This window comes from Ischnura elegans (genome assembly GCF_921293095.1).
Source record: "Ischnura elegans chromosome 13 unlocalized genomic scaffold, ioIscEleg1.1 SUPER_13_unloc_1, whole genome shotgun sequence".
Lineage (NCBI taxonomy): Eukaryota > Metazoa > Arthropoda > Insecta > Odonata > Coenagrionidae > Ischnura > Ischnura elegans.
The window spans coordinates 14138767-14282945 of record NW_025791657.1 but is presented as its reverse complement, the minus strand read 5'-3'; the positions used below and the strand labels follow the sequence as shown (position 1 = coordinate 14282945).

At 37.6% G+C, this 144179-nt stretch overlaps 5 protein-coding genes and 2 long non-coding RNA genes across 7 annotated transcripts; 3 read left to right on the top strand and 4 right to left on the bottom strand.

Moving 5' to 3' along the window:
- Positions 1-1940: 1940 nt before the first annotated feature.
- On the bottom strand, positions 1941-2893 carry LOC124172314. The gene is made up of 2 exons (XR_006868124.1): positions 2479-2893; positions 1941-2049 (listed from the first exon to the last, which is right to left on the bottom strand). It is a non-coding gene; the product is annotated as an uncharacterized LOC124172314 (long non-coding RNA).
- Positions 2894-8592: 5699 nt separating this feature from the next.
- Positions 8593-11319, bottom strand: LOC124172315 (zinc finger protein 84-like). Its single transcript, XM_046551754.1, has one exon. It carries the CDS (start codon positions 11306-11308, stop codon positions 9104-9106), a length of 2205 nt encoding a protein of 734 aa, XP_046407710.1. The 5' UTR covers positions 11309-11319; the 3' UTR covers positions 8593-9103.
- Positions 11320-25577: 14258 nt separating this feature from the next.
- On the bottom strand, positions 25578-29153 carry LOC124172088. Its single transcript, XM_046551495.1, has one exon. The coding sequence runs from the start codon at positions 29151-29153 to the stop codon at positions 25578-25580; it is 3576 nt and encodes a 1191-aa protein (XP_046407451.1).
- A 1865-nt stretch (positions 29154-31018) lies between these two features.
- On the top strand, positions 31019-33712 carry LOC124172087. The gene is made up of 4 exons (XM_046551494.1): positions 31019-31425; positions 31541-31678; positions 33442-33609; positions 33665-33712. The coding sequence occupies exons 1-4, from the start codon at positions 31258-31260 to the stop codon at positions 33710-33712; spliced, it is 522 nt and encodes a 173-aa protein (XP_046407450.1). The 5' UTR covers positions 31019-31257.
- Positions 33713-49729: 16017 nt separating this feature from the next.
- LOC124172344 (zinc finger protein 271-like) lies at positions 49730-83570 on the bottom strand. The gene is made up of 8 exons (XM_046551791.1): positions 83176-83570; positions 82919-83056; positions 80489-80656; positions 65734-65853; positions 64733-64861; positions 63144-63275; positions 61434-61506; positions 49730-52271 (listed from the first exon to the last, which is right to left on the bottom strand). Exons 1-8 carry the CDS (start codon positions 83341-83343, stop codon positions 50419-50421), a joined length of 2781 nt encoding a protein of 926 aa, XP_046407747.1. The 5' UTR covers positions 83344-83570; the 3' UTR covers positions 49730-50418.
- A 779-nt stretch (positions 83571-84349) lies between these two features.
- LOC124172086 lies at positions 84350-130869 on the top strand. The gene is made up of 9 exons (XM_046551493.1): positions 84350-84699; positions 84820-84957; positions 87394-87561; positions 95080-95199; positions 96711-96839; positions 101663-101794; positions 111320-111392; positions 112082-112379; positions 130389-130869. The coding sequence occupies exons 1-9, from the start codon at positions 84532-84534 to the stop codon at positions 130867-130869; spliced, it is 1707 nt and encodes a 568-aa protein (XP_046407449.1). The 5' UTR covers positions 84350-84531.
- A 1216-nt stretch (positions 130870-132085) lies between these two features.
- On the top strand, positions 132086-134004 carry LOC124172477. The gene is made up of 2 exons (XR_006868175.1): positions 132086-133459; positions 133549-134004. It is a non-coding gene; the product is annotated as an uncharacterized LOC124172477 (long non-coding RNA).
- Positions 134005-144179: the final 10175 nt, after the last annotated feature.

Sequence of the window (144179 nt, the reverse complement as noted above, 5' to 3'; positions counted from 1 at the left end):
GAGTAGTCGGGCTTGCACTAAAAAATAACTAGACGTATCTGCGTCGCAACGCACATATGATGAAGGAACGAAAATTGGAATTTACGTCTGAAAGAGTATTCAAAAAGTTTCCTACAAAATAACCTTCTAGACTATACCTTTAACACATTATTAACAACACCATCAATATATATTGCTCTATGTTTAAGTATTTCAAACACACTGTTTGGCGCATTCATTATTCCTAACCATTTTCTTAGGATACATATGTTTACCATGGTTTATACTACATTTTTCTACGTGTCTCATCACGCGAGAAATCAAAAATATTAATGTGCGCTAAATTGTAATGTTTAATTCTGTATCATATTTATTCCAGTCGTTACTAACATATCCTATATGAACAAATATTTAAATAATGCTTTATACATTCGAGGTATTAGGAAGTAATTAACCGACATCTTTATGTTCATCGAATGTTCGAATTTCTTAATAGTTACTATAAATATATTTTCAATAATGAAAATACCAACGGAAGCATTAATTACATGACTTGTGTGCCTATTTCTTACCATTTAAAGGCACATTAATACTATATGTTTTATCTTTGTCCCTTCATTGAGAGGTTAACCTAAGTCTTCCCCCTTTTTCGTTTCTTTTTTTCTGATAAAACCAGTCGTAATTGGCGCCTGCTGATATCATGCAGGGCAATATCCTACACATTATTATGTATAAGTGGTTTTACATCATAAATAGAACTTACACTCATGTAATGAATACCTTTAGTCAGTCTTACGTGCGAACAAATACCGATCATATTCCTAGTGACACTAAACTACGCACGCATAATATTCATCCGATAAAAATATACCGTGTTGGGTACCTAATGACTATTTCTGCATTATTAACACAAATTTAACTTATGAGCTGCCAAATATACTGCTTGGGATGTAGCGTTTGACGGTGTGGTAACTTAGGTGACGACAAAAGAGGGACAAGAAAAGAATGAAGGCATCCGAGATGTGAGTATAAGAAAGAAAGGAAAAGGTGATCACCTTTTCCTTTCTTTACAGGCTATTACTTTACAGCTTTCCATTTTTAGAACACTAGGTAAATCCACCTCTATTACCCAGGTAAAAATATTTGGTCTGTAACTGAGCTGGAACAGGGGTGGAGCTAAAGGTCTGTAGCTGGTCTGGAACTGGGAAGAAATTGAAACATTGCTCCAGACCAGTTTGGTCTGCAACTGGTCTGGACAACGGGTGGGTAAACTGGTCTGGACCCAGGTATAGCTTGGTCTGTAACTGGTCTGTATATTGCTCTGGAACTGGGCTGTTCTCAGGGAGACTATGTGGTCTGGAACTAATCTGTTCTAGTGACTAATTGGTTTATACTACTTAGCCTGAGACTCAGGATAACTAAAAGATCAGTCAATCTCATTGATCTGACTGGTTCAGTTCAGCTAGTAAGGAAAAGGGAACAGCCTAAACAAATAAATCTGAGAAGCATACTGAAGGTATTTCCCAGCCAGCCAAATATGACTGAGATAAAGGCATACTGGATAGCAGAATCTTCAATTGTTACAATTGCATTCTTACATAATCAATTTAATACATTGTAAATTTTGAAAAGCGATGATACATCTCTATGATGTCTTCAGCTGTAAGGGGCAAGAAAGTTAAGTAATTCTTACTACAATCAAAAGCTCAGAGTTAATGTATCCCCAGATTATGCCAGTATAAGTGCAAATGGAATTCAGAATTTAACAAATGTCAACCCGATCGTAAGATATTCATTGTACTCACACATGGCAACTGCATTTCAGCTGTGAACTCCCATCTAAGTTGATAAAACATGTTAGCATATGACTTTTGACAAACCATCAATAACATATCCCCTGCAACGGGAAATTTTGGATTCGTATGGAGGTGGATGATTTTCTATGCAATAAAATAAATCCATACAGGCAATTTAACATTTATTGATGTACTCAAAACATTCTCTAGTACTAGTAACACAGTTAACATGTATTGTAGTAGGGAAAATGTCTAGTGTCCATCGCCATCAATCCTGGAAAATGAGAATTGTAACATTTAATAACCAGTTAAGTAATAAGTACTTAAGGTAACTTAAAATTGTTCCACATATTCTCTAACATGGTTATTCAATTTCAAGAGAAACCCTTCATGCACGAATGAATTTATTGTGAGACTTAATACTTTTATGCCATGAAAAACTGATAACAATGTGGTTTCTAACGCGAGAACAGTAATTTGAAATATTTCAACTTAATCGATCTAAATGAATAGTATTTTTAATATACAAGTTAAGCCAAAGATCAACCTAAATTGTTACCACAGTGAGAACGTAGTAGTAAATAATCTTATATAACTATTGGGTTGAAAGAAGTAGTTCATTAATTGCATTAGTCCTAAAAGTTGTTGATACTAAAGTTCGTTGATTTACTATCGATTGTAAAATTATGTTCCATGTACTTACATTAAAATAGTCAGCGCAGCAGAGATGGGTTGATGCTGACCAATGCATCTTCTTTAAATCTCTACGTGCTGCAAGGAGCCACTTTTTCCGCAAAACCGGTAAATAAAAACTTTATCCGGCGTTGATTTCATTGTGATAGTATGCAATTGGCATGAAACGGTATTTTTTTCGATTCCTTTTTGGAAATTTTCACTTTGAAAAACGTTATATTTTCCTCATCCATACGTTCTTAAACATACAGTTACTTGTAAAATGCGGTTTTAAGACACAGATTAATTCACAAAGTCGGAAACTACTGTATCTACGAGTGTAAACATTCCAGCATTCCATTCCAGTGCCAATGGCTGTTGGGTCACGTGGTATAGAAGATGGCCGTCGGTTGTTTTGGCGCAAGTTTCAAAATACGATTTTTAATACGTTATATAATGGGAAAAAATTGTAACTCAAGTTTTTAATCCGCAAAATATGTATTTACCGCTGCTACTACATTCTTTTACAGAACTAAATTTCTCTGGAGCAGGTGCACCTGCTTCTTATAGGTGCGAGGTGTACCATCACGAAGGTACCTGAGGGACTTTTTAGATATTTTCCTCTTCAACAAATGCTTTAATTTTAATGGGTTACTGAAATGATGCACTACGTTCACCTTATTACCATTTTATACACGGTGTTCTGAATTGAGATCCATTTGCATTTGAGGGGGTAAATAGATACTTTAGTATATTATTTAATGCTTCCATAGCCCAAATAAAGTGCGTAAGCGCTACTATAGTAGTCTATAGTACATATACTACTTCCAGCTATAGCTGGAAGATATTAAATTTTTCTTACAATCAGCTCATTAACTGCACCCCTTCCCTACAGAAATGCAATGTAATTTTTTGAAAGAAGATAGGTATGTTAGTATGTAACATATGTAAGTGTAGATGTTTGGTGAGTGAAGGAGATCTAAGGAAAGGTATAGTGCCATGGAAGAATCCTTCTTCCATGGTAGTGCTACCCTTGCCTTACCCTCCCTGGAATGTAGAGCATGGGTTGATGGAGGGTTAACTACACACCATGGAGGGTACTAGCCTTCATTTACCCTATGTCTACCCACCATGGAGGAGTTCATTTTTATTACAGTGGAAGTTGTGGGCAAAACGTTTTGCCTGAAATTGGTAAATACATTGGAATTAGAATAAACCATTGCAAATTATTTTATTGACTGCTAACTACTTTCTAAAACCCTATTTGATATTTCAACCTTCATTTCTTATGCAATCATTTAGAAGTAATATTTATTTTTACCTCGCATATTCATTTTTTACTATCTTACCAAGCTTGCTTAAATGCTTAAAGTTTGCATCATATATTGAGACTAATATCATAAGTACTTCTGATATTAGTCTCAATTTATGATGCAGCCCTTTCTAATGCCATTTGGATATCCAAATAACGCAACTCTCCACAAGCCATGATTGTGGGCAGTGGGTACCTTTGAACCCATGTGAAATTCATCTATGAAATAACAAATATAAAATTTTTTAACCTTTCTTGAAAAAAAATGAATGGGCATTAAAAATTGACCACTCCATAGCCCAGGATTCCTAATTCCATTAAGTATCAATGCCTGATATACATTATAATCATTTCACTGTTACAAATAAATTTTAAGAGCAATTGCAGATGACCGAATAAAATATCAGATCTCATGTCACATCAGAATCCAGACCAGTTGACTCACTTGGAATTTTTCCAGAATAGTTCCAGACCAGTTGAAACTCATAGAATATTTCAGCATAGTTACAGAATAGATGCAGACCATCGAAAATTACAGTACAGTTACAGACAGTTGATCCAGATCAGTTACACACCATCGAATATTACAGCACAGTTACAGACCAGAATTCCAGACTAGTTACAGACCATTTTCCTTTGCCTCTCTGAAATCCAGACCAGTCCAGTTCTGTTACAGACCAGTTACAGAACAAAATTTAGCCTTTCAGACCAGTTACAGACCAGATCCAGATTAGTTACAGACGAAATATTTTTACCTGGGGAGAAGGATGGAGAGGAAAAAAAGAAGTGCTATCCATGGTCGAGAGATTTTTGGTAAAGGGGAGGGGAAGGATGAAAGTAAGGATATGGTTAGAATGAAAGGGCCTAATGCGAATTGGCGTCACTTTTAATTAAAGGGGTAAGTTCAAGTTGGGAGCGGCGCAGGCATGGTGATTCGTAAAATCTTCAATTAAGAAGGGCAGGCAAATGATGTTTTTCTATCACCACCATAACTGGTTGACTCACCATCATAACTCCACGCACATGTTGCTTGTACTGTTTTTCTTAAAAAAATGAACAATATTAATGTAAGAGTATTTTCCATAAACAAAAGAACAACACTTCCTACGACGCATTATGGTCTAACAGCCTGCCATTTCACTTGATGCCAATAAACATCTTGCTGCTTCTTTAAGTGAAAATTTATGTTTACCTTAAAAGCAATTCAATAAAATTTAAAGACAATCCATTTGCTTATTCGAAAAAATAATGCAAAATTATCTTCTCCCATAAAACATTGCCGTACCGGTAGTTTTGACCGGTAAAAATTTAAAAACTTATCTGATTTTCTATTCACAGTATGGGAATAAGTTGCGTTATTCAAAATGTAGGCACTACTTGTAGTCCGAATAACCTACTACTTGGGTAGTGACTGCTATTTAACTTGTAAACATTGAAAAAATGTCTGAAAATCTTTAACCGCCGGCATGGATGAACGCGATGACGGATGGTAACCGTGACGTAAATGACAATATTTACATAGGCGTATATATTTACGTATTTTCACCAGGCGATGTGAAGAAAAAATATTGGAGTAACATGCTCGAAATGCTCCAAAAATTTATTTGCACAATATGTTTTGTATAAGTTTACCAAACTACACAGTTGTCTCCTCTCTTCCTCGTGCGATGGGTTACTTGCCGGAAAAACCCATATATTCTTCTCCGCTTTCTTCGGTGGTGGAATTGTTTGGCTGTGTGGGGTGGGGGGGAGGTTCACGCGGCGTTCCTACCTCTGAAATCGTGCGTGGGGCTCTTGATGACGGTTAAAGTAGTCAAGTTGCACCATTTGTACTACCTGATCAAGTCGAATCGATCCCCAGTGGACAAGGAACGTGTAGGCAATACGCGAAGGTCGACTTCGGAGAATAACGGAGATGGCTGCGCCAGGTATGGGGACCGACTTTTGAAAGTGACTGTACATCCTGTACATTATTGGTACCACAGCTCTACTCTATGTGATGCATCAGATGTTACATACTTTATACCAGTAAGTTACCAGTCTATTAATACACCAGAAGTGTACACAATTTGTACACATCAATTACCTTTTTTGGGTACACAAATGTCATCACAATTTTACCACTGTGTCGCGATACCAATAATTTACACTCATAGTACAGAGATATTACCCCAGAAGTGTATGCATAGTCCATGTTTTCTACCTTTCCTTACACTTTTACTGTACTTACAGGCCATTCTCACCAATTGTACCCATTTTTCGTGCATGTCATGTACCATATTTTTGTCAAGTGTAGATCAAAACTCAGTGTTAGAGGACACTTTTGTCGCAAAATAACTCACTAGGTTTAAAAAGAAGATTTTATTAACATCAGTAATGTGGCTTACTTGAAGTACTTAAAATACTTCTTATCATTATTAATCAGACAGTCAATTAACAGTTGTACTAGTGTCAACATTTTTTCTCCGAGAACACAAGAGTATACAATTTCTCCATGTTTCCGGTGCAACCGCGTAGGTTTGTTGGTGATGACAACAGTTTTAAAAGGTCCCTTGCTCGTGTGGAAAAGCGTACATTGGTGAGACTTGCCGTTCACTCAAGATACGGATGCAAGAGCACCGAAGGGCAACGAAAAACAGGTAATTCCAGCTGTCTGCCATATCGGAGCACGCCTGGACCCCGGGACACGACATTAAGTTTGACGACGCCAAGATAATAGTGAAAGAAGGCAGATATTTTTCCAGACTCATTCGCGAATCCATTGAGATAGCCCGGACGGACAATTTTAAAAGAGACGAGGGCTACCATCTGGATGCCCATCGGAGGAGGCTCATTATGCGGACCAATAAGAGAGCGGCAGCCACAACTGGCGGGATTGACCCCCTGTATAAGGACAAAAATCGTGGACCGGCATCATCTTCGACCTGAAGACGCTGGCAGCAGTGCCAGCGAAACTGTTGTCATCACCAAAAAACCTACGCGGTTGCACCGGAAACATGGAGAAATTGGAACCTGAACACCACGGAAACCTACGTAGTCACACAGAGCATACAAATTTACATTTAAAAAATTCCATCGAAAACATATCACACAACATTTATAATGAGCCATAATAAATTAAGATAAATAAATAAAACATTAGAAAATATAAATGATAAATTTACGAGTGTACTACTAGTGTTTATCGGATTCCATCATCAGAACTTGGCTACAATACAGGTAAGTTTCCTACATCATTTGAAACATTTCGTTTGGCATTTATATATACAAAACTATTGGATACTAGAGGATCCGAAGTAAGAAGGGGCCTTCGGAAAAGGTCTCCCATTTCAGGTAGACACGAAATTTTTCGCGTTGTGTGCTCTCGGAATCTTCTGATAACTTTGTGGCGAGATTCCAAAGCTTCCCCCGAAAGTTGGCCAATTAGAAGCACCGCTGCCTTGGCAATTGATGATCCATGAAAGGGCACTTAGTGCAACGTGAGTATCATGTAGTACCATGAATACTTATCCACAAATAGGTATTTCGATTAATGTTTGATGGATATTAGGCAGTGCGCAGGAAAACGGGTAAGGTTTCGACGATTTAACATCTATTTTTTATAGCATTTTCTCGTCTTATCCTGGCTTTTCTTTTCGTCGATCCGTGCCGGGGTCTGGGGTGTCCGTGGCTGCAGAGGCAGTGGCTCCCCTTCCTGGGAAACCACGCTGTCGTCATCGCTGGCACTTTCTTTTTCTGGCGTCCGGTCGCGTCGGTGTTCGGGCGGAGCTGGGTTAGGGGATGGGAGGGTGGCCGTTTCGCTGACGTGCGACATATTGGAAGGGGATGGAGAGATGTAGCGGTAAGCGGCTAGAGGAGGATATGAGGCTTATCGCCCCGGGTGTAATCTCGAAAGCCTCGGATGAAATTGATTCCATTGAGTATGATGAATGCTATATCGAAATTGCCAAAACAACAAAGACCTTGAGCCGTGAAGACGGCTATAATCTCGCCAGCACGTGGAAAAGGGTCTTCAAAGAACCTGACCAATCAGGGCACACCTCCACAAAAAAGGCGGCAAACGGTGTACCTCCCAAACCAATCAGATGAAAAGTGATCGGTATTCACAAATTTGTGGAAGCTAGTTCCCCTTAACACCATAGAAATTGTACAACAATTACAATTTTAATATTTTTATTCCAATTATATTTTCTACCACCCTGCCAAGGGCTTTATAAAAATATTAATAAATAAACTGGGAAGGAATTGAGTATATTGAGTAAAATATGCAAGCCTGATCATAATGGGTCAAAAAAGACCCACTCGGGCATAATAATGTATTGGGATTGGTCGGGCATGCTATTGTTGAGTCGTTGGGGAAGTGGGGCAGTGGGAGAGGGGTGTGATTTTTCGTCGAGCTGTTCCGTGATTTTCTGTTTTTTTATTTGGCTGTTTATTTGGAGGGGGTGTTTTGGTTAGGGGGATTAATCTGGGCTGTTAGGTCCGCTTCCACGACAGCTGCTGTGCAGGGATGCCGACTTACAAATATTATTGGGGGGAAAAAGGGGATCTTGCTCCGGGAAATATTATAAGTAGTGAGTTTTTAAGCATTTTAGTAGAGTCATATGATCATCATTAGCGCCCTGATAACTCGAATCTCGATATCTGGACACTCCGGGGAAAACTACTAGCCTGACATCTTTTTCTCACACCAATAACGATTTCTTAAGGGGGCTCGGGCCCCCTCAGTAAGGTGTTGCTTAATTTTTATTTTTTTCTCGGATTTTTTATTTCTACCTCGTAAAATATGCTATGGGGTGCAGAATGGATATCCTAAAAATTTCAGCTCAATTGTTTGACTTTTATATACAAAGAGCATAAATGCAATAACATTCTATTTTCCCGATTTCTTAATCACATCATTTTCAGGAGTAACGCACGATTTTGAAGCCCTTTAGTGACAAAATTCGCTCCATTTAACGTCCGCTTAACAGTTTTCCAGGAATACAATACTTTTCCGCGAGCTACAGGAGTGCGTCACACCCCTGACGGCGAGCTGGTCGCTGGCAGGCGGAATTCACAGTCAGCGACCGTCCATGCCTTACGCCCCCCTAGCGCCTTCACAAGCAAAATCGGCCTAAGAAAGGAGTCGAATACTATGTTGGCGTTTTTCATACCGAGTGTCTAGTGTAGTTTATCCTTTAAAATAACTCCATCACTGTCCTTCGAACCTAACTAATGATAAAAAAAAGAAATTTTCATCGTAAGAATCCAAAAAATATACAATGTACGTACATGTGTAACTTAAGTTGCTATTACTCGAGAAAAACTTTTCACACTCGTTGCATGAATAAGGCTTTTTATTTTATTCTGTGTGTGTTCGCACGTGAATTTTGAGAGCACTCTTCCGAGAGAAAGATTTCTCGCAGATTCTGCATGAAAAAGTTTTCCCTCCCGTGTGCGTACGTGCATGTCTAACTAAGTCGCTCTTCTTGAAGAAAGACTTTTCACACTCGTTGCAGGAAAACGGTTTCACTCCCGTGTGTCTTCGAATGTGTGAGGTGAGGTAACTCTTGGAATTGAAGGAGTTGCTGCACAGGTGGCAGGTGTAAGGCTTTTCTCCACTGTGTGTTCGCACGTGACTGTCGAGATGACATCTCTGAGAGAAAGATTTCTCGCAGATTCTGCATGGAAAATTTTTCTCTCCCGTGTGCGTACGTACATGTCTGACTAAGTAGCTCTTCCTGAAGAAAGACTTTTCACACTCGTCGCAGGAAAACGGTCTCTCTCCCGTGTGCGTGCGTACATGTGCATTTAAGTCGCTCTTATTCCAGAAAGACTTTTTACACTCGTCGCAAGAAAACGGTTTCTCTCCCGCGTGCCTGCGTACATGTGTATTTAAGTCGCTCTTATTCCAGAAAGACTTTTCACACACGTTGCATGAATAGGGCCTTTCTCCTGTGTGGGTGCGTACGTGTGCGTAGAGAATATCTTTCCTAGAGAAGGACTTGCAGCAGACCTTACATATAAAAGGCTTCTCTCCCGTGTGTGTTCGCGAGTGACTCTTGAGAGTACTCTTCCGAGTAAAAGATTTCTTGCAGATTCTGCATGGAAAATTTTTCTCTCCCGTGTGCGTATGTATATGTCTAACTAAGTCGTTCTTCGACAAGAAAGACTTTAGACACTCGTTGCAAGAAAACGGTTTCTCTCCCGCGTGTATGCGTACATGTGTATTTAAGTTGCTCTTACTCAAAAAAGACTTTTCACACGCGTTGCATGAAAAAGGCCTTTCTCCTGTGTGTTTACGTACGTGTGCGTAGAGAATGTTTTTCCTAGAGAAGGACTTGCAGCAGACCTTACATATAAAAGGCTTCTCTCCCGTGTGTGTTCGCGAGTGACTCTTGAGAGTACTCTTCCGAGCAAAAGATTTCTCACAGATTCTGCATGGAAAATTTTTCTCTCCCGTGTGCGTACGTACATGTCTAACTAAGTAGCTCTTCCTGAGGAAAGACTTTTCACACTCGTCGCAGGAAAACGGTCTCTCTCCCGTGTGCGTGCGTACATGTGCATTTAAGTCGCTCTTATTCCAGAAAGACTTCAGACACTCGTTGCAAGAAAACGGTTTCTCTCCCGCGTGTATGCGTACATGTGTATTTAAGTTGCTCTTACTCAAAAATGACTTTTCACACACTTTGCATGAATAAGGCCTTTCTCCTGTGTGTTTACGTACGTGTGCGCTGAGAATGTCTTTCCTAGAGAAGGACTCGCTGCACACCTCACATATAAAAGGCTTCTCTCCCGCGTGTGTTAGAATGTGACTGTCGAGATGACCTCTACGAGTGAAAGACTTGCAGCAAGTGCTACAAGAATACCTTTTCCCTCCTGTGTGTGTAAGTTTGTGTACGGTGAGTTCACTTTTCTGAGTGAAGGACTCAGTGCACTCGCTGCATGAATATAGTCTCTCTTCCTTTCTCGGACCCACGAAATTGCGTAGATTTCTAATGCTAGATGACTTTGAAGATAAACTATGTGAAGTTGATTTCTCTTCCAGAGTGAAACTTCTCGTCAATAGTCCTGTATTTTTCTCGTCCTCTTTTCCTCCGCTGGCTTCCTTGATGAGCACATTTTCTTTTTGCATAGGCTTTAGTCTTTTCCTATTCAGCCCCCTTAAAGCCTTAAGGGTGGTAGGCTCGCAAGAACTGCTATTTCCGGTTGATGAATGTGCTTCCGGAGACACATCTACGATTGATGATTCTGCTACGGCATCAAAATTATGAGCAACAGAATGAATTGTCATGTGTCTGATTAGCTCATTTTTCATTTTGAACACATCACTGCAGTAGAAGCAATGATATGAATCTTCGTTTGAACTGTAACTGTTCCCTGTATTTTTGATCAAGCAATTAAGTATCTCCTCATTGCCTCCCATGATGGTATCACAGTCACTTCTTTCATTTCCACTTATTCTGATACACCTAAGGTTATGCGTGGAATTTGGTGCATCACAACCAATTTTCTCCCCATAAACAGCCATTGTGGCTTCACCTCTGCTGTTTTTTAGTGATTCCATATCTTTGCTATTAAATTGCCTATCGTCTTGAATCAAACTTGATATCTCATCAGTTTCAGAAGCACCACATTTATCCAATTCTTTATCCATTAGATTTCTTCCTATCCCTACATGGGATGCTCCAGCCTTGTTTGTTTGTGTCACCAAATATGTCGGACCAATGCATTCATCGATTGAATGATTCAATACATTTCCTTTCGCAAGCAGATATGAAGTTGATGTTATTTGAATGGGCATTTCTTCAGGAGCAGGGAGCCCTGGAAAAATAATTAAAACTATCTCAGTCATATATGAAATTTTCGACTCCTAAACCTACCATTTAAAATCGATTGAATGGATTCAAGAAGCCAGAAATCAGGTGGCTAAAATGCTAAAAGACATGAAGTTGAACCCAGAAACTCTCGGTATAAATCAATAGAAGGGAAAAGAGAGGGAAAGGATCACATATCATAAAAACGATGAGGATAACAGGGTTGTGGTGGAATGAAAAAGACCGAAATCACTAGGTATTATGATGTATATATAACTACATAAACACACATGCATACTCTTTACAGATCTGGCTCACAATCGAAGCAGAAAGAAATCAGGCCCCTTTTAGAATTGGTCCTTTGCACGACAGTATGTGATTTAATCAATTTTGTTTTATATTGGTTCGTCCCAAAGAAAATATTTAAAAATTGACAAATAATTTTTTTGCCATTGAATATTTTATGATTGTCAAATATTTTGTTAATTAAATGATTCTTACAATGACAATTGTAGATTTCGTGGCACTACGTATGAGTACATACAAAAAAATATCTTAATATTTCCTGAATTATTTCTATTTTAACCCTTGAAAGCACTCACCCCTTGTTTCCATTGTGGATTCATGGGCTACTGTCAAATTCTCAATCAGTGCTCTAGTCAAAGTAAAAGTTGCTACTAATAAAGCATCAACAAATATATCATCCACAATTAGTAACATCAATTCCTCCATATACACAGTAATTTGCAAGCCTTTTAGAGTACTCACAAAATGCCTCTGTTGTAGTCTTCTGAGGCATAGTCAAACTCTCAATTGGCTCCCCATCCTCACGTGCAGTAGGCTAAAAGTAAGCATCCAAATGTGAATAATGTATTATCAGCGGATTTAGAACTTTTATGAATAGGATTTACTAAAACTTATTTTATAAATTGTTTTCCAATGGGTATGTTCTTCAGGCTATCCTGTAATCTGCCTCAAGGAAATTATTGCCAGGAATTTTAATTGCTTAAAGTTAGATTTTTAAAATTACCACTTAAATATACACTAACTACCTCTTTTTTACATTGCGAAATCCATGTGATGATCCTCAGAGCATTAGCATATGGAGATATAAAATGTCTAATTTAATCTTATTCATGATGATTTAAATTCAGATTTTATCTTAATGACATAGATTCATGGAAAATAAATAGGGTCAACAAGGGAGAATAACCTTAAGCATATTTTGGATTATTATTCAGTTTAATAACACCAAACATTTTGACAAGTATATATAAATTAAGCAGATGAGATATAATGGAAAGTCATTCTGAGTTGGGTAATGAAAATCAGAAATACGTAGATGACGTCCTTATAGGACAAAAGGTGCATAACTTCAATGGGGAAATATGATGGTTAATTTAACTCTGCTATGACATTTGATATTTGGTGCTTACTTTAGTTGCTGTTACATCTATGGACTGAATACTAATTCTATTTTGTATATTTCTGTAGAACATCATTTGTTTGCCTGGAAATAGATCAACCATTCACAATTTATTTGCTTAAATGGTATAAGATAGTGCTTTGTGTATGACATTGTTTCACGAGTAATTTTAATATATCCGTGATAAAATATAAACAACAAATAAATTTTTCCACACTTAAATATATAGCTCCACCACCGACCAAGGTTACAACAGACTACGTCATTTTCAATATCTCATAACCTCACAGTCAGTCGGATATGTTAAAGCATTGGGAAGCCAAGTTACAACTGATGGATCAAGCAAGCAAAAATAAAGTGAGTCGACTAGTACAGGCACAGAGTGCATTCTACAAAATCGGATCATAGGAGAGAATACTGATTCTAAAATAAGGAAAAAATACATCTGACATTACATTTGAAGCATATTTAAAAATGGTAGCAAAGTTTCAAAATGGAAACATGCAGAAAAGTCAAAGCTTTGAATGTATTGCTCCCAAAGAATGTTAAGGATAAAAGGGACTGAACAAGGAAGTACAGAGAGGAGTGGGAAATAAGAATAGTCTTCAGTAAATCTTAACTTAATAGGTCAGGTGGAATGTGAGAGGGGAATGTTATGCTTTTGAATGTGTTTCAGAGGTCAGATTATTAAGGGTTAAAAAGAGATAAATACCATAAATATAATAGGAGAGAGGAATGGGAAGGCTGAATGAAACCAATTCTAGGGTTGAAGACTTATAATGGCAATACAGTTCATAAGCTAATCAAGGTCAAAGTTCAATAAATAGTTCGTAAATAGTATTACCTGATAAGAAGAGTCTTCATGCATCAGGTTGCTTGTGGTAACATCAGTGCAATCATTAAGCACACATCCTGCGTCATCATCGCTACTCTGATCTTCTTTCACAGAAGAGCACTTGTATGTTCCTGGATCACCCTATTGGAAAGAGGAAAACCCATTGATGCACTTCCTAAAGATTGATAAAAGAAGCAAAAGTGATCATACACAAAGCTTGAATAACAGGGTATCCATAAAAATAGATGTTCCCTGATGAAGGACTCTGGCTTCTTGATCAATGGGCACAAAAAACAATTGATGAGGAAAGTCAAGTCAAAAAGTATGATTGAAATCTTCAATCATAGTATACGACTGTGATGATACAATTAAAATTCTGGAATTAACAATATTCACACAGAGCTGACAAAAATTGCGAAGGAAAAGACAGTTGCTCCACTCTTGTGGAGTCGACGCAATGCTGAGCTGAGATGGCACTTTCTCTCTTAATTTCTTCAGGTTGTCAACAAGAATTGTTACAAAGAATAAGTCCATTTCATTTAACCTTATAATAAAAGTTAGTCATAGGAAAAAATTTGAAGTTCATTTTTTCATCATGCATCTACATACTACACCAAAAGTTGCCTTCGCCTTTTCCTGCCTATGAGAGGAAAACATTTTCTGTGCTAAGAGCAGCATAAAAATACTTGGAACCTCTCTGTGCAGAGCTCTTTTTTGGGTACTCTCGTTACCTTTGATGAGGGTCCCTACTCAACGGGGCACACGGCCCTTACCCACACGACTGGACCTGATCCTCTAACCCTATCTCAGCACGAATCCACGGTCAAATTATTGCAATACTAGCGTTTTTTTCAAACAAATATTGCATTTGATATTCAATAATCACCGTATTTAGTCGTGTAAGGCGAGCCCTTGTGTCTCCCGCGCTTCCCCATTTTTTGGGCTGGCTCGTGAGGAAAAACTTATCAGTGGTTTTGGGATGCGGTTTTATATAGAAACTTGGAATTCATTGGTCAATCGATAAATTAGAGTTAGGAAACCATGGTTATTACAGTTAAATAATGTCAGAATTGTAATTGTAATTCTGACATTATTTACCAATGCTAAACTCTGGAGAAAAAAACGATAGGATTTGATCTAAGAGTTTAAAGAAAAGGATAGTGAAGAGTTCGATCTGGAGCTCTCTATGGTGGGGAAACGTGGACACTGTGGAAAGATGAAGAGAGAAGATTGGAGGCAATTGAGATGTGGGTATGGAGAAGAATGGAGAAGGTAAAATGGACAGAGAGGAAAAGGAATGACCAAGTGCTGGATATGGTTGGCGAGGAGAGGCAGCTTTTAAATGAGATAGGGAGGAGACAGAAGGTGTGGATGGGAGGAGCACTTAGCGGTGAGGGGATGTTGAAAATGGAGATAGAGGGTAGAATGTTAGGGAAACGAATTAGGGAAGGAAAAGAATTTTTAGATAGATTGAAAGGGAGTAGGGCTTACACTGAATTGAAGAAGGCAGTGCCAGAACTAAAAGGAGGCTCCTAATGTGGAAAAATGGTTTGCAGCTTACATTAAAATTTGAAGGATTCCTGTAATCCGCACACGCCCTTTTTTCACTGGCATTTATGGAAAAAAGGTGTGCGGCTTCACTGAGTAAAAATGGTAATTCTTCTAAAAGAATTACATTTTTTTAGCACTGGAATTTTACACTGATTTCTAGCGTTGATAACAACAAAGTTAGTTAACACAAGGCACTAAGACTATAAGGCCAGCAGTCTGTTATTTTTAACGGTAAAATTTTGTTTCAAAGTTGCTTACTCACACAACAAAGTGAAGAATTCATTTATTGCATAGAGTAAATTGCAGTATGCAACAAAATATATCACTGCAAAAACTAATGGCAATATAACCACTTCACAATGGATTCTTGCAGTGAGGATGATCATTAATGAATGGGAGGATCAGACTTGACTGCCGAAGAGTGGCCCAAAGGTCTCGCTTGGCTGGGTCTCAGGCCGTGACTGAATGCAAACGACAATTGCTTCCCCAGCGGTTCCCTCGCATTGGCTAGAGCCAACATCTGCTCGTTTTCCATTGGAAAATCCATGACAACTATACCTAACAACAGGTCTTCTGCATATGAAAATGCCCGTCAGCTTCACCCACCATTTGGTGCAAAAGGATTAAGGAAAGTAGTGCAAGGAATTTTATTTTCTTGTAAATTCGGTTTGCAAGTTTGACACTAGGGCATCTTGGTTATATACTTAAAAAACCACTTTTGTAATACAAAATCTCTCAGATGATCTCCAGAGAATAAGACCATGGTGTTTTCAACCTCCTGACATCATGTTCTTTGTGATGATAAAATGTTTATGGGTAATTGCTATGGTTACATCAGTGCTGCCCTCATACAGGAATTTTGTCAGTTAGCAACTGACGACATGGTGTGTGAATGCATGTGAAATCCAGGAAATTAGATGGTGAAAGGGTATTTAAGATTTCATTAAAACTGCTTTTTGTTTTGCTTCCACTATGATTTCCAAAATAAATACGCCTGTGTTGAATACTAACAAATGAGCTTCCAGTCAACATGCTAAATTCCTACCTCCCAAGAAAACTTCCCCACTAGAAAACATATTAACTTAATAAACAAACAATATTCCACCAATAAAGGTCTTATTTGTTCTCATATAATCTAATGAAATCCTTAGTAACAATCCTTAGTCACCACATGAACAACATCACACACATGAAATACTATGGGCCACTGAGGTGCCCCTCGTGCCCACTGAAGGACTATTACCACATAATTTATCGGTCCCATGGTTTAAACTTAAATATAAGGCAAGTAAACTATAATAAAAATGTAGAACATAAAAAGGAAAAAAGCTTATTTTGAGATAATAAAAACATGTTTGAGTTATTAGTAACTTAGAATCGATGGGTTACCTTTAAACCTGGGAGGAAGGTACAACATCCTATCATTTAAAATGATAATAATTTATTTTTAACCAATTATTTGCTTCATTCATAAAATAAAGTCCATAACAAGGATTCAGTACATACCTGGGTATTCTCCTCAGGAGATGGTTCCTCCTTTGCCCCAACCAGCGTCCAGTCCAAGTGTGCAAAATTTGCTCCTGTGCCCTGAGCTTCCACCTTTTCACTTTGGGAAGCAGTTAAGGTATTGGGCTGCAACATAATCCACAATCATCATCATCAATTTATAACTAATTTTCTATATAACTTTATCTCAATCATGATTGAGATAAAGTTATCTAGAAAAACTTCAGCAAATATGTTGCAGGAATAAAATTAAAGTTCGTTTCATATGGATATATTTTTCATACTTTCCTGCAAGCTGCCTTAACGTAATTAATGTCAGGAGTTCATAATTTTTTTAATTATGTTTTTAAATTTACCACTTTATACCACTTTTTTTCATTGCCAAATCCCTGCGAAAGCCACGTAATGGCTCTCAGGGCAATGCTTTCTGGAGATACAAAACTCCAGTTATAATCTTATTCGTAACAGACACCTATTTTATGGGAGAACTCTGTATGAGAATCCAGGGCCCATAGTAATCACACATACTCATGGGAAATAAATAGGGTCAATAACGTAGGATAAATTTAGTGTATTTTGGTTTATTATGCAGTTTAGAGACTAATATATAACAGTTTCAAAATAGTTTAAAAATCTCCTTATGGGTCAAATGTTGCATTACTTCAAAAGTAAAATATGAAGGTTCATTAACTCTGCCCAGGGATCTGATAAGCGGTGTTTTCTTTAGGTGTTTCTACATCCAGGGACCAAACAAAAATGTATAATGCAAAAAAGTAGTACATCATTACTTTGCCTGGAAGTGACTAAATCTTTTACTACCTATTTGCTCGAAAGGTATACGACAGTGCTTTCAAGCAAATGAAATTGTTTCAGGTGTAAATGCATTATATCCATGATAAAATATAAACAACAAATGATAACTTCACCATTCTTAAAGCATATATCCACATCTGACCATGGTTTCAGTGTTATGTCATTTTCACATCTAATAACCTCAAAAAGAGACTAACATGTTAAGCCACAGAAAGCAGAGTAAACTATGATGGATTAAGCAAGAAAGAAATTACAATAATAAAGGCACGGGGAGCATTCCACAAAAAAGAACAACCTACTAACAGCTGAGAATACAAATAGAGAAGCTCAGACACAATGCATCGGACGCTACATAAGGATAATACTTATAATTGGTAGGCAGGCTTCAAAATTTACAGCTGCATAAAAGTCAACAGTTAAAGCTATTGAAATGTGTTGCTTCCGAAGACTGTTGACAGTAAAAAACTTCGACAAAGTAACATGGAAGCATGAAGAAAAGTGGGATACAATACCCTTAACTTAATCACCCACGTCATGAATATATAAATATTAAATAAAAATCAGTTCACGTCACTAACAATTGATGTCTTTTGGCAATAGACTTGTACTGCCAACGTCCAAAACCCCATTCAAAAATTGTAAAAAGGACAAATCCCTAGTCCCCATCATAAATGCCTGCTCACTTTCATCACAAAATCCCAATCTGCACAACCTGATTCCGGTGAATATTAATCTCTCATTATGGACTCATTTTGTTGTCAGATATGGATAGCAGCTGCATCATGATGTCATGGTCATTCTGTCAAGAGTACCAAATTCAACAGAACTCAGTAATACTCTCAATGCTCTAGCCTCCTTCTGCTTCGTGGTGAACGGAAAAGAAAATTGTGTTTGTATGATCACAAAAAATATAACTGCTCAGTGCCGTGGTGATACAGAGCTGATACAAGAACCTTAACATAATCGCCAGAGGTTTAATGATGATAGTACTTGCTCCATGAGCAAAGTTAACCGTCAGTTTGGCACAACACCAAATCCCTTCCTTACAATGAATCACTCATTTTAAACAATTATTCATTAAAGCTCTTCCGTATTTGTAAATGACTGATCAAGTGAGGAAAATGATGTAGGTTTCTGCTGAGAGGTTTTATGAATATTCCACTACGGAATGATATTTTGCCCTAAGAAAAAAGAACTATACAAGGCAAGAGTTAACTCACCAAGTCAGATGCCAATGGGTCTGAGGCATCATTTGTTATTCCAGCTGGATCTGATGTGTATAGCTGAGGATTATTCCCTTCACTGAGAGGGTCTTGGTTCTCCTCTTTCACATGAAACTAGAAGAGAAAAATTGACGTCACTTCAAAGCAAAACAATAATAACCTCCTTTGATAATAAAAGCTCCTCCTTTACTTGCAGCCACCTAAGCTGGCCAATATCGTTATAATTATTTCCAAAATGATTTGACATTTAACACTATAACGGCCCTGATTAACCCTTTCCTGCCGGCACCTACAATAGAAAAATGTTTTCGTGCTGCAAGTAGCTCTGTTTTGGGGGTGAGTAGCCTGGGTGTTTTTGTCCCTCAGATTTGGAACCCAGCTCAACGGGGCACCTGTCCCTAACCCCAGCCACTGGACTATACCCTTTAACACTACCATGGCATGAATCCACAGTCAACTTATTGCATTACATGTGTTTTTTCAACAAAATATTGTAGTTGATTTTAAATGATTTACTCTTCTAAAGGAATTACTGTCTCATTTTTAAGCATTGTGGAATTTTAAACAGGTTTCTAGCATTAATAACAACAAAGTTAGTAAATATAAGGTAATATGACTATAATTCCTAAAGTCTGTTATTTTTAACGCTTAAATTCCATTTAAAAATTGATTGGTCACAGAACAAAATGAAACATTTTTTCCAAAGTGTAAAAACATAGTATTATGCAATAAAACATATCACTGAAAAAACTATTGAAAACGTAACTTCTATGAAATGGATTCCTGCGGTGAGGATGGTGATTAATGAGTGGGAGGGTCGGGCTTTATTCCCTAGGAGTGGCCCTAAGGACTCGCTAAGCTGGGTCTCAGGCCAGGCCTGAATGCATGAGACAATTTCTACTTCAGCGGTCACTACCCTCCCATTGCTTCGGCCAAAGCGGACATCCGGTCATCTGCGTTGAAAAATCTTCGGCAGCTATACCCGATGTCAGGTGTTCTGTATATGAAAATGCCTGTTGGCTCCACCCAACGTCCGGCGTGAAAGGGTTTAAAAAATTTGAAATCTTCTAGAAAAATATCTCTTAAAATCCAAGAATATTTTATCTCACAGTAAAAAATTGTTGAAAATGTTTCAAAACTTTGAATAACAGCAGCAGAAAATTGAGTAAAGATAATCAAAATCACTTCATGTCACCAACAATTGAAATCTTTTCAGTCGACCTCAATTGCCAAGCCCTGATAATAAATTCCTGCTCACTTTCATCATAAAATCCAAATCTGTAGCCATTACATTCCGGTGAATATCAATATCTCATAAGGAACGAGTTTTGTTGTCAAATCTGGCTAGCAGCTGCATCATAAAGTCATTGTCAATCTATTAGAGAGCACCAAATTCGACATTACTAAGTATAATTCTCAATTCATTCCACCCCTTCTGCTCTGAGATGATAGAAAGTGAAAACTGTGTTTGTACGATAACAAAATTAAAGACTGCTGATGACAGAGAGCTCACTTGCTCAGTAAAATAAGTTGAGCTGTCAGTTTGGCAAAATACACCAAATCTGGTCATTACAATGAATCAATCATTTTCAATAATACATTAATGAAAGCACTTCCACGGTTTCTCACGATCTGGCAAGAAAAAAATGCTGTTGGTTTCTGCTGAGGTTTTGCAAATATTCCACTTCAAAAAGACATTGCCATAGCAAAACAGTACTATATAAGGCAATGGTGCACACATACAAAGTCATCAGTGGCCAATGGGTCTGAGGCATCACTTGTTATTCCAGCTGGATCTAATGTGCAAAGCATAGGATTATTCCCTTCACTGAGGTGATCTTCATCCTCCTCTTTTACATGCAACTGGAAGAGAATAATGGGCGTCACTAAATAAAGGCAAAACAATAATAACCTCGTTTGATAATAATTAAAAACTACTCTTTTAATTGAGACCACTCCAGCTGGTCAAAATACTCATGAGATTCTTGTAACTCACAGATCAAACTCAAGAATATTGATGTCCAACTAGTGAGGGGGGAGCTACATCACCAAGAGCACGTTTAATGATAGTTTTGGAGGTTTGAATGAGAGTTTTGGCCATTTACACTAGTGGCACAACAGCAGGAACGATAGATAGAAGTTTTTCTGTGCATTGATTTGCCTTCATCTTTTCTTTACCCAGGTTTATAAAGAGGTGCCACAACAATCTATGCTAATTCCTTAGTAGAATTTAAGCAGGAAGAAGGCTTGAACAAATAAGAGGGCAATCATGATTGACACAACCTGGTAATAGCCACCACCAATGCCTTGAACAGAGATTTGACAAGGGTATCCAAAAGTCTACTCCATGGGAAAGGAGACATTTTTGTCAACAGATTAGAAGTGTTGTACAACTGATATTGACTTGCATGAAAAAAAGATTTGTGTGGTATGACTTTTTGCCTCATAGGTTACTACTCGACCAGCCCAACAACTGAAGGTTGCATAATGGTGAGTGACTTCCCATAAAAAATACTTATTATATTCATGACAGACACCCTCTTCCTTCAAATGACCAAGTAATTTGTACAACTGAGGGTGGTTCACTTGAGGTTTCACAGTGCATAAGAATAAAACTCACCAACTTGTCATCCCTGGGCAGTAGGCAGTCTGGAACAGGAATGTATATTTCAGTTGTTTGGGCTGAGCATGTGGCCTGTGAATTGTTTTCAATCACGTCTTGAATGCAGTCCTTAGTCCCCACAGAAGGCCCCGACTCCTCATCAGCTGCCCCTCCTCCTTCAAAACTCTGCAGACAAAGTAACAGTGACAAAACACTTATCTCCCTTAAAACACATACATGAGATGCACTAAAGCATAACAAAAAAGGATGCTGAACATAATGTATCCGTTTTCATATAAAAATGGAGAGGTGTCTGCACGCCTATTAATCCATAACTGAAAAGCAAGAGCGCCGACTGAAACGAAATTTAGCAGGAAGATCCCTGATATTCTGAGTTCATGCAGTGTCTTTTTAAAATTTATTTGGGGCCATGATAGCTGGCCCTTCACTGCAAACTGTGTGATAGACAATGTAGATCATTCAGATGTATCATTATTCAAATTATGAGAAAACAAACTAAAGATTAAGAATTCAAATTTTTGTCAAAAAAAAAATGAAATAGTCGAGTTTCTTACTGTTACACACAATTTACTTCCACAATTATAATTTTTGGGGTAGTGGCTTTTGTTAGGCCAAAACCACTATTTATTCATTTCTCAACAGTAGGGTTGAGGAAAAAACATGTGGAAGATGTTTTCAATGCATTTATTATGTTCTAGACCTCCTGCTAATATTCAAATATAAACTCTAGAGGAGAATACTGGGTGTAATATGTATGCAGAAAGAAAAGAAACTTCCAAATCATTTTGTCTTCCAAATCCTTTTTTATGAAACTGTTTTTTTATTATCACTGTTCCTGTTATCCTTTAAACTTGCAAAACCAATCATACAACAATTATGTATTATGCACTATGCAAAGTTCTTGCTGTCTGTCAATAGATGGCTATAGCACTGATTGCTGGTCGTTTTTTAAATACCAGAAACATCATGACTCAAGCTTTGACATTTGGTAAACAAACTGCTCGACGACCATGATGAATTTATCTCGGTAATAGGTACTTAGTGTAGTGAGAAAATTTCGAAGTTTGAGCCAATTAACCATCATTTGTGGGAGGAGTTGATTTCCTTCTTTCATTCAAAGAAAACAGGGGATAAAGTGCATCTAGAGCTCCATTAAGTTAACCGAGATGCTGCTCTAAAAGAAACAACGTTAAATGATTGGTATCATTGTTTCAAAAACCATAATTCCAATGATGACGACCGTCCATTTGAAGGAAGACCAAAAGCCTTCAATGAAACTTTATTGGAGGTATTGCTTGAAGAAGACGAATAGAAAACTCAAGAAGAGTTTGCTTTGTATTTGGAGTGGCCCACCCAGACATTGCATGCACTGGTAATTTAGTATTAAGCAAGGAACTTGTGTTCCCAATGATTCAACAGTAATTCTAACGAACATAAATGCTCCACCTCACATTACAAAATCCATTAAAACCTAGCTGGAAATACTCAAATTCAAAGGCCAAAAGATCCCTGCAAATTCTCCAGGCATTGCACTGACTGATTATTACTTGTTCCATTTCATGGTACATGGTCTGACAGATCCGCAGTTGCACCCATATAAATGCATTGAAAAATGGCTTCATGCATGCATAACCTCTAAAGATGATCACTTTAACCATTACAGTATTCAAGCTCTGCCACAATGATACAGAAAAATTGCATCTGACGATGGACAACTTCCTTCCTTTTATATGTAACCCATTAGAAATTTGGATACATAGCTCCATTTTTATCATAGGGTGGACAGAATCTTATTAATCACCTAGATTTTTAAATTATTAATTAAATGAACTATTAAAATACAAAATAAATACATACACCTAGCAAACAAAATCTTTAACCCTACAGTTGCATGAAAAAGTTTCTTAACACAGTTATCTGCAAAAACTCAAAGACACTATAAAAATATGAGCAAAAAACATTAAAGGTTTCAATAAGTACTTAGAAAATATTTCTGTCACCACACTTCAAACTCAAAGAATAAAATTGATCCACAAATTAAAACAGTATACCATTCAAATTATCACACAATCACTACAAAAATGTCATCAAAACTGATTAAAAAAAGGTTTCAAGAAATTGACCCAAAAATAGATTTTAGGAATTTAAATACTTTGATCATACATTATTACACCTTAATAAAGTCGATAGCCCAAAAAAGTTAAGAATGCAATAACCTTGCCATGCATGCATTTCATATAAAGGGTTATCACAGGTTTTCCAAGCGTTGAGATTTGTAGAAGGTTACTCAGGAATTCCACCGGGTCAGAGGCCATATTCTGTATCTCCAAACTGATCTGTGCGGCACCCATTCGCCAGGTGGGACATCATAGACAAAGGCGGTAAGCAGTCCTGCCATTCTGTATGAAGCCAATGGGTGCAGCACCGACGTGAAAACAGAAGATCATCACTAGCCATACCAACACAAAAAAGATGTCTATGTGGCCACCGACTAGTAGGTTTCATGAATACCCCATGCAAATCGTGTGTTTTATTTCATTTTCCCCTCATCACCAAGTCATTTAAGAGGTTTGTGACAATTTATCTCTTTCTCCATTCTATTTCTAATCATCTTTTTCTTTTATTATGTGAAGGGAGAAAATAAATTATGATAGAGTGAAATAAAGCCTATTCCAAGTGAGTGAAAGTGATATCATCAATGAGAGAAAGTCATGAAATGGTGGCAGGCCTCTTATTTATTAACCAATACCTTATATTTTTGTTAAGGTAATCAATAGTTGATGATACAGTAAATTATACTGGCCTAATCAAAGGTTGACAAAGATTAAACATTGCGGAAAACCTCATATTTATTTGTTGATGAGGGAAAAACAAAATAAAATGTACAATGTGCACGGGAGGATTCATGATACTAGGTGGCCATTCCGAAAAATTTTTGGCGTCCGTATGGCTATCGAAGATCTCTCTTTTTCTTGTTTGTGCTGTACCACTTGGGTTGGTATAGAATCACACGTCTGCTTACCGGGAGTTGGTGTGACGTCCCACCCAACGATCGGTGTCACACTGATCGGTTTCGAGATACATAATACAGCTCCTGGAAAACTCAAACAAAGAAATGTCAGCCGAGATTGAGTTGGAGAATCTGACCAGGTGTAATTAGGGGGCAACCTTCTGCATATCATATATTTGCCATAATTTTGAAGACTGTTATGTGGGATGAAAAACTCAGTACCTAAAAATGTATTTCCCAACACAGGGAACCTTTAAAATCATTTATATTAAGGTCATATTTAAAGTTGTAAGCCACAAAATTCAAAGGAAAATTTTAAATTTTATAATGCATTTTTAAAATTAGAATACCGTTTATCTGAGAGATTATTTAAAGAAACAGTTTTTATAACCACAAATACAAAAAATTTTAATGAAGGAAATAACAGAAATGCAAATATAAAAATAATATTAAAATGTAGGAGGATTTAATGTAAAATAGAATTAGCAGTTACACATAAGGTGTATCACATCAAAATTCCTATTTGCCTTTATTTTACACCTTTGGATGAATATATTTTCTAGGATGATTTTTGCACACTTAAATTAATTTCCATTACTTTGCCCATCATGCCTTCATTGTACCCACCATGAAATGCCTTGAATAGAAACAACGAATATCCGAAACGTCGAAAAGATGCTTTTAACTATAAATAACCTTTACCTCATGAGATCATAGTTAAAGGTTAGGAAGACGCCCCGAACAAAAGATAGGTAATATGTTTACATGCACATGAGACTTTATTTGACAACGCATAAACAATTTCCGGGTCCCTGACACCTAATTCTTTAGCAGCATATCGTCAGGGATTTCTTTGTTCTTTGTTCTTTTTAACTTTGTTCAGTTTCAGTAAAAACCTAATCAAGGTTTTATTCAGCAAGAATAACACAGTTTAAGTAAACAACTTAAGTGTTGCCACGACAAATACAATTATTAAAATTAAGATCAACAACATAGTATGTTTATACCACATTCACCCCCACTAAAAATCGATTAGTATCTGATGTAGTCATTTAGATAAGCTGGTAGCCTTCGCTGCCGTCCACGTGGAGAACCTTTCTGTGGAGATGGACTCTTGGGTTGTTCAGAGACACTCTTACTCGAATTAGGTATGCCCTTATCTTGCCCTGTCTCTTCATCGCATGAGGAGTTTTGTGATGTCAGTTCTCCGGAGTCAATAGATGGGCTCAAGGGAGGTCCGTCAAGCTTGTCTGGGAAGTCCCCTCTTGGAGCCAAATGTCTAATGGAAACACTTGATTCTTGCCCATTGGGAAGCTTTACATATGCATAGTCTGGATTTGCCTCTATTAATTCGACCTCCTGAACAATCGGGTCATACTTGCTGTGCCGCAAATGGTTTTTCATTAAAACTTGACCTGGTTTAGTTAACCATGTAGGCAAGGAGCGACCATTGAAAGATCTCCTGGGATGAGTGAACATACGTTCATGTGGGGTAGCATTTGTTGAGGTGCACAACAGTGATCTAATAGAGTGAAGTGCTGACTGAAGCACTTCTTCCCATTGTTCTGTCTTTAACCCTTTTGACTTTAAGGTCAAAAGTACAGTCTTCCATATTATTCCATTGTATCTTTCGACCTGACCATTTCCTTGGGGGCTGTAGGCAGTAGTTCTACTTGTAGCAACGCCTAAGGAGGTGAGAAATGATTTCAGTTCATGTGACATGAACGAAGCTCCTCTGTCGGAATGTATATAAGCTGGTGTACCAAAGAGCGAAAACACCATAGTCAATACTCTCACAACAGTAGATGCCGAAATATCTGTACAAGGAAATGCAAAAGGGAACCTTGAATATTCATCAACAATAGTCAGTAGAAAACGGTTCTTGGATGAGCTAGGTAAGGGTCCTTTGAAGTCTAAGCTTAATCTCTCAAATGGAGAAGTTGCCTTTATAAGCTGCCCTTCATTTCTACAGAATCGACGTTTTAATTCATTGCAGCAGGTGCAAGAATTAATCACTCCTTTAATTTCTTCTAGTGTGTAGGGCAGGTTTTTAGCTCTAACCCAGTGGTGCATTCTTGTTACACCCGGATGACATAAAGCATCATGTAGTTCTTTGAGGTTCATTCTTCCCTCTAAGTAGGTACTTGCTGTAATCCTCGACATTGTGTCTGCAGTTGTGTTTTGGTTGCCTGGTCGGTAAACGATATCGAATTTGTAATTAGCTAATTCAAGTCGCCATCTCATAATTTTCTCATTCTTTATTTTACTTGAGTGATACTGATCAAACATGAAGGCAACAGACCTCTGGTCAGTGATGACCTCAAAATGTCTTCCGATAAGGTAGTGTCTCCAGTTCCTCAGTGATTCCACAATAGCATAAGCTTCCTTCTCAACAGAGGAATGTCTTTGCTCAGCTGCATTAAGTGTCCTAGAGAAAAAGGCAATGGGACGTTCGGCTTGACTCAGGGTGGCCCCAATGGCAAACTCTGAAGCGTCAGTTTCTACTCGAAAAGGTGTATTTTCTTCTATTGCAGAGAGTGATGCCTCTGCTACATCTTTCTTGAGTGAATTGAATGTTGTCACAGCTTCTTCAGACAGCGGGAATGGTCCTTTTACCAGAAAAGGGCGAATCTTCTCTGAAAATTTGGGAATCCATCGGCAATAGTGAGCAAACATACCTAAGGTTCTCTGAAGGGCTGGCATGTCATTTGGGACAGGTAGGTTCATCAAAGGTGCAAGCCTATCCGGATCAGGCTTTATAACTCTATCTTCGATCAGATATCCTAATATTTTCACAGATTTAGTTGAATATTTACATTTATCTTGGTTTAATGTCAGATTATACTTTTCTACTGCACCTAAAAATCTTTCCAAATTTTGGTCATGTTCCTGTTGGTCATGGCCGCAAACTGTTACATCATCTAGATAAGGAAAAGTACCTTTGAGCTTTTCTTCCTTGATAATTCTGTCAATGTTTCTCTGGAAAGCTGGGACACCGTTAGTTACCCCGAAAGGAATTCTGCGGAACTGGTAAAGTTTTCCAGCAGCTTCAAAAGCAGTATATGGCTTATCTGATTCTAGAATAGGTACTTGGTGATAGGCACTCTTGAGGTCAATGGTGCTGAATATCTTGTATTGTGATACATTCCGTACCAACTCCTCTATTCTTGGGAGAGGGTAGGCATCAAGCATTGTAAATTTATTAATAGTTTGTGAGTAGTCAACTACCATCCTAGGTTTATGATTTTCTCCCTTAACTACAAAAACTTGAGCACGCCATGGTGAGTTACTAGGTTCTATTACACCTTCTTTGAGCAATTTTTCCACTTCAGCAGCGATGAATATTTTGTCGGATTCTGTGTGACGTCTTGACTTAGTTATGACGGGTTTGCAGTCTGGTGTGAGATTGGCAAATAGCGATGCTGCTGGAACTCGAGCAGTAGCTAGTGAACAGATTTTAAGAGGTGTTTGTTCTCCATGGAATTCTATTTCTACAGATGAGTGACTCTTCAGAAGATCGTGCCCAATCAGGAAGTCAGCACACAGATTTTTCATGATTAACACCTTAATATTTGCATATGTATAGGTCTGAATCTTCAAGGTCAGCGTACCACATCCAGTAACATCAGAACTCAAAGAAGAATTAGCCATGGTTATCTTACCGGAGTAAGGCTTAACGACTATTCCGCATCTCTCCACAAAACGTTCATTCAAGAAACTAAGAGAACTTCCAGTATCGATAAGTGCATTTAGTTCCACTCCATTGATCAATACCTTAGTCATGGATTTTTGAAGGCATAGAGGTGCTGTTACTGCAGAAGCCAAAAACGACGTAGAAGCTGTTGAATTTGTAGATGAATGTTTAAATCTTGATTTACATACTTTTAGGTAATGTCCTTTTTTTCCGCAACCTCTACAGATAATATCCTTTGCTGGGCAAGAGTCCCTTGGGTGCCGTTTGTTACCACAAAAGAAACATTTTTCAGATCGTACCAAGGCAGCTGATGTTGTTGTAGTATCTTCAGGGCTATCTTCTATATGGTCAGCAGCAGCAACAGGAGTTGAATCTGCTGTATTCAGATAAGACGCTGAATGTAGCTCAGCCAGCTCAAGTGACCTAGCCTGGTCATGGGCCTTCTCTAATGTGACGTTGGTGTTTTCCAGTAATCTTTCTCGAATACGAGAGCTCTTGAGGCCTCGTATGAAAGAATCCCTTATGTACTCATCTTTATATTTATCAGCTGTTACTGCTTGAAATTCACAATCTTTGCTCATTTGTTTTAATACCTGGAGATATTCATCGACTGATTCACCCGTCTGCTGAGTTCTAGATGCTAGGCAGTGTCTTGCAAATATTTCATTTCGTTTTGTGATATATAATGAATCTAGTATTTTGATGGCATCTGAGTAGTTTTCTGAGTCACTAATATACCGAAAGACGTTAGCAGATACATAATTGCAGAGTAATTGCAGTTTACCATCTTCTGAAACCTTGTTCACTTGGCCCAGGAAATTAGCAAATGTTCTTTTCCAGTGTTTCCACTTCGATTCAGCACCCACATGTGAAGGGTCAGTATCAAATCTTTCTGGCTTTAAAAGCTGTTCCATCTTACTAAAGAATTCTTGCTGAATAAATTGTAGTAAAATATCAGTTTCAGTAAAAACCTAATCAAGGTTTTATTCAGCAAGAATAACACAGTTTAAGTAAACAACTTAAGTGTTGCCACGACAAATACAATTATTAAAATTAAGATCAACAACATAGTATGTTTATACCACAAGCATGCTCCGATTACCTAATCAAATACTTAAAAAGGTAGTGTGGTATGGACTTGTGGGTAGATTGCCTTTTTGAGTTAATAAATAGTAAATTTGAATGCCATACTAACCCGGATATCATTGTTTAGCACACACTTAGTTTAGCCAGAAGACATAATTTCTTCATTAGTTGCCACTGAAAAACCAACTCCAACATTAATATGACACTGCCAAGGATTCACAGGTATTGAAAAACCGTTTATGGGAAATAGGACTAAAATCACTTTTCCGTAAACCATGTATGAGGGCCTTACATATCCCTACAATTGTAGATTAACTAAAGTTATGCTAAATTATCTTTTGAACGTTAATCGAAGTGGTTTTTTAGTTACCATTCGATTTAATGGTCACCGGCAGTTATCAAACATTATATATTTCTCCAATTGTGTCACCAAGCGACTAATCTATTGCCATATTGATTTAATCCTTGTGAATTTATGCTATTTCAGTCCGTAAACATTTTCTCCCTAGATTCCTACTATTGTGGACAAAAACCAAAGAGAGTCACTTTTAACTGTGCAACATTATTTATACTACACCAGTCTTCAAATAAGAAAAAACGAAAAGTACTCACCCTGAAGCATTTTCTCGTCAAACTTTTTCTCAGAACTGCGTTTGATTCTAAACAAATCTTTTTGAAAACACTGAATTCCGTCAGTTTCTTCAAACACAGTGGACACATGGTAGCGGGCAGGCCATCTCCCACAGCAATCTGAGATGTTGATAAACAAGTTAAACGTCAACAGAAATCGGAATTATCTTGGAAAACAAAATGAAGTAAGCAGCATTTTAACTAAAATCGATAACATGGAATGTGTAACTTACATGTAAGCCGACTACATCACAAAGGGCATCCTTCACAGTTATTTTGCATGCTACAATCGAAGAGAATATGTTGTAATAATAATCATGATTCTTCATGCAAAGTCTGCAAAGGTCAATTTCTGAATTCCTCAGTGAAGATTCTGTGAATATCCCGCTGGTACGACTCATGTTTTCACTTCAAAATATCATTCGCAATTTAATTCAGGTCTATCGTCAAAGAAATCATCCACTCAGCATTGACAAAAAAAATCACAAAATCCCACAAGGAAACTACATTCACTACGAGTACGTGTGAAAATGAAATACTTTAGAATGCTCAACGAAAGGAACATAAAAGCCAACAATTAATGAATCGCCTGAAAGATATACCAGGACGAAATAGAATGGACCGAGAATATTTTCAACAATTTTGGACACGATTACAAATTCCGTGGACACATACACAACAAATATTGATCCACAACATTACTTGTTAATATAAGACAATACAATCACACCTCAGTATAGAGTCGATGATTCTAGTTGCCATTTTATCCGTCAACAGCAGACCTATAGTACAGGCCAAACATACGCGTTTGAAGACGATTTTCTTTCCATATGATAATATATATAGACAATGCATTGTTAATCATATTTTTTTTTCAATTTGCTGTAAAATAACTGTATTTTGTTAATATTAATTCAATGATTAGTCCAGATACGGAATTTAAGGCCAATTAGAGGCCTTCTATGTATATCTGTTTCTAGCGGTAGAAATGAAAACTAACATTCAGCGAAAGCAAACCTATCTTTATTGCATGATCTTATATTAACATTGATTATTACAGTGAAGTAGAAGGTCAACAATAATATCAATTTTGCTGTGTATTTTTTCGTTGAGGTGATTTTGAGTTATTTAAATATTAAAATTTAAACTTTTCTTTCACCGTGAGCATTCTAAAAATATGTTGTATCATTGAAATCTATTTAGCTCCCGTGACGAATCTGGAGATCTCAGTCTGTTGTGTGTTAATGATTTCATCGACGATTAAACATATTTGTAGATTGAATGAGTGATTGAAATTAAAACATGAATCGTACCGCCGGGATTTTCACCGCTTCATCAGAAAGGGATTCTGTGGGTACCTTATGCAGACTATGCATGAAGAATAATGATTATTTTTACAACATATTCACTTCCAACGTAGCTTGCAGAATGACTGTGAAGGATGCTATAAATGGTTTACTCGGGTTAGAAGTAAGTGGTTCGATGCCTACGACTTATTTATTTTTCTTTGTCATATTGCTTTAGTTATTCACTTTCAGTAGTTTCAGCACTTCTTCAATGTATAGCGTGTTGATTGCTATCTTAGGTTGCTGTGGGAGATGGCCTGCCCACCACCCTGTGTCCACTATGTTTGAAAAAGCTCACGGAATTAAGTGTTTTCAAAATGACTTGTCTACAATCGGACGCAAAGCTGAGAAAATTATCTGGCATTAATTGCTTTAGGGTGAGTACTTTCGTTTATTCTCTTTTTAAGACTGGTGCATGGTATGTTTTGGTAAATGTCAAGTGAGAGTCTTTGTTTTGTGTCGACAACAGTGAGAAATCCAGGTGAATCATTATTTGTGGATTCAACTTGTCAAAGCACTTGTTTGATTGGATTTACTCATAGTTGTAATTGATTATTCACTTGATTCCACGACTTGAGAAATAGAATATTGTATGACTTCTTGAAAGTGGTAAATCCAACTTCATTTTAAAAAGTGCTTTGAGTAGAGATTAAAAATAAATAGAGCATTATTTTTGTTAATTGATAATATTGGATAACTTTAAAGGCCGTCGTACATGGTTGTCGGAATAGTGAAAGTAGCCTAGTTTCCCGCAAGCTGTGTTTCTCAATCTCCGTGTCAAGTGCTTGTTACCTTGCAGTTGATGTTTCAGTGGTGATACGCAAAGAGGTTTTGTTGTCTTATTCGAATATGCGTTTGTAAAAGAATCATAGCTAACAAAGTGGGGCATTCAAGTTCGCCAACTCATAAAAGGAAATGAACCCACTACGCTATGAAAAAATACCTTTTAATATATATACTCACTTTGGTAGCCGAAGCATTTTAAAATTAACAAAAAATCTCTTACCATTTCCTGCTAATTGTAAGGATGAACTGAAATGGATCTGTAAGTTGGTGTCCAATCATAGGCTCAACTGCACACGCACAAAACGTGAATTCTTGATGTTTTCTCTATTTTATAACAATATATACATGCTGATGGTTCAAATACTTCTCTCAATTTACACGGCTTATAATGCGAAAAGAGGAGAGGTACAATGAATGCATAAGTGTTTAAAATTACGTTTGAGCTTAGGAGATGATTGTTGCAAAAATGTCATTGCTAACGTTGTAAACAATCGACGTAAAATAAAGAACGATCAGAAGGTAGATGTGACGTATCTTTTAAGTATCAATATGTTTAGTATGTTTGTTAGTTACTTTGATACAAGATTGTATTTACATTTTTATTTTTGCATAAATATGTTATTAATATGAGTATGTTGAGCTAGAACAATGTATTCAACTTCAGCTATTACTACTAATTTTCTTTATGAGTGAAAATAAAGTTTATTTGAATAATCTATTAGTTAAAATTGCATTCTCTGTTTCAAATTTTCGTGTTATCAAATTCTTAGGTTCTATTTCAATGAATACCAACTAAGATATGCACTGAATGTTATGTGCTCTGTTTATTTGATTTTAAAGATGGCTTATTTGGTGAAATACCATATTTTATTAATTGATATGGTTAACATATGTAACAGTCTTCACAATCGTGGCTTGCCATATCATATCCTTCATTTCTAGGGGTTGTTCAGGAAAGTTTTTGTGTGTAAAATTGGCCCTGGGTATTTAGATAATTATAATAAATTTTGAGGTATGCTTTTTTTTACCGAAATACGTTTTAAATAGGTTATTTTGTTAGATGTTTACCTTTCCAGGAAAATGTTTCACAATTTAAGACACCATTGTTGAAAACATTTATTTTCTGCTTCCGTTGCCCCAAGGATGTTATACAGGCACTATGTAAAATGAGAATACGAAGAATCTTCTAGCCTAATTTGGAATAGCAGCTATTGAGCTTTTGAGTTATTGATTAAGAGACACATGTCAATTTTATGCAAATTCTTTGATATCAGATTGAAAATCCTATTTCATGAGCAGGCTTCATTAGTTAACTTTGAAGGAGGTGAGTTTATCACAGTTACTTTCTCCACAGAGTATCCAAGGGGATGAGGCAGCTGATGACGAATTGGGGCCTTCTGTGGACACAAAAGACTTCATTCAAGATGAGATACAAGGCACCTCACATCTCACTCATTCAGCCCAAAGGACTGAAATATACATTCCTGTGCCAGACTCCCGTCAATTCAAAGATAATATGTTGGTAAGTTTTATTCTCATCCAAAGTGAAACACTTGTTATACGGCCTTAATTTATAGATATTTACTATGTTGCTAGACAAAATTGCTGTAGCCCAGTGTAACTGAATGCATTTCTACGGGAAGTCACCGTTGCTTGTGTGACTAGGGAGACCTGGGGGGCCATGCTCGAAATTTTAGTCGTGCACGACTTCATTGTGGTGTGCGAGTCACGTGGTACGGAGCCGAGTGCTCTGGCCATTTGGTATGCTCCAGCTCCTTGGAAACGAATGCAACTGTCACGTGCACGACTGCAGCCGAGCGCAACAGAAAAATCTCCAAACATGAACCACATCGCACCAACTGGATATAAGAAATTGAGTCCACAGTTTAATTAAACATCGTAAATATCTTACACAACTGTGATCAACTCTTTTTAACTTCTTCCCGGGCTGCCTAGTATTCTATGGCATTTTCAGTCTCATTTGTCGCACAAATTTGCTGTTGCTATTTGAAATTAGCTGTTGTTTACTTCTCGAGCGCTCGTTTCTGCGACGTTGCCACTCACCCTTCATGTCACTCGAGCGACCTATGTCGCATTCGGTCGACTTCGTCTCTAGCATACCGATCTCAGCTTGACTCGGGATACCACTCGACATCACCACTGGCTTCGTTGCCGAGCGCTCGGATAAGTTGAGCGGTTTTGAGCATAGACCCCCAGATGCTACGAGGTGAAAAAGGAGGACAGCACCCTATTAAAAAAGAGATGAAAGGAAAAGTAGGCCACTTGGAAAATAACGTCAATTTATAAGTTTGATAAATAAAATTAATTTTCTGTATGAATTTATATATTTTTCTGTGGATCTAATTTACTTAAGCATTTTATTTATTGGTATCATCTTGTTAGCTATTAACATGTTGTACATTCAATGTGGATGTGATTTTCATGAAAGTCATCAGAATTGGTCAATAAAATAAGAAAGAAAATTAGAGGGAGTTTTCCATAACATACCTTCCGTTCAAACACTGCTTTTTACAAATGGTGCACACCGTTTATAAGAGGGATCCTTGTTGAAGGTCATTCACATGGTGGAAGAACTTGGATTGGATATTAATGACGTACCGAGGCGGAGAGAGGACTCCTGGCCTGACTGGCAGAGCCTGTCAATTGACTGCTCCGCACTTAATGTTTTTAAAATAAGATAAGAAGAAATATAGCGTCAATTTTATAATGTAGATAAGTAAAAATTGATTAGATCTATGATGATATATATATTTCGTGGATCTAATTTTCCCAAGCATTTTTACATTTTTTACACCTAGCAAGGTAGCTGTTTTAAAGTATACCGGGACTAGCCGCAGTGATAACTTTTACGGGAGTCACCCGCAATGCACAATCGTGCGAAAGATCCACAGAGAAAAAATCATTCACCTTGACCGGGATTCGAACCCGGATCCCCCGATTTCCGGTCGAGTGCTTTAGCCAGTTAAGCTACCGAGGCGTCATTTTTAGCTAGGTAGGCTTAAGGTAGCTGTTAACAGATTTTCAATACACGTAATCAATATTTTCAATGAAAAGTACAATTTCCCACTTTTCAAAAATCCAGGTTGGTGAAAATTGGTGAAACATCTGCACTGTACCCACTGGCAGGTGTTCTATGAATAAAAATATCCGCTGGCTCCTCCCGACATCAAGGTGGGAAAGGGTTAAAAAGAAAGGATGAATGGAGGAAAAGCAGGACACTTGAAACGTAATTGCAAATTCACAATAAAGAATAAGGAAATTATCAGCATTGTGATTTTCTGTTTTGTTTGTGTATATTACTTTTTCAAGCAATTTTTTCATTTTTAAAAGTGTTCTGTTCATAAATTTTTACTGAGGAAATGTTTATTTTGTTTCTCTTGTTGGTCCGCATGGATGAAATCTGGGAAAATACCCTTTGTGCAGTTGTATTTTGCCATGGTAGGCTGAAGAAATATTTAGAAATTTTGAGAAGTTCTGAGTTTCTATTATCAGATTAATATACATAATATAACATAATTTTTGAAAAGGAGGAAAATTCTCCATTCTTAAAAGATCTGCCCAAGCACTGGACGTACATGTACAAAGGATGAAATGGCTAGACCAACCCGAATGTCTGGTCACCCTTTATGAAGGCGTCATCAATACATTATTACATTTAATTTATTTACGGGATAACTCAATTATGATATTCTTATGTGTAACATCACGGATGATAGACCATAGAAAAGAGTAAACACACATTTAATGAAACCATTAAATTAAAAAAATCTGTAAAGAATTGATCATTAATGAACAAAACATATTGGAAGATACAATAATATAAATGTTTAGTTGTAAAAGTATTCTCGTTGTAAAATTTTTAAAATAGAGGTCACATCCGAATTAACATGGGGTCATTCCATTTTAAATCAACCAGGCCATGACACCCACCGACTCGGATTTTCATGAAACTTGCCATGATCATACATCCTGTTATAATTAGATATTTTACGCAATTTTTGCCTCCTATTGTCAATTTTTAATGAAATATGAGCAATTGAATCTTTGGCGTGACCCCTAAAGTGCCGCAACGTGCAACGCATGGTGATTTTTATTTTCATCCATAATTCCATTCCTGTGAGATGAAAAGCCATTATTATTTTCTATAGCTAAGTGGTCCATAATGATCCCACGACTATCTTTAATATTCAGTGCATGAGGTAATTCAGCTGCAAAAAACAGTGTACAAAAAAATCTCGCTTGTAACATTTTTCATTGTCAGCATCCACAGGAAAAGGGCATGCGAATACAGACTCATGGTTCAGTTAAAATAATAATTAATGTATGAGCAAAGATCCTGATGAAAAAAGATCGTGAGTCGGATGTTCCTTTTAGTAAAAAAATACTCATTCATGGTCACGATAAAAAAATGGCTCTTTTTCAAGTCACTTAGAATTTACACAATTTAGAGGAGAAATAAGCTTATACTCATGGTTAAACAATATTGGAGCTTGCATTATCCAACTATAGCATATGCTACTGGCTCTTAGAGTAGGAAACACATGAGCAATCATGTGAATGTACTACCCAATGTACTGCTAATTTTGTGCTTTCAGGACTATTCCTAACAAGCTTTCTCTTACAAGGGTATTGGGTAACTGAATAGTATGGTATAAAATGCAAAGGCAGAGGATAGCTATCAGAAAGTTTTCTCCAATTTCAGTCCAAGTGGAGTTAATTCAATTCTCATTCATATGGTGCTGCCTTAGTGATATTCTGTGTTGAATTTCAGACTCAGCAACTCGTGTGTGTGATTGATAGTCAGGCTTACATTGTAACATGTCTTATTCGTATTGAGGTATGTCTTGCCATGTCAGAGATAGCATTGTGCAGTGTTGGCAAAGAACTCAGTTCTGAATTTCACAAAAAGAGCTACACAAACACAGCCCCAACTTTTTATTTCAAATAACTACCAGAAGTGGACAGAGAATTCATTGCCCTGCGGAGCAATATTCCTATTTCATCACTATTGACAGTGTGCTCTCATCATCTTCATTGCTACTTACAGAAATACAAGTGTTATAAGCCTTAATGCTGTACCCTTTTGCCATACATAATGCTCCTGTGAGGAAATTTCTGAGGACCATACCTCTAAAAAGTGTAAGTCCGTGAGAGCAGCAGGCATGATGGTGAAGCCTGGAGAAAATTTTCTGTATGTGTGACATGAGGATTTCCAAAATTTGTAAAAGTGAAATTGTTTCCAATGGCATTGACAAAAGTGAATATGAACTTTCATCAGTTAAGTCTGGGAAGAAAGTCATAGAAAATAAGATGAAGGAAACTGCAGCTTGGAGGCTTTAGACTGCTCTCCTTTGAAATTATATTCTTTGTCTTCTCACAGTAGACACTCATATGGAAAAGGAAAGATAACACAGGCTAAGCATCGCCTTGTTTTTAAAGTGTCTGGTGCATTGAAATTAGTGAATCCATCAATAGAAAATCTAAGTAGTGGTGAGGATGAGAGTGACAGTCAACTCATCAAGCAAAAGGCAGCCAACCTGGATGGCCTTCTGACTAAAATAAAGAATAAATTGCCAACAGTTAGCTGGCAGGGTAAAATTTAAATGTTGACCCTGGCCCCTTTATCTTGGTCTAGGAAAAGGGTTGTGAGTGATTTTCATGTTTCAGGCTACACTAAGAGACAATTAAAAAAGTTAATTGATGATAAGGGAATACCTGCTGTGCCATCATCATGTGCTGGGAAACCACTTCCAAACTCCACGGTGGAGCTGGTGAAAAATTTTTATGAGCTTGACTGGAATTCTTTACAGATTCCTAGAGCCAAAGATAAAGTTAATGTGGGTAAGAATGAGTATATGCAGAAGAGGTTGATTTTATATAACCTCAAGGAACTTTAAGTGCTCTTCAGAGAGCAGTACACACAAGAAAAAATTGGGTTCTCCAAATTTTGTTCACTTCATTCAAAATGGTGTGTGATAGCTGGTGCTTCTGGGACTCATTCAGTTTGTGTTTGTGTCATATATCAAAATGTGAAACTGCAATTGAAGGGAACATATAAGGAGTGGATGGATATCATCATCTGTGACTGAACAATGCAGATTTTATGCTAAGAAAATGTTCTTACAGTCAAGATCCCAGGGTAAAGGATATCATCATTTCGGTATTTTGTGAATGTACCCCTACTGACAGAGGGAAATATAGTCAGTGGGTTTCCTCTGATAGAATAGAACTTCAGTTGTTCACATCATCCATTGATAAACTCTTGGAAATTCTATGCCTCAAAATGAATAAACCGATATCACATTGTTACGTCTCTAAAGAACAATCCTCATTTATCAAAATAAGCAAAGAAACCCTCACTCGTTAAAAGACAGTTATTGTAATAGATTTTAGTGAAAACTTTTCATTTTTAATTCAGGATGAAGTTCAAAGTTATCACTGGACCACTCTATCATCCACCATACACCCTTGCTTGATTTACCTGAAGAAAGATGGTTCTCTCATTACCTCATCTCATTGTATCATATCCGATGACCTTAACCATGATGTAGTCTTTGTTTTGGAAGAGCAACGTCACCTTATAGAATTTTTAAAGAGAACTTCGCCTATGATCCAAGAGGTTCAGTACTTTACAGATGGATGTGCTGGGCAATATAAAAACTACAAGTCTTTTATAAATTTGTGCCATCATTATAATTACTATGGAATGAATGCAACCCGGTCTTTTTCCCGCAAGCCATGGAAAGTCCTCCTGTGATGGTATAGGTGGTACCAAGAAACAAATGACATAGCAAATAGCAAACAGTAGTGGGATGTATGAATTTTGTAGAGATAATATGAAAAACGTCAACATCCATTACATTAAGTCTAGTGATGTGGCTTAGACGCATAGTAAACTTCTTGAAAGATCCACCAAGGCAAAAACAATTCCAGGCACAAGAAATATGCATCATTTTGTGCCTTTACCGGATGGAGAAGTCACTGCAAATTTCACTGGCCTGGATCATGAGTACAGCACGATATTTTATTTTTGTTCTGAAACGGTGAATTTCCCCAGATAATTTGGCTGTTTGTTCATATGCAGCTTGTATATACAGCAAGCAGTGTGGTACATTGGACTAGTGGAAGCTCTCAACCATGAAGAAGGTAATATTTCAGTTAAATTCATGACACCTTAAGGGCCCTCACCATCATTATTCTCTTGGCCAGAGAGATGTTTGCTGTGTGCCGCTAGGACACAAATTCTGGGTGCTTAATTCTCCTGCAACCAAAAGCTCTGGGTGTCATATTAATTATTGAGGGAGGAAGTGGCCAACATTGAAAAAATGTTTAGACTTTGTGGAAAACACTAAGACATCTTAGAATGTGGTCAGCCAGTTAGAAAGAGGAGTTTCACTTTCAAATCAATTGATAAGGTTGTTAATTTAATTTTACAGTATTTACCTAAATTTCCAATGATGTAGAATGACTAGATGAAACATGGAAAGGGTGAAGTACCTGAGAAATTTCTCAATTCAAATGATTTGATGATGGTTCCTTTTTACATTTGATAATGTACATTCCTGTGATATCAATACATCTGGATATGAAATATGTATCTGGTCTTTGGAAACAGATTAGAAGGAATGTAGAATGTGATAGTGTACCATGGATCATGAAGGTTTTTTAAATTAAAACTCCCTCTGCTGAAATAGTTCAGATGAAATTAGCAGTATGTGGGGGCGTACATTCACATGATGGCATATGTTTTTCCTACTCTAAGACCCGGTAGCATACGCTATAATGAGTTAATGCATGCTCCGATATTGTTTTAACATTAGTATTAGCTCATATCTCCTCTAAATTGTGTTATTTCTTTGTGCCTTGAAAAAGAGCAATTTTTTCCTTTGACCATGGATGAGTATTTTTTTAACAAAAGGAATGTCGGACTCATGATTTTTTCATCAGGATCTTTGGTCCTACATTAATGATTACTTAACTGAACCATGAGTCTGTATTCGCATGGTCCTTTCCTGTGAATGCTGGCAACAAAAAATGGTACAAGCGAGATTTTTTTGTAAACTTTATTTTTTGCAGCTGAATAACTTCATGCAGTAAATATTTGATGATAATCGTGGGAACATCATGGACCACTTAGCTTTAGAAAAAAAATCATGCCTTTTCATCCCACAGGAATTGAGCTATGGATGAAAAAAAAATCACCATGTGCTGCACGTTGCGGCACTTAAGGGGTCATGCCCAAATTTCAATTGCTCATATTTCATTAACAATTGACAATTGGAGACTAAAATTGTACACAATCTCTAGTTATACCAGGATGTATGACCATGGAAAGTTTCCTGAAAATCCGAGTCGTTGAGTGTCATTTGATCAAAATATTGGTTGATTTTTTGTGGAATGATCCCATGTCTATATTAATCCAAACGTCTGTTCACTGTATGTGTGACCGTCAGTTGCACAACACGAGGCAAAAAGTCTGACCGCCCTCATCTACTTAGAAAGGTAGGTCAATATTAGCTTTATTACACCACCATTCTTGTGAGAGAAATGTCACACATCCCATGGAGGAGTCCCTTGGTGGACTGTCTCATATCTCCTTTCTAGCCTATTGTCTATGCTACAGCATAGCTGAATCTCAAGATTGCTCTCTTTTTCTTCAATCAATCTTCCTGCTTGATCTCAACGTAAGAAGAAGCCAAAACCCTCATATAACATTTTTATAAGCAAGGGAAGTACAATAAAGAACCGAATTCAACTTATTCATTTAGTTATTGAATCTAAAAAAGATTGCGCCCTTTTTCACAATCATCACCTAGAAATGAAATAAGAATCTATTAAAAACCAATGGAAACAATCAGGATATTATATTGTGACCAGTTATCCATGACTGTTCTAATTAAAAATAACATGAAATCATGAAGAACTTACCAGCATTAGCCAACAGTGCATCGATTGATGGTCTACCTTCAATGTTGGCCAAACTATTATTGATATTGCGCTGTAACGAAACAGGTTCTGGCACTCTTGACCCACATGCCTCTGGCACTCTTGACCCAATTGCCTCTGGATTGTACCATTCGTCGTCCCCTTGAATCCGTTGGGCATTCCCAATAGCATCGGCTAGAGGGAGGAAATCTTCCCCAAAACGAATGGGAGCCAGATTGATAACATTACTGCCCATAATTGGGCATCTCCTCCTCCTGCTTGGAGCAGGACGCTCACCATGCAAAACCCTGATGGCCTCGCATAGCGACATATTTCCCTTCCCCATCAGATCCTCAAATTCTTCCTGCGCCTCTTTCATGTCCTGGTCCTTACCTACAACAAGAAAATGTAATGTGGCATATTAGACAAATAAAAGCATTTATCAAGACCTCAGAAGCCGACCTTAATAAGCCTTTGCCTAAATAGAAAAGGCACTTCAGAGGGGCCTTGACCTTCTAGCGCTACCGATCACCTAATAAAGACATAAAAAACGGCTTTATCAAGGCACTTGAAATATTTTAAAGGCTTTTCAAGAGGGACACTGACTTGCACAGTATTTACGCACACGCAGGGAAATAGTCTCGTGGAAAGTTTTCTACAGTGAGAACGGTGGCAGAGTTACATGATTTCGCGACGGCAAAAAAGCACATTCCCTTTCCATCGGGCATTCTATACATCAGGAATATTTAAATTCCACGGAATGTACGGATTGGCGCCACATGTAAAGGGACCGGAAATAATAAAAATACGATACCAATAAACTCAAGGGAAATAATTAATATCGACCTGCAATAGGCATCACCAATAACGAAATGAACCACTTAACAAGTAATGCATCACATGGCATCTCGTGGAAAGTTTCCAACGGTGAGAACGATAGCAAAATGACATGATCGCGCGCAGATATATATATATATCTGTATATCTGTGATCGCGCGTCGGTAGGAAATCCCAATCCCTATCCATTAAGCATACTATACTTGAGGAGTATTTAAATTCAACGAAATGTACTTATTGGCGCCACGTGTAAAGCGATCGCAAATTAACAATAAAAAATGTACAGTTAACAGTTAAAAAAAAACAATAAAAAACGAAGTTTCAGAGTACTTACCCTCAGTAGCCACGATGTGTACTCTCTCCTGGACGCCATCCCAGGCTATCATCAGTACTTCAACCCATTTGGGGTCAGTTTTCGTCAACTGGCGTATGTCTTTGCAAATTACGGTACTTTTATCTGAATAAAAATAAATGCACGCCCGTTGCTTCACCTCTCGCGCGCTCCGCGAGGAGATGCTGCACTGCAAGTCGTCCGATTCATTCAAACTATGCATATTTGCCTAATCGTCGACGAAGCCGTAGAGGTAACCTGGTTCGACGAGGGCACATGTGCTACTGATACGATCAGTGCTGGTGCGAAGACCACGTTGCACATCAAAGATGGCGGAGTATTAACGGGTTGTTTTATTGACCTTACTTTACAAAAATAACATTAAGCAAGCTAGGGTGATAAATTTCCGCATTCATGTCAATAAAATTTTTAAATAATTTTATGCATTAATTTTTATGCGAAGATCATTGATTGTAATGCGAAGTAAAAAAGTAAATAACTTTTGTCGTCATGAGCGTGTGTCATGAAAGAGCGGGCGGTGAAGAATTGAAACGTGAATTGAAGCGGCCCTTTCTGAAAGCGTAGATACCTTATTTATCTCATAGATACCCTCTTTGAGTAATAATGCGGGGAGGACTTTATACCAAAAGCTCTCGGACGAATGAATGGAGGCGGAGGAAAGCTGACTATGGTGGCAATCAGAACAGTGCTCTCGTACAAGTAGAAGAGCTTGCCTCAGTTTCTGAGGAATGTATTGACTGCTCTGATAGTGGTGAGTCTACTCTGGAAACGGACTTCTTCAATTTAAATAATAATCTTGGTCAGTACTTTCACGCTATATTTACTACTTGGAAATTCAGTGTTTAGAATGTTTTGCTAAAACCGGAAAATTTTCCAATTACTTTCTTCTCAGCTCCCGGGCAAAAATTTCTGCTTGCAACTGGTGTGAAGGTTCTCCGAAATCAGAGAGAAACATTTTATACTATACGTGAAGTTACGGAATGATAAAAATTGTGAATTCCAGGTGCTCTTTCTGTGCTAGAAAGAGCACTTTCTCATAACCCAACTGCCAAAAATGATAAAGCAGAAATTTTTGCCAGGGAGGTTATATCATTCTGCATAACGTCACATATAAAATGTCTCAAAACTATTCATACTGAAGGCCCTGACCCACTATCAGATGTGACGACTACAATTGTAGCTGACCAAGGTGAAAGTGAAGGTGATTGTGGTAGGTATATCATTATCTATTAGCACATAATTATTATTATTTACCGGGTAACCCATTAACCACATTCTTACATATCCCATTTACTTATTTGGTTATAGAATATATATATTTAAATATATTTAAATTTCATCAGACATGTTGTCTTATTTGCTCCATTTGATGAACTTATTTGTGTGCACTGGAGTAACTTCCATTGATGCATACGTTTCCATTTAAAGGTATACCCTTGGAGGGAAAAGAATCGAATGAAATTTCTGGTGACGATGAGGACTCTAGCTCTGAAGGCTCTAACAATTTCCCGGACAGTTATAGCTTTTCAGAAAGCTTTTCTGAAAGTGAAAATGAACCACGTATCGAAAGCTTTCAGTACTTAGGTGGTGAAAAAATTTACTATGGGACAAGTATAAAAGTTCTCGAGAGTGCTGTTATGATGATGTCACTTTTTCTCCATTTTAAAATATCATATGAATGCATGTCCAAAATCATTGACTTATCGATTTTCCATCTTCCAAAGGAGAACAAGGTTTTTATGAGTATGCACTCACTGAAAATGTTTTTCAACCTGGGTAGTTTTGATCCAAAGAGGTTTTGTAATAATTGTAGTAAAGAAGTTCTGCCAGATGGTAATTATTGTAATTGTCCTAATGCAAAATTTTCTAATTTGCCCAGTTGAAATGCAAATAAGGACCTTGTTTAAAAGAAACGATTTTGTTTATGGTGTATCACAGACTTATCATAGTAACAAAAAACCTCATATACGCTGGAAAATGTTACTCATGGATCTCTTTACAATCAGTTCAAGCATGTCCTTAGTGGTGTTTTAGACTTCACTGTTATGCTCTACACTGATGGAGTGCAGTTGTATAAGTCAACAAAGTTGTCTGTCTGGCCAATTTTGTTTGTTATAAATGAGCCCCCATACCACATTCGGTACTTGACACAGAATATCATTTTTGGTGGGCTTTGGTATAGGCCTCAAAAGACAAATTTTTCTGCCTACATGCTTCCTATGCTCAAAATATTCTCCTCTCTCAGATATGGAATTGAATTAATTTTGCCCTGTGGTGATGTCACTAAAGTGAGATGCATTTTATTGAATGGAATTGCTGGCCTCCCAGCTAAAGCATTACTTTTAAACTTAAAGAATTTCAATAGATTCTTTGGATGCCCTAAATGTCTAATTAAGGGCGAAAAAATAGCATTAGCAGACAGGAAAAAAATTAATTTTTTATAAGAATTCTGTAAATCTCACAATGCGAACACATAAATAGTCTATAAATCACTGTGAAGAGAAAGAAAGAACCCAGAAGTCTGTATTTGGATTTAAAGGCAAAAATGCAATTTCAAGAATTTGTCCTGATTTCATAACAGGAATGAGTATCGATACCATGCATTTGGTCTTTGGGGGTGTGTGTAAGAAAATAATACACCTTTGGTTTGGTTCTTGTTATAAAAATTGTACATTTTCCTTGTTCAAATATGTTGACATGGTAGATTCACGCCTGGCATAGATAAATCCGCCAAATTTCATAACCCGAGCCCCGAGGTCCATAAGATCCCATTTGTCCTTTTACAAAACTGGTGAATACAAATACTTTTTACTTTACTGGGCAATACCTGTCTTGTGTGATTTCTTGCCTCCAGCACTTCTCTCTCACTTATTCCTACTTGTTCATGCAACATTTTTACTGCATCAAGACTCCGTTTCTATTAATGATATTGATGTTGCAGATTTGAATCTAGTAAGGCTTGTGAAGCAGCTTGAAATATTTTATGGGCCTCAGTTTATGTCTGCAAATGTCCATTCCCTGCTGCATTTAGCAAACAATGTCAGAGACTTGGGTCCTGCATTTGAAACGTCATGTTTCCCCTTGGAATCTTTACTGGGTACCATGAAAAACTTCGTTAGTGGTACTCAATATGCAGAACTGAGAATTATTGAGTCATTTCATATGATGCAGAAGTTGCCCCTTTATGTCTCTCAGTTAGATTACAACTACTCGAGCAAAACATTTGTGGACAGTCTATATTCGTCCAAAAAGAAAATGGAAGAAATAAATGGAGATAGTTTTGTCATGGGCAAACTGCAAGAGATTTCTACAGTTTCATCATTTTTGCTGAGTACTATAGGAAATCATTTAGACATACACAATGCTTCTGTTCCAAAAGGTTGGGTATTTGGGCGGCTCCAGAAGGGAAAAGATTTAATAAACACAGTGGGTCAACAATCACTCAGGTTCACGGTTACCTCATATCAATATAACCCTTTCGCGCCATATCTTCGTTGAAGGTAATTCTTCCTCAATACGAGTCTCTTGAAAGTTTTCTTTACTCCTCTGTACGAAGCCTTTCCGCGTCGACTAAAGGCAGTGGGTCTCCCGAAACATTTTTGGACCCAACTCGGTGGGGCGCCGATCCTTTTCCTCGGCCCCTGTCCCAGACCCTAGAGGGATTAAAAGCCCCTTCCTAGCACGAGTTCGCGGTCAACTAGCTAAAATATTAACGCAGAATATATGCAAATATTTGTAGTTCGCATCGATTTTTTTTAATTCAAAATGAATTTCGTGTTTTTTTCTGAGCGTGCAGAAATTTTAAACGAGGTTCTAACGTTTATATAGACGGATTTAGTATATTTATTAGTTGTTCTATAACTCTGTTGATATTAACGTTAGAATTTCGTTTGAAATTTCCATGTGATCAGCAAAAAAAGATGAATTCATTTCTAGCATTGGATTTCAAAAATAAACAACACATTTTTTTGGAAAACACACTGCAAATAACAGTAGTTGACCGCGTGGAGAGTTTAGGAAAGGGTCGACCTGAGCGGCCGAAGTTGGGACTGGGCTCGCGCTAAGGCGGATCACGAGGGGCGACCGCGTCCTTGGGTCTATTGTGTCCGCCACGGTCACTTTTTTCGACCTGTGCCGCACAGGCGTGGCATTCGTTGGTTAGGGTAAGAACATTCAGGACGCACTGGTGTGGCATTCGTAGTTGAGGATAAAAAAATCTTCGCCGCCCAGGTGCGGAATTCGACGCGAAAGGGATAAGATCAAATGGTTATACAATGCTGGTAAACTCCTGGGTTTGCTGATAAATTACAATATATCAGTACCAAAAAGCGGTGGAATATGCTTGGGGAAATATGCTTTGGAAACGGGTATTTAAGGAAATAATTTACAAAAAATTACGTGCCTGAAAATGCATTTTACATGATTGTTGCCCTTGAAATATAACTTGAAGCAGACGCAGTAAGTATTCATCAAATCCAGATAAGAAATTTAAATTAATTTTTGAATTCTCGGAGGCTTTCGGCGGAATACATGCCCTCACAGTAACGCCACTGCCAAAAATATTGAAGTTGAAAATATATTAATTGAATTGCAAGTTAAGAAGCAGCACTGACATAAAATACTTGAAAATTATAAGTAATTATCGATTCTTTAATGATACGGTTTCAGGCAACCATACTGTTGAGAAATTCGTCAATGAACTAGGAAATGCGACTTTTTTCCATTCTATGCTTAAAGATGGTACAGAAGAGTGTTGTTGAAAACATTAACAAGTGAACTGCTGTTTCTGATGTCACAACTTCACCATTTAACTAGTAATTTATACAGAGTACGAGGTAGAAATATATTGTAATAAGAGCTCCAAAAAAATAAAAATTAGATGGCCAGTTGAAAAATGAGCGCGTGAAGTAACGGTGAAGGTGAATTTCGATTAGGATTAAAAATCGATTCTCTAACACTCGACGAAGGGGCTGAGCCAACATTTTCATTATTTTACAACAAAACTCGCAATCGCGTGTCTAGAATTTTGAAATTTTCATAGAAAAAAATCAGGATTTAGAATAAAATTTCCTTTGAAATGACATTTTATTCATTGCTACAGGATGCACTAAGGTCCAGATACAAATTTGAAAATTACAGCGGCACATCATTTTGACGCCGACAGTAAGATATTTGCAAAGGAGTGCACTCAGAAAACCACTTGAACGTAACATATTATTCAATATAGCGCATGCAAACTTGAGGAAGAAAAAAAAATACGTCCAATAGACATGGGGTCGAAGCTCCTTAGTTACCAAGCAATGGAAACGCAAAAATGTTGTTGGACACACTTTGTAGTTGGTTTAGTCATGGTGCCAATTTAGTGACGTCACAGCAGCTTTTTGTATGGGAAGCATCATAGCCGGCCAATCCGCGGTACACCAAATGACCCGGCCCATGGAACAAACGCAGTATGTCTTCAAAATCAGGAAATATTTGGCTGGGCTGTTTCTGGACCAGTCCAAAGGATATGACATGAGTATGTTAAAAGGGATTCATTTGTGACCGCCTCTCCTATTCCGATTCATTTCATCAGAATCGCCCAATGCTAGATTTCATATCGAACGCCATTCTTCCCAGTAAACCATTTACGTTTTTACGTACCACCCATCACATTCAAGGCTCAACAACGATAAATCCAGTCCCCAATCTTAATCTATGAAAATGTAATCCAAACGTCTTCATTTATGACCTATTACCTCGAATTTACATTTATCCTCCTTACTGAACACTTATCCATTGTCGCACGTCCTTCAACCAAACCTCGGATGTGGACTGCATCCCGGAACACCTGGACTACGTGGAAGACTGGATTACCACCATGAAGCTTCAACTTAACCCTAAAAAACTCAGGAGATACAGTTAACAAGGAAGAACGAACCCTCCACATGAATCCTGATTTACTATGGCACCTATATAAGCAGGTGAGGCAAAACATAATAAAATTTCTAGGAGGTACTGTGGGTGAAAACATGACTTGGTGAGCAAACAACACAGCGCCAATCAAAAAGGCGTAAGGTGCATCACCAGCAATAAAACCGCAGTGCTTATAGCACTACAACAACACAAATTGTTGAAACTGTTAATTGCCCAGACAATACTCAAGTGCTCCCGGTTAATATGAGGACTGGAAAGGAAAAGGTTATCTGCCCAAGGCTGTTGCTAAGTCGCGTATATAACCATTGTTTTGCTGTTTGTCAGGACAATTTTTAAAAATTAGAGTCTACAGAAGCTGAAGATCCGAGCTATATTTCCGTTTCGTAACTTTATTTCAATTCTTCATTCACATTACAAAAATTCACTAAAACTCGAGTCAACATGAAATCTCATCATTTATAACGCAAAATCCACAGCAACCTAACTTCTTTCATGCACTACATTGGCATAAACTAACTGCCCTTTAAGTGCATAGAATTATTACCGCAGCGTTGATTTAATCATTTGTCCACATAATTCACTCAAAAATTATATATACTAAAAACTTAAGTATGATAAAAAATATGAGATATTAACTATAGTATATATTTTTTTTAAATCACGAGATGTGGGTCAATTGTAAATATTATTTAATTTTTTCCAAACTTTGCCAACGTTTCGGACATTTTATTTGTCCATCTTCAGGGCTATAAAAATGATAATTTATGATACAAAATTAGTTGTATCATAAATTATCATTTTTATAGCCCTGAGGATGGACAAATAAAATGTCCGAAACGTTGGCAAAGTTTGGAAAAAATTAAATAATATTTACAATTGACCCACATCTCGTGATTTAAAAAAAATATATATATATAATAAGGGGTCGTGAAGCATAAAGTTTGAATTAACTACAGTTACTAAAATTAGTAATGTGAAGAGAGCTCTGGAATTTTAAATTGTAAAACACAAAAGTAAATGCCGAAGAAATTCCTTCCACTTCAATCTTTTTGTCGATGAATTTGACATAAATTATTGAAAAGGTAACACCAGAATGTCAGACATGTTGTATGATTAAATTTTTATGACTTCGCTCCCAAACTATCTACATGATAGCAATGCCTTTGCGGACTTAGAATACCAGGGCTTTTCATTCCCTGCACTAAAAACATGCATATTCACCACTATTTTTACGTGAAATATTTTGTCCATGATAAAATATTCTCAATTGATATATCTCCACATGCAAAACCACGCGTCTAATACGACCAATTTCATTTTTAAAAACGATTTATACACTGCAGGGAAGTTGTTTCGTGCCAAACAACGGGACACAGTTACCAGGAAATATATGGCCATTTACCTGGGAAAGAAATTCCTTGATTGATCGTTTAAGGCTTGACTATGGCCAGCAATGTTTTCAAGAGGAAATATTATTGTCATTTGTACAAAGAATTACATGGTGATTGTGGTGCAGGCACTCAAACTACAACACAATACTGATGTAATCATTGAAAGGCATGCGGGTAAATCATCAATTTAAACAAACCAGTGACTCAGCTTAGTACTCTCTTCATCAATCGTGTATTATTATTAACTTGATATTTGCATATAAATTACATAGAAGCACTACATCAACTAACATCGATTAGACAATTAAACATTGATCAATCACACAATTAACATTGACATAACAAAGAAAATTATTCTTGGGACAAAAAGCCTGCAGTTTTTATCGAAAGTGTTGCAATGCATTGCTTACATTCAAATGTAAACAATTTTCTACCAGTAAAAAATAGCAGTTAAACATAAAGGAATAATTTATTTAGTCCTTCAAAATATAGCACAGTACCATTAGTTGAACATTTATTAGATTACGTCACAGACCTAAGTGAATATTATTATATCATTTTCAGCACTATGGGATTTTTTCATTTCATACAAGCAGTTCTTGTAATAATAACAAATATTTACCTTGATTGCTAACAACTATCAATAACTTGTCAAATAAAACTTAACCCTGTGTGCTTGCAAATGAAAGAAAAGGTGCATCTATTAAGAGAAAGTCTCTCCACATTCATTGCAAGAATGAGGCTCCATTTGATGCACCCGCGTGAGTGGGACAAGGTTTGGTTTGGTGGTGTAAGACTTTCCACATTCACTGCACGAACATGGTATCCCCTTCATATGAGTCGGAATGTGACGAACAGGGTGACTATTTTGAGAGAAAGACTATTCAAATTAATTACAAGAAGAAGATTTCTCCTTCGTACGTGTCCGAATGTGACAGTCAAGGTGACTCTTTTGAGAGAAAGAATTTTCACGTTCATTGCAGGAATAAGGTTTCACCTTCGTATGAGTCCGCATGTGACGGACGAGGTTACTCGTTTGAGAGAAAAACTTTTCACATTCACTGCAAGAATAAGGTTTCTCCTTCGTATGAGTCCGCGTGTGACGGAAAAGGGCGATCTTTTGAGAGAATGACTTATCACATTCATGGCATGAATACGGTTTCTCCTTCGTATGGGTCCGAATGTGACAGACAAGGTGACTCTTTTCAGAGAAAGACTTATCACATTCATTGCAAGAATAAGGTCTCTCCTTCGTATGAGTCCGAATGTGATTGACAAGGTGATGCTTTTGAGAGAAAAAAATATCACATTCATTGCACGAATAAGGTTTCTCCTTCGTATGAGTCCGCATGTGACGGAGAAGGGTGATCTTTTGAGAGAAAGACTTATCACATTCATTGCATGAATACGGTTTCTCCTTCGTATGGGTCCGAATGTGACAGACAAGGTTACTCTTTTGAGAGAAAGACTTTTCACATTCACTGCAAGAATAAGGTTTCTCCTTCGTATGAGTCCGCGTGTGACGGAAAAGGGCGATCTTTTGAGAGAATGACTTATCACATTCATGGCATGAATACGGTTTCTCCTTCGTATGGGTCCGAATGTGACAGACAAGGTGACTCTTTTCAGAGAAAGACTTATCACATTCATTGCAGGAATAAGGTTTCTCCTTCCTATGAGTCCGAATGTGAATGTGAAGGGAAGTCTTACGAGAAAAAGACTTATCACATTCATTGCAAGAATAAGGTCTCTCCTTTGTATGAATCCGCATGTGACGGACAAGTTGACTCTTTTGAGAGAAAGACTTATCACATTCATTGCAAGAATAAGGTTTCTCCTTTGTATGAGTCCGAATGTGACGGACAAGGTGACTCTTTTGAGAGAAAGACTTATCACATACACCGCACGAATAAGTTTTTATCTTCGTGCGAGTAAGAGTGTGACGGACAACGCTGCTTTTTTCAGAGAAAGACTTTTCACATTTACTGGAGGAATAAGATGTCTTTGCTGTGAGTGGAACAACTGTGCATGCTTTCCCATCTACAATGAAGCTTCTCCCCACTTCCCCTACATTTTTATTCTCCCTTGTTCCTCCGAAGTTATCCTCAAGAAGCCCATTTCCTTTTTTTCTCACCCCTTGGCTTTTACTCATCAGATGATTTAAACTCTCGGAGGAGATGGGCTGACAAGAAGTATTAGTTTCTCCTCTAGAACGAAAGGTTTTGAGGGACGAATCTTTTCCGATTGACAAATTTGAATCAATATCTAAATTGCCAGAACCGAAATGAATCTCGAGGTGCTTAATGAGATCATGTTTGGCATTGAATTCAGCTCTGCAGTTGAAGCAATGATAAGATTTTTTCGTTGAACTGGCACACTTCCCGGGATTTTTAATCATGCAAGTACTTTTCACTTTGTTTTCCCGTACGGCTGCCTTAGTACCATTCTTCCCATTCTCAGTGCTCCTGAAAAACTTGATAGTTTCTGCATTATTACAACAACCTCTCTTCCCTGCAATAGTCACTTCTCCTCTATCCTCTCTGATTTTAGATGCATATTCAGATTTCGAATGTAACCGTCCATCATTAGGATTTGAGCACAACGTTATTTTATCAGCAAGCAAGGTATCACAATTTTTAATGTCTTTATCGATCACCTTCTTTCCTTTCCTTGAATGTGATGCTCTAATCTTTGGTTCAATGACTGCAAACAAAGCTGAGGCTCGTTCAGAAGCTTGGGACTCTAGAAAAGAATTTCACATTAAAATAAGTGAAGACAGGCATGAAATTTACGATTCCTTGAACTAATTTATAACAGCAATTATACAGATATCAAGGTAGCTCCTTTAACCGATTCTTCGGTTAGGCGCTATCCACATAACAAGGTGTCATTTAATTTTTTACGGTGGCTGCTCCACGGAGACATTGAGCAAAATATTGAATACTAACCTCAAATATCTACACCAGAAAACATCTCAATGCACTTTTTCATGCACAAAAGTAATCATACACTGAATTTGCAAATGCCATGCACACACATAATGTTGAACTGAAACAATTATCACCATAATTAAACGCAAATACGTCCTTGCAATGCAAGGCTAAAAATATGCAAAATAATAATGGACAGGAAGTACGTGGGTCAAAAGGTAATTGATGCTCACAAAAAAATCATTGCCACCTTCATAAATCATCGAGAGAAAGATCAATGGGTAATAATATGGCATATTATAAGAACTTACCTTTAAGGACAACATTTATTAAAAAAGAAATATTTGCAGTGCATAAACAAGAACACTAACAGCAGTAAATGAATATCATATAGTCTGAGAGGCACATTTCCATTCTAAAGAAACTTTCGCAACCACTACACCATGCCTTATTTATAAAATTATTTCAAGTATAAAAGCACGGGGAATTAATGATCACATACCTTATGTCATTATTCATTATATAAGGATGGTCAGATGGGATGCCTCATGTCCAAATATCCACAGTTATTGTCTTTCATCGGATACATGGGAGTCAAGTATGCGGAAGGCATGGGATCAGGATTCGAAATTTTATTTTATGGCTTCAGTTAAAGTACACCCCAAATGAGAAGAGTGGAAGGGTTCTAAGTATCTCTTTCAATGTGCCCTCACATTGCCGCTAATATCTCTTTCTGCCAGTAATAGATTGAGTGCCTGGATGGTTCAGGATGGATAGGTATCAAAAACCATCAGAACACATCAGTTATGCAGAATTTTAAAATGAGAAAAAGATTGTCATGTTTGCAGAATGCATCTAACATTTTGATAAAAGGCTTTGCATGCAAAGATGCACTGAAATGGCAGACAGCACATTTTGTAACATATCAGTAGCCTCCCCCCATACTACTTCCCAACTCCATCTTATAACCATCTATAATCGTCTGGTTTCAGTGGCTGACCCTGTATTCAGGGTTGAATTCACCATGGATTAAGTCCGGTACGCAATCACAATGAAGCATGATTCATGGTTCTTGAGTAAGACTTTAAGAATATCTATTTCATTTTCTCACTTTGTGGATTGAGACTTCGCATGAAAAACCTGAAAATTGGCAAAGCTACCTGTTATCCAAGTTGTTCACATGTATCCATTTTCCAAGTTCCTCACTCTTCCCTTAAATTTTTTAATAATTTATCTATTTTTATAAGCAATCATCACAATAATATTTGAATTTGGAATAAGTCCAGAGTGAATTTTCACAAAACTCAAAGTAATTAAAATGTGAAGAAATGTAGAAAATACCACTAGAACATCATAATAAAAAATAAATTCAACAGTTATAAGTTAAATTGACATACAATTAATTCAAACTTCTCATATCCACCCTCAAATAGGGTGATGCCTTGAATTTTGCTGTACAACCTTTAACAATTTGGATGAAGCCATAACCTTGAAATCTTAGCCAACGAGAATAAGTAAGCAGGGCCAGGTCACTCACTGTCATTACCCTGCGGAACTATAACTGCTGCACACAAGGCATTGAAACTGAGTTTAGCCTATTTTCAGCAAAATCAGTTTTTTCCTTATCACACTTTTTCCATAAATAACTGTTAGGCCTATTAAAGCACAGTTAAAGCCTAGAGCACAAAACAGTGAATTGGTTGGGTTGTCTAGCAAAGCGAAATTTTACCTTAACTGCAAAACTGAAAAAAAACCACTTGAGCACATTTCAACAAGTTCCATGTTCATTTTGTCTATGGACGCCACAATTGACATGGTACATAACTGGAATCTTAAGCTAAGTATTCTTCACAAGTGATTTCATGGGAATTTTTCTATGACCCAGTATTAAGGAAAAAATTGTTAGGTAAAGTACGCTGGAATTCCCATATGAATACACATGACTGCATCTATTGGTGAATGTCACTGATGCATGACGAAAGTTTTACTAGATCTAGACCTGATTACGTTATCCATCAGAACTATAAATCATAAACTAAATATTGTAGAGATGGATGACAAATACAGATGCTAAATCCTTCACAAGGGGAGTGTCCAAAAACCGGGTCTCACAATTCCATCAAACTTCATTGTGCTATACATAGTCGATTGGGAGCTGTCCTCGAATCAGACCCCATATGGGGTTATATAACCAAATAGTTTAAACTGAAATGAATTTAAACATTTACAGGTCAAATAATAAATTCATATATAGTGCAACCTCGATAAAACGACACCCCACGGTGCACCACTAAACACTCGCAATAGCGAACTGTCGCTTCACCGGAGGTGGAACAAATAATAGCCAATATATCTGTTGCGAACAGTTATACAGGAACAGAAGTAGTGTGGCGACGGATAAATTTCTATCCGATAAACGTAAGCATAAATCCAAACGAAAGGTGATGTTTTTTGCATCATTAAATTCCCTTACTCAAACAACGACTTAGTATTTAAACAATTTATGAGCGCCGCAATGAATAAAAATCATTCAAAGCATTGTTTTGACAATCATTATGCCAATGCACAACCGTCTAAGCCATTTTTCTATGCACATAATTAGTGCATTTACGTAATCATTCTATTATTTTGGTATTTTCCACAGAAAATTCAAAAATTAACTAATAAAACTGAATCGCGGTTATTTAATGCCTCAAATGTTTCCATAGGTGTATGCTTATTGTTCCTGTACATTAAGTGGCAGTGAGGTGAAATAACGTATTGCATTTGTTTCTGCAGTCAAAAACGGTAGAAGGTTGTACAAAGTTCCTGCCTTGGAAGACTTTTTCTATCAGATAATGTAATATCTTCATTATCTACGGTAAAAAGGTTGCTAAGCTTGAAATTTTGTGATTAAAATTGCCGTTGTTAAAAAAGTTCCTTTCTGAGTGTTACGCTCGCGACGTATTTGATATAATACACCGAGTTTACCACGGCACTGCAAACGAGTCAGTTGTTCTGTGAGTTCTTCCAGCGGCCACCAGGGGACGTTCGGCTACCAACGTGACGGAAAAGAGCGCCAGTACGACTCCGACCACTGACACGAATAGTTCGCCCTTTTGAATCCACAACGGAGAATAAATACGTCCATCCGGACAACTCACGCTCAGTATCATTGCATCGCACATCCTACATCATCGCTAAGGCGCACTTTATCTTTAGAGGCATCATTGCAAGAAATACCTCGTACTGCAAGGATTTTTTCGGGGAGTAGGATGTAAAAAAAGTTCCGTTTCGTCTATGTTACATCACGCGGGATACACTTCTTAAGATACTTATGATCGGAGTCCTTTCTTCCACGACTTCGGTTTTACACTGTAAGTATCACCAGCAATTATAAGGGGAGATAACGCTTTGGAGCTTTGCATTAGTATAATCAACCTTCCGCACTCTTAAAATGCTCGATTCGCAATCTATCCCTGAAATACTCCGATTTAGGCTTAGGCGTAGCCCCTTTCTCAGAAGTTCCCGCAGATTGGAGTGGGCAAAACCACCCGAACAAAGCTCCTTATTGCTCTACATAGTCTGCATTCCTTGGACGCTTTTTTTCAATTGTGAAGAGCGAATAGGAAGATAAATTGGTTAGTGGTACTTTTCTGGGGCCAAGAAATGGTCAGGTCTACCGGACGGAAGGGCGACCCTTTTTCGAACCCTTTCTCGGGCTCTCAGAGATAATCCGGGTCCTCCCGAGACGGGCGTCACAGTATGAGGTAACCGCTGCCGATATGACCTTTCGTAGTACATTTTTTACTTTACTAATGCCAGTACTTGGAGGTAAACAATTACACCTATCATACTCATTGCCGTTGAGCGATTAAATGCGTCTTTTGATCGAGGTTCTACGATGAGAAATAAGGATTTTACGAAAAGTGATCAAATTGACGCCCATTGCCTCCGCTGAATTGGCAACGCCGAAATTTTATGAGTGGAGGGGGAACGCGAAAAGCTCCTTTTTCTCCCCCCACCCCAATTTTTAGCTTGTCCACGTGTTTCAGGTGACGAGGTTCCTCAAAGGTGTTTGGCAGGGTGTGAGCTTTCGCTGACCTTCACTACTTCATTTAATCTTCTGTATCTACATAACTCCATGCGAGCCAAGGGTGTCTGGCAGGGGGTGACCAATCACCAAGATCACCACAAGCGCATGGAAAAATAAAAGCATGTAATCGCCATCTACATAATACCCAGAGAGCCACCGCTAGGGTGTTTGGCAGGGGGTGACAAATCACCAACATGCAGCATGCAACAGGACCGCCACATGCACACCGCACGGTCATAGAAATATTAGTGTTTGGCAGGGTGTGAGTTTTCACCGACCTGCACTACTTTATTTATTCTTCTACATCTGCATAACTCCATGCGAGCAGCCTCTCGGGTCTTTGGCAGGGGGTGACCAACCACCAGCATGCAGCACGTAAAAGAATCCCCACTAGCGCGCTCCCCAATGGATCAATGGATAAATGATCTAATCTAATGATGATATAATCTACATCATTTTTATACGTGCACATTCATTCGCAGTTAAAGTACATTTATATCATTTACGCTATTATCGCGGCTCTTCTATGGCCAAGGGAGACAACAGAATGATGCCAATATCTACCGCTACATATTACTCAGCAGGCCTCCTACAGAGGTGTTTGGCAGGGGATGATCAATCACCAGCATCCAGTAAGCAAGAGGCTACCTTCTGGCTACCTTCATCGGAAAATAAACTGCCCTTGGATTAACATATCAGGTTTAATCTAGTTGCCAGTCAACGGTCAGATAAAGATTCCTTTCGAGTTGTTCTAAGAGGTTAGTTACACTAAGGACCTGGCAGCTCTTCTCTCTACGCGTTCTAACTTCTATGCTTAAAGCCTATTTCATGAGGATGACAAAATTGGTAGTTATTGATCACCCCCTGCCAAACAGCCAGGTGGTGGCTCTCCAGAATTATGGATGCCATATGGATCATTTCTCTTACTTATGAAAGATATTTTATGCAAACCGTTATTAATGGCATTTTTGAGGTGGGGTTATACTTATTACGTTACGAAAAAAACCAGTACTTGTTCGTTCTACATCATAGAAAGTTTGATCATGCTTTTACAAGTACGTGTTTGGGTAACAAATTCATATGTTTTCCTTGAATAAATCTGACGTTATTTGAAAACTGCCGTCTAACTGCCACCACACGGTCCAAAAAACGTCACCTATACTAACAAATTATACTACCATGTGCCGTTAGAAATAATAATAGAATTAACAACCATGCGTTAAGTTTTACATAGGTTAGTAAGCTGCACTACAAGTCATGCAATATTTTTACAAGTTCTATCGCTGCTGTTATAATCTCTTATTGATCGTGGAAAAAATGACATTCGGAATCTGTCTGTTCTACAATCTATCTCTCTCATTTTATTTATATTATCTGATCTTCCGTAGTATGTTGGCGTCCGTAAGATATGGTTAACTTCGTCAGAAAAGACACTGCTCTTGAATTTATCAAAAAGGTTTAGTCTATTTTTCAATCTACGGTCAAACAGAGATTCCCATCCGAGTTTATCTAAGAGGTCAGTTACACTAACAAGACTATCGTAACGACCTTTCACATACCTGGCAGCTCTTCTTTGCACGCGTTCTAACTCTGTTATTAAGCCTTTTTCATGAGGGTCCCAAACACTGGCAGCGTATTCCAAATGTGGTCTAACGAGGGAAAAGTAGCTAATTTCTCTCACTTTGTGGTCGCACTTTCCTAATATTCTTTTAACAAAACCCAGTTTACGATCAGCTTGACCGGTTATTTCTCGAATATGTTTATTCCACGATAGATCATTATTGAGTCTAACTCCTAGATATTTCACGGATTCAACAGTCTCTAATTGGGTACCCCGAATTATATAGTTACGTTGTAGGGAGTTGTTCTTCTTCCAGAAATTCATTACGACGCATTTTTTCAAATTTAGTTCTAACTGCTAAGCATCGCACCAAGCTTGGATAGCAGCAAGGTCATTCGTTAGTTCATCTATATCTTTGCTGGAACGGATTTCTCTGTAAACTACAGCGTCGTCTGCAAATAATCGTAACTTACTCTGCACTACATCGCCAATGTCGTTTATATAAAGAAGGAATAGGAGTGGGCCTATGACACTACCCTGAGGAACGCCAGAAGTGACTCTAACCTCATTGGAGACTGCACCGTCTAATACTACTCTTTGGACGCGGTCGCTCAAAAATTCTCTTATCCAGGAAATGGTATCTTCGTCTAGACCGTAAGATTTCAGTTTTATTATTAACTTTCCGTGGGGTACTTTATCAAATGCCTTATTGAAATCAAGAAAAATCGCGTCTACTGGAATGTTGTCTTCCCCGGAGACTAAAATGTCGTGGGCGAAAAGCGCTAACTGAGTTTCGCACGATCTGCTTTTCCTGAATCCATGTTGAGTTGCCATTAATAAGTTTTGCGCGTCTAGGTGTTTCATTACCGAGCTTACTACGATGTGTTGAAGGACCTTGCATGATATGTACGTTAAAGATATCGGCCTGTAATTAGATGGCTGTTCCTTGTCTCCACTTTTAAATATTGGTGTTACATAAGCGATTTTCCAGTCATTAGGTACTTCGTCTTGCTTGATGGATTTACTGAATATTAACTGCAAGTAGGGGGCAATTTCTGAGGCTAGTTCTCTATATACGCGAGAAGGTATTTCGTCTGGACCAGGTGATTTATTTGGACTGAGCGATTTCAATATATTTTCTATTCCAAGCGCACTAATGTCAATAGCTGGCATCTTATGTATACAGGGATAGTCATCGGTCTCGGGTGAGTTCTCGGAAGGCTCGGTGAACACGCTCTTGAAGTAGGAATTTAATAAATTGGCTTTATCGTAACTGCTTGTCAACACATCTCCATTGTCGTTTCTCAGCGAACATACGGTAGATCGTTTACCTTGAACTTCCCTAACAAAAGACCAAAATTCTTTTGGGTTATCTCGTAACTGCTCAACTGGTGTTTTTCTTTTAAAATTCGTGAACGCATTCCTTCGTGCTGGCTTTAGATAACCAACATTTTTTAGTTTATTATTAAGTCGAGATCATTAGGGGATAAATCCGTGCTGACTCTTTTCATTTTAGTATGGCATACTCTCAATCGCCTCAATGAATTTCTCCTTTCCGCGTAATACCATCTCGGTTCGCTACCTTCTTTTTTGTTTTACTAGGGATGCAGCTATATATTGCCAAAGTTACGAGCGATATAAAAGCTTTCCAAGTACCCACTACCTTTAACATTACCATTGATTATTGAAACACGGGGAAAGCATTTTTCAGATAACTCTTAAACCAATCAAAATAAGCCTTTTTAAAAATGAAAATTGTACGTTCCGTTTCAAAATTTCCAATGGTATTTAGAGAAAACTTTGCTATTTGGTCACTTATTCCCTCAACAGTGCTCACGTTTATTACCTGATGAGGTGTATTTGTCGCTAATAAATTAAGAATACTCTCTCCTCTATTTGGTGCGGTTGCTATTTGAAATAATGAATCTGATGTATTAACGACTCTCAGATCACTTTACCCCTTTCTTCAGGAATGAAACCATGCGCTTGTGGTGATCTCGGTGGTTGGTCACCCCCTGCCAGACACCCTTGGCTCGCATGGAATTATGTAGATACAGAAGATTAAATGAAGTAGTGAAGGTCAGCGAAAGCTAACACCCTGCCAAACACCTTTGAGGAACCTCGTCACCTGAAACACGTGGACAAGCTAAAAATTGGGGTGGGGGGAGAAAAAGGAGCTTTTCGCGTTCCCCCTCCACTCACAAAATTTCGGCGTTGCCAATTCAGCGGAGGCAATGGGCGTCAATTTGATCACTTTTCGTAAAATCCTTATTTCTCATCGTAGAACCTCGATCAAAAGACGCATTTAATCGCTCAACGGCAATGAGTATGATAGGTGTAATTGTTTACCTCCAAGTACTGGCATTAGTAAAGTAAAAAATGTACTACGAAAGGTCATATCGGCAGCGGTTACCTCATACTGTGACGCCCGTCTCGGGAGGACCCGGATTATCTCTGAGAGCCCGAGAAAGGGTTCGAAAAAGGGTCGCCCTTCCGTCCGGTAGACCTGACCATTTCTTGGCCCCAGAAAAGTACCACTAACCGATAAATTAATTTCGAAACTCTTATATTACTCCTTTATTTTAATTTTCTCGCTTAGACGTGATTGGTGTTTTTTGGCCAAAGTTTCTGCCATTAAATGCTTTCTTTCACGCAACTCAAGGACGTACGGGTATGCTGCCGTCTGCTTTCTGCCGCCCGTGGAATAAAAGAAGATCAAGCATTCACGAATGCTAATGCCACAATATTTTCACCGAAATTAACTAATTATTTATCAAATGACAGTTTTCTACATAAATTTGAGACTGAACACTCTATTAACTTCATTTCTAACAGATCGCTAGCAATGATAGAGATAAGGAGCATTGATGTAAGTTTTTCCGGCGTTGAAACCCTCGCTATGGCGAGAGCCAACACCAAAAGGGCCTCGTAAAAACGAATTTTTAACATGCTTATTATAGGGTAAATTGACGGTGCATCGCCTCTCTCTCGCGATTTCGGGGGGATCGCTATAGCTCGTACTCGTTTTAACGAGGTTCCACTGTATAAGAGCCACTCTGCCAAGGGTGTGCGTTAGTCGAGTGGTTAAAGTACCCAATTGTCATGCCGAGGATCCGGGGTTGAGCCACATGTAAAATTAAAATATTCAGTGAACTTCATGGAAATATTGACAAAAACGAGCTTTTGTAATTTAAAGAGTGTAGAAAGAAAGTACGAAAGAAACGAAATTCAAAAATTTTTTTGAATTCTGAGTTCCAGTTTTTGGACATCGCCCAGTCGGAATTACTTTAAAATCTTTTCTAAGAAGAGTCATTTTCAAAGCAATGAAGTGAACTCACCCACAACCTCCGTGATGCACTCCATGGCCATTGTTCGATTTTGAACCAGCTCCTCATTCTCCATAACAATAGACTGGAAGTAAGCAGATTTTAAAATGACACATCTAAGATGATAAAAAAATGAAACAAAAATATTAAATTCTTGGGAATCTCTGGCGTGAATACAAAAACAAATGAGGTGACAACACCAACACTAATCCTGAACACTCTCCAATAAACACTGTCCTAAATACTAAAATGTACACTCCTTTCCGGGAAAAATTGTAGGCCCAAAGAATAAACAAAAGGCAAGGTACAATACTGCCAGGCAATGTGTCTTCTTCAGAGTTAGTCTTTCTATTCTTGATTATACAGGGAATTTCTTCGTGAATCTTCTTAACTGGGTGGAAATTAATGTGGATTAACAGTTTTACTTATCAACTCTCTGTCATGGATGGGGATGACCTCCTTGGCTGGCTCCAGTAGCACATTCATTCACCATGGGCTGAGAGAGTATATAATTCAAGTCGTCGTGGGTTGACCTTATTCCTCTTGGCATAGGAAATATACCGTTCAGTTCTCCTATTTCCTCTTCTTCGCCACTCTTCACCTCACAGTCTAACCTCCAAAATTCTCTTCTCTTTCTATCTCTCCAACACCTGAGAGGCAACACAACACCAGCTGTCGGGCATAGCATTTGGCTGCAACATGAAGCGGGGTCAATATGTCTCCTTAAGCTGAAATTCCTTCGTATTTCATTAACCAGAGATTGTTAGTTGGCTGAGGTTGGGGCAACTGGAGGAAACTAAGGAAGAAGCGGGTTTTCATAGAATCCTCACCACAGGGAGGGGGGATAACCGAAACATTTTCTCATTTTGTAGAGGAAAGGAGTGCAGATTTTGTCACCCTCTATTCGCTGCTGACACATGTTGTTTGGAAGGAGGGGATTGGGAAAAATGTGGACCTTTCTTAGGTCATGTACACATCAGGGAAAAACCCCAAAACAGGGAAAGCGGGGAATTGTGGGTAGAGGAGGAAACACTCCACACTCCATTCCATCTTCACTGTATACACACACAACCACAATCCCTCAAGATGTTGAATCAGTTCTCCTTGCCTTGTGAATGCTAATTTAAAGTTACCCATGAACCATGCCAAGCGGCATTTGTTACAATACAATGTGCCTATTTTTGAAAATAATGGTTGTTTCGTATGAAGATTTTCACAGCTTCTTTTATCAATGTTGGTGGTTGTTTTCGGGAATTACTGCATAATAAATAATGTTTAATGCTACAGGGGTATTGGCGAAGACGGAAGAATATCATCCGCATCTTACACGTGAATCCGTCGAGATAGCTAAAAGGCCAAACAACTTCAATAGGGAGGATGGATATAACCTCAGCCACATACGAAGAGGGTTCCTGGCCAAATATAATGATTAACGGCCATCTCCTTCCGCAAAAATTCAAAATCGGGTCAATAATAGGTAAACAAAACATATAAAAGATCGGGACAAGAACGGTTTCCCTTTTGATAACGCTCACAATAGGAGTGAAACGTTGAGCGTGAAAATATTACCTATACAGCAATTCCCAAAAACAACCACCAACATTATCTTTAAGGTTTCAAAATCTGGGCTCAAGTACCCGAGTTTACAGTACTTGAAATTCAGGATTTCTCCCAAACATCACTTACATCCGTTAATTTCATTGAATGTGAATTTATGCATACCTCAGTGGCATTAGTTTCCTTGGGAGATAGTTCCTTTTTGGCCAAAACCAGCAGAGTGTCAAGGTCTATCACAACGGCTTTTGTGCCTTCAGCATCCACCTCTTCGCCTTGGGAAGATGTTGATGCATGTGCCTGCATATGAGTCCAAAATCAGCATCATAAAAGACAGTGGTACAGAAATGTAGAAAAAGCTTTATGAGTTCACAGAAAAGCAATGATTCCTATTTATAGCATTGATAAATATCTACAAACCACCTCAGAATATACTCTTCTAAGATATTCGCATCTTAACCGATTGTGTCATACATATACATGCAATAAATTGTAAATAATCTATCATAGTACTCGAAAAAGAAAAAAAACCCTCATGTTATCAAGAAAGTTTAGGATTAGTCACAATTTAAAGATCAATGCTACCATATGCACCAATATTTGTCTAATACCTCAATGTGACTGAGACTAAGGTGTAATTAGAATCACTTCAAGATATTGTTGCCTTTATTATTGTTTACTTTGACTGATATTCTATGCAAGCAAAAAGTGTTTGTATTCGGTGGATTTTATCTACTAGTTATATTTACCACTCTAAAAAATTCTTTTTAGCTTTTACCAAGGTTACTACGCTGATCCAAGGGGTTGTAATTTCATATGTTGGTGTAGCACGACTTTTTATTCTGTAGTGAGCCAGGCAATACATAGCTAAGGAGTATAAAGAAGCATTCATTGCATGCAAACAGTAACACTTAGTATTACTTGTTTCACTGCCTATCTAACAGAAGATAGGCAGTGGAACAAGTAAAGAGGATATAAAACACCTCTTTACCCACAAGAAGAAAGCCTAAAACGATCGTGAACATACTATTATTATAAAATTTTGATTTTTGGTGGTTTTCTAGGGGTGCATCTTGGGTAGTAACTGTTTTAAATGTGTAATACTTAAAGCACAAGAAAATAACTTTTTAAGGCATTAATATTAATAATTTTACCAAATTTCAAGTTTACCAATCCATGTGACTCAATGGTGTATGCAACCAGCTCTACACTAATTATCTCTGCAAAAACTAATGTAAAATTGACAAAATCTCAGTTCTCCTTTTCTGGGTTTTAAAACATGATAATAAAGTCTCCTAGGAGCAACAAATTCACATGCTCCGCAAAAAATGACATCTAATTGTTTTTTTTCTATCAGAGAAAATAATGTTATTGATGTATTATTGTCAATTTATAATAGTGAATTCTACTTGAATTTGATGCGTAATATCCTTTTCTCTGGCCCTGAAACCAACTACCAAATAATTTTCAAAATTCATAGGAAGATACAGCAGCTCATAGGTAAAATGTCCACTTAAACAGCATGACTCACTCAACTTCAAAAATTGACTAAAATAACCTCACACTTGTGTGTTCATGTATGCAGCAAATGCTTGAGCAAAAAAGTATATTTATAACTATGATGAATTCCTTCCCATAATTTTTTTTCTTTTTTCATTTGTACTGATTTTGTATCTTACATACTCATTGACATGTCATATATTTGTCCAAACAAATCACTGGACCAATTTGAATATTATTATTATGATGATGATTACCTGAACAGAGGCTTCAGCCACAAGGTCATTTGTGGCCCCATCAGTGCTATCATTGTCCACATATCCTCCTCCATTATCACTGATCTGATCTGCTTTTACAGAAGGGGACCCATATGTTCCCATTCCACTCTGATAAAAAGAGAATTAACACTAAATTGCTATGGGTTTTCACCAATTTGTACGAGAAGCAAAAGGTCACAAGCAAAACATCAAATGTATGCACAAATGAAAAATTCCCTGAATTGCTATTCTGACCTCAGAGAGGAAGGCAGGATAAATTTATTGACCAACAAAATATGGGCCACCATGTTACTCTGCCTTTTCAATTAGGCATAGGAAAATCTTCCGAAGAATGAAGAACAAATTTATCAGCAATATTTTGAGATATGATGGTCTCATGACATTCTCTAATCTAAAACTAATAATTACATTTCATTTTTATCAAAGTTGAATATAAAACATACTCCATCAAAATCAGCTCATAGAAAATAATTGATGCCTGTCAACAACCAACCTGGTTGCCAGCATCCAATACCCTCTCCAAAGATGGCATCACTTGCTCAGTGAGCAAAGGTGTGTGATCAGAGCAGCTGTATGCCCCAATTCTGGTGCGTGCAATGACCCATTCATTTTGAACGATTTCGACAAGAATGACACTTCTCTTTGTTACTTAAAAAAACTTTTGGGCCTATGGGTCAAAACTTAAGACACTGTGATTCCCTTAATCTTCCTTGAAAATGCAACCAAAATAGGTCAGGAAACGTAGATTGTAGACAAAAATTAGCGCGTCAACATAGCGGAGAAGTTTTTCTTTAACCAACATTATGAGTAACAGTGAAAGTTCTAACAAAGACTTACGACACATGTAACGTTTACTTATTCAGATTTGACAAAGGAAGGGAAAAGGTATGTTATTGTGGTAAATGATATTGGATTATTCCATGGAGGACTAAATTTGTGAAGTAAAAAAACTATGCTTTACAAGGCAAAAGTGAACTTACCAAGTCATCAGTTGCCAATGGGTCTAAACAATTACTCGACATTCCATCTGGATCCAGAGTGTACATCACAGGATATTTATCTTCATTGAGAGGGTCTTCGTTCTCCTCCTTCACAGTTTCCTAGAAGATAATGCTGGGTGCCAATCAATGGGGGCAAAATAAAAATGTAAATAATTGTAAATAATAACAATAAAACCTCCTCTTTCACCTAGGACCACTCAAGCTGGCTGAAATCAGGTTTGCACAAGATTTTAGTGACAACCTAAAATGAAATTGCAGACATGACCAGTTTACTCTGCACACTTTGGTGTGGAATGTTTCTCAATGTGATAGTCACAGTGGAAGTGGGTAAATTCTACACCTTTCAACTCAGAGGTTACAGGTTCGAATCCCAAATGGGTGGCCTTCCCTCATCCAGGCTTTGGAATATTTGCGTGTCTGTAACTTGATTGTAGGATAGGACATCAAAGTCCTGAATTCCATCAATCAATAAAGATAAAGCCATTGTCATCATTTATTCATATTTATTTCGAATAAGGGCCATTTGTTTCATTGACATTGCAAGGCCACCTGACCCTTGGAACATCATCAGCCCCAGAAAAAACTGATCTTGTCCTACATGTGCATAATCGAGCCTACTTGTGCTAATTTTCTTTAACTAAACAGCTCCTAAAACTTGTATGTGTTAAATCCTAAAAAACATGGCGGCGAATCGTCACCTACTAATCATTTCAATTAAAGAATCCATTTTATACTGTATAAAAAGGGAGAAAAGCTCACATAAATTATTTTTAAATGTACAGCAACACAGCGAAGTAGTAGTTATACTACCACATCACATCCATCAAGTGAAATAAATAAAATAATTGGTAGAAATAAAATAATGAAAACATAGTGGCATGCATGCTCCTTGCTTATGCTAATACAGTGGAACCTCGATCTGTCGTTTTTCAGGGGGATCGATGAAAAAAACGATGAATGCGGGAATGTTTGTCCGGGTTTCCTATGTCCCATGAGCCGCTGGAGTTTTGCTAATTATGATATTCATTAATGGATTCAAACAAGATTTTAGCTGATTACAGGAAGATTATTACTTTATCGAAACACTTAGGTCATATTATAGGCAGTTAATTCGGCATTTTGTTCGGAAATCATGATATCAGGTTGTCATCAGTTATCAATTTACGAGCTATACTAAAAGTCTCACTTGTCAGAGTTACTGACGAGGGGACATTTTCTCAGGATTTTTGTTTCTCCCTACTAACAATCCGAATTCTACTCACCTGGCGCTACGCTAATTAGAAACGAATGGGTATCTTTATGGTAAAAAATTTCATTGCGCAATCATATAGTCACACTTCGCCCTCTGCAGTATGCTCTGCGTAACCCCGTAAGCGATAGCATTAGTTCCGAACTTCACCTCGTACGAGTGGTTCCCTACTTTCCAGGGTGGCTGGACTTCGAACCACCGAGTGTTTTCCATGTGGGTTTAATATAGTCAGGTTTCAGTTTCACTAGTTTAATTTTATTCGTCTTCGGACCATTGCCCCTCCGAAGAAACTATTGAGAACTAAGAGGTGGACTCAAAATAATTGAGCATGAAGAAAAGAATCCGGGCTAGATGCGCGTGAATATTGCAGAGCGCCTTGGGTTGTCCGCTAGCACATGACCGTAGGGGTGGGGGTAGAGTGAGCTACCAAAAATATATTCATTAGACAGGAACAATTCAAGTAATAGACTATTTTTGGCCTTCGTGATCCATCTCACAACCAGTCACTGCGACGGCGAATGCGGTTGTTTTAGGTACAACATGCACATTGCTCTCGTGAATACGTGTACTGGAAATGGTGTTTGATGGATAAGAATTTTTACATCAGACTGACATCCATAATAGCAGTGAAAATGCCGAATGGAGAGCAAACATTTTTTTAGTGAAGTGGCGTTTCCCTTCAGAATTTTGAAAGAGATATGGGTCGAATCAACAATATGACCTATGTGTCTTTATAAAGTACTACTATTCCTGTTATTATCTAAAATATTGTTTGAAACCTTTAATGACTATCTTAATTACTCGCAAAAATCCTGCGTTTCCTGGGACATAGGCAACCTAGCAAAAAATGAAGCATTGTTCGTTTTTCCGCATTCATTTTATAATCTTATCGTTACCAGGAAAAAAAATTTTCCCTTAGTGGAGTTCCAAAAAAGCAGGGTCTTAAAATCGTGTTCGTCTTAGATTCGTGCTAATACGGTGTATGAAATCGTTTTTCGATTTATTATGTTCTATGAACAACTTTAAAATATTTTCCGTTAAATAAGAAAGATTGGGGTGGGGGAAATTCGGTTACTTTGCAGTAATAACTACGTGCGCAAAATACAATCTCTCGGCGAGGAATTAAGGAAGGACCTCGGGTGTCCGGACGGATGAAGGTCCGAAGGTTATTCGGCGTCCAGGCAAGAGCGCGGTTGGGCTGGTCCTTTAGTCGGCCCTGAATTTTGCAAACGATAGATCACGTCATAACAGTTATCACTTTTCATTGCGGCGTTAACATTCACGGCGTTTGTCGCGTACGTTAATTTTCTGTTGATATACGGCCACTGATTTTCTTATTGTTGGCTTATTAACGCACCGTGAATTTAGCGAAATTGAGACCGTGAAAATCTGAAAAAAAACGTGAAAACCTGAAAAAATAACCGTGAAAACCTGGAAAAAGCCGTAAATTTCATTATTCAAGTAGAGTGGGAACCCTGTTCAAACCATGTGTCTGTTGTTATTAGCCATAAATAACTCGTTGTAAACACTTCGTCTCATTTTTGTCAAACGATGAATGCGGGAAAATTATTCGACGGGACCGCGATCTTCAAACGATAAATGCGGGAAAACGATACTTCGGGGAACGATAGATGCGGGAAAAAAATTAAATTGTCTTTATGGAACTTAATTTGGGAGCAGGAGCGGCGAACGATGAATGCGGGAAAACGATGAATGCGGGAACGATAAATCGGGGTTCCACTGTATATAACAATATTTACATGTTAAGCACTAAGCATGCCTTTAAATAACCAGTGTTTCCCTTACTTAAAATCATAAAAAACATATTTTCATAATACTATTAGACGAGTAATTTACTGAACTGCAGAAGGTATGAGCGAAAAACCTTGAAAAATTACGAACCTTGATTATGCAACATAAGTTCCTACGTCAATGATGATATTTGCCTTGTACCTATCACTAACGTGTACAGATCGCTTTAGAAGTTATTACAGACAATATGGCTCTACTTTTGGCTGTATATTAAAGTATTTGTGGCTATTAATAATGAACTGACACAACCTGGCTGACAATAACAATTGTTTATTTTACTTGAGTCATCGCCCTGACAATACACTTGAAAGTTATCAGACATCATTCCTTAGTTTTATAATAGGGTGGTTTCCTATTATTTTTTTATTGCCTATATCGGAAGATTATTACTCCTGGAGTACGTATTTCACGCTTTTAGATTTTTAAATGACGATATCTATTTTTCGCGATTAAATGAAAAGTGAAAATTTTCAAGCGCGCGAAAACGCGACGGGTAAGGAAATCTCTCCGTGTGACGTATTTCTGGTTCCCCCTCCCGTCTTGTGAGGTGACCTTGATCGAGGCTCTGAGCGCTGATACGACGCAGGCTGCTACAGGGTAGCTGAGTGCCATTCTGACTGGTAGCGCTTGGCTTAAAAAAAGTTTATTAATACCTTATTAAACGGAGAAAACTTTCCGACCTTGGCCAGTTTTAATAGGTGATTATTAAGACATGTTTCCCTGAGCTCTGCGCCTCATGCATGCATTGGTAATCTCAGACGATGTATAACTCCTATCTTCTCCTATAGAAACTAGGTCCCTGTGACGTCACGTGGAGTGGCATCGCATGGGCGCCAAATTGGCCCTTTTCATATGAGGATAAAAATGGACCATTGCCATTCGTCTAAACCGGTATTTCTAAAACGAAATAATTTGTATATTATGAATACAGTAATGGTGGGTAACAAATCGCAATCAATGCCTTTCGGTTTCTTTGATGAAGGAAACTACCCTATTAGGTCCCATTATGCAACCTAAGCGGAAAAACGGTGCTGCACCATCATTTAAGCCAATTCAGAGAGCTTGGCAATGGAATCACCCCCACCAATCAAGTAGGTAGGACTGAGGTCTTGTTATGAAATGACAGAATTGTATGGTCAACTTACCACTCGGTCATGTGACCGAGGAAAGCAGGCCTAAAAGAGTTTTCTCATAATGCCACATGTTGGGCAAGAGCAAAGCGTTAATAGTTCTGTTACAACTGTTAACCAAGAAATGTTCTGACATCTTTGTATACCTTAGTTGCAATGCAGTCACATGTAAGTCCACTTTTTTATTTGAAGGTAAATAGTTATAATGAAGTGGATAACGTAAGTGGCCAATTACATTGGTGCGTGCGTGCAGCCGGCTTGAGTGGCCTCTGGTAAAAGAAAATTCTCTGGGGTGCTTTTAGCTATTGGAGCATGTAAAACGTGTTGAGTCGCTGCACTGTGGATGCTGTAGCAGGCAGGCTGCATGTTACAAACATAATAATGGCTGCATGAATTCTCCAATACAGTAGGAAGCATTCCTTTCTAAATACTGAGTCAGGTCACCTTTGAATTCATTGATTGATTCATTTATCTCTATTATTATGGAAGCTTCCATGGTTAGTTGATTGGTGATGGTTTCTGGATTTACACCGCGTTGATTCATGTTTTAACAACAAAATATGAATCAACGCGGTGTAAACCTGGAAAACCATCACCATATATATCTATTACTTTACTTATTACTTTATTATTTGTTCTTTTACTGCTCAGAATAACATCAACTGAGGGGCAAAGCAGACAGAAATTGACTTGAGTCAACTACTTTCCGGATACCCACCAGGTTCTTTTATCCATGCTAGCCAACGTTTCCGGCTCTGACTCAGGGCTGCTGAATATTGTGTTATCACAAACAAATAAAAAAACATTTATCCCTGAGAATGAGCCCCAAGTTGGAGCTTGAAACATAGACTAATGTGGATAAATTATCCTCATTGGAATCCTGAGAATATTTGTCCACTTCATATGCTAGGAAAGCATCAAATAACATTTCCAAAAGTTTAAGTACTAAACTCAATTGAATCCGTGTGATAGACAATAATTTTGGATCATAAATTGAGAAAAAAGACACATTATGTCTTCAAAGAAGAATGACCAGTAAAATGCTTGAGAATAAAATGGATGACTCTAATAGCAAAAAGCAATTCCATTGAAAAATAACATTTTGAAAAATTCTGGTTACAACTTTTAATGCAATGGAAGTTTAAGCAACATGATATTCAAAAGCAGTGAAAATTTCCAGTTCTAGACTATAGAGATCAACTGCAGATCACCAAAGACGAGACCCATCTATTCAGTCTATACCGTTCCCTTCCTAGTATGTCTAAAACACTGAGCAAAACAAAAGCATAAAGCACATCTCCTATTAATTGAAATGGAAAAAACACACCCCAATTTTTATGATTATTTAGCCAAGTTCAGACCTTTCTCCCCATATTGATAACAACAATGACCAGCATTGGCACATGAATCTCACACTAGGTACCATCCAAAATTAATTTGATGCTTTATTTTTCCAGTAAACTGGCCTTTTTATGGATCAAGGTGATATTGAATGTGAGTCAGATATTAATAACCAATAGGTAAACATAAAGTCCCACAACAATTGCATGATGAAATGTATAATTATTTAAAGTTTCCATAGAATGAAATAAGCATCAAATTAAGTTATGTGAAACACCAAAAACTAGTTTATGCCTATTGATAGAGTTAATTTCAATCTCTACACGAATTTCAAAATATATTTCAGCTTTTTTTCAAATTCTGGATAAATTAGGGCTAAATATGCCTTTCTAAATGAAGGGGTGATAAGTGCAGAGCTATTAGTTTCTTCCTGAAATATGAAATAGGGTTTTAGGATAACAATAGTTAGCAATGACATGTTTTGAATTATATGGATTTATCACCCTGAACAAAATTTTAGATGAAATGTCAATTCATTGATCAATATCTCATGAAACTTGTGTTTGTCTACCATCACTGACCCAAGTAGCAAATTTAAAAAACCTTGTCACACACTTTGCCTGAAGCAACGACATCTGGATTCTAAAAAGGCATTCATAAGTTTCTTGCATTGTTAACATGGACAGCTTTGTTTCCCCACACACAAAATGGCATCATTGCCATCAAAAAGCAATGATTGCAATGTAATAACTAAAAATAGTAACTACGATTTACCAAAGGCTAATACCATGAAGGAAGCTGTAAGTACAAGGTAGGCATCAATAATAAGTACATACAGCAAGGTCTTTGTTAGGCACACATAACCATTTAATGTACGTAATTAGGTGGAAAATTTAAATATCAGTGAGCCTAGGAAGAAAAGTTCACCACAATATAAAATGATATAAAATGTATCTAAATATTTTTAACTTTCTTCACCTATAAGAGGCCAAAGAGAAAGCCACCCTTGAATGATTTATGGCATGTTAATATATACAGAGTGATAATGCTTGATCACATAAGTAGCATAACAAATTACAATGTTATCATGGAGACACGAGATGCATGTTGGAATCAAGGCAGTGAAGTTATCTGCCTTGAACTTTAATTCCTACTCAAGTAATGAGAATGCAGCTTGGATGCTACCAATGGAGAGTGAAAACAGCATAATAGTCAAAGGGATAACATAAAGGAGACACGGTTTTATCCCATAGAAGTTTAATTTATATTGTCATTTGTAGTGCATTATTATTTGTTTTTAAAAAAATACCACAGCAAAACCATAGGTCCAGAGAGATTAGTGTTTTCCCATTATTTGGAATGGAGTTAAGTAAAATCCTCATTATCTGTGAATCCATTTCAGGATAAACAGATTTTCAAGCAGTCTATGATGACATTGTCTCCTTCAGTCAGTTATTACACAACTTCTAAACAATAACTCTAGTATTTTTTCCATCATACGAACAAATCAGGACATTCCATGGAAGAAAAAATTCTTTACATCAAATATTTGATTCTACTACAGGTATCCCTCACCAAAAACTACAGATATGTTACAAAAAACGTCATGTTAAGGAAATTTAGTGACAGGAAATAAGCATATACCATTTCAGCAGTAAAAATTACACATTCTGGATCATTGACTGATTTGTTTGTTGGCTGTTTTACATCTATGGGTATCGATGTAGTTGACATGACAAATAGACCAAAAAATGCTAGTGATTCAAGATTGCAAACTACAAAATCTTTGATAAGGCTGTTTTACACAGAATTGCTCAGGTTGGAATGGCATTTATCTCTCAAATGGCGAGGAACTGAACAAATGTATGAACGGCATGAGAACAAGGGCCATTTTGCCATCTCACAGCCATGCATTCGAGCATGTGTTCTAGCATTTCCATCCTATACAAGACACAATATTGACTGCACCTTTCGTACACTCGTCAGATTGTGCTACAGAAAAGGTAAAGCGAGCTCTACAGCTTCATTCCTGAAACATGAAAATAGTCTCTTATAGCCATAACCTAAGGATCAAGTAGCAGGTCAAAACCAATACTGTGTTGGTTTGCTGGAACGGAAGAATTCATAGTAGTGACCAACATGAGCCTCTAAACCGGAAACCCATTACATGCACTCAGCTCAGAGGAAGTGTTTGCGTTGGATGAAGGTGCTTTGCTAGGGTTTCTTTGGTAGAGTCACATGCACTCACACAATGCAAAGGAAACTCTTTGTGAGAGTTGATGGTACGGTCCAACAGTTCCTTTGGTTCAGAGACACACACACTCATACAACATAGGGGAAAAGTGCTTCCTCATGTTTAAATTACTATTAAAGACTATTTTTATGCTTTACCTATCTTTTGTAGATTCAATTACTAAATGAATAAGTTGAATTTGGATCTTAATTATGCTTCCCTTATTTATAATAAAGCTACATGAGGGTTCTGGCTACTTCCTATGTTGAGGTCAAACACGATGTTTGGTGGAAGAATAAGAGAGCAATCATGAGATTCAGCTATGCTGTAGCAAAAACAATAGGCTAGAAAGGAGAATTGAGACAGTCCACTATGTATTGGACTCTTTGATGGGATGTGTGACATTTCTCTCACAAGAATGGTGGTGTAATAAAGCTAAGATCGATGTATATACCTAGGTAAATTAGGGTGGTTATACTTATTGCCTCATGTTGTACAACTGATGGTCACACATACGAGAATACTTCTATATCTTAACATTTATATCATTGTATCTGCCTATATATTTTGTTAATTGATGTACAACTTTTTATAGATTTTTTAAATTTATTATTCAATGGTTTCATTAAAAGTTTATTCTTTTCCATAATCTATCATCTGTGATGTTATACATAAGAATATCGTTAATGTGTTATCCCGTAAATAAATGAAATGACACAATGTATTGAGGATGCCTTCATATAGGGTGACCAGACATCCAGGTGGGTCCAGACATGTTATCCTTAATAGATTTGGTGCCTGGGCGGATTTTTTGAGAATGGGGAAAAGTCATCCTTTTTGAAAATCATGATCATAAGTATATAAATCTGTTAATAGCCACTCAGAACTTTCAAAATATTTCTGAATATTTCTTAAGCTTACCACGGCAAACACATTTGCAGAAAGGATATTTTCCCTGGTTTCATCCTAGTGGACCACCGAGAGAAACAAACTTAACATTGCCTTACCCCGTGTTCCAATCTGTAGGGTGCACCCTATGCTTTTGTGCTCTTACAATCTTATCGGCACTTTTTCTCTTTCCTGCTCTGATTGCAAGTGGTGCCACCACTGTGAAGTTGCGATTTCGAAACTGAAAAAAGTTAACTAGTGAATTTTGGCGTTAAGAAAATGTTACTGTTGTTGCTCATTAATTATTGCAATATTTTACTGCACTAAATGTAAATGTGGAAGTGATAACATATAAAATACAGCAGTGGCAATAAGGAGTGGACGCAATTGTTAACATTACACTTCACTATAAATTTATTAATTTTGGACAACACATTTCGTAAAGCATAATGTTCAGAAAAATTGAAATGGTTTTAAATCAGAAAACAATTTAATAAGTGTACTTAAAAATTAAAATATTAATCACTGTGAATAGCTACCCATCATAACATTTTAAATGCAGTAAGTTGAAAAATTTAGGGTGTCTAGCCAACCAAAGCAGAAAAATTCTTCCACTATTCGTGATTTTTCCAGGGAAAGTTTTCAGGTTGATGTTACGTGATTACTGGGCCATTTCATCTCAAATCAGGCAGATAGTGCAAAATCATGTCAGGTGACCATCACCGATTTCTCTGAAATTTATATATGTTAAAGCAGTATCCTTATGATGAATAACAATGACTTTATCTCTGCTCAGAACTGAACCGTCATAAAGTTACCGCCCCTTGAACATTGTAGTGTCAGGCCTCAGAGTAAAAAATGAAAAATCACATAAATGCTGATTACTAAGGAACCATGGCCCATAAAGCAGTGGTTATTGTTTTATTTTGAAGAGAATTTATTTATGCACATTATGGCATAACTTACAACTCATTTGAAGCAATGATAAACAAAAAGGACTTGTTTAAACAATAAAAATTAGTCATTATTTAACAATTTATTTCTAAAAAAGGCCACCTTTTATTTTCTTTAAAATTTCTCAGCGGGTAGTTTAAATGTTCTGCTTTCAACTAAAAAAATAAAAAAAGGTAGTATTTTTATATTTTTTGTTTTAAGGCATGTCAAAGTTAGGCATGTTTACGACTATTTTACACCAAGATTGCATACCTTCAAGGGGGGAAAATGCAGTTTCATTCTTCTTAGCATTCATAACAGTGAAAAGTTCATATCTGAATGATTGGTTACATCTCTTGACTGAAAGCAAGTCCAATCTTGTTTACTTCCATGGCATCCAATGTGTGCAAACACCCACTGCTACTGGCTGGAAACGGTGAATGAGTCGCAATTTGCACAGAGTATTTTTCAATGGCAGCTCACGTAAGTCTTTCTTCTACTTTGGGCCATGTGGAACATTTCGATGGACTATGTGGATGCATAAATGAGACACTAATGTCATTCTCTTCTAAAGACACTGCAGTGATTTGTGAAATCAGGTTTGACCAGGTTTTTCGGAAACACACAATGAAGTCATTCATGGTGAGATTTTGAGCACTGTACGTCATTATATCTGAATTTGTTAGTGTCACAGCCTGTTTGATTGTGTGGATTACAGAGCGAGCTTTAGTTGTCCCGTGTCTGTTAACTACCAAGACATGAAACTGTTGATGCCAGGTGCTACTGTAACTGTTGATGTACAGGTGCTACTTTCACCTAATTATTTTTTTGTCTTAATTGAGCTTGTTAACATGTGTAAAATGCAAGTTTCATATTAGGCAAGAATTTACTAACTTAATGAAAGTGATAAATGTCAAATATGTACTTCATGGTAAAATAATGTCTCAGCAGTTTTTGAAGAAGCGAGAGTGAAATGTCTATGAGTGACCATGTTCAAATTTTATCATTCTTTTCCACAAGTTAATCTAGACAATATAAATTGGCTGCTTTTCCAATTTCAACGAAACATACGATTAACATATCATGCAGAGCTAAAAAAACTCGGAATATGGGGCAATGCTGATGTATACTGCTGGCATCCTCTTCCTCATAGTGCTCAATCAACATTGTGCTTTCATTTTACTTGGATGATGATAAAGATTGTTCTTGTGTAACTCTTAATCAGCAAGATGTGTTCACTGCCATTGAGAATCATTCAGACAAAACATTCATTCAGAGAAATTCATTGCTGAAGTTTAGGATTGAACCAAGAAAGGTATAATTATCATCACTATATCTGGAAAAAAGAAAAGGAAGCTATTCAAAAAGAGAAGTTGGTGACACTAATTGGTGTGGAGTTGGTGCTTCATTTCAACTTTTCCGAGAATTGGAGCATGATTCTTCCAGATTAAGTACAACCGTATGACTGGCAAAAAGTACAGATATCAATATTAACCTGTGTGGAATATAATAACGAAGGTATGCAGGCACTTCAGATGATTTTTCACAGGACACTGCACATGCTTTTCTTAGGATGAATCAAATAGAAGAACAATAGAGTAAAAAGATATCATATGGAGAAATAAATCATATATTTTAGAAAAGTCAGCCGCTAATTAAAAAAAACATTTTAGATATTTGACTTGGAGAAAAGTCTTAAACAGGAAGAAAGTCATTGGTGGTTGTTCAATGCAACAGGACATGAATAGGGTCCATCTGATAGAGTTGCAAGAATTGGTAAAAAATTATGACACAAACTGAAACCTAAGATATTTCAATTGTGGCAAATAAATTCAACCAAGTCCTTTGTACAACATGTGAGTATATCCTTGTCTAATATCAAACTTTTGCATTTTACATATGTTAAACTAGCCAAATAGGGTTCATTCCTATCATTTTCCTTCATCAAAGAAAACGAAAGGCATTGATTGCGATTCGTTACCCACCTTCAGTGTATTCATAATATACAAATTATTTGATTTTTAGAAATCCCTGTTTAGACGAATGTTAATGGTCAGTTTTAACCTCATTTGAAAAAGGATAGATTGGCACCGATGCGATGCCACTCCAAATGACGTCAAAGGGACCTAGATGCTATACGAGTAGATAGGAGTTTTACATCATCTGAGATTACCAATGTTTACATGAGGCACAGAGCTCCGGGAAACATCCCTTAACAATCCCCTCTTAAAATTGCCTTTGGTCAGAGAATTTTCTATGTTTGATAGGGTATTAATAATCCTTATTTAAACCAAGCACTGCCTGCTAGCAAGGAACTTTACGCTACCGCCATGCTCGGCAGCAAGCAGCCAGAGGTCACACGGGCTTTTCGCAGCATTCATACTTAGCCGTCGCGTTTTCGTACGCTTGAAATTTTTCACTTATCATTTCATCACAAAAAACAGAATTCATCATTTAAAAATCTAAAAGCGAGAATTACGTATTCGAGGAGTAATAATCTTTCCATTTAGGCAATGAACAATAATAGGAAACCACCCTATGTAGACAAAAAAATGATTGGGTGAAAGTAGCACCTGTACATGGCGTCAACAGTTTCATGTCTTGGTAGTTAACAGACACGGGATAACTAAAGCTCGCTCTGTAATCCACACAATCAAACAGGCTGTGACACTAACAAATTCAGATATAATGACGTACAGTGCTCAAAATCTCACCATGAATGACTTCATTGTGTGTTTCCGAAAAACCTGGTCAAACCTGATTTCACAAATCACTGCAGTGTCTTTAGAAGAGAATGACATTAGTGTCTCATTTATGCATCCACATAGTCCATCGAAATGTTCCACATGGCCCAAAGTAGAAGAAAGACTTATGTGAGCTGCCATCGAAAAATACTCTGTGCAAATTGCGACTCATTCACCGTTTCCAGCCAGTAGCAGTGGGTGTTTGCACACATTGGATGCCATGGAAGTAAACAAGATTGGACTTGCTTTCAGTCAAGAGATGTAACCAATCATTCAGATATGAACTTTTCACTGTTATGAATGCTAAGAAGAATGAAACTGCATTTTCCCCCCATGAAGGTATGCAATCTTGGTGTAAAATAGTCGTAAACATGCCTAACTTTGACATGCCTTAAAACAAAAAGTATAAAAATACTACCTTTTTTTATTTTTTTAGTTGAAAGCAGAACATTTAAACTACCCGCTGAGAAATTTTAAAGAAAATAAAAGGTGGCCTTTTTTAGAAATAAATTGTTAAATAATGACTAATTTTTATTGTTTAAACAAGTCCTATTTGTTTATTATTGCTTCAAATGAGTTGTAAGTTATGCCATAATGTGCATAAATAAATTCTCTTCAAAATAAAACAATAACCACTGCTTTATGGGCCATAGTTCCTTAGTAATCAGCATTTATGTGATTTTTCATTTTTTACTCTGAGGCCTGACACTACAATGTTCAAGGGGCGGTAACTTTATGACGGTTCAGTTCTGAGCAGAGATAAAGTCATCGTTATTCATCATAAGGATACTGCTTTAACATATATAAATTTCAGAGAAATCGGTGATGGTCACCTGACACCCCTCTGCCTGATTTGAGATGAAATCCCCCTACTGTGATATAAGAATTTTATGAGGCCAAGCAATGGATCAGTTAACACGCACTTCATAATCAAATTTAATTTAATCATTTAAATTTATTCAATGCAAGCCAAGAAGCTACTTCAACATCATAACTAACTGATGCCTCCTGTCCCATTCCATGAGTTTTTGAATCTCTATTGAGACAAGAGTGCTAGGAATTTCGATTCTGTAGTCTTGTCTGACAATTGATGCTCCGATGCAGGTGTAAAACTTCCACTCAGCTACTGCACTTATTTTGAAAAACACTGTTTACACCAGAGAATGGGAGTTGAACTTTAAAAATTATGCCTAAAATGAATTTTAACTGTCAGGCTGGAGAAAATTTTCATGAATAATTCATGCCTCAGTAAAAGTTAAAAACTTAGCACTGTCAAAAATGCTAAAAATTGCTTGAAAAAGTTGGATCCACAAACAAAAAACAAAACCACAGTGCTAATTAAGTTCTTTAGTTCCATATTATGAATTTGCAATCAGGTTCCAAGTGTCCTGCTTTAGCTCCATGCATCCTTTCCTTTTAACCCTTTCTCACCAGATGTTGGGCGGAGCCAACAGGCATTTTTATTCATAGAACTCCTGCCATTGGGTATAGTAGGGATATTCGTCTGGTATTGGGGTGGATTTTTTATGAATGAGACATTTTCCTTCTTATTGAAAATCGTGATTTTGTGCATAGTTAATCTGTTACCAGGTACCTAGCAAGCTGTAAAAAATGCAAACATAGCTTGAGAAAATTTTTCCAACAAAATATCACAAAATCATTGGTCTAATTAATTTATACTGTTCTAATTTGTGAAATTGCCGTTATTTTTCAAGTTGCCTAATTTCTCCTTATCTCATTTTTAACACATTCCGTGTGGAACATGTCAATTGACGAAGTCCTGTCCAAGTCAATATATGTAGCTAGTCAATACAAGTGCTCTGCCAGTCGGGCCTGGAGGCCATTCTCCACCTCCGTAAGTAACTAATATCCATTCCCAAGTTTTTTGATTGTGCGTACGACCTCCAGCAAGGAACCCTTTTTCGAACTGTGCATGCCTTATGTAAATAGCCTTGTTTGAACTGAAGGTATGTTGTGGAAAACTCCCTCTTTGTGTTTGTTATTTTATCGACCAATTCTGACGACCTTCATGAAAATCGCATCCACATTGAATGTTTTAATAGCTGGCTAGCTTATACAAATACATAAATTACTCAAGAAAAATAGATACACAGAAAAATATATAAAATCATACTGCAAATATATTTCATTGTTCCAAACTATAAAATTGTCATTATTTTTCAATTGGCCTACTTTTCCTCTTATTGCTTATTTAATAGGGAGCTGTCCTGCATTTTTCACCTCATGGCATCTGGTCTCCCTATTCCCACAAGCGAAAGTGACTTTTTGTAGAAATGCATCCATTTACACTGCACAAAGCCACTTTCGTCAAACAACCGAGTAAATGTCAACAACTTAGGGTCATTAAACTCAGGTTTCACTGTGGATGATGAATAAAACTTACCAACATATTAGTTCCGAGTTGTTGGGAGTCTTGCACAGGAATGTATATTTCAGTCCTTAGGGCTGAACAAGTGAGATGTGAGGTGCCTTCTATCTCATCTTGAATGAAGTCTTTTGTGTCAGCAGGAGTCCCCAACTTGTCATCAGCTGCCTCCCCTCCTTGGATACTCTATGGATAGGGTAACAGTGATATGGAATTCACTTAATTCATAGTCAAAAATTGAAGCATACTCCTAATATTGATGGAGTAGGATTTTCAATGTGATATCTAAGCATTTGCATAAAGCTTGACATGTTTCTCTTAATCGAAAACTCAAAAGCTAAACAGCTGCTGAAATCACATTAGGCATGAAAGAAAGAAAATACATATATATATTTTCAACAGACGTGTCTTTAAATGTGTATCTTTGATGTGGAATAGGTTTTTGATTCATTTCTAATGGAATTGAACTCCTGCTTCTATATACTCAAATACCAACTCAGGGAGAGAAGAGATATATCTCATATTTTGGCCACTACCTTAGGCAGAAAGGTATGAAATCATCAGTTTGATATTGGATGGGAGACTTAAGAAAAGCGGTAAAGAGGAGAAAAAATTGTTCTAGGACTCAAAACATCATAGAAGAGACAGCAATTAGAGATATATGGGACCAATTTCAACAGGCAAGAGAGCAATGCCTGAACAGCCAATGTACTGAATAGTGTACGCCATAGCAAAGAACACAAATGAGAATATAGGAAATTCTGACAAGTCCACTTCAATCACCTGGTGGACGAAACCTAACCAAATTAGGAGATTTTTATATTTTTAAATCTTATCACTTAGTAAAGTAAAAAGTAAATACAGCATACATGCTTTTTCAGCTCTAGATTTGGGCGATAAATTTCTTCGCCAAAGAAACCTGTATAGATTTGAAATTTTATCAGAAAAACATTCTAAAACAACTAATTCATTAAACAAAATTTACTTACAAAGTGGAACACCAATCCATTCCCTGTACAGAGAATCACTAACAAAAAACTTTTCTGAAAAGGTAAATTTCTAACAAAATTACTTCTCTGAAAAAATATTGAAGTTAAAAAAACAGACCTCAAAATTTATCATATTTATCAAAATACCCAGTGTAAATTTAACACAAAAAATTTTTCCTCCACAACCCTAAAAAATGCAGAATATCAGATTCAGTGATCATCTTAGTTGGTATTCAAAGAAAAAACTTAGGGATTTTAAAACACCTAAATTTCAAATGCAGAATGCAATTTTAACTAATTTATTAATCAAAGAAACTTTATATTTGCTAAAAAACGAAATCATTTGTAATAGCTGAAGTGACATAGATTGTTTTAGCAAATATAATGTTCTCATATCAATATACATTTTTCCTATAATAAAAATGTAAACATTACCCTGTAACAAAGTAACTGTCCAACAAACTAAACAAATTGATACTTAAAAGATACATCACATCCATTTTCTCATTGAGTTCAGTTTTATGTATGTAGTTTAAAACGTTAGTAATGACATTTTTTGCAACTATCAAGTGCAAAGCTGAAACTTAATTTCAAATACTGGGCCACTTCTATACACATTGCACCTCTCATCTGTTCGTATAACAAGCCGTGAAAATTGAGAGAAGTTTTTGAACCATCAGCAGGTATATATTGTTATAAAATAGAGAAAACCTCAAGAATTCACATTTTCTGTGTGTGTAGTTGAGCCTATGATTGGACACTAACTTTCAGCTCAATTTAAGTTCACAATCATGATTAGCAGGAACCAGTACGAGGTTTTTTTGTTCGTTCTAACATGCTTCGGTTACCCAACTGAGTAGATTTATTAAAAGGGATTGTTTCATTGCGTAGTGAATTCATTGCCTTTTATGAGTTGACGAATTTGAATGGCCCACTTTGTTAGCCATAATTATTTTACAAACACATAGCTGAATCAGACAACAAAACGCCTTTACTAATCACCACCAAAAACACCAACTGCAGGGTAAAAATCACTTCGCATGGATATTGAGAAACAAAGCTTGCGGGACACTGGGCTAGTTTCACTACTCCGTCAACCATGTCCGACGGCCTTGAAAGTACTCCAGTATTATCAATTAACAAAAATAATGCTCTATTTATTTTTAATCTCTACTCAAAGCACTTTTTAAAATAAAGTTGGATTTACCACCTTCAAGAAGTCATACAACATTCTATTTCCTAAGTTATGGCATCAAGTGAATAATCAATCACAATTTTGAGTAGATCCAATCAAACAACTGCTATAACAAGTTTAATCCACAAATAACTGATTCAATCCATAATAGATGATTCAACTGGATTTCTCACTGATGTTGAAACAAACCAAAGACTCTCACTTAACATTTTCCGAAACATACCATGCACCAGTCTTCAAAAGAGAATAAACTAAAGTACTCACCCTAAAGCAATTAATGCCAGAAAAATTTCTCAGCTTTGCGTCCGATTGTAAACAAGTCATTTTGAAAACACTGAATTCCGTGAGCTTTTTCAAACATAGGGGACACAGGGTGGTGGGCAGGCCATCTCCCACAGCAACCTAAGATAGCAATCAACACGCTATACATTGGAGAAGTGCGAAATGATGCTGATCATATGGAATAACTAAGGCAATATGACAAAGAAAAATAAATAAGTTGTAGGTATCGAACCACTTACTTCTAACCCGAGTAAACCATTTATAGCATCCTTCACAGTCATTCTGTAAGCTACGTTGGAAGTGTATATGTTGTAAAAGTAATCTCTATTCTTCATGCATAGTCTGCACAATGTATCCTCAGAATTCCTTCCTGATGAAGTGCTGAAAATCCCGGCGGTATGATTCATGTTTCAACTTCAATCACTCGTTCAATCTTTAAATATGTTAAATCGTCGATGAAATTATCAACACACAACAGAATGAGATCTTCAGATTCGTCACGGGAACTACATACGATTCGATGATATCACCTATATTTAGAATGCTCACGGTGAAAGACAAGTTTAAAATTTAAATAACTCATAAGCACCACAACGGAAAAACACACCACATGAAAATGGATTAAACGGTTGACCTTGCAGTTCTCTGTAACAACGATTATATAAGATCATGCAAGCAAAGATTTGTTTGCTTTCCCTGAGCTTTAGTTTACATTTTGGCTGATAGAGGTACATATGCATAGCAGGCCTCTAATCAAGGTGCGTTCCGAAATACACAGGCAGTAGCATGGAAGTAGGAGGAAACTTTTCATTTAAGACTTTGCAAGCAATATTAATGCGATTAATGCCATCGGAACAAAGCACAGTGCACGGTGTTGATGAGACAAATTAAACGACTATACAATGGTAGAATTTTTAGAGGTATATGGGTAAAGCAACATTAAAACAAGTCTGCAAAGAGTAGATAAGGTGAGAAACTATCTCTGTAAATGATACATTATATTTCAACTGATATTTACTCAGAAAAATACGTTAATGACAAAAAATTATCTTTGAAAGAAAGCCTTAGAAAATAACTTTTTCATTTGAATTTTATAAGTTATGTTTTTGAGTGGAATTTTTTATTAAGAGAGGAGGAAGAATAACACTTTAAGTACCAAGAATATAAAAATACAAACCATATTCAATTTATTATCAAACTCAGTCTCCTACATAATTTTCACTTCTGCCGGAACGCGCCTTGATTAGTGGCCTGCTATGTATATCTGTCTCTAGCGGTAGAATTGAAAACTAACACTCAGCAAAAGCAAACCAATCTTTATTGCATGATCTTATATTAACATTATTATTACAGTGAACTTATAGGAGGTCACCCATATCAATTTTGCTGTGTATTTTTTCGTTGAGGTGATTTTGAGTTATTTAAATATTATAATTTGAAGTTATCTTTCACCGTAAGCATTCTAAATGTATGTTGTGTCATTGAAATCTATGTAGCTCCCGTGACGAATCTGGAGATCTCAGTCTGTTGTGTGTTAATGATTTCATCGACGATTAAACATATTTGAAGATTGAATGAGTGATTGAAATTAAAACATGAATCAGAGCGCCGGGATTTTCACCGCTTCACCAGAAAGGGATTCTGTGGGTACCTTATGCAGACTATGCACGAAGAATAATCATTATTATTACAACATATTCACTTCCAACGTAGCTTGCAGAATAACTGCTAAGGATGCCATAAATGGTTTACTCGGTTTAGAAGTAAGTGACACGTTGCCTACATATTATCGATTTCTCTTTTTTCATGTTGCTATCTGCATTCCGTGTTATAAGCATTCTTTCGCACCTCTTCAATGTATAACGTGTTGATTGCTATCTTAGGTTGCTGTGGGAGATGGCCTGCCCACCACCCTTTGTCCCCTATGTTTGAAAAAGCTCACGGAATTAAGTGTTTTCAAAATGACTTGTTTAGAAACGGACGCAAAGCTGAGAAATTTTTCTGGCATTAATTGCTTTAGGGTGAGTACTTTAGTTTATTCTCTTTTGAAGACTGGTGCATGGTATGTTTCGGTAAATGTCAAGTGAGAGCTTTGGTTTGTGTCGACAGCAGTGAGAAATCCAGTTGAATCATTATTTGTGGATTAAACTTGTTATAGCACTTGTTTGATTGGATTTGCTCAAAGTTGTGATTGATTATTCACTTGATGCCACGACTTGAGAAATAGAATATTGTATGACTTCATGGAAGTGGTAAATCCAACTTAATGTTATAAAGTACTTGGATTAGAGATAAAAAATAATTGGAGCATTATTTTTGTTAATTGATTATGTTGGAGAACTTTAAGGACTGTCATACATGGTTGACAGAATAGTGAAACTAGCCCAGTTTCCCGCAAGCTGTGTTTCTCAATCTCCGTGTCAAGTGCTTATTACCTTGCAGTTGATGTTTCAGTGGTGATACGCAAAGAGGTTTTGCTGTCTCATTCGAATATGTGTCTGTAAAACAATCATAGCTAACAAAGTGGGGCATTCAAGTTCGCCAACTCATAAAAGGCAATGAACCCACTATGCTATGAAACAATGCCTTTTAATATATTTACTCACTTGGGTAGCCGAAGCATTTTAAAATTAACAAAAAATCTCTTACCATTTCCTGCTAATTGTAAGGGTGAACTGAAATGGATCTGTAAGTTGGTGTCCAATCATAGGCTCAACTGCACACGCACAAAATGTGAATTCTTGATGTTTTCTCTATTTTATAACGATATATACCTGCGGATGGTCAAAAACTTTTCTCAGTTTACACGGATTACAATGCGGAAAGAGGAGAGGTACAATGAATGCATAAGTGTTTAAAATTACGTTTGGGCTTTGGGGATGATTGTTGCAAAAATATCATTACAAACGTTGTAAACAATGGACGTAAAATAAAAAAACGATCAGAAGATAGATGTGACGTATCTTATAAGTATCAATATGTTTAGTATGTTTGCTAGTTACTTTGATACAAGATTGTATATAAATTTTTATTTTTGCATAAATATTTTATTAATATGAGTATGTTGAGTTAGAACAATGTATGTAACTTCAGCTATCACAACTAATATTCTTTATGAGTAAAAATAAAGTTTATTTGAATAATCCATTAGTTAAAATTGCATTCTCTGTTTCAAATTTTTGTGATATCAAATTCTTAAGATCTATTTTTATGAATACCAACTACGATATGCACTGAATGTGATGTGCTCTGTTTATTTGATTTTAAAGATGGCTTATTTGGTGAAATACCATATTTTATTAATTGATATGGTTAACCCATGTAACAGTCTTCGCTATCGTGGCTTGCCATATCATAACCTTCATTTTTAGGGGTTGTTCAGGAAAGTTTTTTTGTGTAAAATTGGCCCTGGGTATTTTGATAATTATGATAAATTTTGCGGACTGTTTTTTTTAAACCTAAATATTTTTATAGATAGGTAATTTTGTTAGATATTTACCTTTCCAGGAAAATATTTTTGTAAGCATTTCTTTGAACAGGGAATGGATTGTTATTCCAGTTTGTACGTAAATTTTGTTTAATGAATTATGATTATATAGTCAAAAATTAACTCTTGAGCACAGAATGGAATGAATTTGATGTTTTGTGTTTTTTTTTTCTTTTTTACTTTCAAATTCATGCAGATTACTTTGGCCAAGAACTTTTCACATATATCTAGAACTCAAATAGCATGTTAACTGTATATACTTATATAAGTGATGTGATTTGAAAATTAAAAATCTTTTAAATTATTAAACGTTTCATCCACCAGACTATTCATGTGGAGTTGTCAGAATTTCTTAGATTCCTGTTCATGTTCTTTGATGTGCCGTACACTATTCAGTGCATTGGCTGTTCAGGCATTGCTCTCTTGCCCATTGAATTGGTCCCAAGTATCTCTAGCTGCTGTCCCATCTTTGATGTTTTGTGACTTTGAACATTTTTTCCTCATCTTCAGCACTCTCCTTTAACACTCCCAACCAGGATCAGACAGATGATTTCATACTTTTCCGCCTCAGAAAGGAGACAACATATGAGATGTATTTCTTCTCTTCTACTGTTGGTATTTGAGTACATAGAAACAGGTGTTCAATTACATTAAAAATTAATCAAAAACATGTACTACATGATAGATTCACATTTTAAAACACTATCGTTGAAAACATTTATTTTCCTCTTCCCTTGCCCCAAGAATGTTGTAATACACCCACTATGTGAACCAAGTATACCAAGTATCTTCCTGCCTAATTTGGTTTCAGCAGCTGTGTAGCTTTTGAGTTTTGAATTGAGAGAAACAGGTCAAGCTTTACGCAAATTCTTGGATATCACATTGAAAATCCTATTTCATCAATATTACGAATGTGCTTCATTTGTTGACATTGAAGGAGGTGAGTTTATCACGGTTACTTTCTCCACAGAGTATCCAAGGGGATGAGGAAACTGATGACGAACTGGGGTCTTCTGCTGACACGAAAGACTTCATTCAAGATGAGATAGAAGGCACCTCACATCTCACTTGTTCAGCCCAAAGGACTGAAATATACATCCCTGTGCCAGACTCCCGTCAATTCAGAGATAATATGTTGGTAAGTTTTATTCTCATCCAAAGTGAAACCTTGTTATACGACCTTAATTTATAGATATTTACTATGTTGCTAGACAAAATTGCTTTAGCCCAGTGTAACTGAATGCATTTGTACGGGAAGTCACCCTTGCTTGTGTGACTAGGGAGACCAGATGCCATGAGGTGAAAAAGGAGGACAGCACCCTATTAAAAAAGAGATGAGAGGAAAAGCACTGAATGTTTTTAAAATAAAATAAGAAGAAATATAGTACCAATTTCATAATTTAGATAAATAAAAATTGATTAAACCTATGATGATATTTCGTGGACCTAATTTTCTCAAGCAATTTTTACATTTTTTACACCTAGCAAGGTAGCTGTTAAAAGATTTTCAATACACTTAATCAATATTTTCAACTAAAAGTACAATTTCCCACTTTTCGAAAATCCACGTGGATATTGGGCAAACATCTGCACTGTACCCACTGGTAGGTGTTCTATGAATAAAAATATCTGCTGGCTCCTCCCGGCATCAGGGTGCGAAAGGGCTAAAAGAAAAGGATGAATGGAGGTAAAGCAGGACACTTGAAACGTAATTGCAAATTCACAATATAGAATACAGAAATTATCAGCATTGTGATTTTGTGTTTTGTTTGTGTATATTACTTTTTCAAGCAATTTTTTGCATTTTTAAAAGTGTTCTGTTTTTAAATGTTTACTGAGGAAATGTTTATTTTGTTTCTCTCGTTGGTCCACATGGATGAAATCTAGGGAAATACACTTTCTGCAGTTGTATTTTACCATGTTAGGCTGAAGAAATATTTAGAAATTTTGAGAAGTTGTGTGTTTCTATTAGCGGATTAATATACTTAATATAACATAATTTTTGAGAAGGAGGACAATTCCCCATTCTTTAAAGATCTGCCCAGGCACTGGACGTACATCTACAAAGGATGAAATGGCTAGACCAACCCGGATGTCTGGTCACCCTATATGAAGTCGTCATCAATACATTATTTCATTTCATTTATTTGTGGGATAACTCAATTATGATATTTTTATGTATAACATCACAGATGATAGACCATTGAAAAGAGTAAACACATATAATAAAACCATTAAATTAAAAAGATCTATAAAGAATTGCTCATTAAAGACCAAAATATATAGGAAGATACAATAATATAAATGTTTAGTTATAAAAGTATTCTCGTTGTAGAATTTTTAACATTGAGGACACATCCGAATTGACATGGGGTCATTCCATTTTAAATCAACCAGGCCATGACACCCACCGACTCGGATTTTCATGAAACTTGCCGTGATCGTACATCCTGTTATAATTAGATATTGTACACAATTTTAGCCTCCAATTGTCAATTTTTAATGAAATATGAGCGATTGAACCTTTGGCTGACCCCTAAAGTGCCGCAACGTGCAACACATTGTGATTTTTATTTTCATCCATATTTCCATTCCTGTGAGATGGGAAGCCATTATTATTTTCTATAGCAAAGTGGTCCATAATGATCCCACGACTATCTTAAATATTCAGTGCATGAAGTAATTCAGCTGCAAAAAAACAAAGTGTACAAAAAAATCTCGCTTGTAACATTTTTCATTTTCAGCATCCACAGGAAAAGGCCATGTGAATACAGACTCATGGTTCAGTTAAAAGTAATTATTAATGTATGAGCAAAGATCCTGGTGAAAAAAATCGTGAGTCGGACGTTTCTTTAAGTAAAAAAATACTCATTCATGGTCACAATAAAAAAATGGCTCTTTTCAAGGCACATAGATTTAACACAATTTAGAGGAGAAATAAGCTTAAACTCATGATTAAACAATATTGAAGCTTGCATTATCTAACTATAGCGTATGCTACTGGCTCTTAGAGTAGGAATCCCATGAGCTACCATGTGAATGTACTTCCCAACGTACTGCTAACTTTGTGCTTTAGGACTATTCCTAACAAGCTATCTCATACAAGGGTATTGGGTAACTGAATAGTATGGCATAAAATGGAAAGGCAGAGAAGAGCTATCAGAAAGTTCTCTCCAATTTCAGTCCAAGTGAAGTTAATTCAATTCTCATTCATATGGTGCTGCCTTAGTGATATTGTATGTTGAATTTCAGACTAAACAACTCGTGTGGGTGATTGATAGCCAGGCTTACATTGTAACATGTCTTATTCGTATTGAGGTATGTCTTGCCATGTCAGAGATAGCATTGTGCAGTGTAGGCAAAGAATTTAGTTCTGAATTTCACAAAAAGAGCTACACAAACACAGCCCAAACTTTTTATTTCAAATAACTACCAGAAGTGGACAGAGAATTCATTGCCCTGCGGTGCAATATTCCTATTTCATCACCGTTGAGTGTGCTCTCATCATCTTAATTGCTACTTAAAGATATACGAGTGTTATAAGCTTTAATGCTGTACCCTTTTGCCATACATAAAGGTCCTGTGAGGAAATTTCTGAGGACCATACCTCTGAAAAAGTGTAAGTCTGTGAGAGTAGCAGGCATCATGGTGAAGCCTGGAGAAAATTTGCTGTATGTGTGACAATAGGATTTCCAAAATTTGTAAAAGTGAAATTGTTTCCAATGGCATTGATGAAAGCGATAAAGAACTTTCATCAGCTAAGTCTGGGTAGAAGGTCATAGAAAATAAGATGAAGGAAACTGCAGCTTAGAGGCTTTAAACTGCTCTCCTTTGAAATTACATTCTTTGTCTTCTCATAGTAGACACTCATATGGAAAAGGATAGATAACACAGGCTAAGCATTACCTATTTTATAGTGTCTGGTGCATTGAAACTAGTGAATCCATCTTGGAAAATCTAAGTAGTGATGAAGATGAGAGTGACAGTCAACTCATCAAGCAAAACGCAGCCAACCTGGATGACCTTCTGACTAAAATAAAGAAATTGCCAACAGTTAGCAGGCAGGGTAAAATTCAAATGTTGACCCTGGACCCTTTATCTTGGTCTAGGGAAAGGATTGTGAGTGAGTTTCATGTTTCAGGCTACACAGTGAGACAGGCAAAAAAGTTAATTGATAAGGGAATACCTGCTATGCCATCATCATGTGCTGGGAAACCACTTCCAAACTCCATGGTAGAGCTGGTGAAAAATTTTTACAAGCTGGACTGAAATTCTATACAGATTCCAAGAGCCAAAGATAAAGTTAATGTGGGTAAGAATGAGTATATCCAGAAGAGGATGATTTTATATAACCTCAAGGAACTTTAATTGCTCTTCAAAGAGCAGTACCCACAAGAAAAATTGGGTTCTCCAAATTCTGTTCACTTCATTCAAAATGGTGTGTGATAGCTGGTGCTTCTGGGACCCATTCAGTTTGTGTTTGTGTCATACATCAAAATGTGAAACTGCTAATTAGTGCCTTGCAATTGAAGGAAACATAAGAAGTTGATCGCTATCATCATCTGTGACAAAAACAATGCAGATTTTATGCTAAGAAAATGTTCTTACTGTCAAGATCCCAGGCTAAAGGATATCATCATTTCTGTGTTTTGTGAATACACCCCTACTGATACAGTGTAATATAGTCAGTAGGTTTCCTCTGATAGAATAACACTTCAGTTGTTTACATCATCCATTGATGAACTCTTGGAAATTCTATGCCTCAAAATGAATAAACTGATATCACATTGTTATGTCTCTAAAGAACAATCCTAGTTGTTCAAAATAAGCAAACAAACCCTCACTCGTGAAAAGACAGTTATCGTAATAGATTTTACTGAAAACTTTTTATTTTTAATTCAGAATGAAGTTCTAAGTTATAACTGGACCAATCTATCATTCACCATACACCCTTGCTTGATTTACCTGAAGAAAGATGGTACTCTCATTACCTCATCTCATTGTATCATATCCAGTGACCTTAACCATGATGTGGTCTTTGTTATGGAAGAGCAACGTCACCTTATAGAATTTTAAAAGAGAACTTCGCCTATGATCCAAGAGGTTCAGTACTTCACAGATGGATGTGCTGGGCAATATAAAAACTGGAAGTATTTTATAAATTTGTGCCATCATTATAATGACAATGGAATAAATGCAACCCGGTCTTTTTTCCGCAAGCCATGGAAAGTCCTCCTGTGATGGTTTAGGTGGTACCAATAAACGAATGACACAGCAAATAGCAAACAGTAGTGGGATGTGTGAATTTTGTGGAGATATATGAAAAACATCAACATCCATTACATTAAGTCTAGTGATGTGGCTTGGACACATAGTAAACTTCTTGAAAGATCCACCAAGGCAAAAACAATTCCAGGCACAAGATATATCCATCATTTTTTGCCTTTACCGGATGGAGAAGTCACTGCAAAGTTCACTGGCCTAGTTCACGAGTACAGCACGATATTTGATTTTTCTTCTGAAACGGTGGATTTCCCAGATAATTTGGCTGTTTGTTCATATGCAGCTTGTATTTACAGCAAGCAGTGTGGTACATTGGACTAGTGGAAGCTCTCAACCATGAAGAAGGTGATATTTCAGTTAAATTCATGACACCTAAAGGGCCCTCACTATCATTATTCTCTTGGCCAGAGAGATATGTTTGCTGTGTGCCACTAGGACACAAATTCTGGGTGCTTAATTCTCCTGCAACCACAAGCTCTGGGTGTCATACTACTTATTGAGGGAGGAAGTGGCCAACATTGAAAAAAAGTTTAGACCTTGTGAAAAACACTAAGACATCTTAGAACGTGATCAGCCAGTTAGAAAGAGGAGCTTCACTTTCAAATCAATTGATAAGGTTGTTAATTTAATTTAACGGTTTTTACCTAAATTTCCAATGATGTAGAATGACTAGATGAAACATGGAAAGGGTGAAGTACCTTAGAAATTTCTCAATTCAAATGATTTGATGACGGTTCTATTTTACATTTGATAATGTACATTCCTGTGATATCAATACATCTGGATATGAAATATATCTGGTCTTTGGAAATAGAAGGAATTTAGAATGTGATAGTGTACCATGGATCATGAAGGTTTTTTAAATTAAAACTCCTGCTCGAATAGTTCAGATAGCACGAAATTAGCAGTACGTTGGGAAGTACATTCACATGATTGCTTATGTGTTTCCTACTCTATAAGCCGGTAGCATACGCTATAATGAGTTAATGCATGCTCTGATATTGTTTAAACATTAGTATTAGCTCATATATCCACTAAATTTTGTTATTTCTAAGAGCCTTGAAAAAGAGCCATTTTTTCCTGTGACCATGGATGAGTATTTTTTTCCAAAAGGAACGTTGGACTCATGATTTTTTCATCAGGATCTTTGGTCATACATTAATGATTACTTAACTGAACCATGAGTCTGTATTTGCATGGCCCTTTCCTGTGAATGCTGACAACAAAAAATGCTACAAGCAAGATTTTTTTGTAAACTTTATTTTTTTGCAGCTGAATTACTTCATGCAGTAAATATTTGATGATAATCGTGGGATCATTATGAACCACTTAGCTTTAGGAAAAAAATCATGCCTTTTCATCTCACAGGAATGGAGTTATGGATGAAAATAAAAATCACCACCTGTTGCACGTTGCGGCACTTTAGGGGTCAAGCCCAAATTTCAATTGCTCATATTTCATTAAAAATTGACAATTGGAGGCTAAAATTGTGCACAATTTCTAATTATACCGGAATGTATGGCCATGGCAAGTTTCATGAAAATACGAGTCGGTGGGTGTCATTTGGTCAAAATATTGGTTGATTTTATATGGAACGATCCTATGTCCTGATTAATCCAAACATCTGTTCACTATATTTGTGACAGTGAGTTGCACAAAATGAGGCCAAAAATCTGACCGCCCTCATCTACTTAGGAAGGTAGGTCAATATTAACTTAATTACACCACCATTCTTGTGAAAGAAATGTCACACATCCCATCAAAGAGTCCAATGCATAGTGGACTGTCTCAATTCTCCTTTCTAGCCTAATGTCTTTGCTACAGCATAGGTGAATCTCAAGATTGCTCTCTTTTTCTTCAATCAATCTTCGTGCTTGACCTCAACATAGGAAGTAGCCAGAACCCTCATGTAGCTTTATTGTAAGTAAGGGAAGTATAATTAAGAACCAAATTCAACTTATTCATTTAGTAATTGAATCTACAAAAAGACAACAATACAATAATGTAAACAAGAAGGAGACATGTTTCCCCTATGTTGATTGAATGTGTCTCTCTCAACCAAAGGAAGTTTTGCAAGGTCCCTTCCACTCTTGCAGTTTCCTTGGCATTGTGTGAGTGCACATGCCTCAACTGAAGAAACCCTAGCAAAGTGCCTTCATCCATTGCAAATGCTACCTCTGAGCTGAGTGCTTGTAATGGATTTCCATTTAAGTTTCACTACTTTGAAAGGTTGACATGTATGAATTTTTCCGTTCCAGTTAACCAACACAGTAGTTGTTTTGTCCTGCCTCTTGATCCTTACGTTACGGCCATAGCCGACTTTTCATGTTTCAGGATCGAAGCTGTAAGGCTCGCTTTACCGTTCTGTAGCAGAATCTGACATGTGTGCAAAGGTGCAGTCCTAAAATTCGTCGTGTATAGCAGGGAAATGCTAGAACACATACAACAATCAGTGGGTGTGAGATGGCAAAATAGCCCCTGTTCTAATTTCGTTCATGCATTTGTGCAATTCCAAGTCATTTTAGAAATAAATGCCGTTCTAATCTGAGCAATTCCGTGACCCGTGTAAAATGGCTATCAAAGATTTTGGATGTTTGCAATCTTGAATCACTTGCATTTTTCTGTCTCCTTGTCATGTCAACTACATAGATGCCCATAGATGTAAAACAGCCCACAAACAAATCAGTCAATGATCCAGAATTTGGAAATTTTACTGCTGGAGTGTAATATGCTTCTTTCCTGTCACTAAATTTCCTTAACATGGCGTTTTTTGTAACATATCTATAGTTTTTGGTGAGGGATACAAAGTAGTAGATTCAAATAATTGATGAAAAGAATTTTTTCTTACATGGAACGTCTTGATGTGCTCATAAAAAGAATAAAAATTATTAGAGTTATTATTTAGAAATTGTTTAATAAACCACATAAGGAGACAATGTCATCATAGACTTCTAGAACTTCTGTCTCGAAATGGATTCACAGAAAATGAGGGTTTTACTTCACTCCTTTGCTAACAATGAGAAAACACTAATCCCTCTGCCCCCATGTTGTGCCGTGGACATTTTTAATACAACATATAATGCATTATAAATGGCTATATAAATCAAGTTTCTACAGGATAGAATAATATCTGAGTTGGAAGGGGATGAATTTTCCCACTTATACTGTGGATAGCACATTGAGAAGCATTCCACACCAAGGTGTGCAGAGTAAACCGGTCATGTCTGCCATTTCATTTTAGGTTGTCACTTAAATCTTGTGCAAATATGATTTCAGCCAGCTTGAGTGGTCTTAGGTGAAAGAGGAGGTTTTATTGTTATTATTTACATTTTTATTTTGCCCCCATTGATTGGCACCCAGCATTATCTTCTAGGTAACTGTCAAAGATGAGAATGAAGACCCTCTCAGTGAAGGTAATTATCCTGTGACGTACACACAGGATCCAGCTGGATATTCAAGTAATGCTTTCGACCCTTTGGCGACTGACGACTTGGTAAGTTCTCGTTTGCTTTGTTAAGCACAGTTTTGCTAGTACACATATTCAGTCCTCTATGTATAATTCGAATATCATTTAACAATACCTTTTCCCTTCCTTTATCAAATATGGAATAGGAATTTGATCACAGGAATATTTCCTCCATGGAATATTCCTGTAGCAGTTGCCAGAAAAGCAAAACCTTTACCCTAACTTTGTCAAATGTGAATAAATTAACTTGAGATGCGTAATAAGTCTTCTTTAGAACTTTCACAGTTAGTCATGTTAGTTGAAGAAAAGATTCTGTTGCCTTGCAAATTTTTGGGTGGCCCCAACGTTTCCTGACCGATTCTGGTTTCTTTTTCAAGGGAGATCATGGGAATCAAAATTCCGAAAAATTTTGGCCCGTTGGCCCAAAAGTTTTTTCGACTAACATAGACTTGTGTCATTCTTGAAGAAATCATTCAAAATGAATGGTTTATTCTTTTGAACAGAATGGGGGCATAGAGCTACTCTAATCACTCACCATTGCTCACTGAGCAATTGAGGACTCAGACGTCATGGCATTTCCCATTTTTCTCAGCATAGAAACACCACACTCACTTCCAATCACCACATAACAGAAGGACGGATCAACTTCATAAGTCCTAAGATATCTTTGAGGCAACACTACTGTCCGCTAACTATTTCATTGGGACGTATTTCTTCTCTTTTACATCTTTTATAACTTGTAATATTCTTCCAGCAGTCCGTCTACAGCTGTTTTTATCAGGCCATCATGTCTCATTATGCGGTCAACTACTGGTGAAGTCGTTTCAAATGTGAAAAACCTTTTATGGTGAATGATAAATCCTGTTGTGTTAGTTCTGGCTGGCTGTATTGCCACATAATCAGGTGATGCAGTTACTAGCCAATCCTACCAAACATGAATTGCTCCCAAAAAAGAATTTATATTAGGCATATTGTAACTGTTGCAGATGTGGATGTAGTGAGAACTATATGGAGTAAATGATAAGGGGGACTCAGGATTTGTCCTTCACCATCTTTGGAAAGGGTATTGGATGTTGGCAAACCAGGGTGGTTGTCAAGAGGCATCAATTTCTTTCCATGAGGTGATTTTAATGGAACTTGTTATGTATTCATCTTTGATTGAAATAAAATATAATGATCACCTTTAATGGTTGAAATCAACTTTTTTGTACTTCGTCTGCACAAGTAGACAAAAAATCTTGGTTGCCAATGAATATGTCATGAGACCATGCTTTCACAAATAATTGCTGATAAATTTGTTGCTCCTTTTTAGGAAGGGTTTCCTATGGCTAATTGAAAAGAGAGAGTAACTTAATGGGCCATATTTTGTTAGTCGATGAATTTCTCCAGTCTTCCTATCTGAGGTCAGAATAGCTTTTCAGGGAATTTTGCAATTATGTATACACCCTTTATTTGTTGTTTTGGTTGTGATCTTTTTGCTTTTGAGACCAATTGGTGTAAACCTGTATCAATGAAGTGTTAATTCTCTTTTTTCTCAGAGTGGCATGGGAATATGTGGGTCTCCTTCTGTAAAAGCAGATCAGTTCAGTGATGATGGAGGTGGATATGCACACAATAATAGCACTAATGGGGCCACAAATGACCTCGTGTCCCAAGCCTCTGATCAGGTAATCATAATAATAATAACAATATTAATTACAATATTTTAATTGGTCCAGTGATCTGTTTGGACAAACATAAGACATGTCAAGGAGTATATAAGATACAAAAACAGTACTAATGAAGAAAGAAAAAAATTTTTATGTGAAGAAATCGTCATAATTATGAATATAGTTTTTTGCACAAACAGTCGCAGTATACATGAACACAAAGGGGTGATGTAATACAGTTAATTTTTTGAAGTGGAGCGTGGCATGCTGTGTAAGGAGACATTTTACCGAAGAGCTGCAGTATCCTTTTTTGAATTTTGAAGATTATTTTAGAATTGGGTCTAGGGCCCCAGATGAGGATACTAAACATCATATTTTGGTAGAATTCACCATAATAAATTGACAATAATACATCAATGTCTAATAGCCGTAACTTGCAACTCGTGTTTACTTAAAATAGTGATAGACTGAACGAATTGACGGGAATTTGTGCAGCTAACTCGAAAAACGGTCAACAAGGAAGCGTAGTGTATTGTATATACATATATGTATATATACATATAAATTCACAGGTAAGGAAAGAAAGGGAAAGGAACATGGAATAGAAAAAGGTTCCATGTTCCTTTCCCTTTCTTTCCTTACCTGTGAATTTATATGCATATTTGCGCTTAAGGCGTCGTGTGAATGAATGAAGTAGAATATGTATATATATATATATATATACGTATAGATATATATCTCATTGTCAGCCATCAGTGAGTTTTACCGGTCAAATTGTTTTGAAGAGACGATTTTTACGATCAATAGTACGTAGATTTAGCTGCTAGACATCAATTAATGGTTTTCCGATAGGATATACGACTTGAAAACAATATTTTTTTCATAAAAATCGGGAAGAAATACTTAAAACCTCAATAAAAGTTTCATAAGGCTTTTTCATACTGCATATATAATGCTTAAAAATAAACTCCAAGACATTTTTATTAAAGCACTCTACCGCTTGGTGTTAAGGTAGGTTTGCATGGAGCATTCACAAAGCATTTCAAAAGTCCCCCTTCCCTCCTAAATTCACAACTTCACCCTTTCCATGCTATCTAAAAATCCTATTCTCTCCTTTGTTTACCCAACATTCTATCCTCTAATAATATTTAGGTAGAATTCACCATAATAAATTGACAATAATAAATCAATGTCTACAGTTTATCTGATAGAATCAGAACACTAGTAGAGATCATATTTCTGCAGAGCTTTTGAATATGTTCCTCCAAGGAGACTTTACTATCAAGTTTTACACCCAGGTATGGAGAACTAAGATTTTGTTGAATACACATAAATTTTTAGAGAGATCAGTTTGTGTGGAGCTAGTTGCATTCACTGTTGAGTCACATGCATTGGTAAACCTTCATTTTTTTAAATTACATAATAATATAAGTACCTTTAAAAGTTATATTCGTTTGCTTAAAGTAATACACATTTAACCTTTTCGAGCCGAGCTCCTTCTGGGGAAGTTGCTTTTGGTTCAACGAAGGGTTTGAGATTTTCTTTTTCGCCCCGTACGGAGTTTTTTTTCGGCTCGGGACTGACCAGGTAGTCACTTCCTCCCCTTAATGGCCTTTTCTTGTGGGGATAATCCTCGACCCTTTTCCCCGAGAGCAGCCCATCCCGGCATACTTTTGCGGTCTGTTAATTGTTACCAGTGCAATTTTAATTTTTTTTAATTGTAACTGTTGCATTAAATGTCAGTTCATCAATGTATTCCTTTCATTTTGCAATGCCTGTAGAACTTTTAAACGAAGTTCTACGGTTATTTTTAGGGTTTTCAGCAAAACGGCATTATATCATAGACCAACAAATACTTTAAAGGGAATGAAATCTTTCAATGTTCCTAGCCTACTTCTAGGTATTTACGATTTACGATATTAACATAATTTAGATCCATGATGCCAAAATCCACACTCCTCATTTGCGTCTGCTCTCCAGTTCTCTGAAAACATGAGAATGATACATTTAGAATTTTTTAGAAGAATATTTTCCCGAAAAATTCTCATAAAACTACTGGAATCATACAAATTTGTTGTTTGAAATGGCTAAATATTATTTTAAAGCAAATTTGCTGTCATAAATATAAATTCATATTACGCACGAAATAAAAAAAAATACAAAACACTGTTTCTTGAATAAATTTCCCATCCTTCTTTTGCATCCGGGCTTTGGACCGGCAATGGCGAAGTTAGCCTAGTCGGTAGATCTTGTTGTGATCTTCTTCCTTTAGCCATTCTGTTTTGCCTGAGGTATGTTTCCAAAATCTCCCGAATAAGGTTGAGCTGGAACTTTTCTATCGGTATCCTTTTTTTCGTGACAGCCTTATAAAGACAATGCGCATTCAGCACTGACACATCCAGCATGTGAAAAAAAAGTTTTTTATACCACTTGACTGTCGAGAACGTAAGCAAAACTAACTAAAGCAAAACGAAAGGCACTTTAAGAAAAAAATCCTGGCTGTATAATTCCAAGAAAAAATGTCATTCCACCGAAACATCATTATAAAAAAATCCTTGCAGGAGGAGGAAGGGGAATGCATACAGAACATTTACGGTTAAATTTGAATATACGCCAAGAAAATTTTGAAAAGAAAATGAGCTTTTCCGAGAAGAGAGAGTTCTTCCACGTACATATTTCCGTAGGAGAATACTTACACCAATATACTCTTGGGTCTTCCAGTTGGAGGATGATAAGTTTTTCCTAGAAAACATTAATGCGCTAATGTGTCCCGAAATAAGCCCGTGAGGGGCACAAAGCAGACCACTTGGATCCTGACCAGAGAAGCAAGATATGAGAGTAATTACCTAGGTGGTGCAGTTCTCTTTCATTCATGGTATGGGCTGCATCGCACAGCAGGGTTCCACAGAAACCATCCCTGGTATAGGTTGCGGAATGGGTACAGATAATTAACGGCTAAATTTGAATACACGGCAAGAAAATTTTGAAAAGAAAATGAGCTATTCCGAGAAGAGTGAGGTTATCACCTTCCAAGTACATATTTCAGTAGGAGAATACTTACACCAATATACTCTTGGGTCTTCCAGTTGGAGGATAATAAGTTTTTCCAAGAAAACATTAATGCGCTAATGTGTCCCGAACTAACTCTGTGAGGTGCAACCTGACCAGAGATCCAAGATATGAGAGTAACTACCTGGGTAGAGCAGTTGTCTTTCCTGCAATGGTATGGAATGCTTCTCACAACATGTGTCTACGTAAAACATTCCTTATCATACATTATCGTACATAAAATTTACGAATTTTTAGGATATGCATTAATCAGTATTTATAGCAAAATTCGTTTATAATACCTTTGTATTCAAGGGTTGGTAAGAGGTTATTAAAAATAATCGCTGTAATTTTGGCTCACGACAAAGAAATGAGAGAATCATATTTTATTACATTACGAGGGCTTTTTTTCATAGAAGTTAAATCGAATATTCTATTGAATTTCACCACAAATGTACATCTAGAATGTTGCTAACAAAATAACGTATATTTTTGGATGTAAATCATTACAATATCGCTCCTACAAACTTGCTAGTGAGTTATAAAAATAACAATTAAACATCTAACCTCTCATCTCTTGCTCTACACTCTAAACATCTAAACATCACTTAGCATGCTTGACCGCGAAATCGTGAAAACACGGCCTTTGGCGTTTTGCTTCGAAAACGTCAGGCTATGATAATCCGGCCTTCCTTCTTTAGCATCAGAAAATTCAGGCCGTGAAATCACGCCCTGCGCAGGGAAGAGGTTAATACAGTTACTCCCTGTGAAGCACCATTAAAAAAGCACCAAATATCGAAATGTAATGAATATAGCATGTTTATGATCGTTTAAGGCTTACTTTTTGTATGTTAAGAGGGAGGTATGATACCCACTATACTTAAGGTTAGATTGGCAGTGGAATGAGCTAAAATTGCCATTATTGTTTGCATGCTATGAATTGCTCCTTTATACTCCGAAGCTATTTATTGCCTGGCTCACTACAGAATTAAAAACTGCTATACCGACACAGGGAATTACAACCCCTTGGATTATTATAGTAACCTTTGTTAGATGAAAGAATGCTAGGGTAATAGTCATATAAAGCAGGGACTATGATTATCATCCGCAAAATGCAGAATAATTTTAAAAGGCTTCTATGCAAATTCAAGGTTGGTAATAAGTCCAGGCATTGCAGTAGGATGAGCTAACATTATGATGGACTCTTGGCATGTGAGTAAACACATCTCATCCATCTCTCAGCAAAGCATGCTTTGTATTTTTTTCTGTACTCTTTTGAGCGATTTGCCCATAATTGAATTTTATGTGATTCTGTATTTTAAAAGACTATTAAGAATCTACATGATGATGTAAAACATCTAGCAGATACAATCCACGGAATACAAATGCATTTTGTAAGTGTGTAAGATAACTCAAAGTGAAGGGCAACAGTATTTTGAAGCATTTAAAATTAAACCAAAGTCTCAGTCACACTTTCAAGTGTTAGAAAAATTTTTATTCACACATGAGTAGCATTTTTTTACTGGATACTAATCCTGCATTTTCTTGAGAAGATGAGTTATTTCCTTTTTTTAGCATTGTGGTACATTATAATTATAGTAAAATTTAGTGCACATAAATGTAACATACAAGGTGTACATGTGAATATTAACAGGTGAATTTTTTGAGATGGTGTGTAGGTTGTTATCAATGCTATATATGGAAGTCATTTTTTTTACGAACTTATAAAGCTATATCTATATGTATGTCTGCATCTGTGTCGATAATGATGCTGACTTTGGACTCATATGCAGGCACAGACCTCAATATCTTCCCATGGTGAGGAGGTGGATGCTGAAGGCACTGGAGCCATCGAGATAGACATTGACTCTGTGCTGGTTTTGGCCAAAGAAGAACTATCTACCAAGGAGACTGATGCCACTGAGGTATGTATGAAATTCACATTCAAATAAATCAATGGATGAAAGTGATGTTTGGGATAAATCCTGAATTTTAAATGCTGTAAATATGGGCTTCTTGAGTCCAGATATTGAAACCATTGAAAATCATTATTTTCAAAAATGGCCAAACGTATTTTAACATATGCCGCTTGGCATGTTTCATGGGTAACTTTAAATTGGTGTGCACAAGGAAGGAGAGCTGATTGCAATATCATGTGTGTGTATGTGTGTGTGAGCCTGAATGGAGTGTAAAGTGTTTCCCCCTTCCCCCACGATTCCCCGCCTTCCCAATTTTGTGGTCGTTTCATGTTGTGTGCGTGGCAAGTGAAAGGTCCTCACTTTTCCCCATCCTCATCCTCCACACAACACCAATGAGAAGCAAATGGAGAGTGACAGAATCTGTACCCTCTCCCTCTACGAAATGAGAACATGTTTCGGCAACACCCCCTGCCGATGGTGAGGATTATAAGAAGACCCGCTTCTTCCACGGTTTCCCCCACCTGCTACAATCCCAGAATATTAACCCTCTCTAGGTTGTTAAACCCAGACAAATATCAGCTGGAGAAGACACATTTACACCAGCTTCGTACTGTAGCCAAAGGCTATGCTGGAGAGCTGAAGGCATCTTGTCTGTCGTGTGGGGGTGAAGTAGAGAGGGAAGAGAATCGTGGAGGTTAGATCAAGAAGAGAGTAATGGTGAAGAAGAGGAAATAGAAGAACAGAAGGGTAGATTTCCTGCGCCAAGAGGAATAAAGTCAACCCACGACACCCATAAATAAATATTCTCTCAGCTCACGGTGAATGAAGATTAAGCGACCCTGACAGGAGCCAGCCAAGAAGGTCTACCCATCTATGACCAAGAGCGGATAAGTAGAACTGTTATCCCATATTACATCCCCCTTAAGGTAAAAACATTCACGAAGAATTCCCCAATCAAGAATAGAAGGAAGTTCCCATTGCCCTGCAAAATTTTTCCCTTGTAATTTTTTTATTCTTTTGGCCCTCCTGTTTTCCCCGTGACTGAGAGTATATTTTAGTATTTCGGACAGAATGTATTATTGGATAGTTTTTGGATTAATGTTGGTGTGGTCACTTCATTTGTTTTTGTATTCTCACCAGAGAAACACAAGAAGTGAAGATTCTTGTTTCATTTTTTAATTATTTTCTGGATGTCATTTGCTTTGGGTAAATTTGATTGATTTTGGTTTCTTTTCACATGCCAGTATTGTGTTTAAAGTTAAGGTGATTGGGTAATAATTTCATGCATTTGTGTGTATTTTTCCTTGTTTTAATGCATTTAATTTTTTGTTGAATTCATAATCTGTGTAGTAAGCACTCGTTCTTTTGTGCACACCAGCAAGTCATCAGCAAAGAGCCCTCCCGCAAGAGGACGATCCCCTTTCCCCCCTTTCTTCTCATCCCCCTTTTCCCCAATCCACGGTACATGACCATATCCTCCCAAAGGAATCATCCCACTACTTTTTCTTCCCCCCACGTCACGTCCTCATGTGAATGGTGGTGTTATGGTATTGTTTTCTTTAAAATTCTCATTTTATATGTTTAAATTATGGTTTAAAACGAATCTATACTTAAACACATAATTTTTTTACAAAATAAGTACTTGAATGTTTTATTTTATTTGGGCTTGAGTTAACCTTATTATTGGATTACTTCACCCCAAACTGTAATTCCCATAATAACTACCATTTGAAGGGAGTTTGGGTTCAAGTAGGGTGACTGTTATTGCAATGAAAACTTTTTTATCATCCTGTAGGTTTCAAAATATAAATTATACAGACAAGTTATTGTAAAAACATAATTTAAAAATTTCAATTTCTAAAAAGCACTTGGAACATTACTTCCAGCAAGCCTGTTAACATATTGTACAAACGAAATTAGATTTCTGTATGGCAATGTTTGGAGTCCAGCGAAAGAAAATATACTTGTTATTCGTTTAGGGGCTTTATTACTGTCTCCAGAGGGTCTAGCCAGTTTAGATGGTGAAAAGTGCCCCTTGATATTTCGAAAAATAAAAAAATACACTTACATTGCACCCAAAATTATGTGTTTCCCCAAAGTTGCAGGCCTTTACAATGGATAATAATCCCAAAAAAATTAAAACACTATTTATTGTTTTTTAACCTTATCTCCAGTTTTTATTTTTGTAAAATCGTTTCCTTGATTTTAAAATGTAAATTCAGTTATGTTCTACCATCCTGTTGTTTTTAAAAAAAAATTTGACCGAAAACTAAACTTTTGCATAAGTTTCATTTTTCAAAATTAAATTAAATAAATTTAGGAAAAAATAGACATGCCAGAAAAATACATGCTGTTACCCCAACTTCAAAATATATTCCAAATTTTTTTTCAAATTTTTGGAATCGGTGAAACAGTAAAAAAAACGAATACCTGCTTTGTGCCATTTGCATCTCTGTATTCCACAAGGATATTTGATTTGATTGTTGAGAGCAACTATTGTTGATCAGTTTCTAATATCGTTGATTATGAATAAAATTTTAAGTAAAAAATGCCTATCACACTATGATTAATCTTAATCATTGTTTATAACCATACTGTTAAGCTTGAATTTCCTAAGTACTGCGTGAATATGACAAAAGTGGTGATAATTGGTATATCATCTTTTCGAATATGCATAACTGCCGTTTTACATGGGGATAAGCATTGAGCAGGTTATTGTTGAAAACATTTGTTGAAATTGCGAGAATCCGAGCCTGCAATTTTTCAAAATATCTGGGGGCACTTTTCACAATCTTAACCTACTCTACACTTAGGACAAGACATCATTGATTTTGGTCCACCTCCGAGCTTTGTTCATTAAGTTTACTTTAACACCTTATCTCTTATATTCTATCTAGGTGACAGGTATCTCAGGTGAGTATTTCTTCCACGTAATGGGTAGTGTCACAAACTCTCCTCCCTTATCTTGCAGTCTATGAAGAAATGCATTTCAAATCATACAAAATTCTCAATTGGCTTTGGATTTTTCTTGATTTGGCAAATGGCTTGCAATCTGATTGTCTTCTATATGCACTATTCAAACTTTCTTTCAGCCTGCCTATAGGTGGCTTTCCAATTTCTTCTAAAACAACTTGCTACAGCATTGAGGACTGATTCTTTGGAAGAACCGATCATTTTACCAGAATGAACTTTTTCCAATGGTGAATGTTGCCCTTCCACTAAATTTGAGCGCCAAACGTACACCACATCCTGTGCTTGAGTAAGGTGGGATGAATTAATGGGGAAGAAAACTGATGTGTACATTACAGAATTGAATTACATTGATTATGAGGTGTGAAGTAGGATTGTCTCCAATTACCACCCTCTTCCCTTCTTGTTTATTTAGAATTAGAAGCAGGCAATTGTGGCCCAGTCCTTAAAAATTTTAACATAAAAAAAATTGTCCATGGAGAACTTGAGTGCAAACTCGCCGTACACTGAGCAATTTAAGAGTTAGTTAATTACTTCAGCCCAAGGCATAGAGTAAATATATTCCCGCCGCCCACCAAGCGGTTCGTCTAGCTAGTTGGAAGAGTAGGGAGGGCACCGAGGCCCAGCAGCATCACGTTCGTGATTTGATATTCCGGCCTCACCCTATTAGTAACTCTCTATGAGTTATAATTTAAGAAAGCGGGATCCACAGTCGCAAGATCTGTTCGACGAGTCTGAGGAAATTCAAGTTCAGGCTACGTTACAAAGTTTGGAAGAAAACGACGAGGAAAGCGGAACCATGGAGCAGCAATTATAGCAAATGGCGCAGCAATTGCAGACGCCTACCCAAGCGAAAAAAACGATGCAAACGCAGCAGGCGAACCAACCAGAACCCACTACGTGAGAGTCGCTGCGACCGCCTCCACCGCCACAGCATCTGGAGCTACCCGCAGATGAAGAGGTATTGAAATTATTTACCCTTTTAAAAAGTAATTCCAATTCTATCAAATTCAAGGCCAGGGATCACCACGAAGTAGCGTTTCTACTAGGATTGGCTGCAGACTGGGAGTCGCATGCTGAAAGTACAAAGAGACTTGATTACAACAGGGGGAGAATACTCCTGGCTGTGGCTACTATGGGGTGGCCAGAGACCCTGCGAATTGCTCCAAGCATCCCCACAGAAATCCTAAGACTTCCCCCAGGATTCCAACTGACTCAACCCAATCCACCAGCACCGGGGCCGTGAAAAGGCGCACCACTGCGGCAGCAGGAGCAGTACCAACAGATCTATGGCACAAGTTTGTGGCGAGGCACCAATTTTGGAAATATCACTGTTTATTTGTGTGGGGTAATTGAATGGCAGAATGGGACTTGCATTTGGGATTTCATCTTCTGTTAGTAGCTCCGCTTCCGGGGCGTCGAGTTGCTCGAGCGTGAGGATTTCCTCTTCCTGCACCTCTGGGACTGAGAGCTCCGGCTGGACGATGCGCCATCGGAAGGGTGTACTATCTCCTTCCTCGTCTTCTTCGCCCTCCGATGAATTGTTGCTCTGATCTCTGTCGTTGTCCTGGTCGCTGCTGGTGTCTTCGTCAGTGTCGGGCAGCGTCTCGGTGTCGTCCGGTTCCCCAGTCTCGCCACTGCAATAGGACTTGACCATCCATGGTAATAGGGCTGCGGCGTTGTGGCAGGAGGGTGCCATTAGTAGGTCCCTCGTCGTCCCCTGCCCCGGCGTGCCCGGGCCTGCCCCCGAAAGGGCTGTTGGTACTGCTCCTGCTGCCGCAGTGGTGCGCCTTTTCACGGCCCCGGTGCTGGTGGATTGGGTTGAGTCAGTTGGAATCCTGGGGGAAGTCTTAGGATTTCTGTGGGGATGCTTGGAGCAATTCGCAGGGTCTCTGGCCACCCCATAGTAGCCACAGCCAGGAGTATTCTCCCCCTGTTGTAATCAAGTCTCTTTGTACTTTCAGCATGCGACTCCCAGTCTGCAGCCAATCCTAGTAGAAACGCTACTTCGTGGTGATCCCTGGCCTTGAATTTGATAGAATTGGAATTACTTTTTAAAAGGGTAAATAATTTCAATACCTCTTCATCTGCGGGTAGCTCCAGATGCTGTGGCGGTGGAGGCGGTCGCAGCGACTCTCACGTAGTGGGTTCTGGTTGGTTCGCCTGCTGCGTTTGCATCGTTTTTTTCGCTTGGGTAGGCGTCTGCAATTGCTGCGCCATTTGCTATAATTGCTGCTCCATGGTTCCGCTTTCCTCGTTGTTTTCTTCCAAACTTTGTAACGTAGCCTGAACTTGAATTTCCTCAGACTCGTCGAACAGATCTTGCGACTGTGGATCCCGCTTTCTTAAATTATAACTCATAGAGAGTTACTAATAGGGTGATGCCGGAATATCAAACCACGAACGTGATGCTGCTGGGCCTCGGTGCCCTCCCTACTCTTCCAACTAGCTAGACGAACCGCAATCCCAGTCCTTAAAAAATTTAACTTAAAAAAATTGTCCGTGGAGAACTTGAGTGCAAACTCGTCATACACTGAAGAACAATTGAAGAGGTAGTAAATTACTTAAGCCCAAGGCATAGAGTAGATATATCCCTACTCCGTGCCCAATGGGCTCAAGTGACCTAGGTTTTTGGATAATGTGTACCAGTTTTACTTAACAACATGCTGCACAGATAATGAGTCAGCGCAGTAAAATGCCTCAATTTTCTTCGGCAACAGACCTTATATGAAATATATGCAATCATATCCAGTTTAAGGCTATTTCTGATGTCTCTTCTGATGAAATTTTGCCGAATGAAATAAAAAAACAAACTCATGTGATAGTTAATTAACCACTACTGCTCTTGGTGGTGTCTTTCCATACCTCCTAGACTCGATCTATTGTCTATGTACTGCCTATGCCTACCAGCAAAGCACTGAACTAGATTGCTTTGCTGATGTTGAGAGCACAGAGAGAACTAAACTTCATTTTTCAGTTTTTGGACTCAAATTAGACAATAGGGCTCAAGTAGCCCACATTTATGATATCGTAAATGACTGAACTTGCATATACTTTCTGCTAAGGTTTTTTAGTGGCCCAATCCATTCAAACTTGCTACCTTATATTATACTATTAAACTTCTTATGCTATGTACGTAAAAGAATATTCAGAGGAGAATAATGCTGCTGAGGTATGGATGAAATTTACATAACTCAATTTAATTTGTTCATGAAAGTGATGCTTGGGAAAGATCATGAATTTCAAGTATTTGAACTTGTTATATACTTTCTACACAGGTTTTTAAGTAGCCCAATCGATTCGAACTTGCCGACACTGTCCTATGCTATTAAACTTCTTATGCTTTGTATCGATTTTCGTATGTCTTCTTCTTCTGCATATGCTCAAAGAATACTTCTTGGGACAGCTCATCACCATTGCCCAAGTGCATGGGCAGCTAACTCGACATGGTGAGGATGTACTCATGTTCTGCGATTACACAGCGGTGTACAACAAGAGACCCTTTCATATGGCCACAAAAGTAAAGAACCTTTTGCCTTTGAGCTTCATATATGCTCCTCTGAGACATGTTTTCAAGTATAAAATGACACTCCTTTGTATGTTTTAAGTTACCTCAGCCTAAATGAGTTCGTTGAGGTGCATTCATATCACAAGACAAGTTGATTGTCTCCTTTTGTTGTTGCATGCATGCATTTTATTTGACTTATGTTTTACTAAGTAAAATCTTGGGACCTATTAATCATGTGTGATGATAGTATTGAATTAAATCAAGTTAAATATTAATTTAATGAATAGTAGTGGCTTAAATTTGGTGGAAATCCTTTACTGTGGGAGATAAATAAAAAAACATACGGCCGTATTCATAGATTTCCGCTAAAACACGCTAGTAGGGCGACTAACTTAGTCGGCTACTAAGACCTTTTAGTCGCCTACTAAGATATGGTATTCATGGATTGCATTACGTGAGCTACTAACTTAGTATGCTACTAGCCAGCTCGGCAGCCGATACTCGGTAGCGATTTGGATTCAACCCGCTAGTCACGCTTCACAACACTGCATCCGACTCCTCCGCGGCGCGGAAAATTCGTAACACTATCAAACAAAAGAAATTGATTCAGCAAAATGCATTGAAATTTTTACTTCATAATGGAAAATTCGATGTGATATCGCACCTCAGACATATTTTTTGATTGCTGTGCACAAAAATTATGCAATACCATTGGGGAAGGGTAGATTAATGAGTAATACCGAAGCATTTGTATGTAGGAGATGCAGTTATTGTTGTGCAAACGGCCGTGTATTCATTGATTATATACATTGCATATGTTTTGCACTTCCGATATTTGTTTCCATTAGTGTATGGGCGATTAGTATGGAAAAACATAACTAGCAACGTCAGTAATATACACATTTGTATTAGCAGATATACACCTCAATGTCGGAGTAGAAACGAAAAATTTTGCAGTGTAGAAATGAATCGAAAAGAAAATAGCATTAAGATAAATGTGTGAATGATACACATCTATTACGTTACAAACACCTACGTGCAAACAATTAGTAGGTAAAATATGTTTGCAACTCCTAAAATGTCAGTCAAAGAAACAACATTCTGCTTCGCTACATTTAAATATTTCAAATATTAACAGCGTGCGGAAATATACGGCATATAGTTTACAAGAGGCGGTTAATGTAAAAAACAAAGCATAATTAACGTAACTTGTATTACTTATTTATTGCTGACCATATCACAAATAGCACTACAACGCACACAACATTTCACTTCACATTTCACGAGCTACGTCTGTATGACACTTATGATCTGTACATTCCGAATCAACTGGTTCAATGAAAAGCTTGACTCACACTTTATTTATGACACTATAACGTAACTCTAGTCAAGCATGATAATCAGTTTTCCGATCACTCTGCAAACACCAAAAGAATTTCCACTCGTTGACGTTCGAAAGAATTCTTCACATCTCACATCTCACGTCCCACTCATCACTAATGATTTAGAAACAATTGATGTAATTTCACATTATCATTACGTAGACAATGAAATAAATAGGCTGAAACAAATTTGTAAACCAGAAATTGTAACATCAACAAACTTCCAATCTCACTCTTCACTATCACTCGTACAGTAACAAAAACAAAAGCGCAACGAAATACGCGAAATGTAAACAATGCCGAAAGCTCACGATAAAGTGACTAGAATAAGTAATATAATCAAACACAAATTATAAGCGTACAAACGAATGAAAATTTATAATCGTTTGCTGTATCCCTAAAGAACAATTGCTTCAAATATGAACCATACCCCCTTCGCAAAAGCTAGTAGATACCTTTGATCGAAATGATTACCTAAACCAGTATGGAAGAAATAAATTATTTCGTCGAAGCTCATACACTCACAAATCACTTCACTTGTCGCTTCACTCTTTACTTCATCGTCTATATGCAATCAGTTCACTTAGGGGTGCTCTGAATGTACAAATTGTGTTCACTTACACTAGAGGCACAAGTTCTTTGCAAGTCGTAGCTTCCTCGCAGCTACAAAAAACTTTCAATTCCTGTCATCAATTACACTACAGACGTTGCCTACCTTACTTGAAGAATGGATTCTCGTATTCCATTTTGGCACAAATGTGTAAAAACTCTATAACAGTATACAAATAATATCGGAGTTCGATTATCTACAACGGTCCGCCATATTTAGTAGCTCCCTTAAACAAGGCCGGAGGGCGACTAAGAACCGGCTACTAAGATAGTAGCATACTAGGCTTAGTAGCCCTTACTAACGATCTATGAATACCATTTTGCTAATATGCTACTACTTAGAACGCTACTTAGGCGTTAGTAGCTTACTAAGGAAACTATGAATACGGCCGATAGTGTCCCAAGAACGAAAGTAGCACTTTTAGTGAAAATCACCCTCATCAAGTCAGATGCACCACATCCAGTGATAAGCGAATTTTGTTGACTCCTGGAATTTTGCACATATCAAAAGTTTTTTCTTCAGTGGCAAGCACTACAAATAATAAGATAGCCTAGCTATGGGGTCACCTGTCCTAGCCGAAATTTATATGAATAATTTAGCAAAACTTCAGTTCTCTATTATATGTCCTTACGAAAGAAAGCATAAAATGGTATCGATATGTAGACAATGTTTTGTGAGTGACAAGGTCATGAAAGTTAAGGCGATTTCTGGGAGTGCTCAATTCACATAATAAATTCATGCATAAATAAATGAATACAATTTTTAGTATTGAAGTCGAGAAGGAAGGCATACTATGGAATGTAACGATTGCCGACCACAGATTCAATTTGCTGTTAATGATTTATATTGTTTTCAAAGGATGGAAAATCAGATTTCCTTACATTTGCTGTCATTAATAGATAATACATATTTTATCATAAATATGATTACTTTACTTCTTGTTCATACGGTAAATATAAGCTAATATATGAGTTTACATGGTTTAAGAATTGGTTGTCTTCAATCACCTGCTAAGATAGTTCGAATTAACTGTCCATTCATACTTAAATGATTACTTTCAGCCTACTACTACGGCGAATGAAGAGGTGATTCAGAATGAGGCAATGGCCATGGAGTCTATGACGGAGGCAGTGGGTGAGTGCTCTTAAGTGCTTGGAAATTACTCTTCACAGAAAAGACTTGTAATTAATTCTGATTATTCAAATGCCCCAAAACTGGATCTCAGATTCAGTTACATTTTGTGATCCACGTATGAAATTTTCTCATACTTTCAACCTACTTTTTATTTCACAGAAGCCTGTAATTCGTCAATATTTGTATAAATTTCACTAAAAATTTTATTTTTATGCATAGCTCAATCCCCGGTTTGGTTTGGTTGAGTTATGAAATTAAGGGAAAATTTTGCTTTGATACATAGCCCATCCATTTCACTTTGTTGTGCTCATGGAAACTTTTCTTTGTTAGAACGAACACATATTCATCGAAGAAGTAAAATATGGCAAAAAATTAATTTGACTAAAAATAGGCAAAACTCAATGTCATTGCCTTGTGTGCAGAAGTTGTTGTTCTGGTGTAAATATTTGAGGTTGGTATGTAATACCTTACTTACTTTCTCTGAGCAGCAAGGCCACTCAATTGTGAAGCAGTATTTGGATACAACCGTAAAAATTAATTGCAACATTTGAAATGTGTATGGCATTTAACCATAAGATCGGTTGAAGTTGCAACTTTGATATCTGTCTAATGGTTATTGTAAATTAGGTCAACGAATCATAGATTACACGTCTGACTTAACTTATTTAAAATGTGAAATTCTTTTCTAGATCTCCCAGCTTCTGAAAGAGCATCAGGTTTGTTAATTCCCCGTGAACCAAAAATTAAAGCATCAAATTCAAGGAAAGGAAGAAGAAGTGAAATAAGGAAAGGGCCTCTCAAGGCAAACCTTAGAGGAACAAGGGAGAAGAATGTGTGCGAAGTGAGGAGAAGCTTCATTGTGTATGGGAAAACATGCACAGATATTCCACACACAGCAAAGAAGCCGTACTCCTGCAGTGAATGTGAAAAGTCTTTCTCTGATAGGAGCAGCCTTGTCCGTCACATTAGGACTCATACAAAGGAGAAACCTTATTCCTGCGGTGAATGTGAAAAGTCTTTCTCTCGAAAGAGTCACCTTGTCTGTCACATTCGGACTCATACGAACGAGAAACCATATGCCTGCAGTGATTGTGAAAAGTCTTTCTCTGATAGGAGCAACCTTGTTTGTCACATGAGGATTCATACAAACGAGAGACCTTATTCCTGCGGTGAATGTGAAAAGTCTTTCTCTCGAAAGAGTCACCTTGTCTGTCACATTCGGACTCATACGAACGAGAAACCGTATGCCTGCAGTGATTGTGAAATGTCTTTCTCTCATAGGAGTACCCTTGTCTGTCACATGAGGATTCATACAAACGAGAAACCTTATTCCTGCGGTGAATGTGAAAAGTCTTTCTTTCAGAAGAGTCAACTTGTATATCACATTCGGACTCACACGAAGGAGAAACCTTATTCCTGCGGTGAATGTGAAAAGTCTTTCTCTCGAAAGAGTCTGCTTGTCCGTCACATTCGGACTCATACGAAAGCGAAACCTTATTCCTGCGGTGAATGTTAAATGTCTTTCTCTGAAAAGAGTCACTTTGTGCGTCACATTCGGACTCAAACGAAGGAGAAACCTTATTCCTGCGGTAAATCTGAAAAGTCTCTCTGTGTTAGTAGCAACCTTGTCCTCGTGCAGAATCAAACGGAGGGGAAATCTTATTCATGCAATGAATGTGTAAAGTCTTACACCACCAAACGAAGCCTTGTCTTATACATGCGTGTACATAAGAAAGAAGCCTTATTTTTACATTGATGTTGAATAGACTTTTTCTCAATAGATTCGCGTTTTCTCTCATTTAAAGACACCATGTTAGGTCTTAACAGTATAATTAATTAGTGTTCATTAGTCATCAAGGTAAATAATTCTTATTACTACGATAACAGCATGTTTGAAATGAAAACAATTGCCTCATAATGTTAAAATAATGCAGGAATATTCAATTAGGTCTGTGACCTAATTTCTAAATGTTCAAGTAAATTTACTCTTCAATATTTACAAGGATCAAATAAATAATTCCTTTATCTTTAACTGCTATTTCCCAATGTAGAAAAGTTTTAAATATTAATGTAAGCCATGCATTTACACACTTTAGACAAAAGTTTGATGTACTTAGTCTCAAGAATAATTTTCTATGTGCTATCAGTTGTAATTGTATGATCAAGTAATGTTAGTGTGTCTGATCGATGTTAGTTCATCAGTGCTTCTATGTATTTTTTATGAAAATGTCAAATTAATGATAATGTACGACTGATTAAGAGAGTTCTAAAGTATGGAGTAATTATTCTAGAGGGCTCATGGCACAGGAGGGAATCGTATTGACTGTTTTAATCATCAAAGAGCCGATAGATGGCCCCGGAGTTGCGAGCAAAAGGCGAGAGTTCCATCGTTCAAGGTCGTTCTAGTTCTCTTTCTTCTCCCCCTTCCTTCCCTCCCTCCCCTCTTCCAAACTATCCATCGATCTCCATCTCCTCCGGCTGCAGGAAGACGATTTTCGCCTCGGACCGAGAGAATAGTCTAATAGTTTCTCCTACCAGCATGCGGATGGGGACCTTGCGGCAGGGTCCTATAAGAGGGATTCTTTCACGCTTGGCGATCTTTGTCTTCCTCGAATCCTTCGATATTCTCTTCTGCTTGGCTTTCCCCATTACATCTAAAACAGTTTTACAACATGCAGCTGTGAACACGTGTTTAAACGGTCTCATGCACTTCAAAGATCAAAGTTCAGCCAAAAGCCAGGAAGAAGGAGGGAATGTTCAGGGCGCCTTGGGCCCTATAAATATATATTTATAAAGTAAAGGAATAGGCTTCCAAGTTAATAGCGTCACGAAAATATTCACTCGAACACCACGGATTATGACGAAATTGTGAGAGGAGATATGCTCGAACATCGAATGGAGGTTGGAGGGGTTTTTATATTCAGCATGCTAATAATATGCGAGACAATGATTCCTTTGACAAAGTACTGCAGCCTTCCTCAATGCGGTACTGGAGCATATGCAAAATTGAGATATCATATAATTGTAATGGTATCATAATGGTGTAATGATATAATAATGGTATTTTGTCGGATGACGTGTTACTGAGCCACTTTTTGAAACTTAATGGGCAAAATCAACGAACGCAATGAAATATTATCCGTGGACAGGTTTCTGGACCAATTATTAATATTCCTGAATATGGGAGGGCGGAGAGCTCATAAAAGAGGGCAAGGGTAAGAAAGGGCAGGCAAAAACCTAATTAATTTACAAATAAAAAATGGGAGAGGGCATGAATGGGTTAGAGAGTTTCGGTGTCCCAGTGAATGATTAGCGAGTGTCGGTGGTGAAGGAATGTTCGGGAATTAACACAGGGTAACGACGCGATAGGTGGGGCTGAAAAGGGAGTAGAAGGGAGAGGAATGCAAAACACATCCGGATATTGAAATGGTGGGAGAGAGCGCCGCACAGCGGTGCGGATCCAGAAAAATGTTGACGAAAATAGTTTTGGACTTTTTAAATCCCTGTTTTACTATGAGAGTTATATTGCAATATGTCTGGGGCACTACACTTCATGCCTACTATTTTATGGAAAAAAAATTTTAACTTAAATATTGTGGCATCCCACCCCCAACTCGCCCGGATACTACAATAAAACCGGGGGAGACGTCGCACAAAAATAAAATGAAATATACAAATCCGCGAAGATCCCTCCCACATGGGACCAACGGGACAAAACTATGCCACTCACTTCTCGTATTTCACATAAATGAAAAATATTCCCCTTCTTTGAAGATGATTGCGGGTGGGGGGTACCCGATTCAAACTGATGGGTGACGTTCGGGCGCTGATGCACTCGTCCAACACGCATTTACGGGAAGGATAACGGACGGGGCGAAAGGAAGGGCGAAGGATATTTTTCTCGAAGTGACCCGTGAAGGAAATCAGAACAAAACACTCACTCAAACACTTTCAATTAAACAAAATATAATTCACACAAATAAGGTTGCATATGACAAAAACAATAGGAACCCTCTTATACGCTAATGAAATATGAATTGATGAAAGCCACTTATGAAACATCAATGATTAAAAAAAAAACATCAACAATATTACTTAGTTTCTAGATGAAAATCAATATAGAAAATGATGATAACAAAGTAAACTTCGGTGGTGAACACGTAAATATGATACAAATTCAATGATTTCTTGACTGAGGAGGTAAATGATAGTCCATCCCGACGAATGTAAATTTGGGTGCGAACGTTAATTGTACTTGGTAATTAATTTCACTTTCACTAATGTAGCGGGTGCGTTCCGTGACTGTTTGTCTTAACTTGGCTTGGCAGGAGACACGAGGGGGCTTTGGGGGGGGGATAGCTGCAATCTTACATTATCGTAGTCCGAGTTTGGACCAGGTTGGATCCAACAAACTCTCGTTCCATTTACTGCATTCCTTTATCCCTTGTTGGAGGAAGCTGCATCCGGAACGGAAGTAATGCGTCCTCTTTAGCTGGTCCTTTGTTCTTTCGGACAGGGGGGGATTCTTCTTCCAGATCAACCTTTCTGAAATAATGTATGGGCCCCTTGTCTCCTCCTGCCGTGCGTCGCACTGATTTCGGGCATAGGCTCCGCCCGACAGTCACTTAGGAATTCCCTAGGTTCTCTTACGCGCACCACCTTTTATTATGCCTCAACTTGGGGTGGGGGTAACGCACAATGAACAAAAAAAGGGAAGTAACACGCCATTCACTCAGGAAAAACCCGAGCTCCCCTCCTCCTACACACACACACTCACACACAATCATACAAAAATCGGCGTAAACACATTCATCCCCTCTTACTCATCCACACCTTCCTCCACGGGCCATGGTCTGGGGGTGGGGTTTTGGGAAAGGTCGAGGAAAGAGCGGGTAAACTGGTAGGGAAGAAAATGCGCCGTGTAGAAATGCACTGTAATGGGGCTTGAATCATTACAATATATTGCATAACTGTTGCGCTTTTTTAACGGAAACGTGCTTTTTCTGTTTTTTTTGTTCGAAATTTTTGTTTTAGATAAAATTTTGTACCTTACTCCGCCAATTATTTTGGACAAAACAACTTCGTACTATAAGCAAATGGACAATATACTATCATAAAATGTTTAAATGAACCTTTTAGGGATGGTAACGACTGCTGCAGGAGTGAGTGAAAGGGAGTAAATATTTTTGAAAAATCGTGTAATTTTGAGTTATTGAAAAGTGACGTCGATTTGCGCAAGAAACTAAGTTCGTGACAAAGAAAAACAGTATTGTAGAAACATAAGGTAAAAAAGGAGCTTCAAGTTTTTGCAAGTGAACGAATAACAGCGATTTTCGTGCGTATCCGCCGTACGCACGAGCGTCAACACGCAGGCATCAGCGCAGGGTTGTCTCGTGGTCAAATGCGTCTTCCTATATTTCATTGAAAAGATAAAAAAAAGTAAGACGTTAAATTGAAAGAGACCAAATTCCACAAGGCCGTACTCTTTGGTGGGCAAAGTGGGGAGGGGTTTGGGAAGTGAAAAGGCTGACGGGGGGTAAAACTCGGAAATTAAGCTAAAACACTGTGAAACGAAACAATCGCGCAGCTCACACACACACCTCGCAGATTTGCTCTAAGGAACAACTTTCCGCGAATACAAACACACATGTTTCCCAACCCCCACTTTGCCCACCAATGTGTACGACCGAGGGGAATTAGTTCTCTTTCAACTGTTCAACAGTCGTAGATTGTTCATTCACTTATGAAAAGAAGTTAAGCATTTTATGTATTATTTTATATTTTATCACTATCCAAGCTTACTAAATGTAACAATAAAGTATTTGCATTGCTCGATTGATGTTAAGCGCATTTCTGACGCAGGGAGAGGAGGGAAATATTTTATTTTGCCGCATGCATGCACGACTTCAATGGCATTTTGGTAATATTTTGATGTAAAGGCGACAGACTGCTTGCACTACTATTGGGAAAACCCACCGTTGACTTTCCTTCCTTCCAATCCGAAGTTGTAGGAGAGCCGTTACTTGAACACCTGCTGCCCCCAAGGGAAGTGGGAAGCTGTTCAAAGTCGGGACATTCTGCTATTTCACAATGGAGCACCACCTAACAGTAGTAGGATTTTGAGGGGTCTGGAGCACCCAGCGCCATTTTTAATTGCTCCACCATCTTTAATTATGCTCCGCCATCTTTAATTACTACGTCACTTCCGGTCACGTGACTCGAAAATCGACTGTCACTTGTTTTTCGATCGTCATTTGTTCCCTTTCCGTCTTTTTTATCGTTATTCACCTATTTTCGCTTATCATTTGCTATCTCTTACGTAATTCACCATTACGATTCTCATTTGTTTTCTCCTTCGTCGTTTGTTTTCCCAATATCGAAGGATTTTCGTAATTTTTTTTCCCAGGATGCTTCCCCTCCAACCCCGCCACCCTCCCCCTCCCCTTAACCACTGGAGGTTCTTCGATAGGAAAGAGTTCGACAAATGAAAGAGAAAGAGGTGGTAAATAATTTTTTTATTTCATATATGCATTATTACAAAATTAACACTACATCAATTAACCCTCCGGAACTCGCGCTGAGCCTGACAGGCTCACATTGTTGATATTTTCTTAATAGTTCTTGACATTCTCAATAATGCGCTTAGATTTTCCCTACCTTTTCCTTGCTGTTTTGGCTACGTTTTCCACGCGCAAAATATCCCGATCAACCTATCATAAGGTTGGAATATGATACTTTTTCTTCGTATGCACGCGGTGTGAGCCCCTCAGGCTCAACGCGAGTGCTCGCGTTACATTTTTGATTCTCTTCCTTAGCCTAATCTTTTTCTCTGACTACCTGTATACACACTATGTAGGCTGTTATGGATAACCTCTAACACTATACTCCTAGTACAGGTTCTTTTTCTGCCAAATCGGCTTGATATTTTGAAAGTCAAAACTATTTACATGGGAGTATGTCTGAGAAGCCATTGTTGCTCTTCCTACTGTAATTAAAAGCGCGCTATAGTTGACACAAAGTAAGCTACTTGTATTGATTTCACACAATGCTATAAGTTACGGCTCCTTATAATTACACCTCTTTTCGAAAAATTCATTCTCTTCGCCACTCGGCGGCCATAAAATTCGGAGGACACGGTCATTCAGACTAGAGAGTGCACGGATATTGGAGATGTTTTTCTCGCTGAAGTTTCAACTGCGCCAGTTCCGCCACAAAACCGTGAGTATTTTTGTTTCAGCATGCTGGCAGTGATATTTTGCTTGCGAAAATTATAGAAAATACAAATAATAACAGCAAAGAAGACAAAAAATAATAGGATAGCTGTATTTCATGAGATATTTGAAAAATTTGACAATCATAAAAGTTCTTACATTATTGGTGAATACACAACCATTTATGAAAAAAATTGTGGATTTTCTCCAGCAATACATGCCAAATATGGCCAACAAATACGGGATAAAAAATTTGCTTTGCTAGGTAGATGCTAGAATATTTTACACTTAGAACTTTGAAGTGTATGCTGGTAAACCACCTGATGGATCGTTTTCGGTCAACAACAGCCCTTCTGATATCGTGAAGAGTTTATGCTCCCCATAAGCAGTACTGGTAGAAATATTTCGATTGACACTTTATTTGCCACTTTTTGTTTAGTAAAAGACCTCTTGAAATTCCGACTTGCCATGATTGGAGCAATTCGGAAAAATAAGCGGGAATTGCCTACTTTTTTCGTTGACACAAACAAATAAGGAATCGAGTTCATTTGATTTCTGCAAGAACTGTTTTTTGCGTCATACACTCCAAGAAAGAATGAATTTGTGTTTATGATATCAACCATGACTATAACAAAAAATGATGAATGTAATGGAGATGAAAGAAAGCCAGAAATGATACCTTTTTATGGCATGACAAAATCGGGAGTAGATACACTAGATCAGTTATGCACGGCATGCAATGTATCAAATAATGCACGGCGTTGTCCTATGCCAAATATTTACGTAATGCTAAATATTGCTGTGGTAAATTCCTACATTTTTTACCTCGCAAACAAAAACTTAGAAGTGAAATCTCGGAGAGCGTTATTTAGGCAATTGTCAGCTGGGCTCGTAGATGAACACGCGTAAAGAAGGGGAACCATAAAATCGCTCCCCTAAGAGTTAGGGCTAATTATAAGACGAGCCTATCAAGACTAACAGAATAGATTAACCAAAGGCAACTAAAAAAACAGAGAACCCAAAGTTCACTGAAATTTGAAAAATGTGTGCTGACTGTGGATGCGCGAAAAATATATTTACCGGGTATGTCTGCGAAAATAGTGGAAAGTGTATTCGTCTCGAGCATACATATTTATTGTATGGTGCATGCTTGCAGAATAATGATCATAGCTAATTTTGCCTTATAATATTCTTTCTGTCCCAATATTAACACTGTGTAGTGGTTTTACGAGTCAATAAATCAATAACAAGTAATGGTAATCTTTTTTATATCACACTCGACATGAAGAAATAATTACATATTTTATCAGACGTTAATGGACTTCATTTTCATGAAATGGACCATTTAAACATTATTAGTTAGATTTAAACAAAAGAAGAGGAAGAATAATCGACTTTAATAGGTGAGGACTTGAAAAAGAAAATTGAGCCTGACAGGCTCAGCGCGAGTACTCGCGTTCCGAAAAGGGGCGCGAGTCCTGCAGGGTTAACACCAATCACCGTCGAAAACTAAGTTTCTTTTACAATTTCTCGATGTCACTACATGGTCTATGTTTGTACGCGACAGTTGATTTAGGCATTTAAAACCAATATTTTCCTGGATCCATCTTCGTAGTTTTACACAATTTCTCACTGCACATGCATTTTTCTCCGATTGATGAATATCAAGATTACACTCAATCTCGATTTCTTTTGGAAGTGTTTTAAGACTAGGCACATCGAGAAACCTTTCAAGTTCTATGACCGGACGATTAATTAGCGTGGATATCACAATAGATTTTTCTAAACCTTTGGCAAAAATGTAATTATACGGCATTGTTTCATTCTTGAGAATTTCTTTTAACAGATAATATGGTACGTTTCCCATTTTATAGTCTATTCCGTGGTGGAGATTAACAAGCCATTGATTTTCCCGATTGTTATCCAGTATCGGGGGAATTTGAGAAACCCACGACTTTCCTTGACCGGAATCTATGTCGTTGATTGCCAATTCTCGTATCACAAACAATTTTTCTTTTCCTTGAACTCACGCTTGGAAGTCGACAAAAACTTTGCCCATCCTTCCGCATACATCGGGTCTTGGGGAAAATATGTTGTGGTAATGATTGATTGCTCCACCCCAAATATAATCTTCCTCTCCTCTATACCCAACCTCCGCGCTGAATGCTCGAAGGATAGGAAGTACTGCTCCAACTCCGTCTGATTTTGATCCACTGCATCCACCGCAAGAATCACATTCTCTAAAATATTTGCGAGCGCCTGCCATTCGTCTTTATTGAATGCAACTATTTCTTTTCCCTTAGTGGAAAACACAGTGTAATTAACATCAAAATATTTTTTGAATGAGACGGAGAATCTTGGATTGGCTATTCCGTTAGGGATATCTGGATTGACTGCACCAGAATTGAAGTATTCCCTAATGTGATGTTCGTTATGTTTAAGGAGATAAAGGTCGTTGGAGAATAGGTCAATTGTACTCAAGTCATGAGTTATTCTCGCAAAGGCCCGTTCACCACTCAGCCCCCAACCGATGCGAAGAACTTTTTTTATCTCCCAGTGAAGTTCCAAGGCAGTAAAGTACTTTGAAATCCTCCAAGGGAGAGGGTAATTTCCTCGGGGATGTTGTGGGTTGTTTACGACCGGGTTTTTTATCTATCTTACGGATACACTTTTGCCTTGGAATGTTTCCCTTCCTCCGGGATAACACGGGTGACTCTGCGACTGTTGAAAGCACGTCTACTCCAGCAGGCACCTGGATGTAGACTGATTCATCGGGTTTTTTCTCCCCTTCAATCATATTCTTTCGTTTACGGGGTTTACTTCCCTTTCCCGTTTCTCCATTTACTTTCCGCTTTCTCGGAGATTGCTTGCAAGACTTCTCCTCGGCAATGATTTCTTTAGATTGCAAAATGTCATCCACGGATTTCACTCCGCTCGAGGAGAGCGTGACTTATTCGCTGGAAGACTGCATCATGACTATTTGTTTTCACAATGTACGCAACCTATTTCTCCAAGCACGTGTTTCTGCTAATGCGCAGCAAGCTTGAGACCTTGGATGACATCGGCGCTTAATTCGCCCACGTGCAAAGACGCGAAAAAAGAGCAAGGCCACTTTGCAATCATTAAGCTCGGGATGGGGAAATACCCGGGTGAATTGCGTCAGCGTGCGATGGATTGCCTTGAAATATGCATACAAGCAGCAGTAATCCCCACACAAATCGGATTTAAAATTTTGCAACCGCGTACTATTTTTTTCACCGTGGAAAAGCGACGAAGAAAAGCGAGGATGTCGGGTACGAAAGGAGGAATGGCGTATGAGTCGAAATATTCTGCACGTTTGAGATTGATGACATGAACAGCAACCCAATGAATTCCAGGACGTGTAGAAGGATCAAAATTAATGATATATAAACCAGGTTTGATGTTGATTTTCTTAATTACATCAGATGCGAAAACTCCTCGAAAAAAGGCTCGCGTATATCGATTACCCGTGAGAGCTCTTATAATTCCATTTGTATCCATAATGCTCGCAGTGCTGCATTGTTTATGTCCAATTTAAGGTGACTTCCCTGTTTTTATTTATTAATATTTCAGAATCATACTCTGCGTAAGTAAGAACTGTCACAGCGTGCTCGAGGGATTTTTTTTTAATTTACCATGTAATCGTAAATTCCCCATGCGGGATGGTGTAACGTGGTTTTCACTCACGGAGGCATCACGAGTGAGATTCCAGGCCAGCACAAAGTATCCATGTTGAAACATTTCCAACGTTATTTGGTTTCCCCCATCGGCATGATGCAATCCCAGTGCGGAGAAAAGCTGTCGATAAGCACGTGTGCAAAACTTCTTTTGTATTGTATCGAAGTCTGTTTCAATTCCTCCACATGGGTATTCTTGATCATCTACAAAAACAGAACAGTAATACAGGCTAAAGTGACGAAAATTGAATGGATTTTTATTTCTTTTTCCGAGGAATGCATTATCCTCTATCATAACGGCAAGAAGTAAATTTGGGATTCGACCTAATATTAAATTATCATGTTAAACATGCTGCTATTTGCAGGAATCGTGAATGATTTCATTTCAACACGTTTATTAGGTAAAATACTAGACATTCCGTCTGAGAGTATTTTTGCATGTGCAACTAGAACGGAATGATCAAGCTCATAATGAGTTGCGTAGAGTGTAGCTTCTTCAATTTTCAGAACCCCTTCTCCGTCTGGTTTATCCATTAGAAAGAATGCAGGTTTTGCAAAAGACAGTTCAATGTCCACGTCAACGTTGTTTAGGAGAAGCCTGGATTGATGCAACACGTCCGCATGTAGTTTTCCTTCGAGTTCTATAAGATTGCTATTTTCAAACAATCCTTTCCTAGCCTTTAATCCTGCATTTGTTTCAAGACTATCTAAATCTTCTCCATTGTCAAGCACCCATCCGATACACTGCAAATGCGTACGTGCCGCATCCGTACCATAATTAAGCAGGTTTTCCAAATAACTACGGTAATCGTAATGTTCGGACGTTGTCACTCTTCGTCCATTCAGATACACATTGCAATTTTCAAAAAGAGAATGGAGTATGTTATTTACAATTCCTGGCTGCTCTTGACCACTCACGAACGATTTGTTTCCATTCAAGAGTTTGAGTTTAATATTCAGGGATATATCGTTCAAATCGATGTATCTATCACCGTTCCCTTTGATGGAAAATTTCAATTCTGAGTAGGTATCGATAGCAGTAACTGGTTTCTATGCAACGATTCGGTTGCCTAAGATACTAGCTTGGATAGGACGGCGAGTGAATATATCCAAAGACGAGGGAATAACCTGCGTCATCTTCGTTGATGTGCCCTCCACCGTCTCAGTCGAAAGACTAATGTCATGTTTTAATGGATTTGTATTATAATGAAAATATATCCCTTATCCCACCACCTCGCTGTTTCCCTTTTCCACGTCTCTTCCTTCTCATTGTCCTTGAAATTTTCTTCTTCTTTGAGACGGGATTTCGTGCTCGTTTTATTCTATTCACTTATTTCAGCTTCCTCTTATGCTTCTTTTTATTAATTGGAATTGCATTCACAGCCGCTTTTTTACGTGGTCTCTTTGCCGTGCGTAGACCAGCCCCCACCATTCTTTCCATTTTGTCTTCGGCACGTCTTTTTAAATTACTTCCCGTCTCCTTAAGACGAGTTTTTAAAATTTCTTTTCCAGGCTTTGAACCGATATCCGTGAGGGCACCAATTCCTGCTTTCACAGCCTCTTCCCCAACCGCTTTCAAACCGCTAGTGAAAAGAGGTCTCACGTATCGCCAAAGCCCGCTAAAAAACTCCCTAGTCCGTTCCCTTTCTGTCTATAATGACTGGCTCGGTAAATGGGGCCAATCCCACCTCCTTTTTGTCGTGAAATGTAATATTTCAAGTATCGATCCACATCCGTGGACATCTTGATGGATACTGATCTTCGTTTATAATATTACTTTTTTTAAGTGAAGAACCAATGCTGCAGGATCGATGCTGGATACAAATGGAAAAGGTCGACCCATTTTATCTCCGAGAAATATCTCAATACTATCAAATTCTATCCGTTCAACGGGTACATAATACGGTTGCTGGAATATTTGATGCCTACCCCTTCTAGTGTTAATTACTCTTAAACATCTACTCATCGTGTCACCTATAAATTGCGGTTTCACGAGATCGTTATAAACAAATACGATTCCGACGTATTCCTCTTCTTTGATTTGTGGTGGTTCTTTCCTTTTAATCTCCAATGAGTTGGATGATGGAGTTGCTAATGCCCGACTGGGAGGAAGCATTACCACACCTTCAGAAATATCATTACCTTTATTTAAATTTGCTATTTCAATATCATATTCTAATCGCCTGTCTTCAGGTATGGATTCTCGAAGTGCTCCGAACAATGTGCTCAATGTGTAGGTTGGTTTTGTTAACGTGATTTCATGATCGTTATTGAGCATTCGAATAGACACCGTATTGTTCACTGGTGCACTTGCACGTGGTAATGATATTTCCACCAGACCCACAACCCATTCTTCGCTTTCACTGAGAGTGATTCGTCGAGGAAGTTTTGTGCGAAAATGAGCAATTGAATTGTCCGGGTAATATTTCGCCGAACTAACGCTAATGAGTGTAATGTGAAATTCATTCATGATAGCTCAATTATTGAGCAATCTTTTCACAGTGGAAGCTAATATCCAACTGTTGAAACTGTCTCCGTATCCCTTCCATTTAACGAAATATTCCTGGTTAGCGCCTTTTCCTCTCCGGCTAAGAATTTTTTCAATTTTGAATTCAGTATTATCAGTTATTCTACTCCGTACTTACTCTCTACCGTAGATAGAACCCTTTATTTCCTCTCCATTTAAATCTTCCAATTTATATGTGGGTATGAGAAAATCCCTTGAAATTGATTTCACTTTAAATATTTCTGTAGAATAATTCGGTGTGTATCGTTTAACGAATGGTAACTTTTCCTTGCTAATACGAACATAATCACCAACCTCAAATTTCCTACCGCCATCATCATGCTTAAGTCGTCTTCTCGACTGATACACAGCAGTTGAAAATGCACTTGATTCGTTTACTTGAGAAGGAGCAATTCCAATGCTGGAATGTATGCGATCATTGTATCCTTTGAGTAGCTTAGGGAGCACACTCACCTAATTATAAGTGTTATATTTTGTAAAATATTTGTACATTTTACTTTTCAACGTTCTATTAAACGTTTCCACGACTGCTGCTTTTACGTCTGGATTGTTTGTTGTGTAGAATTTAACTCCCCGCTCGGCGAGAAATTTTTTGAATTTGATATTAGCAAATTCACCACCTTTATCACTTTGAATTTTCAATGGTTTCCGTTTGTTAGAAATCGAGCGAAAAGCATCGATGACACTTTCAGGTTTCTTATTTTTCAAGGGTTTAGCCCATGCATATTTTGAAAAAAGATCTATCACCGTAAGAAGATATTGATAGCCATTATTATATTTTTTCAGAGATCTCATGTCATTTAGGTCACACTGCCAAGTTTCATCGATGTATGATACATCGTATTTATTACGAGGAAATCTTTTCCTGATTGGTCTGTGAAGGTTATAGCTATCCTGCGACTCTAGCCACTTTTGAATGTTTTCCTTTGAGAATTTTTTCCCCGCTGCAGTCCACAGAGAATCTCTGGTCGAAAAACTAGCTGGATTACAAGGGTCGAAATAAATTTTACTTAGGGTTGATTCGACCATTGAATCTCTTTTTCCGTAATTGCTTTCTTTCTTTTTTTTCCTGGGGGTTGATGATGGAGGAGTCTTTTTCCCCTTCCGTTTTCGACGATTTCCTTCGTCGTCTGATGTCTTCCTCTTCTTCCTCGGAGTTTGCGGGGAAATTGTTAACTTTTTTCCCTTTCGCTTCTGTTTTCGAATTCCTTCTTCGTTGTCTAGTGATACTGCCCTACTCTTCCTCTTCCTCGGAGTTAACGGTGAATATGGTACTTTTTTGACTCGTTTTCGGCTTCCTCTCCTCGGAATTGTTAGTGATATGTCTATGTCCCCCAAGTCCATTTGATCCACAACGTCCATTTGATCTTCTTCCATTGTTTCGTCTAACTCGTCTTTTATTTCCAAGTCATTCATTTCCACGCCTTCGTCCCGGAGTTTTTGCTCGAGCTCGTTCAATATCTCCTCAATCTTCTCCTTCCCTCTTTCTTGGCTTTTTCCCCATTGGTCTTCAATTTCAATGTAATTTTTCAATATGTCTCTTCCTTTATTCTTTAATTCGTTGAATTTTTCAGCCTTGGGTGTATTAATTCTTTTCTCTGGAGTTCTAACCGTCTTAAGCTCCGCGAGAGGAATAGTATCCTTAGATTTTGAAGTGTTTTCTAAATACGAATAGAGTAATCTCTTATATTACTGCCATTTCAGAGAGTCTGGGATGTCTTTACGGTCTAAAATCCCCCGCATTTCTTTATCCAAAATCGGAATATTGTTATTCTTTCCATAGCTTAATTTACTAATAACCCCATCACTAGGAATATTAAATACTTGTTTTCCTCTTTGTACGAACTCCACCTTTTTTGGGTTTACCTTCCTTTGATTTCCCATTAAAATTAGTGCGTTTGGGAGGAGAAGGAACGTTGACCAAATATAGTGGAGGTAAAATATCGTCACGTTTACTCTCTGAAACAGTTTCCAAGTACGCATCTAAAATTCTTCTCTAATGATGCCATTTCTGCGAATCTTCCAAGTCCTTTCTTTGTAAAACCGCATGCATTTCCTTATCTAATTTAGATAATCGCTCAGATAAATTATTGGATTTTACTAAATCATCCTGATTCACCAACAGGAACTTTTGAAAACTCATCTTAATTATTTAATGAAACTACCTATTAAACCACTTAGCAAAGAACCCAATAGGACTGGTAAAAATCCTCCTTTTTGACTCAATAATCGCCGCTTCTTTTTCGGGGGACTTTGTAGCAAGCTATTTCTCTGATAGCTTTCTTAAATCTGGCCAATTTCTTCTTACACTTCGCACTTATATTAACGTTCCCATTAATAATATTTTTACAAATTTCGCTCAATGTTTTAATAAGGTCAGAATTTCCTGCTTCAATTATCTTCCTTCTTCTTTGAGGACTAGCGCGACTTAATTCCTTCAAGAGACCATGATTTCTCTTTACCCTTTCTAATTTATTTTTCCTCATATTTACAAAGTTTTTTCTTCCATCAGCTTCAATGGGGTGTAAACCTCAGTCATCTCTTCGGGGAAGATATGAGTTCTGAATCTCAACCGATCGTCCGTCTCCTGAGCAAAGTCCAAGAGCAAGTAAGTGTAAGGTTTTGACGTCACCTGCATATATACCTCACTGAGACCTTTAGAATCTTGAGGATATACTTGACTCGCTAAATATCTAAATTGTGATCGATCTCGGACATTTCTGAAGCATACAATATATTTCGCGTTAAGAGATATCGTGCGTGAAAAAGGGGAATGATAGAAAATATTTTGACTTCATAGAATTATCGAAATGTTGCAATGATGCGATCCCTTTGTAAATATTCGCTAACCTTGTTGTTGTTCAAACATTCATGCATCAGATCATCAATCACGTAGATAGTGGGTGTCTTTTGTGGGTTGATGAAACTTTCGGGGAGTTCATTTAAAAAAGATATCCTTTTAAGTGATGGTCTGCTCTCTGGACTGCAGCACCATATGATCTTGGATATATTCCCCTCAACTAAGTGCGGTAAATTTTTAAGGAATCGTAGAACAAAATTTGTTTTACCACATCCAGATGGACCTGCACAAATGCAGGTGAATGGATGCCTCCATTTCAAAGACATTGAAATACTCTTGTCGCATAGAAGGGGAATACGTAAATGTCTTCGCTGGAGTCAATTCACTCAATGATTATATATATATATATATATATATATATATATATATATATATATATATATATATATATATATATAAGTCTTGAGGAAAGCGCACTACGCGATAGTATAAATAACGAACAAAATAAACACTAATAAAAATAAACACTAATAAAAAACATAGGAACACATAGAAAAGGACACTCACAAAGAAGCTTGCAAACGTTTCAGCGGGTTGACCCGCTATCGTCAGTGCTGAAGATGAACTGGTTTCATCTTCAGCACTGACGATAGCGGGTCAACCCGCTGAAACGTTTGCAAGCTTCTTTGTGAGTGTCCTTTTCTATGTGTTCCTATGTTTTTTATTAGTGTTTATTTTTATTAGTGTTTATTTTGTTCGTTATTTATATATATATATATATATTATACAAAGTTAGGCTCACTGTGATGGATTGTTCGATAATCACTCAACCACTACAATCGTTTAAAAATAAAATTCTGTCGAATTTAAATTATTTTTTTTAATTATAAAAAAAATTAATTCTATATAATCTTAGATCTTAATCTTAGATTATATAGAATTAAATTTTTCTTATAATTTTAAAAAATAATTTAAATTCGATAGAATTTTATTTTTAAACGATTGTAGTGGTTGAGTGATTATCGAATAATCCATCACAGTGAGCCTAACTTTGTACATTGATTTCTTAATGAACATAACACATTAAAAAATGAAACACGTCCGTTAAATTATTTTCATTTATTAATAGCTTATCTCCAAAATTACAAAAATTATACACAAGATGATGTCATGAAAGCATCACTTGAAAAATATACATGCATATCGAAAGAAAACATTTCGTATCGATACCATTTTTTTAAACTGTATATTGTCCTGAATTATTCCTTGTTTAATCACTTTCATCATTATCGCTTGAGATTTCTGGGAATACTTTTAATCTTTTGAATGGGGTGGAACAATCAAAATAATTTTCATACTGGAATCTTTTAACCCTTGATTTGAGTACTTTAACGCCAAAAATGCTAACTACTTCATTGACACTATCCGTACCACATGACCGGTCACAGTCATCTGCCGGATGTACATCTGAAAATAAAGATTTCACAAAACATTTATCGCACCAATTGATAACTCTGGAAATAATTTTTACGGCGTCTCTGGTTAGAATACTTTTCTCCACACTAAAAAATGTATCCTTTGAATATTTACAAAAAAGCTCTTTATGTCCCTACATTCATCCATCATTGGATAGAAACAAAATGGACAATGTTACGCGTCGTCCATCCTTCTTCTCCCGTAAAAAATATCTATACTTTATATGAATCGGAACTGTTCCTCTTAATAATATAACCATTCCCGCATCTATCGGTTGAAGATCTCTCAAGCTGAAATACTCGAAGAGTGTGAAATACCTTCGAAAGATTACATTAGAATGTGTTTTTCCCCTCGAAAGTAAATACGCGAATTCAGCAAGAGCATTCGGATTAGGCTCACGAAATTCTGAATCGAGATCTATTCGCATGAGCTCCTCAAAAAGATGCGGAAAATATTCTTTCAACAACTCACTGATTCGTATCAATTCGAATTCATTTTCCGTTCCGCTAAAACTTCGGATAGTTCTAAGGCACAGAGTCTGAAGTTTACGCATGGCGTCCGTGGATGGGATTCAATGACTGAAGCAGCGGTTCTCTGGATGCATTTATACAACCCCCCTTCCTCACTTCTCATCCTTCTTTCACTCGTGTTACATCATCACCATTTAAGTAAGAAGTGGGACGGATGAGCAGGCATCGGAATGACGGGTTGACGTCAGCACTCAAAAGGTTGCACCGCATCCACTGAGCGAGAGAGTGACCATTTTTCAAGGCACAATTACTATTACGTAACTTATGGCATGGATTAAGGCAGCAGAGCGATGGGAAAGAGCAAATTTCTGGAGGGGGACAATGTAGTTCTTTTTCCAAACATATGAAAGTGCGTTTTGTTAATTCAGAGAAGAAATTACATTCGGATTCGCTGAACGCGTAAAGCGCCGTCGCTCCTTCAACGACCGCCTCTAGGATTGGTAACATTTCTGCGTAAGAAATGAGCCCATGCTCGAATGACGTTGGCTCGCATGCAAGCGGATTGTGAAATGCAACTTTTTTCCCGCCGACTGCTAGCTTCGTATTCCGCTGGAAGGTCACCCATAGCATTCGCTCGGAATCGACGTCAAATCCTCCCACCTCTACCACTCCAGCCTTGGAGGATACAGCAGACAAAATGATCATTGTTCCGAGTTTCGCTGACGAGTGAAGTCGGTTTTGCTGAGCAAGTGATTTTATATCTCTTTTTCAACATCCTCATTATACCAAAAATGGCCCCATTGGATCATTCTAGAATACGTTTCGAAATTCCGGACGGAAGATTTCCGAGTGAGGAAACTCAGCCGGATGTGATGGAGGAACTTATTGGAATGAATATTCCGCCACAGCCCATCGAGATACCTGCGGAAGATCTGCTCGAGATGGACTTGGCGATTACGGATGAGTTGGGAATTTTCATGGCGGGGGACCCGGAGCAGACGCTTGACGAGGCCAGTGCATTCTCTCCACGTACGTACACTGTGCTACTTTTGCTAGCGGTTTCGGACGAATTGCCACCCATGAGTGCGGAGGAATTGATCGCGACTAGCGAGCAATTCGGTCTTCCCGCGGGAACATATTATGATCCTATGGGAACTGGGCGCTCATGGTGGGTAATATGGACCGTAGCCGACGTGGCTAGTGCGATAGCATTGCACATGGCCTCCCGTCAAGTGTTCGGCTTCGGTGTAGCTTTTATTTACAACGAGAGCGGGGAAATCGTTGACATTTCTTAACCTTTTTTCGCATATCATTAAATTCATTTTAGGGTTTTGGGACGTTTTTTTTTAAAAAGTACATAACTTTTCATATTATTAATTTTTATTTTCTTATTCCAAATTACAGCAAATTAAATTACTAATGAAAAAATATTCATTCCAATTGTTTCAAATCCATTAGATGCAGCTTCAGTTTACTCCACTTGAACCACATCCCTTCGATCCCCTCTCAGTTTCACTCATACTGTTCACTTTTTCCACCTTGGGATATAAAATCACTTCACAAATCAATTGTGCGACTCGATCACCGGAATTAATTTGAAATTCATCGCAACTGTTATTAAAAATTATAATTCCGAGGTTTCTGCGATAATCCCTATCAATCACGCCACCTGATATGTCTATACCATATTTTAAAGCCAATCCAGATCTCGGGGCAACCCGTCCATAGCATCCGCATGGGAGTTCAATTTGCAGGTCCGTTTTTACTAACAGACGACTTCTCAGTAAAACGGTGTAGTCATATGCACTTCTCAGGTCAAATCCAGCCGCATCCGTTGAACCCTTGTATAAGTCGTAAGCGTTTTCAGTTAATTTCTTGCATTTCAGTATGTTACTGCTTAGCGTACTCATGACGAAAATATTTTGCGATAGGTATTGAAACAGCCGAGAATCGCGCGCGCGTATATTTTCATTCTGCTAGAAACTCCGCGAATGTAAATTAGTCTCGGCAGCGCGGAGACTATATCGGCGACCGAGTGCGTGGCGTCCAGCCGTGGCGTCGGCGAGAGAACAATGGCTCAATTAGTTCCGCGCCGCTGGTCGCGCTCGAGTGAGCACGTGCCCAGCGAGGCATGCGCTCCGACTGGGGGATAATGCTGCTCGCGGTCGAGTGAGCACGTGCCCAGCGAGGCATGTGCTCCGACTGGGGATAATGCTGAGTGCATTATGTGAGGTAGGTTAGTGGATACGGATGTTTTTGTTGCCAACGCACTATTGTCACCGGCGCGAAATACCACAAGTCTTTTAATCTTTTATAGGGAAGGATTTTCTGTTTTGCGAGTGAAAAAAGGAGTCCCCACGAAGTGTGTATAATAATGATAAATTCTAACGTTGAAAGTAGTAGTGAAATTCCTCCAGCGTAAAAATGATGCAGATTGGGTTGTACTTTAAATTAATGATTTTTTGAATACTAATTTGAGAAAATGTCTTGGGCTTGAGCGTCTGAGGGCTTAGAAGATTTTTTTTCGATTAAATGCTGAATGATTAGTAGTAATCACACCAATTGTAAATTCTCATATAGTAATCATAATCATCTTTGTTTAGATAATGCAGTCTTTCTATTATTAAAGTCTTTAGTGAATCTTCTGTTAATTTTTGAAATACTTCTCTCTCATAAAATGCCTCATATTGATCGCAAATATTGTGCATCGCACTCGGGTCTGGATCTGTTTCAGCTTTCTGGAGTATTTTTTAAATTCTTCGTCCGCCTTTTCTTTTATACTGAATATATACTCCTCCAACTCCTTCCAAAGTGTAATCGAACCCACCGGGTGTGCTAAAAGACTGTCCATGATTTTCAATGTGTAATTCAGAATGACTATTCGAGTTATATACTCTGCTTCATGTGGCCGTGCATCGCTTAAGGACTCGCTATTACCTAGACTGTGTTTGCATCATGCTAGGTTTTTCCAAAGTGACGCAGATGATGCTGCAATGTGTTGACTTTCAATATTACTCAGAGGACACTTGTGAAACGTTGCTCATGCTTGGGGTGGGGGGTATTGCGAAGACAGTGTTTGCATCATGCCAGGTTTTTCCAAAGAGACGCAGATGGTGCTTCAATGTGTTGACTTTCATTCTTACTCAGAGGACACTTGTGAAACGTTACTCATGCTTGGGGTGGGGGGTATTGCGAAGACTGTGTTTGCATCATGCCAGGTTTTTCCAAAGTGACGCAGATGGTGCTTCAATGTGTTGAATTTCAATCTTACTCAGAGGACACTTGTGAAACATTTCTCATGCCAAGTGATGTAGCAATATCACAGCTCTTTCCTCACGCTTCGAAGATTTTTTGCGTCACTCGTCTTGCTTCATGCTTCGTCATCCGCGGTGAAAGGTCATCTCACATTAGGTTAGTCATTCTTTCATGAAGAAAAATTACACATGTGCGTCACTTGAGACCAGCTGCAAAACTCTTGCTTCATCCTGTTTCATTAGCCTGCGATTACCATATCCGCCTCACTTTGTGGTTCTCCGCTGTTAAATCCCACGTGGTCTCCTCGAGGACACTTGCATAACTCTTGCATCATGGTGCGTATCATCGGTATTGGAAGGTGATCATCGCCTCACTTAGTGGGGGTTAATTCAAGGGTGATGATGAAAGACAGGAAAATTCTTCGATCATCAACTAACTCCTTCAGTTATTTCCCCTATCTGTTACGAAACTACTACCCCTGCTTGAGCATAAAAGTGCTCCATCTTCCTCCACATTCACCAGTTCAATTTGGACGGCGGCAACGATATCGAGAGAGAGAGACAGACATTCACCAGTTCCATTTGGACGGCGGCAACGATATCGAGAGACAGAACCACAACAGCATCAAGAGTAAGTGAAACTTAGTTATTTTCCTCACGCGTTAGATATTTAACGCTATATTTTATCCATATATATGATGTCTTGCTTCCTCTTTCCAGATGGAGAATTTAAGACGCAAGCTTAGGAGACTAAATAAGGAGCATACGGTCTATCTGAAAAAAGAAAATCTAGTTGTCGGCTTCAAATATGCAATAATATCTTTAATTAAAGTTGAAACAAAATTTGGGGAGGCGATATCCGCCCTCATTGAGGGCGGATGAGAGCGTGGGAGGATATTCCTCCCCAGAAGATATCGAAACATCTTCACAAAAGAGGATATTGAGGCTGTGAACGCGGAGGGAGATCCATTGTTCCTCGTCTGGGACAGGGAAAAGTTGACAGTCGAAGAAGAATAAGGTATCTATCCCATAATTTTTTTAATATTACATTTTAATTTTATTGTTTTGTCTTAATAGTATATACTAATTTTTTCTCTTTCTGTCATTTCAGATTTCACCATTATATATTTATATAATTACATACATTGTATGAATTGAATAAACTTAGTTGAAGGACCAATGTGTTTTCTTTAAGAGAGAATAATATATTAAAAAACCCCTATTCTGGTTTCCTGCTGTTGATATCCTGCCAGTGGAGACTCCGGTTTATATACAGGTGAGTGTTTCACATTTTATACCAGTGCATAAGAAGACTTGAATAGTGCAGAGAATTGGTTTTTCGTTAGATATGGAGAAACTTTGCGAAATTTGTTTCACGTATTTCCATGATAGACTTTCTCACGAAGCAAGTGAAGTACATAGAAGACATGTTTTTAAGTGTTAGCGATAGTGCTAGAGAAGATAAACTTTGTGAAATTTGCTATACGTATTTCCGAAACCAAGTCTCTCATGAGGGAACCGAAGTTCATCGGAGACATGTTTTACGACAAGTTGGAGCAGGGAATATAAAAGGAATGGTGGAAAATCAATCGGCCGCGAAAAATAGATTAAAGTTTTACTGGGTTAGTGGCTTAGGTGAGGGAAGTGATTTAATTACATTTCTGAACAATATCAAGCCGCTGGTCATAGAAAAAATTCTGAAAGTTACTCTTCTCCGGTTAAAATCAATGTTTTGGTGAAGTGTACTTTTTCAAAAGATGAACTTTCGGATGAAAGATGGTTTAAAACAGAAAATGTTCGAATATTGGAGACTGACGATGTAGACGAAATTGTAGATCATCTGTTTGCAAAATTGCTAAAAGAAAAATCTGAACATCAGGCAAAGGGATCAGGGTGGTTTTTACATGAAATTTCAGGTTTAGAATTGCGAATTAATAAATATCGTCCTTTGGGCGGATCCACTTTCATCGAGCTTCCAAAGAAAATTTTTAATACCAAAACAGTAATTAATGTAAAGAATAATGATATATTCTGCTTTAAATATGCGATCTATTCCAAATTTATTGCAGAATCAGCACCAAGATATTTATGCTCCAGAGTCGCAACATATTTAAAGGATAAAAATTTTGAAATAAAGTATGATTGGGATTGTATAAAATATCCGGTTAATGTGAAAGATATTAGTAAATTTGAAAGGCAAAATAATATTTCAATAAATGTTTTTGGCATCGATGAGAAAAATAATGTGTATCCTTTAAAAGTGGTGGATCAGGAACAATTCGATCATAGAGATTTACTCTATCTAGTTGAAGAAAATAAATCCCATTACTGTTGGATAAAGTCATTCAATAAACTGGTTCATTCACAAATCACGAAGAATAGGAATGCTTTATACGTCTGCAAACGCTGCTTCTGTCATTTTCCAACGCAGGAAAGGCTTGATCTTCATCGTTTAGATTGCATGATAAATGCCCCTTCTAAAATAATTATGCCGACAGATGATGAAAAATTGTTGAAATTTAAAAATATCGGTCGTGCAATGCGTGTTCCAGCAATAGTTGTTGCCGATTTTGAGTCAATACTTCCGAAGGTTCAACATTGCTGTCCAAGTGACGAGCATTCTTACACGTGTGCAATAGAAAAACATGAAAAATGTCTTTTTGCTTTTTACTAATTTGTACGAATAATTTAACATTTGAATCGATTTCTTATCGGGGGAAAGATGCTGCGAAAGTGTTCATGAATTGGATCAGAGAGGTAGCCGATCTTGTACAAAATATGTATCGAAATGCAGCTCCAATGAACGCGTTAACGCAAGAGGAAAGAGAGGTATTTGAATACGCTACGCATTGCCATCTTTGTGGAGAAGAATTGGGTGCTGATCGCGTTCAAGATCATTGTCACTTGACTGGAAAGCTTAGAGCTGCTTTACATTCACAATGTAATTTAAAGTTTAAAATGCCTAATTTTCTCCTAGTGTTTTTCATAATCTAAGCGGATACGATGCTCATTTTATTGTACCGAATTTAGCGTACGATAAAAAAAATATTCATTGCATTCCGAATTCCGAGGAAAAGTATATATCTTTTAGCAAAAGTATTGGTAACAATTTCAGTATTAGATTTGTGGATACCTTTCGATTTATGGCTTCGGCACTATCCAAATTAGCTGACAATCTCCCCCGAGAAAAATTTAATCATACAAAACGTGTTTATGGAGATAGGTTGGACCTTGTTACGAGGAAAGGAATTTTTCCTTACGAATATGTTGACAGTTGGGAAAAATTAGAGGAAAAATGTTTACCTCCGAAGGAGAACTTTTACAGTCACATTAGTGGAGAAACAGTAAGCGATGACGATTATGAGTTTGCTCAGAAAATTTGGATTGAATTCAATTGCAAGTCTCTCGGTGAATACTCCGACCTAAACCTGAAAACAGATGTTATGATTTTATCCGATGTTTTCGAAAATTTTAGGGATGTTTGCATGAAAACGTATAAACTTGACCCAGCATGGTATTATACGTCTCCGGGCTTAGCGTTTGATGCCATGATAAAGCATACAGGGGTGACTTTTGAGTTGATTGCTGATTACGATATGCTTCTGATGACAGAAAATGGAATACGAGGAGGTATTAGTCAATGTTGTAAGAGGTACAATAAGGCAAATAATAAATATATGAAGCAATATGATGCTTCAATTCCTAATAGATACCTTTTGTATTTGGACGCAAACAATCTGTATGGGTGGGCAATGTCTCAACCTCTTCCTCGTGGTGGTTTTAGATGGCTTAGCGAAGAGGAAATTCGAGAGTTTAATTTGAACGTTTCAGACGATAATCCTAAAGGATATCTTCTCGAGGTTGATATAGATTATCCCGATAGTGTACATGAAACTCACTCGGATCTTCCATTTTGTCCAAAAAATAAAGTACCTCCTACTGGTGAATTCAGAAAATTATTGACAACACTTGAGCCAAAAGAAAAATATGTTATTCATTATGTTAATTTAAAACAAGCCCTTAGGTTTGGTTTGAAGCTTAATAGAATACGACGAGTGATCGAGTTCGATCAATCGAGATGGTTAGATACTTACATAAACATTAATACCGAAAAACGAAAGTTGGCGAAAAATGATTTTGACAAGGATTTCTTTAAATAAATGGTAAATAGTGTATTTGGGAAACTGATGGAAACTTTAAGGAAAAGAATTAACCTTGAATTAGTGTGTAACGAAAAAAGACTGAATAAATTGATCTCCAGTTCTACATTTTTAGATAGGACTATATTTTCTGAAAATCTGGTGGCTGTTCACAGTAGAAAGTCGACGATTAAAATGGAGAAGCCAATTTATGCAGGACAAGCAGTTTTGGATTTAAGCAAAACCCTAACGTACGATTTTTTTTACGGTCACCTTAACCCTTTCGAGACCGCGGAGTTTTCGTCTTAGCTTGACTGCTGTACCGAGCCCCAAGAGACTCTTCTTTCTCGTGGTACGGAGCATTTTTGGAGGGCATTCGTTAAGAAGGGTCTCGCTGAACCTTTTTCGACCCCTCCACGGTGGGACTCCGTATTATCTCGGACTCCGAGAGTAGTTGTGCTCCCTCCTTTCCGGGTTTACGACCATACGTGCGGCATTGGTTCGCGGTCAACTTATGTATTGCTTATATGTATTTAGCAAATGGATATTTGTTGCTTGCACGTAAATTACAGACATTGAATATAATTCCTCATTTTTATCTGAGCATTGTCAAATTTTAAACGAAGTTCTAAGGCCATTATCAAAGCATTTAACGCAGCAACAATTTCCACGTTGATGTTTATACATAACTCGAGATATAAGTTAATATTTGTCGTAGAATTTCGTTTAAAAATTGTAAACGCTGCTCAAAAGACAAACAATTCAATTCTTAGTTTATATTTCTTGAGAAATGAACAAATATTTATTTCGAAAATTGACTATAAACAATTGTATGACCGCTGTCCCTTACCGCTGAGAGGGGTTATAAAAGACGAAGGGTCCGGGTACCTGCTCCCGGATTCGAAGGGTTAATCCTAAACCCCGAAGCGTTGGGTCCCGAGACAAAGGCGACCTAAACCCACGACCGTCCTGAAAGGGGGAGAGCTAGAAAACGTATATATAAGGGTTTCGTTTTCTTGACCGGGAAAATCTCACACGTATATATACGCCCGTGGTCTCCCGGGTCAGGAAACTTCCACACGTATATATACGTGTACGGTAGGGAAAAGGTTAAAGTGAAGTATGGTAATAAGATATCGCTCAATCAAATGGATACAGATGGTATGATTATTGATGTTGAGACTAATGACATATACGAAGACGTGAAAGAAAACTTAGAACTCTACGATACATCTGCATATCCCTGTGATCATAAGTGTTTCTCAAATATTAATAAAAAAGTGGTTGGTAAGATGAAGGATGAAAGTAATGGTGACATTATGACGAATTTTGTCGGCTTGAGAAGCAAACTTTATTCCTATCGTATGGAAGATGCAAAAGAAGTGAAGAAGGCTAAAGGTATTGCCAAGCCCGTCATTCGAAAATCCATTAATTTCGAATATTTCGAAAAGTGTTTATTCGATAATTCCATAGTGTATCGACAAATGTACATTTTACGATCCAATAAACATGAGATGTATACTCTAAAAATAAACAAAGTAGCCTTGAGTGCAGACGATGATAAACGATACATATGTAGTGATGGCATCACGACATTAGCCTGGGGTGATTATAGGATCAGAGAAGAATCGCGTAAACGGACTTACGATGAGGCCTTCCCCCTCCCTCACCGTTGAAGTGTCTATAAATTCAGTTCGTATTAAAATGTGAATCTCATTTCTTTCCCTCGCGTCCTACGCTACACACGGAAATGATTGCAATGTATGTGTTTCTGCTCTTAACTGAGCTCGGTGTACAAAAGTCATTATCCAATGAAGATAGCCATACCAATCAAATGTATTGCGTAGCAGAATATCTTCGACGGTATGGATATTTGAACGTTAGTGAAAATGAAATTACTAGCATTGACCATACAGAATTCAAAGAGGCTTTGCAAATTTTTCAAGAATACCATAACATTGCAAGAAATGGGGAATTGAATGAAATGACTCTGAATTTTACCAATAGACCACGCTGCGGAGTTGCTGATGATCCTGCGTTTTCAGTATCCCATTACAAATGGAATAAAGATATAATAAAATGGCACTATGGATTTGTGAACACGACCTACATAGAATTAGCTCGGAAAGCGTTTGAAATATGGATTCAGGCAGCAAATTTAAAGTTCGAGCATGATCCTCTACATCCGGATATCTTTATAATGAATACACGGTTTAATCATAAACAATATTTAAATAGAAAATTTTGTTCCACGCCTTTGGATGGGATTGGTGGAAAATTAGCTCATGCACAATTACCATCAAGTCAAGATTTTCCACTTGAAATTCACATCGATGAAGATGAGATGTGGTACTTAGGAATGGATCATCCTGAACTTCCTGAATTTCAAGTCAGTTTGCTCGCCGTTGTTCTCCATGAAATTGGTCATTGGCTGATTTGAAATTGGCTCGGAATTTCACATTCGAATTATGAGAATTCTCTGATGTATGCGTATTATAACCATTATGATTACCGTCTGACACTACATCAAGACGATATACTAGCAGTTCAATTTCTCTATGGACCACCGTTGGAACCTCAGAAGGAAGATGATCCAGTTCAGGAGAATGATGATGATGATGCTGGAGGAGCACCTGAATATCCGGAGGATAGATTCAGAGCAGAGCCGAATGAAGCAAAAAAATAATACTCAGCATCCGACTTTCTGTGAACTTGATAATGTACACCAGTTACTCATAATCAATAATTTGCTGTATTTATTTCATAGAAAATGGTTTTGGTATGTGGATATGAAAGTGACTGAAAGAATAGACATGGTTGGCCCTCAGCTAATCACAGATTGGTTACCATTTTTACCTGAGAAACGTTTCAATGGTTTTGATGCAGTTTATCGCAGGCCTAGTGGAGAAATTGCAATATTTATCAATTACATGATATATATGGTTAACTATCCAACTATGCAACTAGTTGAAGGTCGTCCTATGAATATTATCACCGCCGGCCTTCCAAGAAACGCTAGAGTACAAGCAGTTGTTAATACATACTCTGGCCGCACACTCATATTTCATAGTGGGGAATTCATCATTGAAATGGATGAGTGCACTTTTAGACCAAAGAGTCAAGCTCGTCACACGAAATTCCTGCCACAGATACCTATGGGTATACAATTAGCATATAGACATACGAATGGGATCCTCTACTTTTTTAGAGGGAAAAATGTTTACGAATACAGTGATTTTAATAACACTCTGGTTAAGGCTGGTAAAAATGATCTCAACCTCTACGGTATCCCTTGTCCTAAGAAATACCCATCAGGTTTATCGAGCATAGCGAATGACTTGAAAACTATAGTTTCCCGAATGGATAATATTATCGATAATTGAAATTTATCGCTGTTTGTAAACATGCATATATGAAATAAAATAAAATTATCTACCACCTCTTTCTCTTTCATATGTCGAGCTCTTTCCTATCGAACCCAGAACCTCCAGCGGTTAAGGGGAGGGGAGGGGGGAGGGTGGCGGGGTTGCAGGGGAGGCATCCTGGGGAAAAAATGACGATCGAAAATCCTTGAATATTGGGAAAACAAACGACGAAGGAAAAAACAAATGAGAATTGTCATGGAAAATTACGTCAGATGTAGCAAATGATAAGTGAAAATAAGTGAATAACGATAAAGAAGACGAAAGGGGAACAAAAGACGATCGAAAAACAAGTGACAGTTGATTTTCGAGTCACGTGACCGGAAGTGACGTAGTAATTAAAGATGGCGGAGCAATTAAAAATGGCGCTGGGTGCTCCAGACCCCTCAAAATCCTACTTCTTACATTTTCCTTTGCCAACGTTGTTATAAAAATATTACGGGAGGTGAAAATCTTGTTCAAATTTCCCTGCAACTCGTACGATAGAAAATGCCGAAACTCGATTTCCAAACTGCGGCGAAAGTGGCGCCGCTGCATTTGTTGCAATACTTTTAAATCCAACTGTACATGCTTCCATTTAGTACGTACCGAGTCATTATTTTTGGATTTTAATGATGCATATTAAAGGAGACCTGTAGCTGCAGAGGATATATTCTTCAGCTCCCAAATGTGGATGAAAAAGCCTGCATGCCAATTTTTGATTGAATGCAAGCGCTTTTTTCGGTCAGAGGTGTCTTGCTTAAAGTCTATCTCAATTGTCATGTCCTCAATAGTTCAAATTTTTTCTGAAATTAATCATGATTGCTTAAAGCATATTTCGGTGTAATAAACGAAAATGTGTCTGTTTATTGGGAATTTTTTTTATTTTTTGTGCATAATAATAAATATGAGACGGAGTTTGACAATTAAATGTATAAAGCTGTTTTTTTTATTTTCTAAGTATTTGCAATTTTATTTCTGCGAAAAATTTCATTTCGAAGACAACTGCATAAATTTAAATGAAAGCGATATTTTTCGATGACTTTCTTTCAAATTTTCAAGCACTGTGTCATTAATGTACTTTTCTCATTATATATCAATTGAACTATTGTGTATGATTTATGGAGATAGCCCCTCACCTCACCCACTATTAACAGGCCTGTTTTAATGTGGATTTCCACATATTCCTCTAAAAATGCTATCAGTATGTTGCAATTTACTCTCTCACTATCACCATGCTACAATCTAACATATTTTAAAGGCAAAATAGAATTGTCTTGGAAGATATGAAGGAACAATGTTTTAAGCTTAAAATTGGTTCCGCTGAAAAATGTAGGGAATTTAATTTTCAAATGAATATCCAACCATGACAATGCAACTGTCTCCTATCGATTGGCAGTCAACCCTTTGGCTCACCTTATGGTAAATGGGCCAAAATTTTAGAGCCAAATGCGTTATTTCATTTTCCTAAACGAAAAACTGCAATTGAATGGCAGCACATACAATCTTCCCGATTCTCCGTAGGGTTCTATCCTTAGATTACGCGCTTATTATAGAATGAAATCCTTAGATCAATTCATTGGAAAATTCGTCGCACTTAATTCCTTATATAATCTCATATTTACAGTCTTATTTTTCACTTTTTTCACTCAGCATACTTCATTTATTCAATTTGCGTATAACTCCGACGTCTCTCACTGGTTGTCTCAGGAGTTTCACTGCAGTGGTGAAAAAACGCCGTTTTCCGTTTTACTCTCTTATTCAACTGAAAATTATCGGGTAATTATTATGTAAAAATTATATACATTAACAATAGTTATGGTTTCAGCTATTATTTTTCGTAATTAGCGTGAACCAGAGACACGCAGGATAGCCGCATCGGAAAATGTGATAAATCTATGGGGAACAATTTTTGCCATTGAAAGTCTGTCATTTCGGAGCGACGTCGGTTCAACTTCGGACGTCCTTCAGTGCTTCTACATTCCATTTCCTCACCCTCCTGCCTTTTATGAGTCATTTGAATCTTACATTGCATTTCATAAGTACTAGGTTGTGGTCTGAATCCGCATCTGCTGCTGGGAATGTGCGCGAGTTTTTCAAACTATTCCTAAACCTGTCTTACCGTAATGTAGTCTATTTGATATCTCCCAACATCCCCTGGACTTTTCCATGGGTACCTTTGCCATTTATGATGATTAAACCAAGTGTTTATCATGAATAACTTTTTTCTCCCGCAAAATTCTGTTGTTTTCTCTCCCCTGTCGTTCCGTCTTCATAATCCAAATTCTCCTATTTCGTTCCCATTCCTCCCTTCCCCGACTGAAGCGTTCCAGTCCCCCATCACTACCAGGTTTTTTCTTACCCAGTGTTTCTCTAATTTTTTCCTCGAGCTGTTCATACACCTCATCTACTTCTTCCACCCTATGATTGCTGGTGGGAATGTAAACTTGGACCACCACAAGGTTGGTGGGCCGCGCCTCAATTTCTACCACCAGAATTCTATCGCTTACTTGGTCTATACCTACCACACGCTTACCCATCTTCCCGTTTGATACTAAAGCTACCCCTCGCTGGCTTTCTTCCCCTCCACTATATATAACCCTATACCCATCACTCCAATAGTCCCCCCATCCCTCCACCTCACCTCGCATAATCCTAAGATATCTATCCTCCCTCTATCCATTTCCCTTTTTGATATTTTCTAACTTCCCCGCCCTCATCATAGTCCTCACATTCCACGTCCCTACATTTATAGCCGACTTCTTCTTCTTCTCCTTCTTCTTCTTGGTATTCTTTTCTTCTCTCTTCATTGCTGCTGCTGCTGCTGCTGGTGATGAGGATAAGTTTCTGCAAGGATTTCGCATGTTGACGACCCCGAGGTCCTTGCCGACCTCGCTGCCGTGCCCAACACCCGCCCTTTGCGGACGGGTCCCGGGCGACGAGATTCCGAGGCTCATTTGGCTGTACTCCATGTTTTCAGGGAATAGATATTTGGTAGGGTTTCCCACTTCCATTCCAACAGTATTTTTCACGTGACACCATCACGTGGACTGCCTTTCGTCTGGCTCCTACCCTTCGACCTTTCTGGCATGGGTGGCCCTACCGGGAATAAATTAGAATTAATCCCGCCAGTGCAGCTCTAGGGGTCATTGGAACGCGCAAGGCTTTCCACCACGACAAGGTTGTAGTCCATGGGAAAGGCGGAAATGATTGAAACGGGAAAGAAGAACAGGATAACGGGAGAAGTGGCAAGAAAGCCAAAGTGCGTTTCCGATTATAATTGCTACATGGGTGCTGTAGACAAAACAGACATGATGCTGAGTTCTATAGAGTCGGTTCGCAAATCTGTTAAATGGTACCAAAAGTTTTTCTTCCACGTGGTCGATCTTTGTCTGTTAAACGCCTATTCGCTTTACAGACTGGTAAAAAAGGAGAAAATGCCATTGGAAAAGTTCCACCACGCCTTAGTTCGTGAGCTTCTGGAAACGTACCACAAAAAAGAATGCAAAAAAGTAGTGGAAGGAGATCAAATGAGAACATTATTAGATTAAGTGAAAAACACTTCCCTAATTCGGTCACTGTCCATCCTGTGACTAAAAAATTGCTCTCTAGAAGATGTGTGGTCTGCAGTAAGAATGCAAAAAGACAAGAGTCAAGGTACATTTGCTTAGAGTGCGATGTGGGACTTTGTGTGGATTAATGCTTCAGGATTTTTCACACACAAAAATTACTAGTTTAATTTGTTGGAGATTGAAGTATATATAAAATAAAAAATTAAAAATATATATATAAATAAAAGCAAAAAAACATA

Excerpts from the sequence above, each read along its gene's own strand:
- LOC124172315 (XM_046551754.1), bottom strand. The coding sequence starts at position 11,308 with ATGGAATCACTAAAAAACAGCAGAGGTGAAGCCACAATGGCTGTTTAT.
- LOC124172088 (XM_046551495.1), bottom strand. The coding sequence starts at position 29,153 with ATGGAACAGCTTTTAAAGCCAGAAAGATTTGATACTGACCCTTCACAT.
- LOC124172087 (XM_046551494.1), top strand. The coding sequence starts at position 31,258 with ATGAATCGTACCGCCGGGATTTTCACCGCTTCATCAGAAAGGGATTCT. Across the intron at positions 31,426-31,540 it reads ATGGTTTACTCGGGTTAGAA|GTTGCTGTGGGAGATGGCCT; the intron begins GTAAGTGGTTCG and ends TTGCTATCTTAG. Across the intron at positions 33,610-33,664 it reads AATTCAAAGATAATATGTTG|ATATTTACTATGTTGCTAGA; the intron begins GTAAGTTTTATT and ends CTTAATTTATAG.
- LOC124172344 (XM_046551791.1), bottom strand. The coding sequence starts at position 83,343 with ATGAATCATACCGCCGGGATTTTCAGCACTTCATCAGGAAGGAATTCT. Across the intron at positions 80,657-82,918 it reads CTGGCATTAATTGCTTTAGG|AGTATCCAAGGAGGGGAGGC; the intron begins GTGAGTACTTTA and ends CCCTATCCATAG. Across the intron at positions 65,854-80,488 it reads AACTCGGAACTAATATGTTG|GAAACTGTGAAGGAGGAGAA; the intron begins GTAAGTTTTATT and ends ATTATCTTCTAG.
- LOC124172086 (XM_046551493.1), top strand. The coding sequence starts at position 84,532 with ATGAATCAGAGCGCCGGGATTTTCACCGCTTCACCAGAAAGGGATTCT. Across the intron at positions 84,958-87,393 it reads CTGGCATTAATTGCTTTAGG|AGTATCCAAGGGGATGAGGA; the intron begins GTGAGTACTTTA and ends CTTTCTCCACAG. Across the intron at positions 96,840-101,662 it reads TGTCCCAAGCCTCTGATCAG|GCACAGACCTCAATATCTTC; the intron begins GTAATCATAATA and ends ACTCATATGCAG.